The sequence below is a fragment of the Perna viridis genome, chromosome 11 (genome assembly GCF_037379345.1).
Source record: "Perna viridis isolate PV_CMFRI_1.1 ecotype Kerala chromosome 11, ASM3737934v1, whole genome shotgun sequence".
Lineage (NCBI taxonomy): Eukaryota > Metazoa > Mollusca > Bivalvia > Mytilida > Mytilidae > Perna > Perna viridis.
Genome location: NC_142455.1, coordinates 5,852,811 through 5,975,700, shown reverse-complemented (window position 1 = coordinate 5,975,700; position 122,890 = coordinate 5,852,811). Strand labels below are relative to the sequence as shown.

The 122,890-nt window shown below is 32.6% G+C and overlaps 3 protein-coding genes, 3 long non-coding RNA genes and 1 pseudogene across 6 annotated transcripts in view; 1 reads left to right on the top strand and 6 right to left on the bottom strand.

The window, feature by feature from the left end:
- Nucleotides 1–12,339, bottom strand: part of LOC148602730 (epithelial sodium channel subunit beta-like) — a 16,111-nt gene extending 3,772 nt beyond the window's left edge. Inside the window, exons 1-10 of the mRNA XM_088553286.1 lie at nucleotides 12,247–12,339; nucleotides 11,475–11,819; nucleotides 9,985–10,334; nucleotides 8,632–8,709; nucleotides 8,248–8,339; nucleotides 6,653–6,816; nucleotides 6,154–6,243; nucleotides 1,469–1,664; nucleotides 1,125–1,203; nucleotides 225–282 (exon numbers count right to left, since the gene is read on the bottom strand). Of these exons, the coding sequence (XP_088409412.1) occupies nucleotides 225–282; nucleotides 1,125–1,203; nucleotides 1,469–1,664; nucleotides 6,154–6,243; nucleotides 6,653–6,816; nucleotides 8,248–8,339; nucleotides 8,632–8,709; nucleotides 9,985–10,334; nucleotides 11,475–11,801 (1,434 nt within the window). The 5' untranslated portion in view covers nucleotides 11,802–11,819; nucleotides 12,247–12,339. The remainder of the gene's footprint in view (nucleotides 1–224; nucleotides 283–1,124; nucleotides 1,204–1,468; nucleotides 1,665–6,153; nucleotides 6,244–6,652; nucleotides 6,817–8,247; nucleotides 8,340–8,631; nucleotides 8,710–9,984; nucleotides 10,335–11,474; nucleotides 11,820–12,246) is intronic.
- A 12,376-nt stretch (nucleotides 12,340–24,715) lies between these two features.
- Nucleotides 24,716–47,105, bottom strand: LOC148602728 (epithelial sodium channel subunit beta-like). Its single transcript, XM_088553385.1, has 13 exons — nucleotides 46,975–47,105; nucleotides 44,971–45,309; nucleotides 37,056–37,339; nucleotides 36,031–36,108; nucleotides 34,603–34,694; nucleotides 33,718–33,881; nucleotides 31,653–31,742; nucleotides 30,321–30,495; nucleotides 29,433–29,511; nucleotides 28,441–28,498; nucleotides 27,184–27,254; nucleotides 25,586–25,661; nucleotides 24,716–25,225 (listed from the first exon to the last, which is right to left on the bottom strand). The coding sequence occupies exons 1-13, from the start codon at nucleotides 47,014–47,016 to the stop codon at nucleotides 25,061–25,063; spliced, it is 1,713 nt and encodes a 570-aa protein (XP_088409511.1). The 5' UTR covers nucleotides 47,017–47,105; the 3' UTR covers nucleotides 24,716–25,060.
- On the bottom strand, nucleotides 41,498–43,280 carry LOC148602729 (uncharacterized; annotated as a pseudogene).
- Nucleotides 47,106–52,462: 5,357 nt separating the features above from the next.
- On the bottom strand, nucleotides 52,463–63,047 carry LOC148602727 (uncharacterized). The gene is made up of 3 exons (XR_015916796.1): nucleotides 62,879–63,047; nucleotides 53,072–53,161; nucleotides 52,463–52,601 (listed from the first exon to the last, which is right to left on the bottom strand). It is a non-coding gene; the product is annotated as an uncharacterized LOC148602727 (long non-coding RNA).
- Nucleotides 63,048–68,818: 5,771 nt separating this feature from the next.
- LOC148602726 (uncharacterized) lies at nucleotides 68,819–76,668 on the bottom strand. Its single transcript, XR_015916777.1, has 2 exons — nucleotides 76,520–76,668; nucleotides 68,819–69,265 (listed from the first exon to the last, which is right to left on the bottom strand). It is a non-coding gene; the product is annotated as an uncharacterized LOC148602726 (long non-coding RNA).
- A 1,150-nt stretch (nucleotides 76,669–77,818) lies between these two features.
- LOC148602725 (degenerin unc-8-like) lies at nucleotides 77,819–89,047 on the bottom strand. The gene is made up of 7 exons (XM_088553307.1): nucleotides 88,931–89,047; nucleotides 87,303–87,392; nucleotides 85,644–85,828; nucleotides 82,169–82,226; nucleotides 80,937–81,046; nucleotides 79,854–79,929; nucleotides 77,819–78,973 (listed from the first exon to the last, which is right to left on the bottom strand). The coding sequence occupies exons 1-7, from the start codon at nucleotides 89,045–89,047 to the stop codon at nucleotides 78,809–78,811; spliced, it is 801 nt and encodes a 266-aa protein (XP_088409433.1). The 3' UTR covers nucleotides 77,819–78,808.
- A 2,581-nt stretch (nucleotides 89,048–91,628) lies between these two features.
- LOC148602724 (uncharacterized) lies at nucleotides 91,629–94,449 on the top strand. The gene is made up of 4 exons (XR_015916673.1): nucleotides 91,629–92,415; nucleotides 93,162–93,395; nucleotides 93,696–93,880; nucleotides 94,306–94,449. It is a non-coding gene; the product is annotated as an uncharacterized LOC148602724 (long non-coding RNA).
- The last annotated feature ends 28,441 nt before the right edge of the window (nucleotides 94,450–122,890 follow it).

Here is a 122,890-nt window from a genome sequence, read left to right as displayed (position 1 = left end):
TACTTCAATGATCTTGTGTAAATTGAAAAGAAAAGAAAATATTTTACAAAAGAAATAATCAAGCAGTAATTTTCACGAACTAAAATATCATCATTGTAAAAGGACAAAGTTAAATGAACGCATTGAAAAGCTGTTTTCTTCAGCATTTAACCATTCATTTTAGTCAACGCCTAGAATGTTTTATTCATTGACCTATTTGTAAGGCCTAGGTTACAAGTACTCACTAATTTAGTACGGTGTGGCCAGGTTGCTCCAGAGTACGATGTTGAGTAGATATTTTCACTGAAAAGTTTTTTCGGATACAAAGAAATTAAGAATAATAAATAAGTGGGTGAACAACAGCCACGTTAAATAGGCAAAAAGTAACAACATTCAAATAAAACACAATAAAACGTATAACATATAGACAATTGGGCCCAACCTTTCTCTGTAGTGTTGGTTGTCAGTTGTCTGTCTTCTTTTGAATGTTTTTTATCCCTGACGAAAACCGTAAGGCCGAACAATATTGTTCGGAAACCGATTTCCATCCATTCTAAGGATGTGTCAACAGATCGAGTAAACCGAATATAGAGTTACTGCTTAATTAAAATTTTAAAAATACACACCCTTTAAATTTTATTTTTACAAACGTGTAAAAAACTCGAGCATGTAAACGGTCTTTAGATAGAAAAGTACCCAATTCTGATAAGTAAATACGTTGTCTTTTTATGCAAAAGACATTCAGATAAAAAAAACTTCTAATGAGACCAAAATGTTTCACATACAGAGAGATCATGTAGGATATTCTATGAGTAGTTTTCAAGGATTGCATTGTCCTACTGCTTATGAAATGTTGTCACAAATATCTAATATTTTTACATATGATATATGGAATGTGATGCATTAGGAAACTTCCATCAATGTAAAATAAACGATAACCATACGGGTGCCCCCAGTTTTTAGTTGAGTCTGGGATGCTCTCTTACTTTTGTTTCTTTGTAGATGATATTTTGGTTATTTCTTATTATTTTTTATTGTCTAGCCTTTATCCTTAGATATATATATTGTTTATTTCCCCTGGAATCTAGGTTCCTTTGATTTCTATTTCATAAAAAAATAATTTGTTGAAATGGTTTTCTACTCACAAGCAGGGAGGAGGACAGTTGCATACATCTTCAGTTTTTTGCCAAAAGTATCTTCTCCGTTCCTTGTAACACGCTTTCTCTAACAAAAAAAAATAAAATTTAACATGGCTTGTTTTTCATTGCCCGTTATGATCTGATAATAGCTAATTCCACCAACCATTTATCAAGTAAGTCATTTAAATGGATCCACTGCTATACAACACATGACACACGTGTCTTTGTTTCAACTGGAATGAACTGCAAAGTAAATAGTACACATGATGTTCCTTGAAGTTGACATACAATGTGACTGGTAAAAATAAAGTGATAAAACTATTTGACGATTAAGATTAATTAAAGGCTACCTGCAGTTGTAAAACATCCACTGGATACTGTTGGCTCTTCTCCATTTATTTCACCAAAGTTGGTAGGGTTTTCAGTCGAAGCAGAATGGAATGCTGCTGATCGATTTGTAAATAAATTTTCTTCTTCTTCTAAGATACCGGGAAAACATCCACATCTTTCTGAAACCATGTCTTCTAAGCAAATTTTCAAACACATCTGAATATAAAAAAGCATGCAATAAAAAAAGCAATATAAATTCGTTTTAAGATTGAATAAGATTTCGATATAAGTTGCACCGTATGAAGACATAACTTTCTGTGGACTTCGCTTCTGTGTTTTAACATACTAAAACATTCGCGCTTAGCGAGTAGGACTATTTTTAAACAAATTATTTTTGTACATGGTCGAAAAGTCTTCTCTGAAACGCCTCTTCGTGAGCTTTGCAGTGAATAGATGACCCAAGTTGGAAAGATATGGTCCGGTCTTTAATCAAACAAGCAACCTCAAATTTCTTTGGCAGATGAACATGTCGAGTTTTCTACTGTATACAGACATTGATTACCTGTACACGTACAGTAGATGACTTGAATGACCTAATAAGCAAGTCAATGCAATACCTGAATACGTCATTATTTTATGTTTTGATATAATTATAAGTATATTTTCAATTGATATCTCCGCCTAACAACATTGTTGTCTTCTTTTTTTTACATAGATCATTTGAAGTACTTCATTTATAAGTATTCCCATGAACCCATTGACCACCAGTACATTATTTACTTAGTAACAAGCCTTCCTAAACAATGCTTTTTCATGTAATTACTTGGTAGTAAGATCCTTATGGTGAGAACAAAAATTCCATAGGTTTTTTTTGTAAAAAATGGAATCGATAAAGTATCAAATCAACTCAATATTTCTTTTTCGATATTAATTGGCATCAGAACTTAAACATAACCAGAAAACGTAAAAAAGTTTTATTTTAACTTCACATGAGAAACTGTTAATTTAGCTGTACCAGTGGGCTCTAGTAATTGAATCGATTGGTCATTTGATAACACGTGAACCGAGTCTTTTGTTTAACTTTCATGTAAGAAGCGTGACATTCTTGGGTACGTCAAAATTATAGTGTTTTCAATCTGGTGACGTCAGATCACAAAGGTAATAAAAATGAGGAAGATCTATCAGAGAAGTTTGTAATATCATTGGAACGTTTACATTCACCATTTTACATCAATATCATGTAAGCATCAAAATAATTTGGAATAATGTCCTTCTGTTTTAAATGCACGTTTGCTAGGCTTTGCTGAAATTGAATATAATACATTCATATCATTGATTTAAAGAGTTATGTCCTTTTTCCTAGGTCTACAGACTTGTTGCCATTATTTTGGATATTGGTTTCCACAGACTCTTTAAACCAGTCTGTGTGAAAAGTCAAGATGAAGAAAAACGATCATTTCTTACACTACCGTTTGTCAACAAAGGTATAGATGCAATTAATTTGGCTAACATCCTCCATCACAAAAACGTTTCCAACAAAATCCCCATATTTCCATACCAATTATTTCATATTTCTTTACTTCACCCATTGCATCCAAAATTTTCAATTATAAAAGGCTATTGCAGAACCTTAAGATTGATGACTTCAAGGCTGTTCTTGCAAAAACTCTCCATTCAAATATGGTCCTTCTGGTCACGTAGTTACAGGAGATTTAAGCTTCATCGAAAAATGAATCTCTGCGTAATATCTTTTCTAAAGATCCCAAGTAACGTGAACCACGCTCCATAAACTGGAATTATGACTTCAAAGTTCTTATGGATGCCGTCGAGGATTATATAAGAAAATGGATAAAACGAGAACAAGAAGACATTGATTCTCTGTCAGAGTGGTTAAAGGCCGTGAGGTCTTTAATTTTGAATGAGTGCTAATCTACATCAGTTTTCAGAGACCCTGATGTAGAAAAAAACATTGTCTACTATACATGAACAAAATGTAGTCGTACCAGCAGACAAAGCCCAAAACAACATTGTTTTTGTCTGCAAATCGTTTTACATCCAGTGTTTATTATCAGAGGTAGACGTAGAACATAATAGCAGTGATAAAACCTATACTGTTACCACAACTCTCCAAAGAAGAGATGGTGGAAAACCATAAGTCTTAGCTATCCTCTTTTGGTCTCTCTACCAAGGACGATGATTGTGATTTACCGTCTATGTACAGTATTCCTAAACTCCACAAGAATCCATACAAACAACGTTTCATAGCTGGATCTGCAAAATGTAACACCAAACCTCTTTCAAAACTTTTAACTTCTATACTCACAACTGTCAAAGAGGGTCTGCCGTCCTACCACAACACTTGTTACAGTCCTAAGATAATACTTGTTTCTCCCGTTATGGTATTAATTCAATGTGGATCCTGAAAAATTCGAAAGATCTTTTGGAGACAATGAGTTCAAGACTATTATATGAATATAATAGCATTAAAACCTATGATTTTTCAACACTGTGTACTTCAATTCCCCATACTCAGTTAAAATCCCGACTTAAAAACATTGTACATCCTTGTTTTTCCAGAAAGATGGTACACCAAGATACAAATATATAGTTCTTGGTAGAGATTCCTCATACTTTGTAAGAAATAATTCCAAATCATCTTCCAAATATACGGAAGAAGATGTTTACAAAATACTGGAATTTTTAATCGAAAGAACGTGCGATAAAGGATACTACAGACGCTGTAACATCAGCTTTATATCTTGACCTACACTTAGAAATCGATGGTAAAGGAAAAATTTTGACCAAACTTTACGACAAACGTGATGACTTTTCATTCAAAATTGTCAACTTTCCTTTCCTCTGTGGCAACATCCCTTCAGCACCTGCGCATGGAGTGTTCATATCACAACTCATACGTTATGCCAGAGCTTGCCGAAACTACGGAGACTTTTTGTAACGCGCTAGAACTCTAACAAATAGTTGTTTCTTATCCCTAGTTCTTCAACAGATCAAGGAAAAACCCGAAAATATGGCACCTTGTGGTACAATCTGGAAAAGATCAATTTACTTGAACATGGTACTTTCAAGTAACTTTTCAGAAATTATGGTAATGCTTGTTTCTAGCCCTTTTTTGGCCCACCATTCCTAAAGTAGGGATAAAATCTTAACCATCAACACTAGTACAGCCTTAACGGTTTAGAACGAACATTGTAGAGCGATATCCGAGACATTCGTTTGCTTTTACTTGAGTTCCATGTAATATAATTCAATTATATGAAAGTGTCTATGGACATGCATTGACAACAGGGACGACAATGTCAAATCATTATATGACTGCAAATTGTCCAATAAAAAGACAATCAATCAAATTTTATTAAAATTGTTGGAAGTGTTATTAAGTTATTATGTGTAGTGTGAACTTGCATATTTAGTTTTCATTATATTCTGAGTTTGGTGTTTCACTTATTTTATTTCAAAATTTAAATAAAAACAAAAATAAATCCTTACCTATCGACCCTACAAAATTTTAGAATGGTGATCGGAAACATTACTTTTTCGGCCTTCGACATGAAATCATGTGATAATGTATTAGGTGAATGAACGTGGTAACATGACAATTAATTTCACTCAAACACACCTTGACCAACATTTCACGGGTATGGTTATGCCCGGGTACTGTGTAAACGCTTCGATAATTTACACCGTCCGTGAGATAACCCAAATGATAGAAACACTTCAGTCCGTCATGTTTTACAAACACCTCATCTAAGTGCAAACCGGGTCCAACAGTATTGAGTATATATGTACGCATGAAAACGATAATTGAATATAGGAACAGGGAACAGACAGCTGATGGTCAGCCTCACTCATATCGTAAAAATGATTGGGTAAAAATTTGTTACGAAAGATTGATGAGGATTTTACTGGTTTATATCCACAAAGACAAATTATCTCCTAGAACCAACGATGTTCCAGCTTTATAATGCACGAAATGAAGGGTGTAACGGATATACGGAAAGTGCTATCTTTTTCAACTTTGTTCTTATTGTGTTATTTAATTACATTTTTCATATCAATTAATACTACAAAGACTAATTTCATATTCACTATCCCCATCTCCTCACACACCATCTCAATCCATTCTTATTTCCCAGGGACCATAGACTGGAAAAGTTTATGCTTTTATATTTATTTGCCGTCACAAAAATAAGGAAGTTAAATTACTTCAGAGTTTGCTCAAAGACAGAAACCAATCTGGAATCTTGTTACAATTCAAATAAAATGATTAAAGGTTGTAATGAAGATGTAACCACATAATGATTTCGACGTAAGAACGAACGCAGATGCTATAGATGCTATATTTAGACCTCCATCGTTTTATGGTATGGACAACAATCAATCGTTCGGTCTTAACATAATTTTCAACTTACTTAAAATATAGATAACAACTGGTAGGAATCCTGTGTTGGGGTATACTCACTTTTCCGTTGTTACACCTAAGGCATATTACTTTAGAAACCCTTAATATATGTAAAGACAGTATAAAGGAACTGGTATACATGACATGGCCAATATTAGAATACAGGATAGCAATTTTGATACCCTAGCAATAAAAACGTGTTACATGTAAAATCGGTAGACTTAACTATGAAAGGACAAGCAGTGTATTGCCACAATTTTAATTTCCTAGCTTAGTAAAACTCACCTGTATAGAATATCGAATAGAATGCTTCCGGAAATATTCCAACGGATCTTGACATTTTCCATACGGGGTTCCAAGTCTTTTAATCCGCGTCTATAATATAAGCATTATTCTTATCTGTCAATTATTTATTGTAATTTTTCAATCGAATATGAATCAATGAACTGTTTTAACAAATAGTTACACTTAAACTAAAATACAATTTTAAGAAAAGAAAATATGTACATGTAATTATTTCATTATCCTTTACTTAGTGTACAGTTCTTTAATTGCATTAACTTCCACGTTATCCCACCGCCCGTTACTAATTTATCCCTTACCCATTCCATTGTTTGCGTTACGTTGCCTTGTATTAGAAATTAAAAAAAGCACTTTCCCTTCGTATCTATTTTCTGTATATAAACACTATCAAAATCGATATTGGTCATTGTACATCGTATTCTATAAGTAAATTTTAATTCTCAACTAAAACAATCGGAAAATGAAAATATGATTTTGTTACCATCTTAAGCCCAAGTGATGTTTCCAATCCTCCAGAAATTGTCGTTCCTTTCTCATTAGGTAACGGGAAACTGCCTACTTCATGGATGACAAGCCGCAAGCCAAAGCTTTCTGTCACTGCTTCAAAGGCTTCATGATTTTCTAGATTTATAGTCAGAGTCAAACCTTAAAGATAGAAAACAAGTCAAACCTATACCCTCTGTAGTATAATAACTTAAATGTGTAGTATATATCCATGAGGTAAAATATACTCATATTGAATACAGTCTATGCAAACTTAAGTCACTGCCATTGGTATAGGCGTTTTCTGACACAGAAAAACCAACCGACTAAGCAATGCCAATGGTCTTCATATACTTCCTTTTTTTACCTGACTATAGTCCATTCTGTACACAAATCTGAACTTTTAAGGAGGCCTTAAAATCAACCAAATCAAGAACGATATTACTTGCAAAGTGCCAGTTTCATACACAATCATGTAAACAATTTCTATACCAAAAGTACAAAAACCGAAAGACAAACTAAGACATGTTATGTGTTCTGTAACTGTTTCTAAAGAAAGAAAATGTTTTTTTAAATGAACATCGTATAAAGGTGACGTGAAACGATTCCTACTGGAATGGATGAAGGCATAGGGGATTAAATCTGGGACAGTAATTCTAAACTGTAATCATTATTTTTAGTTGTATTAAGGATGTAGACCAACGATAAGGGACAAAATTCTTATCAATCATTTGGAACGTTTGTATTAAGCATTTTACATCAATCTCATGTAAGCATCAATGTAACTTGGATTGATTCGGTTTTCAATGAAAGCATGATAGGCTTCGGTGAAATTGAATATAATACAAACATATTACTGATTTCAAGAGTAATGTCTCTTACCATAGGTGTACCTCCTTATGACAGTATAGGTAAGTTTCAATATTAAAAAAAACTTAGATCCGACCGATGTAATCGTCAGTCACTTCATTGGTTTAAGATGCATGGGTATTACATCAATGAGATGAATCAATTTAGATTTGAATTATTTCACACAAATAAAAAAAATTGTTGTATTTTCCGGTCTTTGAGGAAATGACCTCAATCACGTAGTACACACTAAATAACCTGCTATGCAGATTATTTTCAATTGTACACCACGGGCATTGAGGTTATTTTTCATCCAATCAGAAACATTTTCTACCAGAAGTTAAATAAGTTCGAAATAGCACTAAATGGTGGGAATAATGTTATCAGAGATCTATCAATATATGTTTTTTTTGCTCTCAGAACAAACTGCTAAATATCTGATAAACTTATAGTGTGTAATTAATGACAGGTGAATATATTTGCAAAACAATATCAAGCAAATTAATGTTTAAGAATTAAAAAGGTAGTGTAAAACAGGTATTTTTCGCTATCTTTTTCGCGGTTTCGCCGATCAATTTTCTTTTTCGCAATTTAAATTCGTGATCATTCTTCCAATTGAATTATAATGCCCTACATAGAAAAATATTCAAGACAACTTAATTTTCGCGTTACAGAATGAACTGAAAAATTAGCGAAAACTTCACGGTTTACGGTAAGTAGAAATACGTGCAGAATAATAAGTACCTCCAAGTGGCCCACTGGTTGAAGCAATATATCTGGATGATTGAAACGTGTAGCAATTTCCAAAGTCCAATGTCACTGTTGACTTGAATACTCTGAAAAAAAAAATGATTGTGATTTGATTTATGCTCCGTTTAAGACATTGGGTTTCTTCTCATTAGATGTTATGGTCAAGATTAAAATTTAAACACAGAAGCTTGTATTAGTCTACCACGCTAATCGGATAACTTTTTGTGCTAGCTCACACAACAGTCAACAGCCTGAGGGTAGACATGCTAACCTGAGACCGCCGAGTCGGTTGGATTAAGTCAGTTAAAGTCTATCGATGCTTCTACAATTTATAGTTTTGCCTTATGATTCGATATATTCAAAACACATTTGACTTACCGATCACAGTTTGTGCCAGCAAAAGTGCAGTCAAGTAGCATATCTTCTAAATGATGGCCAACTTGAATTCTGTGTCCTCTTAAATAACATTTTAACATATTTGTTGTTAATATCTAGTACACATTCATGTAAGTATTTGATAAAAGATGTTTGGCAAGGTTGGCGATTTGAATGGGCATACTGAAAACTGATTTTTTTAGAAGACAAAAATCAAACACCGTTAGAAATGCAAGACTAAGACAACCTAAAATAAAATTTAAATGTTATCTCACTCGACGGAGCCTTGTTTGAGAACTTCCAAGTATACTTTTCGATATCTGCGATTTCCCTGTCTTGCGCTTCCAGCGGTGTAAAATTCGTCATTACGGTATAACATGTACCATCATTACTTGGTTCTTATTTGGAAATGAACTTTATTTTCTGATCTAAATCTGATCTAAAAACTAGGATTTTAATAACAATAATTACCATGGATAAAATCTAATGACGCCCATTTATTTGAATATCGTTTGGCATCTGATTACAAAGGACAAAATATTGTGCTATATGTCAGATAACGGATCATACTTTTCCTCGTTTGTCTGACCCGGACTCGACTTTTTAGGAACAACTCGGCGGATGTTTCTAGAAAAACAGAGGACATTAACCATATCGATGCACCTGGTCCATGCTCCCAGTTTTAGAGGAGTCCGCGTTGCTCATTTACTTATGTTACTTTGTATGTATTATTTTATTTATTATATGTTCTTTGTTTTGTTTGTCTGTTTTCTACATGTATGTCTGGTTGTTGTCCATGGATTACATTATTTTGATGTCCACAAGAATCTTGGTTCCCTAGATTACTATTTCTGTCGTCTTGTAAAATCATATATTCAAGGGACATCATTGACGGGAAAATTCTTTCGAATGGGAGATAATTAGCGGGACAATGCTCTATTGATATATGTAGAGAATTGTCAGTTCTTTTACTGTTGCATGAAAAGGCGTTCGGTAACCCGGCCCCAGTCAGTTTAGTGTTTTGTTTATAAAAAGAACTTTTATCTTCCAGTTTTTTTAGAAGTTTGCGAAATATTGGAGGTTCCCTACATAATGGATATAAAGTGCAGTAAAACATTGACTTTAATATTTCCCAATTTTTCTCAAAATCAAGTCCGGTAACCTATGTTTTTTTACACTAAATATCTTAAGTATGTTCATACAGGATCATCGTTGAGAAAAAATAGGAAAATATATCGTCTAAAATTATTAGGTATAATCTACCCTAAACAAAATATAATATTTGTCCGAGATTACAATAAATATTGTGACTTTTAGAGTCAAAATCTTATATTATCATTTGCTGTCTCAATGTACCTGCTAAGTTTTTGATATTCCTCTGTAAATTGTTCCATAATTGTATAATCTTTGCTAACAATAACCGGAACTTTATGTACATCACCATAAAACCCAGTATCAATTGTATCGAAATAATAATAGCTATCATCGAGGTCGTACTGGTACTCCGACTGGTTCATAGCAGTAGTTGAAGCATATGTACTTGCTTGGGTTAAAGTGTCTGTTGTATTTGTTGTATTTGAGGAGCTCGTACTACTTGCATTGGTTTCAGACTCTTGAAAACTTGCCACAGTGCTAGAGGCAACCGTCACCAGATTTGTAGACTGGCTTTGACCGTCATACTTATGGCTGTTAGGGTCGTAATTACCCTGAAATTAGGATACAAAAGAGGTACACATGTAACACGCGGAGAGGGATTTAGAAACATGAAAACAAGAGAGAAAAGTGGATTAAGTCAGTTAGAAGGAACAACACTGGACATGGCTGCAAAGATTAACGTTGTTGGCGGCCTATGCCATCGGAGAGGGAAGGCCCAAGTAAGAAGTAAGTAATATTTCTCATAGAACAATACTTGTTTTTCTTTACCACCCGTTGCTCTTTTTCCCTATTTACAATACTTATGGATGAGCATGCATAGATAGATTAATCTTAACTATTTAAGGATAATCTTTTCTCTATAAAATAACAGAAAAATTCAATATTAAAACGAATATTTTAATAGTTTGATTTGTTCAAAAAATTAACATTTTTTAATAATTCTTTTTCCATGTACTTATGGTTAGTTTTTGTTATCGATTCAGTCAGCTCACAATGTAGATGGTCTTGCAATTTTGTGAAAGAAAATTCTTCAAGTTTTAAAAGTTAGATTGAATGGAGCTTAACATAACCATATTTATATTTTTGTTAGATATGGACACTGTATTTCCTCAAGCGACTTTATTTTCATCTACTTTTAATTAAAATAATATAGGCGATGAGTATGATTACTATTTTCTTATTTTGTATCTAATATGACAGAATTTGTTTTTAATGTTCATATGTATTCGTGAAGACAACGCACATGCAAATCTATATGCGAGTTCATAAGTCTCTCTAAGGGACAAAACGAGTATTAAAAAAGCTAACGTAATCATACCTTTTTTAAAACCAACTTTAAGTTAAGATGAATTGTAAAGCATTATTTATAATTTTACGTCATTTTGCAGTTAAAGGATTTAAAATAAATACATGAGGAAAAACAGAGTGTATGAATCTCAACAACCATAAAATAAGTTTTTTCCCCGATAGAACTCGTACTACAATTAGCTAATGCGTTATATTATTAGAAAAGATACCGGAAATAAACTAACGTAAAGGTCAGATCATCTGTTCTAAGAGTGTCATTAAGCAAAATTAGCTCACATCCTTGTGAGATGTTTATAGCTTTATCGTATGATTGTGATTGGGATTATTATTTTTTGTACTTAGTAACAATGTACAGTTGTATGAGAGGTATGAACTATACTTACATTCAAAATATCTTCCAGTTTACTGCTGTTTATAGTATTCATCTTTGACTTCTTAATTTTATTCATATTGCAAATAGTTATGGCCGGAAACGGAAGAGGGTCGAATCCAATTTTGAAATTAGTCTTAGTCGGATATTGATGGAAATTCAATATTATACTTGTCACTTGATATACTCCAAAACTTAAAAGTCCGAGAAACGCACAGAGCCATAAAAATCTTAAATATTTCGGTCTGTCGGAGACTATACGCGAAATACCATGAACATTTGATTCTGAAGCTATGCTCGAAACCTTTTCTTTCAATGATGTATCTTCTTTCTTTTTCATTGCGGTCTGTAATATAATCTGCAATAGAAGAAAAGAGCTTATCAAAGTAGAATATATACACAATCCAAACGATCCAGCTATACCCAACAAGAACATTTTTGTATATCCTTAATTGTTTTTTTAAGCAATCTGCAATGTTTTGTCAGTACTTAAACCAAGACTTTACATTGTTATCAAATTTGACTTTGTAGATAATATCGCATTAGTACATTCTTTTATCAATGCCCATTCCTTGACGAATCGTTAAAATTTATTAAATAAATTCCCGTCAAGATTACAAGAGTATGTGTTTGAAATACGGGCTTAATTAAATCAAAGACAATAATTCCAAAAGCTGCGTTGAGAAAAAAAAGCAAAAAAAAAGGAAAAGAAAAGACAACAAAAAAAACCCAAACAAACAAACAACCAAAAAAAAAAAAACCAAACAAACAAACAATAAAAATACCACTCAAACTTTAGGGAAATAAAGAACATTTTAAGGAGACTACAATGCAACAGTCCTTCTCATCAGATTTTCATCTGAATTCGTGTTAGTTACTTGTTTTTTTAAAATCCTATTTTTATTTTAATGGCAATAACATTTGTATTAATAATAAAGGTATCATTTTAGAATCCCATGAATGTTTTGACTAATATATGAGCAGTTGTAAAAACATGAAATTGAATAAATCATAACATAGTCACGACTCTATTCTGTTTTAATAATGTTACTGATGACGATTTCATATTGTCGAAACGTCAACTGAATCATTATTCCCTTGGAGATTGTTAAAACATTCTTAAACAATATTTCTCGTTACGTGTGGCTGAGTTTATCTTCGTTTATTTGTAATAAGTGGGTTAATTCAAACATATTATTCTGTACGGTAGTTTATAATATAGAACAGACATTCAATCCAAGTTCTAGCGCATTGACAACATGTACGTTACATAAGATGCCCAAGGTTTAAAAAGACTTCCTTATTGTATCTTTTAGTGTAATTTGTCCATCGATAGATTTGGATTCACAAATCTATCGAGTATAATGACATCTGCCGATACCAAACCTCCCTACGCTTTTGAAATTGGTTCAGTTTATGAAGATGCTCTTTCACCAATGCTCCAAATTCATTTTTATTGTTATAGAACTGACATGGGAAAACTTTCCATTTTATGGTATGTGGGGTAGGTGGTGAGAAATTGGGAGTGCGGATGTTATATGGGCAGAATGGGAAAATTTGATTTTAAAGTATCTATTGCTATGAAAAATTAATAAAATCAAATTACAAATTACAGTTAATATGTTGGAAAATTTAGAAATATAAAATTTAATTTGATAATGGAAATTTTTTATAAGAAATATGCACTGGGGATTCAAAGGAGGGATGGGATTTTTTCTATGGGAAATTCTAAAATAGAGAAAGGCAATGAGGACAATGGGGAATGGGGGTGATATATGGTAAGTTGGAAGTTTATACCATTCAAGAGCTCTATTCAGAGATTTTAAAAGCGTTTTGTTACTACAGGCTTATGAGTTATTCTGGGTAAGGTTTAGACATATCTCACTGAAACTAAGGAAATAATTTAGGCTTATAAATCACTTGAATGAATCCAAATGCATAAGGAAGACGCATAATAGAACGACTTTAAGCACTCTAACAAACATTTTTATTACATGAAACGTTATCCATAATAACAAACATATCTAAGAACAAAAATCACCAAAAGACAATACTTGTAGATTCACATGTATAAAACAGTAAATAAAATACTAGATCGGTTTCAAGCATTTCGTTTTGTTAATGCATTTGTTGTTGTACAAATAATTTTCAAATGGGAAAAGAATGCCTTGGGTATACAAAAAAAATTGCGAGTCAACACAATTCTAGAAACAATTTGCAATCATTGAAATCTACATATGAGAAAACAAATAATAAAAACTGACAGACCCATAATAATATAATATGCCAGTGCTGGTTAGCTAAGGGTCCTCCTTAGTATTCTCAAACACGGTAGTAAGATTTGCCTGATCCCAGATTATCACATTTTATTAATCATATTCATCAAAATATAAGGTATTACAAATCAAAAATGTATGAAACACCTAGGCTGCAGTCCTTGAATTGCACACGGAAGAACCTCTCAGTGATTATTTTTGAATCAAGATCTTCCTATTTATTTGATTCTAATGCTGCTGGCGAGAGGTTACCAGTTTAAACACATGTACAGCATATCGAAATTTATAATATATATGACTGTTTTTTTTGCATTTAATAATATAACCACTCGTTCGATTCCACTGCTGGTAGACCTAGGCTCCCCGGTGGTATTCACCAACCCTGTATTTATACTTCTCGACCCGAATTGTTTTACCAAGGAAACCAAGGCCATAGCCGTAATCAAAAGAATGTAATCCAGGGACAAAGACCAGAAATGGGAAACAGACATACACAACAAAGAACATAAAGTATTAAAGGTATTTTATAAAGGTTACTTTTATCAATTAACGTCAAAAGGGCGAATTACAGAGGATGAGGGTCCATTAGGCCTTATTCTGGAAATAATCGGAACCAAATTTTAATTAATTCGGTAGAAAATTAAATAATTAATTGTATGAATGAAGTTTGTAATTTAAAAATTTAAACTGAGAATAGAGTGATCAAAAACCGGTTGGAAGTCTACCTAGTAAATAGAATAACATGTATTCACTCTTTTGCAGATTATTTCATAATGAGATCCTGCGTTAACCATAAAATCATTGACACTGCTTTTGTGCATTTGTTCGTTCTTTCTATAGGAAAAGGAATTTTTTGTTAAGCTGGATCTCTTTGCCCATTCATTAAAATACCTTTAATACTTTATGTTCTTTGTTGTGTATGTTTGTTTCCCATTTCTGGTCTTTGTCCCTGGATTACATTCTTTTGATTACGGCTATGGCCTTGGTTTCCTTGATTACTCTATAGTACATGTAAAGGGTGATAACAAAATTACCGAACTGATGAAATTGAAGTAGAAGTCAAAGGGAATAGTATAAAAGGAAGTCCATATACATTATAGTAACAAAGCAATTTCAGGACAAAAACCAAAAGCTGGAATACCATTACAATGATCCTGAGTTGGTAAAGGCATTTCAATATTAGGTGAGTTGAATTAGGTTTTACAGCGAGCTAAACCTCCCTTTTCTATTACGGCGCATTATTTCCGGTATATTTCAACACAAACGGGCAGCAAACTGCCACCAGTCAAAATCGGTAAACCAGCAGTCAAACCGGTACAGAATATAAAAAACAAGACAAGGAATAAGTGAAAATGAGAAGAATAGAATACAATAAACATTTAAATCCTAGCCACGAGTGTAAAAAAAGTTTGAACTTTGTGTGGAATGTGCGTCATGTTTAATTTGACCTAGCTACATGTGTTACTATCACATGACTCAACACCTGAACACACGTGTAAGCTACCCCTGTAATCCTTATTACACCGTAGCACGTGGAGTAGATATATAAATTATTTTTTATCTCTACGTTATCCTAATAAATGGTCATTTGTTATCAAATAAAGTCTACAATAATATATTCTTCGATCAAGAGTCGATTTTGATAAGGTCACTGCTGTGAACATGCATGCCTATACGTAAATGCACTAAGTTTCAACCGCGTCAATGTCCTTTACTTTGGATTTTAATGAACTTTACACTTGAAACCAATAGTTTTCAATATTTCTGTTAGCATCCGTATAAATATCCTCAGTGGGTCTACATTATGATATACGTCTGCGATGATTGTAATGCAAAAATAAGAGGCTTATTCTTGTATAAGCATTATTGTGTATAAACCACCAGTACTCTGTCCAAAAGATAATTTAAGTTTAATATCAAGCGCAAATTAAGCGTGTAACTGTCTCTTGATTTTGACTGTCGGAAAATTAAACTCCATTTGAATAGTTTGCTTATGAATTTATCTAATGAAATAATTAACAAAGACTTATGTATCAAACTTCTATCAAGACTGACTTCTTTTTCCAAAAAAAAGTATCTGTAATGTACGTGTATAATGTACACATATCAAACATGTCCCTACATGTATTCGATTTTGGAAAAAAAAGTTTATATATGCAAGATATTCAATATATATTATGATCATTTTTTTACAATTTGTGTTGGTATAAAATTATGTTGCTTAAATTGGGTGTACGTAAAATTTCTAACATCTGTTTCGTATATACAATAATTTTTTAACATACACCAAAAAATGTTGTAAACACTGACTCGTACTTTTTGCAAACGATGAGGGCCAAAAATTCTCGAAAAATTAAAATGGTCTGGAGCTGGTACTTATATGAACTAGTTGTATAGTCGGCGTCACATAAATAACATACTGTTAAAATTTGAATAAAAATATTTTCTACGACTTTATTGACACCTACCGTCGTTTAAATTGTCTTAAATGACTTGCTCATTCGTTTAGCCAAACGGCTTCTCCCTAAACATTGAATCGTTAAATTCCGGTCAGATTTTAATTCTAGGTGGCAATATTTACATTGTAAAAAGTCGGCCATGTTTACAGTGATCGGGTTGCTAGGAGATGTTGTTTACGTTTAAATGGTTTGTCCAAAAACCGAAGAACCCAGAATGCAATTCGGCGTTATTTCGGATATCTCGGATTTATTTTACGCGAACAACGTATAATACCGAGAAGTTGATCAAGCAGACGATTGTCACCGGAGTTCGACGGGAACTTACGCACTTCGTTTGTAAACAAATCGTCCCGTAAAAACCAACATGGCGGATATTAGTATGGGATTTTCCCGTAAGGATTTGTTACGCATGATTTAAGCTAATAAGCGACTTGTTTTTGAGAAGCTGTTTGGCTAAACGAATGAGCAAGTCATTTAAGACAATTTAAACGACGGTTGGTGTCAATAAAATCGTAGAAAATATTTTTATTCAAATCTTAACAGTATGTTATTTATGTGACGCCGAGTATAGTCTTTATTTGTTTATTTGTGTTACGAATAATCAGTTTCTTTATTTTTGTTCAAACAAGGGACTCGGACCTTTTTGAATTGATTTTTAAATTTAAATATTTTTTCTCAGTGGCCTGGAATGTCGAAAATCGGGTATTTTTGCCACTCTATGTATTTTTGTCGTTTTCACTTTATATTTTCTTTTATGCTGATAGAGTACAGAAGGGCATTTTTTTCGCTTTACCTGCGTATAATATCGTTTTGAGGCCAGCTGCAGCCTGTCCAGTGATATGAGGTTTTCTTCGTCGTTCATTGAAGACCTTAACTTGCCTTGAGCTGATTTGTTTCTTCCCAGTGGGGTTGTTGTAAAGGTTCGACATATTTACCGTATCCATTCTCGTTATATCATATTAAAACTGTTACTTGATGAATCACATGTCATATCGTTCACAAGGGGCATGAATGTACATTCCTAAAGATCATGTGGAAATGATATATATGTGTTCGATAACCTAATGTATTTTTTTCTTGTTACAGGTCTAATCTAATATTGGTGCCAGGCGGTTCTGTTGTCCTAATTTTTGTCCAGCAGTTCAGCTTTTTGTCGTTATTTCGAATATTTTCATGCATATTTTAGTTGTCATTTTATGCGACAGCTACATCCTGTGTTACGTTTGTAATCCAATCATGTCTTTCTAATATATTGTAATCCGCCTATGGATAATTTAGAAAAAAAATAAATAAAATAAAATAAATAAATAAATAAATAAATAAATAAATAATAAAAACAAAAACAAAAACAAAGGCATTCGAGTCCCTGTTGGTTGATTTGGCAGTGTGCAACAATGCCTTGTGGGTTGTAAAGTTGTATAAGCATGGCCTGGCCATGAACCATTTGAGGTTTAATAGTACGAATACCCGCGTGACCTTTAAATGAAAATATTTTTGAACCTGAATTTTAGAAATGGCATGTTTGTATGCATTTCAGAGGAGATACCATATGCATAGGTGTAAGTCTGTGGAAATTCAAGAGAAGAAGACCCCTCTTAAAACGAAGGAGCTTTGATGTAGTGCCATTTTCACGACATATCTTTAGCTGTCAACTATATTGGTTTTAAAACTATACTAGAATTCGATTTTATTTTCATATATATTACAACATTTGGTTTGAATAACAATGATAAAAAAATATTATTTTGATCCAGAATTAAAGTGTGTGACCTCTGAGCATATATATATGTATGAGTCTAAAGGATTGTAAAACGATACCGATAAAGATGTTAACACACTATAATAAAATATATAATGGGCAAAATTTTCAGTCAACAAATGACCTTCTTCAGTGCCTTAAATGAAGTGTGTATGAAAGTAAATGGTCTGTGAACACAACTCACTACCTAATCAGGTGAATACATGTGACGTATAAAATTTTACCGACAGTAACAAAGATCTTGAACATTGTGCTATAGACACACGTTGTGTGTTGATCTTGAATACTGAACTATAAACTAAAAATATTTACAAACACTGTTATAAGAAACTATACAAAATAGGAAGAACTTAATGTTTTTTGTTAATTCCATGTGGGTGTAAAACACGGAGTTCTTTTATCCAAAATCCCTCCCGCTTCGTGTTTTGTTCCACGATGAAGATTTTTATTTTGTTGATATCATCGAGGCAGTGGTTAGATAATCTGAAGTGTTGACTCACTGGGAGTAAAAGCTTTTTTGTTAGGTCGCTCCGTTCAAGCGCTTGTGAAAAGGCTGTTTAGATTCACCAACATATTGAAGGCCACAGATGGGACAGTGGAGCAAATATATTATATTAGCACTCTTGCAGTGCACGTTGCAAAATATTTTGTAGCGTTTCCCCGTGACTGTGCTGGTGAATGATGACGACTGGTGCATTTGGTTCCAACATTTACACCTTTTGTCACCACAGGAGCGACTCTTGCCTGGAGTCAAGTTGGGCTTAGATATTTCAGCCTTCACAAGTAGACTACGCAAACTATCTTGCTGTCTGAAAGCAATCATAGGTGGTTCGGGAAAGACCTTGGATAATGTTGAGTTTCTCTCGACAGAGGCCAAGTGCTCACGAATGGTGTTGTGGCTGTTTTTACGGCAGGGATGGTATGTTAGAACACAAGGGGTTCTTTTAAATTTTGTCTTTGCCTTGTATTGTAACAGACTAATTCTTGGGATATTAATAATTTTTTGGAACCCTTCATTGATGGTCTTGCATCGATATCCCCTTCTTCTTAAATTGTTCTTCAGTTGACCTAGACGTTTCTTTAATGATTCGTCATTTGAACAAATGCGTCTTAGCCTAAGAGCTTGACTGAATGGTATACTCTTAGTCAGGTGAGATGGATGACAGCTCTTAGGCATAAGATATTGATGTGTGTCAGTTGGTTTTGAGTATAGGTCCGTGGAGAGCTGTCACCACGATAAGGTGCTGGAGGTATCAAGGAACGAGATACTAGTATCAGAAGTTTCGTGAGTGAACTTAATTGAAAGATGTTGATTGTTGGCACGAGCGATAAAATTGTTTACTTCTTCTTCGTCATGTGTCCACTTCATATCCACGTCGTCAATAAACCTATACCAACACAGAGGCTTTTCTATAGAGGATTCAAGTAGTTCTTATTTTTTATATATATATGCTTTATTTTAAACTTTTATGCATCAACTTACTACTTCTCGTACATGAAGAACCGTCATTTGTTATTTTCCCATCATATATATATACAAAAGAAATTGCTTTGTGCTGAAATTTGATAAGTTTATGAATGATTTGTAGATGTATGCTTTACCTATTGTACTCAGAAAACATAACAGGGTCTGTCTATGTGCTTGAAGTTAGAAACAAAAAACATCAATTAAATCTATTCAATGCTTATCTTGAAGATATAGTCACCCATGCAGTGTATGATATAATGTAGTTGAGGAAATAACAGCAACATATGATTTGTATATTTGTTTCATCTCTGTTGATTCCGTTTTCAACGAAACATACTATCGATGATCACCGTCTTTTACATAGAATAATTTACCATATTTTGTATATGTATACGTTTCTGACCAGGTTTTACTAATGGACTTCCTCCACTAAATAGAATTATAAATGTCTAACAAATAGCGTAAAACATAACAATAATGTTATTCATTTCTTCTAGTAGGTGCTATATAGCCTTGTGTACACTCAAAAAAATATATAAAAATACCTATGCTTCATTCTTTTTATTGTACATGGTAGAACCTCTTGCTGATAGATTTGACCCCCTATTTCGATCGTTTTTGTTTATACAATTGTTTTTGGGTAATTAGATCTTCCTATAGATATATGATTTTGATACCGATGATGCTGGTGAGCGGTTTTCTTTTGATAAACGTGTATGACATGTCGAAATTTACAACACATATGTTTGGTATGTGTAGTATCCAATACATACCCGAATAGCCGTCTCTACTGATGTACCTAGGATCCCCGAGGGTATTTACCAACCAGTAGTCTGAATTGTCTGACCTTGATTTAAATTACATTTCATTTATCATACATATATTTTATCAAAATTGGAAGTATTACAAATTTCATAAAATGTAAAACACATTGTTTCATTCTTTTATTTCACTTGGTTGAACCTCTTGATGATACATTTGGCTTCTTATTCGATCATTTTGAATTTTACAAAAAAAGATTGGATTTAGTTTTTATTATACATTTGATTCTAATGCTGCTGATGAGAGTTTACTTCTTGAGACACGTGTACAGCAAATCGCCATTTATAATATATATGATTGGTATTTATTTTATGTTACATGATTGATTGATTGTTGGGGTTTGACGCCCGAGTAGCAATATTTCAGCTATATGCTAGCGATACCCCATTACACCACCTGGAATACACAACCCAGCTGCTCTGTGGGTAGAGCGCCCTGGACACCGGCAAGGGTTCTAACCACTATTTGGTCGCCTTTTACGACAGGCTTAGAGCTGCTGCGGGCCTATTCTTATGATACCTGGGCCCGCACGGTGCTTGTATGTTACAGCTTGATGGGATAGTAAAGATAATGGTTATGCAATTGACATGCATATGAAAAATATGCCCAAATAACATACATTGATATAAATAATAAAGGAACCCATTGTAATTGAATTTTTCATTATTTCTTATTTTGAAATTTCCAGGGTAAAACTTAACTTTAAAATGATTTATATTGTGTTACATGTGTTAAGTAAAGTGAATGCCATTAGAGTCATTACAGAACAAATCAAGACTTTTGGACTTTTAAACATCTTTTCCACACTTTTGTCAAACACATATAAAACGGTGGATTAGTAAGTTCTCTTTCATCTGCATAATTTGATTTTTTTGTGTGTGAAAAAGATAGAGAACTGAGCATTCCATCGTTTTATCGGTGATTGAAACACAGATGGTTTATTTTTATTTAGTATCTAATTCTCCAATGGAAAGAAGACATATTGTAGAAAATGTATGTATCATTCTCCATGACTGCAATTAGTTACTGATCACATAGAATTTAATACAGGAAGAGCAGGGACAACTTGATATCTGTTTTGTCTAATATTGTCAAAAGAATTAATTTTCACATGAATATTTGACAAAATCGTGAGTGCATGATAGTACATTTTTTGACTGAAAGGCACAGATGAATGGCTAAATTTCTCTCGTATTTATCGATTTCTTTTGAATCTACGATATGATACTTTTCTAATATTGGATGTGGATATAATTAATGGTTGTCATATCAACTTTGTCCTTTATAAACCATTAATATTCGGTTGAGTGTATGTAAAATCAAGAGGCTAAAAAGCATCATAGCATCGTTAAATGTGATTGGGAACCTGACCAGTCTTGAATAACATTCGTTAGCTTCGATGATTAGACATGCATCACATCTTAGCTTTTTTTTAGATAAGGATGGTCAAAACATATATAGTACCAAAATTATTACGAAAATGAAGTAATACCGGACAGTTCTACTGAAAGGTATTTTGGACTACGGTTAGTCACAACATATAGTTCCGTATCATTACATGTAGGAGAATTCACTAGGACAATTAAACCGTATATCTAAGCAACTTTTACGACTTCGGAAGTAAATAAGTATATAATATTATATCAGGACTGAAGAAAAATTATGAAAAGTGAAAAGTATTTTGAGTTTATGCTACTTCAAAAACATTTAAAAATTCACTTTCTTCATTGTATAATTATATTTATTTGATTTTAGTGTTTTGCACGATCAGTAATTTGTACTGTTGTTTTGTTATGCAGTCAGTAGGGAAAAATACTTTGTTTAAAAAAAATCCTCATAGAAACCACGCTATTTGAATTCGTTCAAAATCATGAAATAATTAAAGGGTAATGCATTTATCTTGCATTTATAATGATCCGTTGTTTAGGAAAATAAGGGCTTTTGTTAATTGTTCAGGCATGATATATGACTTATTTGTCGTAAATCTTTCTTCAGACAAAAATCAATATATTACAAGTTGTAGAAAGAATCCAAATATCCAAAATGTCCTGCCTTTTGTATGCAGGAACGTACCTCCTTTACATATACAACATGTATAATATTGAATTGATCATTGTTCATTCTGTAAATGTATTTGACTTCTTTTATAAAGCTTTATTCAGTGAACTTATTTCTCAACAGTCAAGAGTTTATTATGATATGTTTTTACAAAGCGTTCCATAGTGGCATATGCAGATATTTGCATTTTATAGTTGCCAAATGGTTTATATTATTTGACAAAATTTATACATTGAATAGGTATACCTCATAAAGTGGCAGTCTTTACAAAAATCAATGTACTAGTATTTGAAGTAGTAATCTTCATAATAATCAGACACGAGTGATTTATTCACGTTAAAAATCCACTGAACTCACAATTATTTCTTGCTTAGAAAGATTTAACGTAACCAGTCTCAGTTTTTCATTTGATTGTTGCATTTTTCAAATAAAAGACAATGCATAAAATACTCAATTTGATTTCCAACAGTTATCGTTTGTGATATGGTTTGATTTTATTGGAAGATGAATGTATAGTTTTCTCAAAACTACAGATCTGAATACAGAAAAGATTATCGTTATGTTAAAACAGCATATGTGGAGGAAAAAAGTATGATTTTGTCGGTGGGTGTTTCTACACAATGAATCAAATATACCTTTGGCAGTGTCTTAATTAAAATAGAGATGTACTTAAGTAGCTGTTTTAGAATCGTCAAATCTTCCTAAAGAGCTTTTAATGTTTGTTATCAAGTTACTTTATGGTCTTAATTTTTAATGTTTAATCATTTATTCCAATCTCTCTGTTCATAAGAGATGATGCACGTCGAAATACCAATAGTTTCTATTGCATTTCAAAATCATTTACAGAGTTATCTCCCTTAATTTTGATTTCTGCTGTACATTCTATATAATTTGTATCTCCTAAGAACAAGGGTTATATGAAAATCCAAATGTTACTTTCTGTTTACAATAACATTAGAAACAAAATATCCAAAATAAGAATATGTAAGCTTTCTAACCACGAATCACATTTTGCATGATTCTTAGCTGGAGTGCTACTCAAACATTTCTGATAGTAGAAGCATTTGATATTGCAGTTTATCACCGTGTAAATGGTTTATAATGTGGGACATTTACTTGTAAACTGTTGAAATGTTTCAATGGGCAATCAGTGGCACTGTTCGGCAGATCGGTAAGGGGTTGTTTTCATAAGTCATGTTTTAAATACCAAAGCCTTAATAGACAAAACGTAACACGACATGCGCACAGTCCAGTTCAGGTTTTGTTTGATAAAAGTTTGGAATACCAAAGTTTAAATATGTTGATAAGGTCTTAATTAACTCGGATTGGCATTTGCTTTTGTTATTCTTCATTTAATTGACTCAGAGTTTTGGATGATCCTATATTTACACCAGATTCATGTGAAAACTGCAAATATTTACTTTTATTGTTTTTTTAAATAACCACCTGTTATATGTATTTATGACAATCCACCAAATTTTATAATTTCAAATCAATTAGACAACTAGGGAAGATAGATATTAACGATTGTGTCCAAACAACTTCCTGTCTTCAATTTTTTTTACCAACGGATCACTATAGCCATGCTTCAAGTCAAACATTTTGTCAACTTTCTTCCTTAATTATTTTCAGTAATAAGAATTAATTTGTGTATTTACACAAGTAATTAATTTGGTGTATTGTATAAGGGGCAAATGAGAGTTCTGTACCATTCATAGGCTATATTCTATTTACCTGGTTCTTGTAATGGTATATATATTTATGTTATATTGTATACCAGATTTTTTTCTAATAGTTATAAATTTTCTAAGGAAAATCATAGACAGCCTGAAGAACAGAATATTTTGAATATATATTTTATCTACTTCCTTTACAAAATGTTGTTGTTTTACTGTAAATCTCATCAACATCAAATATTCTTATGTTGACCGTTTTAACTACATTTATATCAATAACAAATGGGCAGATTTCCTCCCATATCAGGATTTTTTTTACCAATTTACTGATTTTCTCTAATTGTTGGCTTCATTACATCATTGTAACGTAAAAGTAATTACAAATATGTACTTGAAACTATACTATATTAAAGCATCTGTTTAAAATCACTAGTTTGCAAACAAAGTAGATCCATCTCTTTCACATAATTATCGAACGATCTTTTGTTAATATATTATACAGTGAATGCAGAACTTCAAAACGTATGACCTCGATATAAAACAAATAGAAGAAGCAAAAAGAAATATTAAACGGCATACCGTTGCAAACGAAAAGGGCAGAAGAAACTAAAACTATTACAAACGTTTCAGGAGGTAGACCTAGGGTATGAGACATAACTCTTACAAATCATTGGAACATTTGATTGGAATAATTTCATTCTATTTCAAATTAAATATTTGATAGGCTGTCGTGAAATTGAATATGTTGCAAACATATCACTGATTTCAAGAGTTATGTCCCTTACCCCAGGTCTACCTCCTTAATTCCTATCTCAAACTTTCCCTGAATTGCTGGTGTAGGACCTTAAATGACATCAAAAATCAAATATCAAGGTGTTTTATTTTACTTTTCAAACGAAAATAAAATTTGACGTTCGTTCATACAATTTTCATTTGAAAAAAACATGAAATACATTTTCAAACCAAGCTCTGTAATAGTCATTTAAAATATAAATTTTACATTATGTAAATTTATTATGTAAACATAAAGATCATTCAAATTGTCTTTCATATTCCATTAGGCTCTTTCTCAGAAACCTCGTCAGAAGGAGTTTACCTTCGTCTGGACGTTTTTCATTTGCAAAACTTTCCGTTTTAGTAGAAAACAAACCTCCAAAAGTGCTTCCAGTAATTCGAATAAACACAGTAACGAAAACCCTAGACAAAGTCCAAGGGATCCTCCGACATCCGCTATTACTTGGTTTGTCTACAAAAAAAAGAATAAATAAATAAAAAAAAGAAATGAACTGAATTATCAAAAAATAAATGAATTGGAGTACGTGTATGGAAAAGGTACACACCTCTAGGGTTCATTGATTTCATTTCAGTTAACAGCTTATCTGTTTTAGTGTGCTCATTGTTTTGTTTTCCTTGCTCTGTGTCACTTTTCCATTTGTAAAGGAGATATGATTACCTTTGTGAAACATTCCTGGATTGCACTTACACACTTGGCAATTGACCTTATGCCACTTTGATTATTAGAACAAGTAATCGTAAACCATATTGAAAACTATTAATATATAACATAAATATGGCCAAGTACGAACACTACAACGTATTAACTTACGTCATACAGTGGTTCCTCAATAACTTCTTGATAGTTAAGAGCCTCAAAGTATATGTGTACTTTGAGGAAATTGGAGCTGTTATATAAAATAAAATTGTAAATCAATTACATAAGCATATAAAATGATTACTCTTTTCAATTCCAATGTAACAATACTTGGAATTAAGAAATAAACTTGCCTGGCTCTTAGGCAGCGCTGTACTTAAAAACATAGCATTATCTTTCTTTTGCCCCTCCCAAAACGACACAAAAGGTCATTTTAATTCTTCTAGTTTGAAGTGTTTCAATGTAATCCCAATATTTTCATTTGGTATTTCATTACTGTTCTCATGACCAATTTTCATTCAGAATTGTCAACGTTCCTTCCATCTGTAGCACAATCCCTTCAGCACCTATGTATGGATTTTTCATATTACAATTTCTACGTTTTGCCAGAGCTTGTTGTTACTACTCAGACTTTTACTTCCACGCTATAATTTTAACAATCAGGCTTCAGGAACAGGGTAATGTTGCTACAAGGTTGAAGACACCAATACTGATGTTTTATAGTGCTATAGATGGAAAGAAAGTTGACAATTCTGATTGAAAAATCATCACGTTTGCCGTAAAGTATGGTCAATAGTTTTACTTTATAATCAATCTCTAAATGTAGGTCGGGATATGAGGTTGACTTTGGAGTGTCTGTAGTATTTTTCATCTCAAGTTCTTTGAGGTAGGTGGGAAAAAAAGATAATAAAATGTATCTAGATATTGCCTCATGTGATCATTCAGCAAGACTAAAATGTAGAAAATATCTGCTTTTGACTAGAAAATGCCACTTTTTGGTTTCCATGGAAACAAAATATTTGCTGTTTATTCCTCGTAAAAGCACAGTAACATAATATTGTTTTTTTTGTATTTTTCTTTCTTTGATGAATTCTATAATTTAGTTTTTATATTCTTTTTTACCATAATTAGTAGTGAAGGAAAGCATTCTTTATTAAATATGGGTGAATTATGCTGACAATGACCTAAATTTCAGGGCGGATAGCCAGCTTAAATGGTCGGTGACCCCTTAGTGTATTTTCGTAACGCATATAGTAAAAGGTTTCAAGGCGCAAAGTTTGAGAAACATCTGCAATTTCAAATGTATACACTCGCCCTTTCTTAAGAAAATGAAGTCATTGCTCAGAGTAACTGTTGACAATGCTGCAGACATGTCTTCTGAAATTCTCGGACATGATTCAATTCATTCGTCATTTGACAATCGGATAGCGACGAGTAAAATCATTCACTTTTTCTCGACTTTTCAGGATCCTAGCATTTTCGAAGAGGGGTGGTTGCAGCTTCTATCGAGAGTGATTTTGAAACGTCAGACGCTGTTTGGAGTTTGAGTAGTTTTTCAGAGTTTATCAGCCTACCAAGAACACATTAATGTCGAATATAACATAACTGAGACGACAATGTATTTGGAATTTAAAAACAAATACTTGTATTGCCCATACATCCTGAATCTGTATAAACTGTTAGTACCGAAATTAAAAACCATGATTTTCAAGCTGCAAGAAGCATAACAGTTAAACGTTTTGTACTGACGTGATATTGCAGTGGTTTATTACCTAAGATCAGCATCATCTAAAGTGCAGGGCTCTTCACTATATTTCTTACACGATATATTCTTTAGCTCCTCCTATAACAGAGTACGTATATAACGTCTTAATCAAATGTTTTGATTGCACAGTACACTAGCCCTATCGGTTCATCTGGTCCATGCTCCCATATTTTAGAGTCGCTCGTTCACTTTTGTTTCTTTGTACGTAATATTTTAGTTAGTTTATGCTCTTCGTTGTGTGTGTCTGTTTTCCATGTTCGGTCTTTGTCCCAGGATTACATTCGTTTGATTTCCTCTACATTGTAGAACCTTGGTTCCTTTGATTACTCTTTCTATTGTATATGCTTTTTCTTTCACTTGTAAACAGAGTGCATAACTTTTTTATTACATGTACATAATTATTGTAATATCGAGAGATACAGATTGATTCAGTTTGGATTAAAGGAACAAATTGACAAAACGATACTGCATTTTGCTAATCTTCTGTGCAAAAATATATTAACTATGCCAATGCTTAACAGATCAGTATTTACCCCTTCTCCATTTATATGGTAATCAGTACAGTACAACAGAAAATAACTTCGTTGATTTGTATTGATAAGAACTCATGCATTGTGGATTGTTTAGCAGAGCCTGCTTGCTAGCGGAGTGGTATAATGTCGGCGGCCGTATTTGAAAAGCAGAGGATGCTTACCCTACCGGTGCGCCTGGTCCATGCTGCCAGTTTTAAGTGAGATTTACTTTGCAACCTGATTTTCCACTATTTTATCTTTACCATATGTACATATGTTTCCATGGGAAAGCATTTATTAATCCTTGTTAAAAATGTATAACCTATGAAACGTTTTAGTTTTCGGTTAGTCCTTACATTAATAAATACACCGATTGGAGTTACTATGAGAAAAAAACATGTTTTCAGGCTTCAGAAAATTGACTGGATAGTTTGTGGTATTTTACTATAAATGAGATAGAGAAGAAGAGACGAATGTTTTTAGTAATATTTGATGGTGGAAACCATTCTCTTTACTACAGGTTGTTGCTAGAATTTTTAAAATCTAACATAAGGTAGCGATCTAGTTAAAAGTATAATATACTTTCTCTGAAGTAGGTGAAAATTCTGTTGAAACCTTAAACTACAACAAATTGAAATATATTTTAGTATTTATTAGTTTTTTTTTCCTACCACTCGCTTCGATCATTAAATTGTCAAACTTATTTTGAGTTCCCATGACTACTCTCTAAGTAGTGTGTGTATTATACTCACTATCTTAGTGGTGTGAGGCCACTTTGCAGCAGAATACGAGGTTGAGTAAATATTTTCGCTAAAATATAATCATGTATATGTAATTAAAAATATATATAATATGCGTCAAGATGATTTACCCGAAAGCGAACACTGTCGATAATAAGATTTACAATGGTCTACAACGCTATGTTGTGTAAATGTCTTAATTTTATGACATATTTTTGATATTTTCGCCTTTCAATATCAGCAATACAAACAACGTAAGGTTACAAAACTTAGCAGAAGACATGAATTGCTCAAACGCCTGATCTGACAAATATGTTTGCTGCTCCGTTTATAAAAAGGATTGAGAAATCTGTTACGATCTTTTATGATATAACACTATGAATATAAAACATATGTGTCAGTGTGCTCGTTTTTTTTTTTTAGATATTAGCATGTGATATTTTAGCGGGAAGAGGATTTCTCTTGATTTCATAGGTTTTGACTTAGTAGATTTTACCTATAAAAACGAAACGAAATAGCCAGAACTATATAAAATATTCTCAAATAATATTTAAAGATGTATTTAATGTAATTTAAAAAGAAAAGTGGGGGTTACTGGGCAAATGGTATTGATGCTTTGAAATGAATAAAACTAGACGAGTTCAAAAATCTGACAGAAAGGACGGCAGATGAGCAGCAAGCAACCTTAAGTTCATCATAACATTTAAGTCCGGACTTTCATCTCCTATCTGGTGTAATTGCAGATTTGTTACATCTTTTCGTATACTGTCAGTGGGTTTTTCATTGTCTTACATTTTAAAATTTTCTTTTTGCAATGGTTTTACTATTCTTTTTATGTTTTTTTTTATATTCTGTTAATTGAATATTTTTTTTTATGTTCTGTTAATTGAATGGTTTTTTTTATATTCTGTTAATTGAACATCGGATTTTTATAGCTATTTTAGCTATTTTGCTAAGGGTATAACTAATAATAATAATAACTAAGTGAAAAAACATTAACTCACTTGCAAGGGGGCGGACAATCACATATATCTGAAGATTTTTTTAGAAAACGTCGTCTCAGATTCGAATAACAGGCTTTCTCTAAGAAGATATCAAAACATGTCATTTGAAATAACAATATGCAATAGATCAAAAAGAAAAACAAAGTAGACTTATTTGAGTATTATTACTTTCTCTTAATTTGATATATAAAAAAACAAACAAACACACAAACCGAATACCAAATAATGCATCGGTGTTACGTTTATTATTCAGTTAGTTTTGTATTTATTTGAATTTTCGTTTGTTCATTTATTTATTTCGTAGGTTATATATGTTTATTTTTGTGTTTGTTTTTTCTGGCAATTTCTGATTGTTCATTCTGTATAATGTAAGCAAACTCAGAGGAAAATACACAAAAGAAAAAATATTATTAAAAAAATTTTCTTTTACTATATACACCAAACACCCTTATGCTATCATTGTTTTGTTTACATTTATAATTGCTAAATATTTATCAATATTTTACTACATTTAAGTGTACGTTTTTGTAAGAATCAGGCAAAATGGGAAAAAAATCAAAAACATGTATATCAAAATCCTTCCCATCTGACAACATAATTTCATTCAAGGATGTTTTCTCTAATTTAAAAGACCACTTGTTTAATGTTATGAAAATGAGGTTTTCTCTAAAGTTATCTTTCTTTAGAAGTTATATTTTTACTTAATATTTGGTGTACTCCAATAAATTCAAAATTCAATTTAGCGAAATAATTTGGAAAATTTTCTCCATTTCCTTGACTCTGATGATAAAAATACTCAATTTGCACTTCCACAATGGTGGTTTTTTCGAATTCATATGTTTCATTCACTGCTTGATTCTTTCATAGACTGACACTTAAAAAGCGTACCTTCAGATGAAAAGCAACCTTTGTTGATAGTCGCACCTGATTCAGTAGAATTCTCTTTGGAATCAGTTGAAGAAAATACATTCCTTGTGAAGTATTTGATTTCTTCTTGTAGATTACCGACAGCACATCCACATTCTGTCGTAATCAGGGTCTCTAAACAGTTTTGTAAGCAGCTCTTGATAAAAGACAAATCAATTGAAATTAATGAACAAGCAAAGCCAATACAAAACTGAACCGGAAAAAGAACTACAGGTGAAAGAACGATAACAGATAACTAATACTACAATGATAATCAATACATTCTGAGATGCAGAAGGGTTATATGTATGTAGTGGTCTTTGTAAGAAATTTGCAAATTCTGTGACATGTGATACATCTGCCCCACCACACCCATCCCCCCTCCAAAAAAAAGTTACACATTATTTATTTTTTTATCAAGTTGATTTTTAGGTCTATATGATGAAATTCATTATTCATTCCAAACTCTCTGTTCTTAGTAGATAATTCTCATTGGAAATCCAACAGTTTCTATTGTATTCTATAGTCATTTACAGAGTTATATCCCTTAATTTTGAAATGTACGATACATACAATATAAGTTTATCTCCTACAAAATGGGTTATATGAAAAGCCAACTGTTTAAGAACTTCTAAAACTTAAAACTTTTATCAGTAAGTAAGCGGTGAATAAGTAGCCAAATACGTTCTGATCAATCCATAATAATGTAGCGTTTGTAGAATATTTAGTCAGTGGCACTTCGTCACTGTAAATATACGTCCGATACTTTGGAACAGGGCTGCTGGTTTATAACACTACTACTATTTATGGAGGTAGAACTAGGATAAGGGGCATAATCATAAAATCAGTGATATGTTGGTATTACATTCAATTTACCAAAGCCTCTCAAGCGTTCGTTTGAAGCAGAATAAAATGAATCCAAGTTAATTAGGTGCTTACATAAGATTGATGTAAAATGCTGAGTAAAAACGTTCCAATTATTTTTAAGAGTTGTGTCCCTTACCCTAGGTCTACCTCCTTAAATGATTGTACAATTCCAGCAGGGGGAAAATGTTTCGGCCAAATTTAATTTGTATTACCAAAAAGAAGTTTCTTATTTCATTAATGTGCTTTTGTTTTAAACGTTATAACATTGGAACTAAGATTCGAACCAATTGAATTTAATCCATTGATGACTTGACATGAAATATATAAATAATCAAGATAACACATACAAAAGACAAAAGTTTATACTCAACCCGGACGCCACATACATAAAGCTGGTGACACGGAGCAGGTGCACCTTTGGGTAAGAGTATATATGAAAGAACAAACCTGAGTAGAATACCGTAGAGAATGTTTCCTGGAATATTGCACGGGATCTCGACATTCACCATACGGTGTTCCTTGTCTTTCTATTTTTGTCTATATAAAAATACAAGCATGTACATGCACAACCTTATAATTTAAAACTATCCTCATATTACATTGACGACGAAGTAAAAACAAATGTTGACATTTTTTCGGATTCTTTAAAACTTTTTTGTAAAGTACAAACATGTATATTTTTTTCTTTTTGTGCCTTATTTCAATTTTCGTAACATATAACGAATGCCCCTTTTATGCCGTGCTTCACAGGATACACGTGTTACAACATATGTTTTCATATATTTCAAAACGAGTAATCAAGGGAACCAAGGTTATAGCGGTAATCAAAAGACTGTAATCCATGAACAAAGACCAGACATGGAAAACAGACATAGACAAAAAGAACACAAATTAACTAAACTCATACATACAAAGTAACAAAAGCAAATGAGCAACTCGGACTCCACTTAAAACTGGGAGCATGAACCAGGTGCACCGGTAGGGTAAGCGTCCTCTGCTTTTCTAGAAACATCCGAGTTGCTCATAAAATGTCAAGTCTGGGGTAGACAAACGAGGAAAGGAAAACTATGACCCGTTGAATGAATCATTTTTCTTGGTGCAGACGGATACACCATAACGATCCACGAGTTCATGATGACGACCATAAAACTTCTGTAGTGATGACTTCAATCTTGTAGCAAAATAACCCTGTTCCAGAAGCTTATTTGTTAGAGTTCTAGCGCGATACAAAAAGTCTGCGTAGTTCCGGCAAGCTCTGGCATAACGTATGACTTGTGATATGAACACTCCATACGCAGGTGCTGAAGGAGTGTTGCCATAAATGAAAGGAAAGTTGACTATTCTGAATGAAAAGTCATCACGGTTGTCGTAAAGTTTGTTCAGTAGTTATATCTATTTGTGCCCTTCAAAACTCATAAACTGCATATTTAACTCCAATTCAAATGAATTTGCAATTAATGATTGAAATCATCTGAAACATGTGCTTACCTAAGTTAACCTTAATAAGTTAATGAGTGAGTGTTATATATTTATCATATCTTATTCATATATTTTTCATGGTGGTCTTAAATATAGGGAAAACACATTAAAACATATGCCTTTCAGAAAGACATTTTTTCCTGTGTATAAGTGCGACCTTGGTAAATATTTTTTCAAAGTCACATTTAGCATAGTTACTAAGTTTTAAGTCCTCGAATTAACTATTTACATAAATTTTACTACTAGAGAACATCTAAATTGAGCGTAATAACCGACATTGTCCTTTGATGTTACAGGTTGATTGATTGATCAATTAATGGGGTTTAACGCCCGAGTAGCAATATTTCAGCTATATTCAGGCGATGAACATAAAAGGGATGATAAAATGAACATGAAAAGATGATGAAATGAAAAAAAGGGATGGGACACAAGGATAATAGGGTCGACAAATTGTAATTGTTACAAGATAAAAGAAAGAGATGGGTAAGGTCGGGCAATTTAGCCTCCTGTGGCGGAGCGCAAAGGTTCTTACTCCTACCGAATACCACAACAGGGTTCTTTAACGTGCAAGGAACGTGACATCTTTCCCAACATGGTGCACCACTATGGTTTTCCGTACTATAGCCTGACAACCCCAGCATGTAACACGCCAGGGGTACCCATTCCACCACCTGGGTCACATATCCCAGTTTTTCTGTGGGCAGAGCGCCTAGCCCCCGGCTAGCTTTCTGAACACTATTTAGTCGCCTTTTACAGCATGCTTAGGGCTGCTGCAGGCCTATGTTTTTGATACCGGACCTGCACGGGGCTTGATATTTTAGGTATAAAGTGAAGTGAACTTCTATATATAAATCACAACAGAGGAAGCTGGTTAATATTAAACTGAATGCACCTTGAAACCATTCAACGAGTAAGGATAACCTAAAAAAATAACCCCTTTTTTAAATTGGGTTGGTCTAAATTTTCTCTTTTAACCAGACTTCTAGATATTTCGTGGCTTGGTCAAGACTGGTTTCACTGTAAAGGAAATCACCAGTTTTAGTGCAAGGGATGTTTCAAATCCTCCAGATATAGTCATTCCCTTTTCAAGAGGTAACGGAAAGCTCCCGAAGTCATGGATCACTAGGCGCAAACCAAAACCTTCTGTCATTTTTTCAAACGCATCATGGTTCTCTAGATTTATCGTTAATGTCATACCTAAAACAGACAATTTAAGTTAATTGTTTTATCGATACGTAATGTGTACATTAACAAAACCGCTTTTGTTAAAATATAACGAACCCAAGAATACAAGTTCAACCATGCTATGAAGTAAGTAAGCTTGAAGGTATTTTTATTTTTATTGTAGCCCATCCTTAAACAATAATGCAACAAATTATAAGATACATGGTTGCAATCAGTATAAAAGGTAGTATGGATATGATCAGACGTGTCGAAAAGGGGGGGGCAAGTAAAATATCCCAGACTGCTTGTATTAACACACATTACTATATTCTTCCTGTATAAATAATTTGTAATTAACATGATCCCACACCATGCATTAAGTATAAACAATCTACTCCAAATTCATTTATGAAAATTCGATGCTCAGGGGTTTATTGATCAGAGGCTTATATAAAAGGTCACATGAAAAAATATACATCACATTCTGTTTATCATATTTTCAACGCCTAGAAATGTTTAAAATAACAATAGTGTAACAGCTATCTTTCGAAGTAGGTTATGGATTTTTGTCTGACAAGTAAACATGTGCATATTATCTATATTTGTTCATTGTCAAGGAAATAAATCATATGATTGTTATTTGATCAAGGTAACACCAAATCTAAAGATAATCTGAAGTTAATCCTATCAATCCCTGTTAATGTTAAATACTTGTTCAGAAACCTGTTTTCTTGACATAATAAAAAATATATACCACCAAATGGTCCACTATTAGAAGTGATGTATCTGGAAGATTGCAATGTATAACAATTCCCATAGTCGAATGTTGACGTTGACTTATACACACTGGAATGATAAAGTAATATATATCATGTAATCAACTGAATAAAACAAAATCATCGAGATGTATTCTGTAAATCACATTTTGAAAATACAGTTCGAAAACCACTTTTAGTCGTTCTCTCCGCGTGACTCGAACTCGTACCGCTGTGACATCTATGGCAACACCGCTTGCACAAAGTCCAGGCCATAGACCACTCGGCCAGCTAGTTATATATAGGCCATATAAAAATATGGCTTTCGCTGACCGGGTCATTCTTCCTCGTAGGATTAATCTAGGGTTCTTACTTAGTACACGATGTATGGTGGTACGGGACAGTTCATCTAGATGTTTTTATGTAGGATATACATATCTATATAGACATATAAACATACATATTTAATTTGAAATTAAGTAGATATAAAAGTGTGTCAGTTGTTGAAAATGATTATTAAAGCGTTAAGATACAGTTCATTTACAACACAATATTTTAAGAAGCAGTATTTGTAAGAGTAATGCAAATTCTGTAACATGTGATATACCTCAAATAAAGGTTACACATTTTTATTTTTGTTATTTAGTTCTTTTGTGGATCTTTATGATGAAATGCATTACTTATTCCAATGTGTCTACTCATAGGAGATAATCCACATTGAAAATCCAATAGTTTCGATTGTATTTAAGTGTCATTTACAGAATTATTTCCTAAAAAGTTTCATATAAGAAGACACATATTGATTTTTCTTTACTATAACATTAAAAAAATATATGAAAAATAAAAAATATGTAGGCTTTCCAACTATTTATCACATTTTGTATGATTCTTAGCTATAGTGCTTCTTAACTATTTTCGCATGTTCAAAATAACTACATATTATTCATTAGAAGCACTTAATACATGCGTAAATTATATCATAATTATGTTTATGATTCTACAATTCATAATCAACTAAAACAATGAGCAAAGTCAATATATATATAATATAATACTCTCGCAACGTGCACAAGAGCTAATTAAACAGTCAACGTTCTCAACAGGATATCCAAGAAACCCCCAGCAAGGTTCATTACAAAGTAGTATTTGTGCAAGTCCATAGAAAAAAGAAAACAAAAACAAACAAACAAACAAACAAACAAACAAACAAAATTAAAAAAAAATAAACAAACAAAGAAAATTCAGAGTAAAAAAAAACAACAGAATATCAACATTACCCTATGGACACAACATTATTCATAGTGTCAATAAAATCTTAAGCTGACAAGAAACCATTCAAAATACTTACAGGTCACATTAATTAGACGTATTGCATATTCACTTAAATTCTATTATAATTTTATTGTTCATGATATTAAAATACTTACGGGTCACAAGTTGTTTCAGCAAATGTACAGTCCAACAGCATATCTTTTATTTGATGACCAATATCGGTACGGGACTTTCTAGATTACAAATCATAAATACGTAAATTGCTAATGCACACCATTCTGAACTACGTCAAGTTTCTCAATTAAATCATTGTTTTTTTTCTTTCAAGAACTTAAATAGCAGTCTTTTCAAATATCAGAGAGGGATTTCTTTGCTCATTTCCAAACATCGCAAAATTCACTTTTCTAAAGTTTATTGTTTATTGTGTATTGTTTAGAAATAGTGGCTGAGTACATAACCCGTCTTTTCATTCCGCTGCTACACTTTAGATAGAAATTCAAAGATTGTTTATGCTAAGTTCTGGATTAGGAGATGAATATTCGATTTTTTTTCAAAATACAACGTTTGTAATCAGAAATGACACAGTTACGTACAAATACAGCATTTGTTAACATTTCTTTTAGTTTGTTTGTTTGTTTTGTATCATATTTTCTGCACCATGAAAACTGATTTGTTCAACATGTCGTGGTTTTCATTTCCTCTTGACTTGACTTTTTATGAACAACTCAGCGGGTGTTTCCGAAAAGCAGAGGACTCTTACTCTACCAGTGTACCTATTCCATGCTTCCAGTTTTTCTTGTGTAGTCTGAGTTGCTCATTGACTGTTGTTATTTTGTATGTAATATTTTGGTTATTTGATGTCCTCAGTTGTGAGTATCTTTTTTTTCATGTTTGGTTTTGTCCCTGGATTATATTCTTTTTGATTTCCACAGGAATCGTGGTTACTTTTACTACTCCTGCACCATAAAAACACCTCTACATGTAGCAATTTGTCTGAATTTGATATGGAATTGACAACGAAAATCAAAACACTTCAGCAACATGTTATAATTATGCTTCAATCAATCATGTGTTAAACATGACTAACATTAATGGGTCATTATGAGAATTATATCTAAGATTTGCAGATTGAATATAAAAATATAATGCATTTTGTACCTATTTCATGTCGCGAAATTACCTGCTTAGCTTTTGGTATTCGGCGATAAATGATTGTTTTACAAGATATGCATTGTTTAAAAGGAATTCATGATTCTGCTTCAGATCGCCGGTGATATCGGAATCATCTGTATTTCCATAGTTTTCACCATACATTCCGACCTGCTTATCATCAAAATAATCGTAGCCAGATAATACATTCGATAAACTGGTTTCAAAAATATTTGCTGTCGTATGATAGGTTTCTTTAGTGTTTTCAGGCTCCTCCATCAAAGATGAAAGAATATTATGGAATTCAAAGTCACCCTAAAATAATTATGGTAATAAAAGTTGAAAGAACAAAGTTAGAATTTCAATTTTGATCTTATCGTTTATGGGAAAATCAACCTAAAGAAAACATATTTGCGGATAATTAATAAGCGATATCAATGTACTTTTTATGAAATACACTTTATATGCAGTGACTTTCTCTTCATACATATACATATAATGTAGCTTTATAGTCAGACTATAGTAGTAAATAAAAGAGACGATACAGAATTAAATTTGTAAATTTTTATATACTTTTCAGAGTGAGTAAAGGCCGCGAAGGTTTTATGTAGATCAATGGTGTCAATGCTACATCAGTTTTCAAAGACCCCGATGTAGCAAAAACATTGTCTACTAAACATGACAAATATCTTGTCGTATCAGCAGGCAAAGCCCAAACAATATTGTTTTTGTCTGCAAAATGTATTATATCCAATATTAATTATCAGAGGTAGACGTTGAAAATAAAAGCAGTGATAAAACCTATACTGTAACTACACTCTCCAAAGAAGAAATAGTGGATAACCATAAATCTGTGCTATCCTCTTTTGGTCTCTCTACAAAAGACGATGATTGTGATTTACCGTCTATCTACTGGATTCCTAAACTCCATACAAACAACGTTTTATAACTGAATCCGCAAAATGTATCACCAAATCTCTTTCTAAACTATTAACTTCTAAACCCACAGCTGTCAAAGAGGGTCTCCAGTCATACCACAACACTTATTACTCCCGTAGTGGTATTAATTCAATATGAACCCTGAACAGTACGAAAGATCTTTGGAGACCATCAAATCAAGATTATTATCAAAATATAATAGCATTAAAATCTATGATTTTTCAACACTGTATACTTCTATTCCCCATCTAAGTTACAATCCCGACTCAAATCTATAATACATCATTGATTCTCCAAAAAAGATGGTACACCTAGATACAAATATATAGTTTTTGGTAGAGTTTCCTCATACTTTGTAAAAAATAACCCCAAATCATCTTTCACATATACAGAAGATGTTTTCAAAATGCTTGAATTTTTTATCGACAACATATTTGCCAGTGTCGTGGACGCGATTTTCAACAAACAGTCGGCATTCAAATGGTAAAAAATTGTGCTCCTCTACTTGCTGTCCTATTCCTTCATTCTTATGAGACTGACTTTATAGCTGATCTGATTCAAAAGAAACAACATCGTTTAGCTAGATCCTTTTATCTCAGTTTCCGCTATAACGATGACGTGTCATCGTAAGACAATCCTAGTTTGGGAATTTGATACATCGTATCTACCCCAAGGACTTGGGATAAAGGATACTACACTTATAAATTAATGGTAAAGGAAAACTATTGACCAACTTTAAGACAGAAATGACTTTTTATTCAGAATTGTAACTTTCCTTTCATCTGTGGCAAAATACCTTCAGCCACCTGCGTAAAGTTGCCGAAACTACGCACACTTTGTATCGCGCTAGGCTTCTAATAGTTAAGCTCCTGGAAAAGAGTTATTTTGCTACAAGATTGAAGTCATCAATACAGAAGTTTTATTGTCGTCATCATGAACTCGTGGATCGTTACGATGTATCAATCTGCACCATGAAAACTGATTTATTCAACTTGCAATTGTTTTACTTTGCTCTTTTGTTTATCCCGGACTTGACTTTTTATGAGCGGGTGTTTCTAGAAATGCAGAGGACGCTTATCGTACCGATGCATCTTGTTCCCAGTTTTTAGTGGAGTCCGAGTTAATTAACTTTTGAGACTTTGTTAGTATTACTTTAGTTACTTTATGTTCTTTGTTGTGTTTGTCGGTTTTCCATGTCTGGTATTTGTCCCTGAATTACATTCTTTTGATTTACGCTAGAATCTTGGTTCCCTTAAGTAAAACTTGAAAGCATGCGAATCTTTATCTTTTTTCTCTTAAAAAAAATAATTCATATAAAATACAATTAAAATAGTGATATCGCAACTGTGACTTTTGATCTTCGTTTTTTTTTCGGTAATCAATAAACGATTAAAATCATTTGGTGTCTTTAGTTGGGCTACGGCATCAGGTAAATCATTTGTAACCTTAAAATGGGAAACCCAAATTATGTCGCCATGGTTGCTTCAAAATTAGTATGAAAAGGCAGTATAAAAAGTTTGAGGTGAAATGACGGATACTTATGTAGCAAATGCTATTCACGTGGTAAAAATAACAATATGAAAATTGTGACACGTCTGACATTAAATGGCTCATCAACTTAATTTTTGACCAAGACCACATGTAGAAATGCGCAATACTAATTTCACGAATGCCAAGTGCACATTGAAGGAAGAAACTATAACCCACGGATTGCATCATCGTGATAACAATAAAATTTTGGGTCAATTTCAAGATGCGATAACCTTATTTCGCAAAGTGAAAGTCTGTATATTAAGAGGTTAGGCAAAGAAACTAGTACGGGAACGTGTGAGTCTAGACTTAAGCATACGTACACGTTGATTTGGCGTCAACCTCGCACGCAGTTCAGCAAAATGCTCGTGTACGTGTACGTGTAGAACGTTAATGTTACAAATTTAGCGATTGGTCCGATTTGCCTTCCTAACTAGTAGTTGTTTTCCGTTTTTTATGATATTTTATATTTTATATAATTCTGGCAAAAATATTATTTTAGCCGCCATAGAAAAAGATGATGATTTGCCCTTGCTATCGTCCCTTAAAGAGGAGAAACTGTTATGTACCAGAAGTTCGATATACAGATTTTGACAAATGAACAATGTCGTACCATGTTCCGATTCGAAAGAGAAGATTTGGTAACTCATACCCATGCCCTTCAAATACCAGATAACATAATTTGTATGAACAGAACGATAGCCTCTGGATAAGAAAGTTTTTGTATAGTTTTCCGTCGCCTTGCATATCCATGCACAGTGGAAGATCTTGGCCCTGTTTTTGGAAGGAGCAAGGTTAACATTTCGTATATTTTCAACTACGTCATTGAATGTTTGTTCACAAGACACAATCATCTACGTTTGGAATTCAACAGATATTGGTTATTGCAAGAACATTTAATTCTTTATACAGAAGTCGTCTTGGCTTGAAATGCTCCGCTTGACAACTGTTGGGTTTAATTGATGGAACGATCCGTCCTATTTGCCGTCCGCAGCAAAACCAGAAAATATTATTTAATGGTCACAAGAGGGTCCATAGACTTAAGTTTCAGGGCATCGTTATCGCTAGTCGACTTATTGCACATCTCTACAGACCAATTGAAGGTCGTAGTCAAGATGCCGGTATGCTAACGGAAAGCAATGTACTAGGCAAAATATATGACTTCTCCTGACGGTCAAATCTTTTCTGTGTACGGTGACCCTGCATACCCGCTTGGTGATGGTTATGTTATACCACCGTACCGAGGTGGTGCAATCTCAAGGCATCAGATGATATTCAACATAAGAATGTCGGCTGTCCGTATTTGCGTTGAATGGGCCTTTCAAATTTTGCATATTCAGACTTTAAGATAAAACAGAAAGTCTACTTACAATCTGTTAGGAAGTATTATGCAGTTACTGTATTGCTTACGAAATGTCACACATGCATGTATGGAAGTGAAACAAGTAGCCTCTGCAATCTACATCCACCATCACTGATTGATTACATTATCTGATGAGATTTACTTTTAAAGCTTTAGACGTTTATGTGTTTAGCTATACACAGTAGTCATCTAAAAAAACATGGATAAATTTGAAAACATATATCTATGTATCTAGTTCCTTTGTTTAGAATTTAGCTCAAAATCAATTTCACCAAAAATGTAAAATAAACAACCTGTAAATTGTCTGCGCTTTGCCTTAAAAACTGTAGAAATTGATTTATCTATAGTGCTTAAAGGGTTGACATGTCCTGAAAACCCTAAGTCCAAAAATGACCTTGACATTTGAGTCGTGACCCGGAAATTAATAGGGTTCAATGGATTATTATGCATATTCATTGTAGCATTAGTTGAATTCCAAAAATAAGCAATGCATTCTCTAATTATGTGCAGATGGATACAGGCCTATCAATTGTAAGCAGTTAAAGTGACCTAAAGAACTTGAGCAAAGACAAATGAGGACAAACTATTAACCTGCTACAGGTATTTTCAAATAGAGTATGAAATCAAAATATAAAATAAGACATTGTAAATTGTTTTACTGTGCACACAAAACAGTTTCAAACGCTGTAATTTTACTATTATAATTTTTGTCGATTAAAGTTTTTGTCCAATTTTAGCCATGAGTTCATCATATTTTTCTCCATTTTCTCAGTTGCCTCTCCTTTTTCTCCAATTCAACTCTTTCTCTTTTAAGTTTTAGTTCCTCTTTTCTGAGAGCCATTTCTTCTTGTCTTGTATTTGACTTATTGTCAATTCTCTCCTTTAAATATCCAATGATAATATTAGTACTTGTACTTCTTTTGATTGGTGTACCTTCAACTTTTTCATCTTCCACTACAAAATTTTTTAAAAAATATATAAAGTAGTTAGCCTTTGAAATTATAAGATATAACATATTCATATTCGTAGTTATTTTTCTAACATTAATATATTCATCTTTTGAAAAATAGGGCCAACAAAGATGAAAACTGCAAGATTTCGTTAAGCAGGAAGTATATGTCGGATAGGTCTGAAATTAGATCCTTATGGGACCCCTACCTGATGATGCATACCAATTATCAAAGGCTAGGATAAGTAGTCGCAGAGAAATTTTGTTTTCCCGTCCGCGTGTGTAACTAGTGAAATTCAGCCAGAAATATGTGATAGCATCATACAGATTATAATCAAACTTTGTCTGACTGACAAAAATCAAAATCAACATTATTTGACACTTTTTGCAAATTTGGTCATTTTTCAGTGAGTAAATGAATGTAAATATAAGTATGGAGTGACACTATGAAGACTTTTCCATTAAGTCGAAAAATTGAGAGAGAAAAGCCTACGTTTGAGTAACAGCTTCTTGTTCGATTTCAATGTCCCCTTGTTGTTTTATCTTTTTTTTTGTTATCAAAATTGTTTTTGTTATAAACAAATTAATATACATTTGTAACTTCTTTTTTTCTGTGCTTTTGTTTTTGTTTTTTTCTTCACTTGTACCTCAGTTCAGTTAGACATGCTTTAATGTTTCTTTTTTATTACTTATAATATTAACAATTACAATAAATAAAATAAAAATCTTTTTAGGGGTACAGTTTTCCAAAGCCCTTGTTCTGATTACTTTTGCTATGTTTTCTTCTTTTTCTTTTTTGATTTTGTCTTTTTCCTTTTGCCCTTCTTCTTCCTCAACCTCACCCAAAAGAGTTTCCGTCTCACCATATTTCTCATCCACTCCAGATCTAGATATATGATTGATTTTTATAGATTATATATAAATTTTATATATATATATATATATATATATATATATATATATATATATATATATATATATATATATATATATTTGTCTTTACACTTTTAATCATATGAACTATATTATCTAAAGGACTATAAATCAGCTAAGTGTTAAGATTAATGCATTATGATTTTTTTGAAGTAATTTTATACTAGAAAATTTAAACATGAAAGCTTTATACATTTACTATTATAGAGATATTGACCAATGTACACTGTCAATGCTGATTACTCTTACTTTTTTTAAAAGAAGCAACATTATGTTTCTTCTGTTGCTCCTATATTAACTTCCGTAACTCGCCTCCCATCCAGCTGAAAATCATCTCTAAGCATTGTGGTGGCTATCTCACTTTAACTCTTGTTTTTAAAGGGGTTCTTGGTCAGGACTTTCCTTAACATAAATTCATCATCTTTGTTGGACAACCGCACCTGTTTCTTACAATTTCCAGCCATTCAGAAATCAGATTAAAAAGAAATCTCAATTAAGATATGGATATTGTTGGACAAAGCAAAAATTTTATGTTTATTGCCCCGGTGTAAAAAATAGGAGAGGCAAAGATGGGATGTTTTTATTGATACTTTTAGTTTATTGAAACCAGCTTTGGGGATATAACAGTAATTATTAAGTGAAATTCACCAGTAAACACATATATTTTTTTGTATTATTTTGGCATTGTCAGTATCTTAGTGTTACTATTTTACAAGCAAAAGTGGTAAAATACCTATTTATTAATGTTTTCAATTAATCAATTTATAATTTAATGATAAATATTTCTAATTTGTAATTCAACAATAAATATATTTAAAAAGCTTTTAATTTGACTTTATTTTTTTATACAATATTTTAAAGATAAATAGGCATTTATGTCCACTTTTGATTGCAACATATCAGCCCTGACACATTACACAATGTAAAGGTTAGTACATTTATTTTTGTTAGTCCAAAATATGGAAACTGACTACTAATACTTAAATAATTGTAAACAAATGGGCTGAGATAGGTCTGGCATCCCTTTTCCTAAAATGTGGATCATATGGGGCGGGTGGTTGTCAGGGGAATAGGAACATGTCATGACATGGGAACAAGAGATGGAACCAGAATTTAAGGGGATAGGGACCATGATATTATTATATAGATGGTACAAGAAGTTGAAGTAAGGTGGTTGGGATTTAATTGACTGAGGGGGGGGGACCTATGGACTAGGGGTATTTTTCTACAACCTACCAGTGGCTGATTCAGTGGATGGAGGCAGGGATCCCCCTAATAACAGCGTTTTTCTTTGGTTATAGTATAGAAAATTACTCATGCGTGACCAATGTTGCTCCCCTTTTTATATATATTTTTTGGGTCCGTCACTGCTTGCCCGCGCCTCGTGATTGAATGATAACTGACCACTAATGGGATGGTAGACGTCTATATATGTCTGTTTTGTGTGACGAATGTTGGGGGTTGAGATATCTTACTACGGGCACCTGTTATAGTAGCCCTCCATTTTCCGTGCGTATTACATTTGTTAAAATTGGTCTAATGGTGATAAACTGACAGAAACTTGATTTGCACAGAAAAGAAAAGTCGTGATTTGATCAAACAGTTACGTAACAGTAAATATAAATTTCTAACAAATATTCCTTGTTTTCAAAACTAATCTATTCTCCGAATATGATTGCTTTTCTATGGCTCATTTTGAAGCATGGAATTGTAACCATACCATCAAAATTTCACCAACAGATGCAGAAAAAATTCAAATTGAAGATACAACTGCTTTCCATTCACAGCTGTTGGATTTGTTTGAAATATATTAACATGTACAAGTTCTTACTTACGGGTGGTCGCCTCCTCACACGTTGACATAAACTTGTAGAATGTGACAAGCAACGCAAATTGATGACGTAATACGCACTATCTGATGGGGAAATCACCTGCTACATGAACACGTACGCGTACTCGTCGCTTTGCTTAACCTGTCTATCAAGTAATCAGTCCGTATTTTGTCCAGAAATTTATTTCGACAGTATACAAATATTTTAAAACTGAAACATGTAAATTGTTCATGTAAATACTCGGTCTATATTGTATTGTTCTCTACAAGGCCTTTATTTATTTTATGAAATTGTGTCGTTAATTTACTAGTGATGCATAATGAAAACAAAGTGCATGTAATGAATATGACAGATGTTGCATATAATTATATAAAATGTAAATCAATGTATCTTAACTTACTTTCACAATGTTCCGAAGTAATTTACTTTCAACTAGATCTAATTTTGACTTCTTTATTATGTTCATATTGCATATTGTAATTGCTGGAAGCGGAAGAGGGTTGAATTTTATCATGACGGTTGTCTTTGTCGGGTATTGGAAAAAGTTCACAAATATGCTTGTTACTTGGTATATCCCCACACCAAAGAGTCCAAAGAATGCAAAGAGCCATAGAAATCGTAAATACATCGGTCTGTCTGAAACTATTCTAGAAATGCCATGTACATTAGATTCCGAAGCGATGCATGAAAGCTTCCCCTTTATGGATGTTTCTTTGGAATGCATATCAATTACGCCACCCTGTTAAAAAAGAGAAATACACAATACATCGAAAAACAAATCCGGGTGTTTCTATATAGGAACACAAGACGATGATTTATTTTTAAATGATGAAAGGTAGGCAAATGAGGCTCAATTTTTGAAAAAGAATTGACTCATTTTAATGGACCAGATAAATATCCTCGCTCGATAATAATGGCCCTTCGGAATCAATACCTTTTGAAATTAGTTGCTGGTCTTCCCAATTTGTCTAAGTTAGGCAAATAGAGTACTATCAACAATGCGTGTTTTAGTTTAAAATCAAAATAGCAATGCTATTTTAAAAGTAAAATGTCATCTGAAATTGACTTTCGTTCACTTGCACCATTTTATGTACTTAAAGATGGTGTTATATGTACAAATGTTAATTTTTAGAGAGCATGTGAATCATACAGGTCATAAAGAACCGGTTAACCCTATAATGGACCGATCAGATCAATAGTTTGTGTTAATATAAATCAAGAAAATGTTTCCATAATATTGTTATCAACTGGTTAATACTTATTTTAAATTTGTAAATTCATTTATAGGATTGTTAATGCGATTTTCTTACCATCCATCATAAGTCCCCAAAAGCTAGTAAGTTTTTATGACATAGGCTGTTCAATGTTTGGGTCTAAGCCATACTTATCTACCTACCTATCTATCCTACGAGTGCCCAGTGGCACATAAAGCTGATATCAGATTCCTCCATTTGTGCCTACGTTTTAATTTCATAAGCTGTTCAATGTTTGGATCTTGGTCATACTGAGCTTCAAAAGGTTTCGATCTCGATCATTTGTGATATGAACATTTCATGGCAAATATACGAACCTTACTGTGAAGCATGTGTCTATTGTTTACAATATATACCGTTTCTGCTACCTTATTCAATTTTATACTTCCGAGGATGAATGTAATGCAAAGTATTACAAAATCTAGCTTGTGTTATTACCATAGTAATTCGAGGGTAAAATAGTTCAGTGTCATTTTTTTTTATCATCGTATTAACACATAATGTTATCCGTAGTTTAGAGTATTAACTCCCATTTACAACCACTTCCAATGCTATTGAATTGGTGTAATGAATATATGACCTACAAGATCTACTGACTCCTCCATGAATGATGAAAATGTCTATATTTAACGCAAAAAATAAATTAACTACATAACATAATAATTGTCCAGCTCTGTCATTGTCACAGAGCATTTTAAATCACTTTGTACAACTCCATTACTTTTTTTGTGAATTTGACCAGCGGCCATTTTGGAACTATGGTCATATAAAAATAAATCAATATAAGTGATAATAGGTATGAACTTTCTCCGATTTTTTCCCATTTTAAGACGACTTTTTGACAATTTGAAAAGCAGATTTTCTTTAAATTTCAGCCATGTTTGATTTTGTTTAGTTCAACATTGTACAAATTAGGTTTATGCCATTCAGCCCGGTCAGAGGATTTTCGGGAACAAGATGGTGATTAGACAAAAGACGAATTCGACGGGGGACGATAATAACTTTTTTTTTGTGTGCAATTTAAAAAAAAATTACTAATATTTACTCACCTCATTTAATTAAAGCAAATAGACATGATGTGACAAGAAGGAAAAACAAACATCCGAAGAAACAGAAAATAAATACAGTTTAGAAAAAAATGGATTTCCTACCGTTTGCCAAATGATTCTGCTTCCCTCCAGTGAACCACGCATCAGGCACTTTTTTGTTTCAGTTATAAATCATTAATATGCCAAGTCAAATTTGCCTTTGAATTTCCACAGTTTCTGACATGAATCATACTGTCTTTACATCTAATCATTTTCGGTTGAAAGAATTCAACTGCTGATTTATATATTGGCTTAAAGATACTTAAAGATACGCATCTAATGTTACTTTATTACGCAAGCAGAGTTATATATGTATTCGTTGAACCAAAGTAATTTTGTAATATGATTTTAAAATGAGGATTGACATATAATGATATTGTATTAAAATGTTTAAAAAAATATTGAAATCTATTTTGCTAATGTAATTGAAATGTATCGCTTAAATCGTTCTCTTCCATAATATCATTAAAACACATTTTTTTTGTTTTAGTAATGATGTATAAGAACGACATACAACGCAAAACAGCGAGAAGCATTTACTTTCTGTATATAATAGAGAGTTGATACATCTATGCATATTTAAATATATATAGTATTGGACGGGATAAAGCCGTATTTAACGGCTTAATCCCGTATTGGCGGACTTTATTATTTTGTATTGTGTTGTCAGTTTTGATCATATTTTGGCTAATATTTGAAGGTTAGTTAATACTTCCATGAATCAATTGTCTGTCAGTACATTATATTTAGATAAGGAATGACTATTTATTAATTTTTGGTCCATGAAAGAATAACCTTATTCATGTGTTGCACAATAAATAACCTGTGTAGAATTTTTTTCAAGTGAACACCACGGACATTGTTATTTCAAAACAACGGAAGGAAAATATAACCGTCATTCCTTATAATTTCATTTTAGTATCAAAATTCAACTAGTAATAATTCGAAAAGGATGATTGCGTCACAGTCACATTATACAAAATGGTCTATGAGATGATGGACACTAGTTTGATCCAATTAGAAAGCCTGTCATTACTGAAATTACACTGTTTAGTAGTAAATATAAGTATGTTAAGTAAGCGTGCACCTCAATAGAAAATGCTCCACCAGATAGTTTCTTAAAAGTAAGGCGAGTTCAAATTTTTATATTTTTCTTATGTTATATTTTTCTTATATGAGCACGGAACCGATAGAATGTTACATAACACAATTTGTTTTTGAAAATGATTATTATTATCATATACAAATTTCATATAGCGCCAATACTAAAATAAGACTCTAGGCGCTTTACATCAAATTATATCAATTTCATTATACGGTACATTTTTTTTATTATAATTTACACGCGGTCGACTGTTGATTCAGTTGAGGTAGTCGATTGTAATAATTGAAGCGATTGGTCATTTAAGAACACATGAACTGAGTCTATTGGTTTACTCCTTAACTGGTCTTAGATGTATGGTATTCTGTAGTACGTCAGAATTCTAGTGGATTCGATCTGTTCAACAGCGTGTGAGTGAAAGTCAAGTGTCAGATGCCTCCGCACTTTTTAACAATGCCTCTTTTTTTTTCGGGGAAATTATTAGTAAAATGAGCTTTAACACCATTTAACTGCATTGGATAAAAGGTTGATATTTTCTTTCATATATGTTTAAATATGCACAGTTGTTTTTCTGCTTAAATTGTGAGTTCACAGTGAAAATATACATTGTCATAATGACTTATATTTCAGTAATCATTATTGTTTTTTAATCATTTGGAATATCTTTAAGATATGACGTACACTGACGTAAGTATCACAATATGCTCACCGTACTTCAACGATTTCTCTCCTAAAATAAATTGTACATTGTGTTTGTTTACGTTTTGTTGTTTTATTTTTTTTTCGTGTATGTTTTTATACTTGATTAAATTGGTATTTCGGGGATATATCTTGTAAATCTTTGGAAAATTCTACTTATATCCACTTGTTTTTTTTACAAATGGTTCATAGATTCACTGCATTACTAAGGTTAATAAACACATTTCATCCACATTTTCAACGATCGCAGGTCTTATTGGGTGGATTTCAGCACCTAGAAAAACTACAATCATGCATTGAATATTTCCTTACTAAAGACTTATTCGTAAATTACAGTTGTACAAAAACACATAATTTAATCAAAAACAATATTGAAGCTTAATTCAAAGATCACTAACATATGAAGATTGCATATATTGGTTTGCTGTACACATAGTTCATAGAGTAACGGAGTTTAAAAAAATGCATCCACGAAATATAAAGAAATATTGAAATAGGAAGCCAAATCTAGCACCACTAAGTTTTACCAGAGCAGTTAAAAAACACAACATTCTTTTGACACATGGTGATACATAGAAGGAAAGCTCTGTGTTTCAGGAATTTCAAATTTCGTGCTATGTGGTGGACAGTCAGTCTGACTACTGTGTAAGTGAATACATAATGAATAAAATGTAATATTCTTACCATCAGGATGAATAGTTCAACAGTATTTAAACTTTAAACTTAAAAATATTCAATCAATCAAATAGGAATAGTCCATTTCAAATTGTGTAATTTAAAAAAATGCATTCATCCAAAACGTGCTTCTGCAAAACGCTTATCGTAAATTGATTTGAAACTTTAGAGGAGGTAAAACACCTCTGGGACAAACCGATTTCAAAATTTGTATTTTTATAATAGCTACTGTATTCATCATATTATTGCATTGTAACTGCGGTAAAACCCCTTGATAGATACCAGTTTTTAAACATGATCCATTTAATTAGTTTTAATTACAGTACAGGACAGGTGTGGCGGATCTTTGTTTAGATAACATAATTAAAAGAGTAATCAAGGGAACCAAGGTTATAGCGGTAATCAAAAGAATGTAATCCAGGGACAAAGACCAGACATGATATGGAAAACAGACACACACAACAAAGAACATAGATTGACTAAAATCATACATACAAAGTAACAAAAGCAAATGAGCAACTCGGATTCCACTAAAAACTGGAAGCATGAAGCTGGTGCATGATTGCAAGATTAAATTAATTTTATTTAAAGTGTAATTTTGTAAATACTCAGTGCATTTTACATAGATCTTTTCTGTTTAGTGTATAGAACCAATAGTTTGTTTTACATGAATTGTACAATTCAAAATTATTCAATGTTGACAAATACTTTTAATCGAAAAATATATAACAACGTTTCAATTTGTCAAAGTATTATCAGTGGAAGGTGGGGTTTATTCAATAAATTAACAGTCAAATGATCTAACTATTCATTATTTGAACAACTGAAAAAGGAATTTATTTAATGTATGTCGAAAAAAATTATTTGTCTTACCTATTTCCCTTTCCCCATTAAAAATACATGTAACCTATTGATTCATTCGCAATTTATATTTACCTTTGACCTATACGTAAATCACGAAACACATTTTTTAAAGATTAGAAATAGAAATTTCCTCTGGCTTAAAACGTGCGTTATTATAAATCATGAAGCATAGTTTCGTTTGAACGAAATGAGAGGCAATTTTATGTTGATTCCCAATTTTACACACCCTATGTTCCGTAGTTCATTGTTCTGTGGACTATTAAGTTATAAAACAACGTTAATATATATATATAGAAAGGTCTGAAAAATTCCCAACGGTGTTAGAACTGTCAAATTTGCGATGCAAAATTTTTGTCGTTCCCTCCGCCGGACTCGAACTCGTACTGTTGTGACATCTATGGCAACACCGCCTGCACAAAGTCAAGCGCCCTAGACCACTCGGCCAGCTAGGCTATATAAAAATATAGCTTTCGCTGGCCGGGTCATTTCTCCTCGTAGGATTAATCTAGGGCTGTAACTTAGTACACGATGTATGGTGGTACGGGACAGTTCATTTAGATGTTAATATGTAGGATAGAGGATCAAATTAATGATGCATGTCACAACAAATCAATATTATTCAACTTCTCAGAATGTGACGACTCTAATGGCTACACTGCTCCATCTATACGTTTATATATCTTCCCTGCATCAATTTGATCCGCTGGAGCAGTGTAGCAAATAGAGCCGTCACATTCTGAGACGTTGAATAATATTGTTTTGTTGTGACAAGCATCATTAATTTGATCCTCTATCATACATATTAACATCTAAATGAACTGTCCCGTACCACCATGCATCGTGTACTAAGTTACAGCCCTAGATTAATCCTACGAGTAGGAATGACTCAGCCAGCGAAAGCTATATTTTTATATAGCCTAGCTGGCCGAGTGGTCTAGGGCGCTGGACTTTGTGCAGGCGGTGTTGCCATAGATGTCACAGCAGTACGAGTTCGAGTCCCGCCGAGGGAACGACAAAAAATTTGCATCGCAAATTTGACAGTTCTAACATCGTTGGGAATTTTTCAGACATTTCTATACGTTTATATATCTTCCCTGCATCAATTTGATCCGATGGAGCAGTGTAGCAAATAGAGTCGTCAAATTCTGAGACGTTATATATATATATATATATAACAATATATAATTTCACTGTCTGAACTCACAATTTATGCAGAAAAACAACTGTGCATAATTAAACATATATGAAAGAAAATATCAACCTTTTATCCAATGCATTTAAATGGTGTTAAAGCTCATTAGATTCGTTACTTTGTATGTATTTTGTTACTTTATGTTCTTTGTTGTGTATGTCTGTTTTCCATGTCTTGCCTTTGTCCCTGGATTACATTCTTTTGATTACCGCTATAACCTTGGTTCCATTGATTACTTTGTATAAAACGCAACATTATCTGGTAAGTCTACTTAATTATTCATATGTTTTGTTACATAAAGACAAATCATTTAATGATCAGTTCATCAAACATTCATATACACCTTGGGAAAGGTATTTTTATTTGATTTCAACGCATCTTTCCAATACTCAGCTTTTACTTATGGTTTCCATCGGTAACAACGGGTTTACCCTAAAGGAATAGATTCGGTAAGGCCCTATTTTGGCCCCTGTATTCAATGTTTTTGAAAGATTTGTTTTGGTCTATACTAGTTAGTATGTTTTGAGAGGATAATGGTTGTAGTAAATATATCGCGGCCGATTTTGGCGATACCATGAATGTTTTTTACCTAATAGCGGTCAACATTAACACATATTAGTGAAATCTTCAATTTTATTGCATTTTGCACATATTTTTCGATGGTTTTTGCCTGACACGGGAGTGGCCGCATCCGTGTTTATCCAAAATATTGACAAATATGTTATATCTTACAATACTACACAATACATGTAAAGATCAAGAATGAACATGTATGAGGCCACATTTGTTTTTCACAAAAACCTTAAAACGTATGCTGAAATATTTAGACTATATGGATTTTTCATCATTTAGGCAATTTTGTTGATGCTACAATGACGAGATATTTTTTTCTGTTTTGGTCTAAATCTTATCGAACTAGCTAGTTTAAACACTTACGATAAAAATCTTTATTTTGAACAATTTCTTATTTTGAGGCCAAAATTTGCCACTACCTAACCTTCTCCTTTGAAGACGTTGCCATTTCTTTATTGAAGAAAAACTGTAACGCATTGCATAAAAATAAGTGAAAAATCTTGTCACATACGTCGTACAATGGTTCTCCAATTACTTCTTCGTAAGCTTCAAAGTAAATGTATGTGGACGTTAAGAAAATTAGAGCTGTAACAAAAGAGAAAATAATTCCATCAGCAAAGAAACACATTTGAAAAAGATATATATACAGATGTCCGTTGTCATACTATATATATTATTTCAGTTCAGTTTTTTGTCTTACTTACGGGGTCTCAGTACTTTTATTCGTGGGTACCAATTTTTGTGGTTAGAGGAAAGGTTGTAGGTTTTTGATTTCATTGATTTGACAACATTACCATACGCACGAATGCAAAATTTCCTACTTGGTTCCCTTGATTACTCTTTTATTGTATTCATTATTAGCTATTCCTAAATATTCACCTTCCAATTATCCATTATCTTTTTCCATCTGAGATTGATCATTCTTCATGAAGAAGTCTCTATAGAAACAAATCGACGGCTTTCAAAAACTTTTTTACAACAATTATGCATTTTGGCATTTTACCCTCCATACACTTGCAATGTTTCCGAAAAGAGTTTCTACTTTTTATTCATACCTTAATTCTTTGTCTTCTAAGATACAGGTCTTGTTTTTAACAAACTTTGCCTTATCATATTTCATACATGATACATTTTTTCAGTTCTTTCTGAAAGAAAATGTATAAATTTTAAAAGGTCATTTTTGTTTCGATTACCTGTTTGAACCTGCCACAAAATAAGTCTATTAAACTTATCACATTAAACAATTATCATATCTTCCCTATATATTATTGATTATGAGTATTTAATAAGCTAATAAGCTTTGGTTCAATCTAATTACTTTTCGTTAGCTTTTTTATAGGCAGTTTGAGTTTTAGACAGACTTGCCAGAAATGTGTCGGTAAAATGTCTTATCTCCAACAACAAGGGTCCATGTTATAGTAAGCCAAACTCAGCCTCACATTGTCTCAGTTTCCGCATTACCTAATTCCTCCCTCAGGCATACTTTCGTCATTCTCATTCCCATTCCCACATTAGCACCATGTCCTAACCGTCTTACCCAATTCCCCCGTTGCCAACTTGCCATTTTCATCATACCCCATTCCCATTCTCCCATTGTTTTCCTGTCCTTACCACCTTACCCCATTCCCCTCCCCAATTCTCTCTTGTCCTATTCATCATACCCCATTCCCCTTCCCCAATTGCCAAAATCCACCTACCCGAAAAAGGGTAAAATAAAACCATCCTTACAGAAGATTTATGGTCGTCATCATGAACTCATGGATCGTTACGGTGTATCCATCTGCACCATGAGAACTGATTTGTTATAGTTTTCCTTTCCTCTTTATCTCTGATCTGAATTTTTATGAATAACTCTGAGTACGTTCCTAGAAAATCAGAGGAAGGACGCTTTCCCTACCATACTTCCAGTTTGTATTGGAGTCCGAGTAGCTCATATACTATTGCTTCTTTGTATGTATTATTTTGCTTATTTTGTTTTTGAATTGTTTTGGTTTTTTTTTGTTTTTTGGGTTTTTTTTTGTGTGTGTCTGTTTTCGCTGACTAGTCTTTGTCCCTGCATTGCATTTTGTTTTATTTCCTCGAGAATCTTGGCTTCATTGTTTACGTTTACTCTTATTCCTCGTTGTACTATTTCCCATACCCCATTATCCATTTCATATGACATCATTCTTCATACTTAATTCTCAATTTCTTATTAACCATTCATAATCAATACCGTCTCATAAGTATAAGATAGTATCAATAAATGCCATCAATAATGGCATATGCCCAAGGTTCGTAATAATGGGTAAGTAAGAATGTAATTGTCTGAGGCAAGGCCGAGTACTATACAATCATTCAAGGGCTATTAGTACTAATCGAAGAAGTATAACTGGTCATTCATGAAAATAAAACTCATTTCTGAATGAATTAATTCACCAGTTAATTAAATGTGTTTGTATTTTAAGTAAACATGTACAAGATGGTTCATTGAGGAACGCTCTGCCTTAAAATAGGGTAGTATCTTATAATCCGTGATTCGTGTATTTCTTAATCCCAAATATGTCTTCATTGGAATTTCATCAGTAGGAACTGTTTTCAAAACTAAAACAAATTGTTATTTTCTACTACAGAAAAGTACGGGAAAATTTCCCGTTAGAATTTAACACTATAACAAAACATCTAATATTTCTCGATTAAGGATTTGAACAGGAATTGTTGTTTCTAGAACGTAACAACTATATTTGAACAATTTCATTGATAATCTTGAGATATGATGAGACTCCCCTGCTTGATTTTTAGACAAAACTATACTTTGGTATTTTCAAAACTTCAGTACCTGTATCATCAGAAATGAGCACCCCTAAACATTCGACATGATATGTTTTAGAATCTCACGAAAGACCGGACCAAAAAGAAAAAATCAGTTATTATGCACTGGTTAAATCTACAATGGACTTCTAAGAAATACCTACCTACCTATCCTCTTTATGCCTAGTGGCACAAAAGGCTGATATGAAAAATGCACAAAATATTGTTGGTTTTTTTTATCGTTCGTATATATTCATAGTGTTAACAAATGGTTAATTAAGAGGGAATGTGCATTATAAATAGAAAGAGCTGTTTATTTCAGTACACACTATACCGATAAGACAATGAACATTTCGGTTCAAGCTATGATCTTTAAATCGGTTACTTACTAATTTAGTGTTGTGAGGCCATGTTACAGCATAGTACGATGTAGAGTAAATATGTTCACAGAAAATACATTCTAATGAGAAAACTTTGAAACGGAGATATAAATAATAACACTAAATATGTGTTTTAGTTTTTTATTTCAACATGTATAACATTACTATGACCATGAGACTTATCTATGTTACCGATATTTGCAGCCATTGGGAAGATTTGTTTGTTTGTTTGTGAAGGAGTAATCAAGGGAACCATGGTTATAGCGGTAATCAAAGTGTAATCAAGGGAGCTAAGGTTATAGCGGTAATCAAAGAGCAATCAAGGGAACCATGGTTATAGCGGTAATCAAAGAGCAATCAAGGGAACCATGGTTATAGCGGTAATCAAAGAGAAATCAAGGGAACCATGTTTATAGCGGTAATCAAAGAGCAATCAAAGGAACCAAGGTTATACCGGTAATCAAAGAGTAATCCAAGGAACCAAGGTTATAGTGGTAATCTAAAGAATGCAATCCAGGGACAAAGACCAGACATGGAAAACAGACAGACACAACAAAGAATATAAAGTAACTAAAATCATACATACAATGTAACAAAAGCGAATGAGCAACTCTAACTCCACTTAAAACTGGGAGCATGGAACAGGTGCACCGGTAGGTTAAGCGTCCTCTGCTTTTCTAGAAGCACCCGCCGAATTGCTCATAAAAAGTCAAGTCCGGTGTAGACAAACGAGGAAAGGAAAACTATGACCCGTTTAATAAATCAGTTTTCATGGTGCAGATGTATACACTATAACGATCCACGAGTTTATGATGACGACCATAAAACTTCTGTAGTGATGACTTTAACCTTGAAGCAATATAACCCTGTTCCAGAAGTCTATCTGTTATAGTTCTAGCGCAATACAAAAAGTCACGTGCAAATTACTTCTATCTTAAATCTCAATAAGTGGTTGGCACATTCGAGTAATTTTCAGAAAGTGATTCATTGTCAACTATAACACATACCATTAAAAATACTATTTTTTCGTTCACATTGCGTGCATTCATTTGTACATTTCTTCATTTCTTGTTGCTGCTATTCAGCAAAAAAAACATACATATAGTTTAACAAAATTTTCAATATTATCATATCTTCTAATGGTTACAATATATGAATACACTGACAAACACATTCAAATATTTTATATTGTTATCAGGATATTATTTTAAATACAGGAAAAACATTATTGAACAAACGTTTTTTTTACAATCAGTATCAAGAATCAATTCCAAACTATTTGCCTTTCTTAAGACGCCAGGAATTCTTAATTGTTAGATGTAAAAAGCCCTTGTCGGAAATCTTCAGTGGTAAACAAAATCTTTCTCGGAAATCGAAAGGGGGAACACTCCTCATGTTTTAGCAAAACCATTGTAGTGTTTACTCGTTAGAAGATTGAATCTCAGGTTTCGTTATAAATGATTCCGAAAAAAAGTACTTTACCATTGAAGCTTGAAAGACTTAAGTAGTGTCTTTGTAAGAATCATGCAAAATCTGAAAAATGTGATACACCCTAAAAAAAGCTACATATTTTTATATTTGTAATTAAGTTGTTATATGGGTCTATAGTATGAAATATGTAAGTATACATTTAAATCTACCTGCTCTTAGGAGATAATCAACATTGAAAATCCAGTAGATTCTATTGTATTTGAGCGTCATTTACAGAGTTATCTCCCTTAATTTGGAAATCTACAGTGCATGCTATACAATTTTCATCTCCTAAGAGCACGGGTTATATGAAAAACGACATGTTAATTTCTGTTTACTATTACATTTCAAAAAAAAATATCAAAAATAAAAATATGTAGGTTTTTTACCCATGAATCACATTTTGCATCATTCTTATCTGGAGTCTTTCTTATGTTCTTGTAATAAAAGATGAGTTGCCATACGCTTTATGGGGAAAACTGAACTTCTGTTTTAATATCAGCTGATTTGTTGTTTTTTTTATATCTGAAAGAACATTGTCCTTGAGGTTATTTGTGTCAAATTGTTTTACACTGTTTTGGACATCATATCTGAACAAAATTCCTACAAATTAATTTCTGAAACAAATAAGGAATCATTACTATAGCAAAAAGGTAATAAAATAAGTCTAGCAATTGAGTTGCATTTTATCATTTCATCTATTTTTAAATTTCAAAGGAAAACAAAAATGTCACAGTCTCATAAGAAAATTTTATGATATTCTAAAGTTGTAATAACTTACTTTATTTTTTCATATCTATAGTATGCTCACAAGCTGCTGTTTTCTATAGTATGCTCACAAGCTGCTGTTTTCTGATGCAACAGTGAATATTTACATTTTGTAACTTCTTGTTGCAATGGCAATGATTAATAACTTAATGAAAGTTCAAATACATTACTCCCTTTCAGGTTTTGAGAAAAATAAACAAATCAAAATTGTCATATTACCCATTGATCACTATATTTATTCAGATTTCAAACAATTTGACTATGATAAATTTACAAATATGTTACAATTTTAATTTATCATTACAGCTATTCGTGTGAACAGTATGCATTTAACCTTATACGTAAAATATTTAACAGTAGATATTTCTTTTTTTTCTTTCTATTTTTTTATTTAGGATTGCAAACAATTTCATAGTTCTTGCACCAGAACAAGTAATAAAATATGTCAAAATGCATTCAAATAGCTTAATCCAAGACGATTAGAAACATCATAGTTCACTGTAAAATACACTATTAAAAGATTTCTGGTTTAGTACATTCTCACATCACTCTACCATTAGCTTATGGCATACATTGTGTCAAAACTATGCTAACAATCTGAAACACAATCACTGTAATGGTATTTTTTATTATTATTCTTGATATTTAAAAATACTTAAGAGTAAATAGCATTTATCAATTAGAAAATTGTTTTGCAGCTAATTGTTTGCTAAGAAGGAAATCCATTAAAGAGTTAAAAAAAATACACAATCTCCTGTAACTTTATACCTTACAATTGTCAGGATTAACCAAAATACTCACATCATCCTAACATTTGAGACAAAATACTTGTGAAGGTTTTAAGTTAACCAACACTATGCATGAACAGTTCCAAGTTTAATGTGTTCAAGCAGTTTTACAGTTATCGCATTAAAAAAAGTAGCATAGTAGGAAAGCATTGCATTGTCCTTTTATCCAATTTAGTAAAATTACGTATTCTCCGTCATCAAAGATACACATTTTTTTCCTTTTAAAGGATTTTGAAGATTATTTTATATTTTGAAATACATGCAATTCAAAACCCCACCGATCTGATAATGTAATATCATTCAGAGATACTTTCTCCATATGAAAAGACACATTATTTGATCTCTTTTTTGCGCAGAATGTTTTCAGTAAATTGTTAGACAAATGAGGTTTTTGACAGAGTTATCTGTACTTGACATGTTCGTTTTCAGTGCATTTCAATGAAATCGCAACTCAATGGTCCAGCATGATGTAGAAAATCTTGTCTGTAAGCCTTAATTTTGATGGTGAAATAATCAAATTACACTTTTAAAATGGTGGGTTTTTGTCATACCATGTTTCACCCACTGCCTGATTCTTACTGAGACTGACACGTTAGGGTTATTTCATATAATTGCAACATTCTATTTTATAAGATGTCAATGTAATTTATGATATGATAACTTTACGAACAAAAGACTTTTTAATTAGTTTTTATTTCATCTGCATGTATGCATGGATTAAATTGAAGAATTCTTATTATTTGCTGAATTACAATAATGAAGCTATTGAAAATAAAAGCCGAAACATATGATTATCATATGGTGCTTGATTTATATGATAATCATATGATGCAAACCACATGATTCTCATGTGTGGCACATTTGCCTGCGATACATAATCACTGATACAGTTTTGTCCTATAATTGTAAGAAGAAAGCCGCAAAAGTGGGAAAGATGAACAAATTGAAATGGACATTTTAGATATAACGCATCAAATTGATATTCGAATTAAGTAATACTTTGATAGTCGCTACAAGAGAGGTATATTTTTAGTCTTTTTAAAGCAAAAACTCTGTCCTGACTAAGCTGAAATTCATTATCTACAGTTTTAGCAAAGTCGACTTTTCTAACAGTTTAGTGGGAGTGGCTCTTGTAAACAGTTTAAGTAACAGTCTTTGAAAGAAACATTCAAAATCTGAAAAAATATAATACACCCAAAAAAGGCTGCATATTTTTATTTTTGTAATTATGCCGTTTTATGGGTGTATATTATGAAAAGTGCAATTATTCATTCCGATCTGTCTGCTCTTAGGAGATAATCAACATTGAAAATCCAGTAGGTTCTATTGTATTTGAGTGTCATTTACAGAGTTATCTCCCTGAAGTCTGAAATCTAGAGTGCATTCTTTATAATATTTATCTCCTATGAGCACGGGTTATATGAAAAACCAAATGTTTATTTTTGTTTACTAAAGCATTTTAAACAAAATAACAAAAATAATAATATGTAGGCTTTTTACCCATGAATCACATTTTGCATGATTCTTAGCTGGAGTATTACTTAAATCCTAAAGCCGTTTCTTTTGAAAGTTGTGCCTAGTTATTGTTGTAGAAGGTAGAACCACTAGGAATAGTAATAGCTCTGAACTACTCAGTTATTGTTCCAGGCTCCTAGACAATGTGTAATTAATGGCAAAAAAAACCCCAAAATGGCAGTTCTAGAATCGTTATCTTGTCGATTGATTATAATTCAAATGAAAGATTAGAAATATTGTTAAATGTATTTGTCCAGAATAACAATTGAGTAATTCTATATTGAGTCAAATAACCTACAAAACGTAACTTTGGATCTATGATCATTGGTCTGAAAAGTGATCAATTTCTTCTAAAAAAATGAGTAATAATTGCTTTTTGAATCGGATAAGTTTTCGTTAGTTTTGATGTTACCATTATTTACATAATTATTGATGATGACTGCAGAAGAATTGCAATAATAATGTAGAATGTGGAATTACATTATTTGTAATTCTACTACTTTGCAGTGGTTTAAATCTGCGTTAGGTGATGAATAATGTGCTGAAGACATTTAATTAATAGCATCCTTGTGCCAATATATTTTCGTATTTGTAAGATGTGGCAATTTGAGGTTGTCTTATAGCATTGTTTGTGTATGGTCGTGTAATGGATTTATGGTTCGTGTTTGTAGTAGTACTCCAACTAAGAATCCTGCAGATTCTGAAATATGTGATACATCTCAAAACAGTCTACATATTTTTGTTTTTGTTATCAAGTTGCTTTATAGATCTATGTGATGGAATGTATAATCATTAATTCCACTATGTCTGCATTTGGAAGATAATTCACATAGAAAATCCGATGGTTTGTACAGTATTCTCTCTTTATTTGGAATTCTACTGTACATTCTGTATTATGTATATATCTTATGAACAAATGTTCTATGAAAATTCACATGTTTAGTTAATGCTTTTAAACAAAATATCAAAAATAAAAATTATAAAGGCTTTCCAACTATGTATAACATAATCAGATGGAGATTTACTTAAAATGAATGAAACAGTGGTAATTGACCTTCACCCTTAACCGGATCGATGTTGTGCAAGCTCACGAAAGAAATAGCGCAAACGTAAGCATGCCAGCCTATCAAACTTTAATTTGGACTGTGAGCTAAGGAATCGTCAATCTATTCCTTAGATATCGTGAGCTTGCCTGATCAGCAGTGACTTCAGTACCCGAATCAATACGTGCAAATGTAATTGCAATTGTTAATTGACAACTGATCAGTTTTCGATCAATCATCGATTCTTCAAACTGATAATGTTATATGTTGACCGTTTCCATTTTACATTACGTGACCAGAAATTATGTATTTTCGAATTAGTTAATTTTGGTTTTTTTAACACATATCAACTAAATGATACAAGTTTCGGCAGCACTTTAATTACTTTTCTTTTTCATTTGCTTTATCACTGAAATACTCAATGATTTTTTTGAATTCAAGAAAATTTGATATTACACATTGTTTTTAATTTAAAATTTTACAGCCGATCACCAGTCAATTAACATAACAAAGCCGCGATCATATCAGTCACTGATGATGAGTCAGCGATAATTTAATCACAGACCATGGAGTTCAATTAGTTGCTTGAATTGGTTTATGGACTGTATGAAGTCTCTGGTGTTACCACTAATGTCGAGAACACTACTACAAGATTACCGAAACAATTCATAGACGCAGAATAATATTCAGAGCTTCAAAAACCCACATACACGGGGGAGGACAACTGCATTCTTCCGACGTTTGTCGCGAAAACTTTTTTCTCACATCCGAAACACATTTTGTGTCTACCACAAAATAAAAAAAGACATATTAATAGTCAAAATAAAAAAAACTACTAGTGCTTTTTTAAAATCTAATGGTTTGACCATTAAATGCTCGAAAGTTTGAAACAATTTGTCAGGATTTCAAATTGGTATGATGTAGAATGAAATCAATAAACTGGTGATTACGACAAATATTAAATACTTTAAGGAGGTGGACCTGGAAAGGAAATAACTATTGAAATCAGTGATATGTTTATATCATATTAAGTTTCACCAAAGCTTAACAGAATGTAGTCAAAGTTACTTACATGTTTACATGAGATTGTTGTAATATGCAGAATACAAATGTTCCAATGATTTGTAAGAGTTTTGTCTCTTACCCTGGGTCTACCTCCTTTATTTAATAATATTTTATTGGTATATTATATTCTGTGTTATGTTTCCGTTAACTTCTAAGCCACTTAAGGAGGTAGACCTAGGGTAAGGGACATAACTCATGAAATGAGTGTTATGTTTGTATTATATTCAATTTAACCAAAGCCTCTCAAGCTTTCGTTTGAAGCAGCATACAATGAATCCAAGTTAATAAGACGTTTGAATAAGATTGATGTAAAATGCTGAATACATACATTCCAATGATTGTTAAGAGTTTTGTCCCTTACCCTAGGTCTACCTCCTTAAACATAATGTAATATACAGGGATAACTCCTAAAGTATGTGATTTATGTAAATGTTGTCACATGCATAAATCCCGCTTCTCTTTTTTGTAGTTTCCTATTTCCTATGTTATTTTCATTAAGAAGGTAGACCTAGGGCAGGGGACACAATTCTAACAAATCATTGAAACGTTTGTAGTCAGTATTTAATATCAATCTCATATAAGCATCAAAGTAACATGGATTGATTTCATTCTATTACAAATGAAAGCTTGATAGGCTTTGTTGAAATTGTATATAATACAAATATGCACTGATTTCAAGAGATATGTCCCGTACCCTAGGTCTACTTCCTTTATGTATATTCTATATACAGTATATAGTTATGTTTATTGAGCTACGTATCCCATTTCCGTTCCCATTCTCGTAAGGTTTCCCTTTGTTTCTTTATTTATTAATTAGGCAATAAATTTTAATGAAATATTTTCTAATAAAGCAACATTTTTACTATTTTTTATTCAATTGAAATTAAATTTTGCATAAAATTATTCGAAAACTGACTTTTATATTCTCTCGAAAATCCTGTCCCACCATACGAAATCCTAATTCCCTATCCTTCAATACGTATCATTGAATGAAAATTTTATATAATGGAAGTAATGTAATAGTTGCCAAACTAAGGGTTTACCTCGAGTGGAAGAACAACTTTTGTAGATCACTGTATCGTCATCAGATCACTCATCGGTTGTTGATTTGGCCAATAAAATAATCCCGTAAAGTATTCGATTTCTTCTTGGAGATTACCAACAGTACAGCAACATACTGAGGTAAGTAGGTTTTGCAAACAATGTTGTAGGCAGTTCTAGATAAAACAAATGCACAGAATAATTTAAAATGAACGATAAGGTAAAACAAGCAAAAACACTTCCATAGGCATCCCTATATATATGAAACTTTATCATGCAGCCGTTAACGATGATATTTTAAAGTGAAAACCATTTAGAATTTACCTCTCTTATTTAAGGGTCTAGAAAATATATTTTTCCATCATGCACATCAACATGTGTCAAAACTTTAACATTTTTATCCATTCTGCGACTTAGAAGAGACGGCCTTGTGAGTCGACAGCCAATAACGTTTGTTTGAAAAGTAAGCCAAACATATGTTGAGTTCATGATGTTAAGTCAAACGCAGAAAGATTTTAAAATCATGCAAATGTTAATACATTTACAACAAACTATAACAGTGTGTCAAACAAGTATTGGTATCTGAGGTTATGTAAAATAAGATAAATTGCAGACTTCGTGCTCTTTTTTTCAAACGATGGTATCTCGGTGGGAAGTATATGTACAAACCTGTGTAGAATATCTTACAGAATATTTCTGGAAATATTCAACAGGATCCTGACATTCCCCATACGGTGCTCCCTGTCTCTTGATATTTTTTCTTCAAAATAGTTATACAGTATAAGAAGCAGTCTGTTTGAAATCAGACGGGTTGAGAAGGGGGTGATTCCTTCATGACAAAAATTAAACAAAACACTTGTATTTCTAGTTCAGAAACAGAAAAGTGCTACATAACCAATCTCGGTTAGTCAATCGATTGTTGAACTTATAAAATAAAAAACAAATTTAAGATTGTTTAGTAAATAGATGTGATACAAAAGTTATCGTTCTTTTTTTTTTATTTTTTCTTTTTTTTTATTTTATTTTATATTTTTTTTTTTTGATTGATTTTATTTGGGTCAGAATGAATAATTCTCTAAACAAAAACACAGATCTACATACAGAAAGGACTATCGTAATATGTAGACCGAAAAAAATAAAACATCGTTTATTTGAAGTGTTTTTTCAACACCATAAATGACCTCTTCAATATGCTGTGTCTAAATCTGAACGACGATTTTATTAAATACTAAAGGAGCCAAGATTCTAGCGGAAATCAATAGAATATAATCCAAGGTCAAAGGACAGACGGAGTAAATAGATACACATAACAAAGAACATGAAATAACCAAAATAATTCACACAGAGCAATAAAAAACAAATGTCTAACTCGGACTACACTAAAAATTAAGAACATGGTCCTGGTGCACCGGAAGGGTAGGAGTCCTCTGCTCTTCTACAAACACTACAAGAATACTCTAAGTATTTGAACAAATCCGAAATCACACATGCATCAATTTAATGGGAAAAAAATCTTTAGTTTTGTAGCTTTTGATTAGCGATACATTGCAAACACAGTGTGAACTGATCCGCATTTCATATCAACGATTACTTGCAGGAAATTTGCACTATTACATGTACGAAATAAAAAAAAACCATGTATTCAGCAAGTTTTCTTCACAAGAAATTCCCATTATGATTTTCACGTTAAGTTCACGTTATTTAACACCAACATCATATAAAGAAAATTTACCAATGTACACGTAGCCTTCATTCCTTGAATTGCACATGGTAGATCATCTCGGTGCTGGATTTTGTTTCATGAGTAGTTCCTGTATTCAATTATTTTTTCGATAATGATCATCTTTTGTATTCGGTTCTAATGTCGATAATGAGGTGTTACTCTTGAACTTTGTGCACATGATAGTCGAATATAACTCAACAATTATCTAACTATAGTCAATATTTGAAACAAAAGTTCATGGGGTATTGTGTTGTACTCATTACATGTGTTTATTTTCGGTAATCAACATGAATTATTCTATTTTAAAATGACAAAAAGAATATCTGTGGTCACGATGGGTAGTATATCGAGTAACATATCGTTTGGAGTGTATTGGACGTCATGTTAAAGTTTAATGATAATGCTATTGACAATACAATATTGTACCATTTTAAGTGCGAGTGATGTCTCGAATCCACCAGATATAGTCATTCCTTTCTCAAAAGGTAATGGACAACTGCCGAGTTCATGGATCACGTGACGCAAACCAAAACTTTCGGTCATCTTTTCAAACGCTTCATGGTTCTCTAGATTTATTGTAAGAGTCATACTTGAGGAATAGAAATTATTCGTAGAATGGGGCGTTTCGTTGATCAGTTTTTATGTGTTGTGATACAGTAATGAAGTTTATTCATTGTGAGAAATGATTCGTTTTTAACGATATAAACTAACAAATGTATCTTAACAAAAAAAAATGATTATGCTTATGGTGAAATAAATTATCAACGTATCGGTGTAATGAGTACGAATTTAATATCGGAAATGTTGATTTTACTATATTTTTTTTTTTTCAAAAGATACATTCAGTGATTGAATGTGATTTGGAAATCAACAATATTTATTTTAGTGATGAAATTATCGTTAAGGTGCATGCATGTCTGAATTAATATTTTGTAGAATTGATTTTAACAATAGTTTTATGAATCATTTCTACAGACGAATACACACGTATAAATCTATGGTAACTGAATCATGCTTAGAAAAGAACACACAGATTTAATAATGTGGGCACAAAATTAATTGTTCATTGAAGACTAATTGACAGTTCGTTCCTCTAGAGTGTCAGAGGATGCAGAAAAGAGAGCTCAAAGTTACAATAAAATGACTGGGGAAACATGAAAAATCATAACTCGAATCACTGGCACTTAAAAAATGAAATCTGTATTTGAAGTAACACTTTGAATAATACTCTGTGTGTACTTTTTCATCAAGATTCACAAACATACGCCTGATTTTTACAGAAAATAGTACTTAATGTATTACATGATTTCATGCAGTGTAATCAGGATGCTCAAATTATTTTTATGATAATCGTTCTCCATATGAATTATGCCACTGATATTGTAGACTATGGAAGATTACGTTTTCCGTATATATAAATATCGACTTAAGAAGATTTAAACTTATATATACCACCAAGCGGTCCACTATTAGAGGTGATATATCTCGGAGATTGGATTATGTAGCAGTTTCCGTAGTCAAAATTTAGTATAGACTTTCTTATTCTGAAAAAATAAATAAAAACTGACACATTTTAAAACTAGTTTTAATTCGAACGTTTGATTAATTGACAAAACGAGATTCTTTAAGCTTTACTTGATTTTTCAAATTATATTTTTGTTCAGTCTTCGTCTTCCATACGCCATATAACCGCGAGAAAACATAAATGCAACGCAGATATTCATGATTGAAATATTTCATAACTTATGCAATAATTTGGCATAGTCTATGGGGTATTTGAATGAAACAATTCGTTTTGGTATGGTAGGGAATAACTTTCACAAATGATTTACTGTCACTTACCCGATATCAGTATCGGTGTGACCCATAAAACATAGAGTAGATTTATGGTCATCAATTAGTCCCTGTCTCAAATTTTATGTCTAGATAAAAATGTTCATTCGCACATTATGCACGGTGCTTAATTATATGTTTTTTTAGCCCCAAGAGATCTGAATTACACTTATGGTCATTTTTACTTTTGAAATTTAATCTTTTCGTGTTTTGTCTTATCAAGAGCACTGTAGTGTAGGTTAATACTTATGGATCACACTTTGTGCCAGCAAAGCTACACTCAAGCAGCATATCTTCTATACGATGGCCTAGTCTAGTCCTGTTTTCTCTAAAAATACACATTCCGACAGGGTTTATCGTTTACAAAAACCAATTGCTTCAACAAAAGTACGAATTTGTTTTTTCTTAGATGAAGAGAGTCGATGTATATGAAATGACTGGTCCCTTACGTAATTTGATTTATCACAGAAATTGAAATGTTTACACACGACTGTAGAGGTGGTTCAATCTAAAATATGGGTCATTTCATTGTTTTCGTGGCTCTTAGAAGCATGTTGTTTCAGGGACTTTTCAATATTTATTGGGGGTCCGGGAATATAATATTCTCATTTTAAAAAAGTAAAACCTTTTATCCTTTCTTCTTAAATTACAAAAATGTAAACCCTTGAAATAAGATGATGTTTACCCTAAAGCAATATTGTTTTGGTAGTTTTAAAGCCTAGCGGCGTTTGTACAAATAATCCACACAAAAGCTTACACAGTCTTTGACTAAATATCAGCATCCAATAGTTTGATAAATCCATTTAAGGAAAATATGAAATGTTATTAGATCGAGCCGTCCTAAAACAAATCTGAATGCGTCATGGAGATATGAAATTGGGTAAACACAATACACAATGATCTATCGAAATAGTCCTCTGAAGTGTGGTCTGGCCTATCTCAATAGTTTGAAGATGTGTTTCATCGACTCATGAAACATCACGTGTAAAGCCGATTATGAAATGAGATGAGCGTATTTTAATTATACGTAGAGTAAATGTAATTATTCTTTATTTTTTACCTGCTTAGTTTTTAATATTCATCAGTAAATATTTCCTTGATTAAGTAATCATCATCCATTACACCATTGCCATAGAAACCATTATTATTCCGACCATGAACCTCATTGCTATCCTGTTGGTTCTCCATGTCTGAAGTGCCCAATGAATAAGTTGTACTATCTTCTGTTGAGACGGATGGTGGATTTGACGAAGTTCCAAAGCTTTCATTAAGCTTGATACATCTGACTCTGTGTTATTTGCCAATCCATTGGCTGAGATGGTTGATAGGTTAGGTGATGTAGCAGAATTTGTATCAAAGCCAGTAACACCTGACACCGTGTTACTTGCTAATTCGCTAATTGAGATTATTGATGAGTAAGGTGAAGTAGCAGAATTTGTACCAAAACCAGTAACACCTGACATCGTGTTACTTGCTAATTCGCTAATTGAAATTATTGATGGGTAAGGTGAAGTAGCAGAATTTGTACCAAAACTAGTAACACCTGACATCGTGTTACTTGCTAATTCGCTAGTTGAGATTATTGATGGGTTAGGTGAAGTAGCAGAATTTGTATCAAAACTAGTAACACCTGACTCCGTGTACTTTGTTGATAGTTCATTAGAAGAGATCGTGTTAGATGAAATAGTTGTGTCATTTTTTGTCATATTTTTATAATATTCACTAACACAGAAGTTACCCTAAAATGAAATGGTAAATCATCTATTTATGAGAGTTGAAGTTACCGGTACCCTCAAATAAAACGGATTCATGAGTTACATGAATATATGTCCCGAACCGAAACTGATAAGTGTTCGTATTATTTAAGAGGGGCACATTTACCTTAGAATGAAGTGAATTTTATCTATATGCAAATGATAGGAGCTTATGAAACTCATAATGAATCTTTTGTGAATTAAATTAAGTCGTTCGGCACATTGTAACACATTTTAAACATAAGTGGCGGTTCGGAGTGATTAAGTAGGTAGACCTAGGGTAAGGGACATAACTCTTGAAATCAGTGATATGTTTGTATCATATTTAATCATATTTAATTTCAACAAAGCTTCTCAAGCTTTTGTTTGAAGCAGGATAAAACCAATCTAAGTTAATTAGATGCTTACATAAGATGGATGTAAAATGCTGCATACAAATGTTCCGATGATTTATAAGAGTTGTGTCCCTCACCCTAGGTCTCTCTCCTTAATGCATGTTTAATACAAACAATATTCACACTTTGATACATTATCAGGAACGGTTACAAACCAAATGACCAGTCTAGTCTTTGTCATCAGTGTTTGCCCTTTTGAAATAAAGTGTGTACTTCTAAGTGACACATCGCAAGAAGTGTTGTTCTTGATTTGCTTTATTTGGGATGAATGTACCAATTCTCCGAAAATAAAAATTAAAAAAAAACGGATTCGTATGGAGAAATGACAAGGGTTACGTAATAATGTAGAATATATAATGAATGAATTAATTAACTATTGACTGCATCTAAATTTTTTCATAATATTCATATTGGAAATAATAATTGCTGGAAACGGAAGCGGGTTATAGCTGATCTTCAAAATTAGTCTTCGTCGGATACTGTAGAAAAGTTAAAAATATGCTGGTCACTTGGTAAATTCCAAAAACAAAAAAGTCCGAGAAATGCACAAACCCACAAAAGTCGCAAGTATTTCAGTCTGTCTGAGACTACGCGGGAAACACCATGAACGTTAGATTCTGAGGCTATGCTATAAATCTTTTCCTGTAAGGATGTCTCGTATGAAACATTTTCTTTCATTTCATTCTGAAAACAAAAAATGAAGAAAAGAAAAACATAAAAGACGGTTTGGATCAGGTGCGCCGGTAGGGTAAGCGTCCTCTGATATTCTTGAAACACCCACTGTGTTGCTCATAAAAAAACAAGTCCTGGGAAGATGAATGAGGAAAGGAAGACTATGACAAATTGAACAAATCAGTTTTCATGGTTGTATATAAATACTGTCATGATCAATGAAAATTGGGAGCATAGACAAGATGTACAAGTAGGGTTATCGTCCTTTGCTTTTCAAGAAACGTCCGTAGAGCTGTTCATAAAAAGTCTATTCCGGAGTAGACGAAAGAGAAAAGGAAAACTAAAGAGAAAGAAAACTATGACACTTTGAACAAATCGCTTCTCATGGTGCAGATGGATCCACGAGTTTATGATGACGACCATGAAACTTCTGTAGTGATGACTTCAATCTTGTAGCAACATAAACCTGTCCCAGAAACCTATTTGTAAGAAGTCTGCGTATTTACAACAAGCTCTGGCATAAATTATAAATTGTGATACGAACTTCCATACGCCAGTGCTGAAGGGATGTTACCACAGATGGAAAGAAAGTTGACAATACGAATTGAAAAACGCGATTTTTCGATTCGCAACGTGAACTTTCCTGCCGTCAGGGACAACGTCCCCTCAGCACATACGTTTGAAAATTTCATATAACAATTCCCACGTCATGACATACCATGTCGTAACTAGGTGGATCGCCCTGTACCCCTTACAATAATGATTCTGGAATAGGATTATGTAGCCAAAAGATCAAATTAATCACTTCAAACATATTTCTGGTCACATGATTTCCGAATCACAAATGACCTTCTGCGTCTTTCTTTCCGTTTGTTTGTTTGTTCAATATTAAATGTACATGTATCAGTTATATTGTTTTCAATTATTGTATTTTCATTTGTATATCGAGAGTATCCCATCTAAGTGGGTATTTTTATGACAAAAGCGACATGAAAGGTGAAATCACAATCAATTAATATAGATGCCAAACTTTATGCTTGAATGATTGGTTACATAATATTTTGATCACAAGGTAGAAATAAAAGAAACCCTTAATTCACAGGGCCGCCTGTAGCTGGCCCCCAAAACATTAAAGAGTTACCCCTATATAGTCAAGTAACATAAAAATAAACTAAAGGTGAAAACAAAACAAGACTTAGAGAGGTAAGAAATTCTTGATTTGGGACAGGCGCAAAAATGCGGCGGGGTTAAATTACTTTGGCGTGATTACGACCCTCCCCCTTTAAAATCTAGCTACAGTGGTAAAATATATTACACAATCAAAGAGCCTAAAATTAAGTTCAAAAAGGTCTGAATCCCTTGTCACAACGGAAATAAAGAATAGCATATTAATTACATAAATTACACAAATGTACAAACTAAGGACTACTAGCAGTTAACTGACATACCAGTTCCAGACCAGTTTAAACCTACAAAAAGTTATGTGCCCTATGTATGAAAAATCAAACCCAGTTCGTTCCATGTGGTGGTTGAGAATCACAGTATATCATAAGTCATATTATACAATAAGGATACAACCAATGTCATGCAAAAAACCTGCCTGTCAATACTGACTTATTTCTATGTAAAGACGCTATCAGCGAATCAATGTTAATACAATCAAAACAAATGTTATTCTTAACGATTTGACATAATATCATAACTATATCCCTTTCCAATGAACCTTTTCAACGGTGTAGTTAACTTATTGGTTAGATATCAAGATTTCCGTATTTTGTGTTGAATATTACCGTAAAATATTTGTTAAAGTTTGCCATTCTGTGTTGTTTTGATGCTCTAACTTTGGGTTTTGCGAACCGTCTTCTATATATTTACTCATCATCATTATACATTAATCATCGAAGTCCATTGTTTGTGAAAGAGAATTCAAGGTAACTTGGATTCGAACAATAGTTAAACATGAGGCTCCAAGGAACCTGAATCGCTTACTTGGTTAATTTGTTCTCTTTCAAGGAGTTGTCAGACAATTTTGACTCAAAGAATGCTTTGGTTGGACTTATTATAAGGATCATTTAATCAATTGAAAGTTCCATTCTATCTATAATAGTCTTCAGGATATTGGCTGGAAACTGCTAAAAACATAATATTTTTGGAATCGTCTGAAAACTTTGGTCTCCACAATCTGTTGTAGGCCTTATCATAAGGATCATTTCAGCAATTGAAAATTTCATTATATCTATCATAGTTTTCTGAAAACTGTAAAAAAAAGTCTAGGGCAATAACTCTTACATTGAGTCATCTGAAAACTTTGATCCATTTGAGACGTTTGTAAGCCTTATTAAGGTTCATTACGCAATTGCAAAACATTTGGCTAAACCTATTCGTTTTGGAGAAACATCCTGACTAACCTCTTTGCTCTATTTTTAGTAACAGCAGCCATGTTTTTTTTTCACGGATAAAAATCCCTGCATCAGTTCTATGAAAAATACCCTAAAGAATATTCATACCAAATAGGGTTCCCATCGGTCTGGTAGTGTCTGTCAGAGGAGAAGATTTTTGAAAAAAAAATAAAATTAAAAATAGTAAAATAACTCCAACATGGCTTAACAGATTAAAATGAAAATTTTAACGCAGATAGTCTCATTTTACTGAACACATTTATCCCATATAAAAAATTGACAGAACCTAACGATTTTGGAGATAAGAAGATTGATGTGAAAAACCAATCTCTGAAAACCATCTTATACTGTATGTTTGGTAAGGGCAGCCATGTTTTTGACGGCTAAAAAACACATCATTTCTATGACGGATACCCCAAGGAACATTCAAGGAAATTTAGTTCCAATTGGTGAAGTAGTGTCTGAGCAGCAGGTTTTGGAAAGAAATAACATTAAAAATGGCAAAAAAAAAAAAAAAAATGCAACAAATTACACTCTGACTCCTATGTTCTCTTTTTGGTAACAACGGCCATGTTGCTCGACGGGACAAAACTGCCCTCGTCAGTTCTATGCTGGATACCACAAGGATCATTCATTCCAAGTTTGGTTCCAATTAGCTTTAGTCAAGTTTGATAAGATAAGCCATAAAGTCTGGTTATTTTCTATGGTGCATAATTAAGTGTTCATGAAATATGTGTATATACATGTAGTACAGAGCTATTAAAAGCATCAGAATGACGACTTGTCAATTATATCTTATCCTGCATCAGTTCGTTGTTGCACGGACAACGCCACCAAAGGATAAGCGTCGATAAATTACCCTAACCATTAGCGTATATATCTACAGATGGATGACTGAATATTCCGTAAATATCATAGTGGGGCGGGAATCTGACATAATATTTCAAATTTTGATACATGAACCAAATTTTGCACACATGTTTTTCAAATGAAATCATGAGCCTCTTCGATTTCACCGCCATTTTTCAAGATGGCCGCCACTTTTGAACATGTCAGTCAAAACCAAACTTCCATTCAAGCAAGAATGGTCTTTATGTAAAGCTTATTTCAGATAATATCTTCATTTAAATAACTTTTTGAATTGAAATGGTCCTAAGATATTAAGAACATCTGAGTTTATCTGCGAAAGGTTTTTCCTTTCGCGCATGCTCCATATTTGTCAAATAAAATGAAGGTTAGTTAACCTATTACAGGGTGAGTAAATAAAAATCGCTGTGTGTTCGCTATATTTTACACACCTCAGTTCAAACAGATTTTGAACCATCTTTATATATGCGTGTGTGTAGAATGCAAATTTAGGTAACATAGGACGTTTTGTCATTCTGAAATGCAGAACAATATATGAAAAACGGAAAATTTCGGATTTTCTATTTTTCCCAATATTTTAAAAAGGTGGTAATTTCACCTCATATGGTTATGACAATGCAGCAAAATGTTATACATCACAGTAAAACGTTTATTCTTTATATTAGAATGCTTTTAATTGTTTTGTAATGCGCATGCGCATATTCGGGAGAAAAGTTTTATTTTTTACTACAACAACTTTTCACGTGTCATCGTAATTACAACTGCATAATGCTGTGCTTTGCAAACTGGATTTGTAGCTCTTACAATTTTCGGAGCATAGTTTCCTGCAACTGCACTTCGAAAGTTCTTTGCATGATGCCGCTATTAGAGGCAACGAAATCCAATATAGTCCACACATCGTTTTGTCTTTGTCAAATCCATCTATCTAGAGGCGGTAATTCTATCATCCGATTCAAGGACCGACCCAAAGTATGAGGTACTTGCAATACAGCTCTTTTTACATGCTCTGTCAATGCAGATTTGAATGATGGGCTTGCATTATATGGCTTTTGCTTTCGTGCAAAAAGATCAAGCGTCGTTTGTGGAGGTCATACATAATTACGACGAATGGTGCAATACTTCTGACACAATCTGAACCAATTTTGTCTATTAGAGACTCAATCGTCTGAACACATCAAAGACATTCCAGGTTTTTTTCCCTTTCCCAACAAAGGCAGAAACTGTATCACAGCCTTTAAGAACGTGGAAAAAAGATAAGGCTCTTGCCTTCCGTCAAAGAGTTCTACCGATGTAGTGATAAGGAATCCATTGAAAATCTCACTATTCGAATGCAATCCAAAGTTGCTCAAGATCTAACTGAACATACACTGATAACATCAGAAAAGACTATCATAATGCTATCGCTACCATTAACAGTTGCATCCTTCGCATGCAAGAACATTCGACAGTCTGTTTCTTCATTGTTGCACAGAATTTGTGATTCATCGCTTTCACTATTTGAAAGAACATAATACATATCTACCATTACAATACCGGAAATCATTTAAATAATGAACTTGACTTAAAGATCTTAACTGAGGAAATTGAAGACTGGCTTTGACCGCCATTTTTTAAAGGTGGCTCACGGTTTTATTTCAACAATCATGTAATAAGGTATAACTGTGCAAAATGTGGTGCTTGTATCATTATTTGAAATATTTTGGTGAAATCCGGAGGTTATCCACTCCACTATAAACCTTGTCTTATATCTAATTGCACCATAATTATTGGTTCGAATTAGAAACAAAAAAAAATTCGTACATGTATACTTTTTGCCTCATAATGACAAAAATTTACACCTACCAATAAAATCTACAATACGATATATAGGTTTCTTTAAAATAACATGTGTTTATGTGTACATATATCATTTTTGTTTAAATTACTAAGTGTCAATTTAAAGTTTAAATTTAAATCAATATATATGAAATAGCGAAAGAAGTTGCTATTTCTCTTACATCAATTTATAAAAAAAACCAATGCTGACGCTTCGATATTTTTCGCCGATATTTATAAAACAAAATCTAAATACAAACACACAACATGGTTAGGTAGCTGTCTTTGTAAGAATCATGCAAAATCTGAAAAATGTGATACACCCCCAAAAAAGGCTACATATTTTTATTTTTGTAATTAGGTTGTTTTATGGGTCTTTACTATATAGTGTGTAATTATTCATTCAAATCTGCCTGCTCTTAGGAGATAATCCACATTGAAAATCCAGTAGATTCTATTGTATTTGAGTGCATTTACAGAGTTATCTCCCTTAAGTTTGAAATCGACAGTGCATTCTATATATTTTTTATCTCCTAAGAGCACGGGTTATATGAAAAACCACATGTTAATTTCTGTTTACAATGATATTTCAAACAAAATATCAAAAATAAAAATATGTAGGCTTTTTACCCATGAATCACATGTTCCATGATCCTTAGCTGGAGCCCTACTTAAAAACAATCAGAATTTAAGTGATTTTTGCATGTCAAAAACTCACCAATTCATTTCGATTACTAATTCAAATTCATAAAAGTTACTGATAACATGGTTCATCTTAGTCTTTCAAATGTACTCTTGAGATTAAATCTATCAATTGAATTGGCACTTTGAAAGAGTAATCGCTCCTGATTTAGTTGTTTTTTGTTTTTGTTTTTTTTTTTTTTTTTTGTGAGAGATGATTGTATGTTTTCTTTCAAAATACAAATACAGACATAACTATTTTAACTCAGAAATATGTAAGTTGTAGACCGAAACATATTGATTCTATTATGCTTTTTGTCTTGCCGCCATAGGCAACGTTTGGTATGTTTTATGACTTACATATTCTGTTCTGTAATTTTAATTCCATAGCAGACTGAATAAATAATATATTCATTTGTAAAAAAATGTCATGTTATTTAGTTAAAATTTGAGCGTGTCCATTAAAAGGACCAAGTTGATTGTTTGTTTGTTGGGGTTTAACGTCCGAGCAGCAATATTTCAGCTATATTCAGACAATGAACATGAAATTGATGATAAAATGAACATGAAATGATGATGAAATGAAAAAGGGATGGGACACAAGGATAATGGTATCGACAAATTTTGATTGCCACTGGAAATAGGGAGAGATGGGTAGGGTCGGGCAATTTAGCCTCCTGTGGCGGAGCCCTATGGTTCCTACTCCGGGAGAATACCACAGTAGGGTTTTTTAACGTTGGAGGAACGTGGCATCTTTTCCAACACGGTGCACCACTATGGTTTGCGGTCAGGTTTTCCGTATTATAGCCTGACAACCCCAGCATGTAACACGCCAGGGGTACCCCATTCTACCACCTGGGGCACACATCCCAGTTGCTCTGTGGGCAGAGCGCCCTAGCCCCCCGGCTAGGGTTCTGAGCACTATTTAGTCGCCTTTTACGACAAGCTTAGCGCTGCTGCAGGCCTATTCTTTTAACACCCGGACCTGCACGGGGCGGGCCAAGTTGAAAGAGATTGTTTGTTTATTAAAATATTTGTTTGATTCTCCTATAATATTAAATTTTCACTTTTTAGCACTTTTTTAAGACATGCATGAACCAACAAGAGCTAGCACACTGGGAGCATGGACCAGGTGCACCGGTAGGGTAAGCGTCCTCTGCTTTTCTAGAAACACCCGCCGAGTTGCTCATAAAAAGTCAAGTCCGGGACAGACAAACGAGGAAAGGAAAACTAAAAAATAATAATATTTTAGATTGATTTGAATAAAACAAAAATACTCTTTTCTCAAGAATGACTTTTGAGTTTATTTTTCCTTACACGGACTGCCCTCTTTCACAACAAAACACAATTTAATTGCGTACTTATAGACAGTATTTGAAATAAGGGTAACAATAAAATAACCGAACTCAAGAAATGTTGAATTCGTTTCAACTCTTAACATTTCCGATTCGTAATCAAGACAAGTTCAAAATGAATCTTAAAGGTATAGCAAATGTGTTCTTACCGTAGATGAAAATCTGCTAACCCTTGTAAAGTAGACACCAAATTTAGATTCATCGTTTGTTTCCATCTTATATATATTATCAATACTAGTTGTATTGAACGCAAACGCCGCATCCAGTGATAAGTTTTTTTCTGCTTAGTATTACTGAATTGTAATTTCATTTTAGAACGATGCATTATACATGTACAGAACTAGAAAGGAATTCCCAAGAGATGTTTTTAATGTAAATGAAATATTAATATCATTGTAATGAAACTACGTAATTTTCTGATGTGAAATATTACGATAAATTCATTTTTTCATCAAAGTGCATATTCTTGGAAAAATAACCCCAATGTTAAGAGTTGAAACGAATTCAACATTTCTTGAAACTTTTTTTTAAAAACATGCTTGTGGCTAAATTACCCTTGATTAGGAATATCAGAAAGAAGTTACATGAATGTAATAAAAAAAAACACCAAATTCACATTTATCTGTAGTAAAGAAACAGTTATCGACCACACAACCAGTCATTGGTTGTCATACAGCGGTTACACCAAGAGTAAAGAAACAGTTATCGACCACATAACCAGTCTTTGGTTGTCATACAGCGGTTACACCAAGAGTAAAGAAACCGTCATCGACCACATAACCAGTCTTTGAAATTTGCACGTTATAAAAGGGTAATCAAGGGAACCAAGGTTATAGCGGTAATCAAAAGAATGTAATCCAGGGACAAAGACCAGACATGGAAAACAGACATACACAACGAAGAACATAAAGTAACTAAAATCATACATACAAAGTAACAAAAGTAAATGAGCAACTCGGGCTTCACTAAAAACTGGGAGCATGGACCAGGTGCACCGGTAGGGTAAAAGTTATCGTTCTTGATTTGGATGATTTATAAAATTTGCACGTTCTGAAAGTTATCGTTCTTGATTTGGATGATTTATGAAATTTGCACGTTATAAAAGTTATCGTTCTTGATTTGGTTGATTTATGAAGGAGATGAATGTATTTTTTAAATACAGCTCAGTATACAGAAAAAAAGCCATAACCATTTGAAGACCAAAAACGTCATTTTTATCGGTGGGTTGTTCTGCAACCAGAACCACCTCTACCATTGGAAGTGTCTGATTTTAATATGGAATATTATACATGTGTTTGTTTGTTATTCTTAATGCGGAAATGATATATGATTGAAAAAAACAAAAACAAATCGTATATTTATTGGAAATTTATACATAAAATGTACATTCACATTTTACATAATAATAAAGTGAAGATTTTCAAATACAATGACGATACGATGTCCAGGTATGCACTTGACGAACTATTTAGTCCGACCAAAAGATTTAATACTTCGATTACACATTTTACCTCCATTCAATAGACAATGAACTGACCCCATCGCTTTTCACTAATCATCTGGTTTAAATAATAATAAAATAAACTGCCATAAACACTGGACAGCTGGGGTAACACAACATTTACACTTTCAATACTGCAGACAGCAGCCGATGCTGTCAGCAAATGCATCAACACTGAATCGACACACAAAACAAACTGAAGATATAAAAAATCTAACACCTGTAATAAGAATCACACACTTGTACAAATGCAAAACTGGGAAATCCCATAAACCCGAGGGTATGCTAAAAGAAGTAGACCTAGGATAAGGGACACAACTCTTAAAAATCATTGGAACGTTTGTATGCAGCATTTTATGTTCACCTTATGTAAGCATCTAATTAACTTGGATTGATTTTATTCTGCTTCAAACAAAAGCTTAAGAGGCTTTGGTAAAATTGAATTTGATACAAACATATCACTGATTTCAAGAGATATTTCCCTTACCCTAGATCTAACACTTTCATTCAATCTCTTACAAGCGTTGCACGATATTACGACATATCTAATGCAAAAAACTTTTCATTCCACCTTTTTTGAACCGATCTGATGAAATCTTTGAAACTTAAGGGAGACTTCGGAAGTTATTAAAAAAAGTCTACATGGCAATAGTGGAAACTTACTTTAAAACAAACATGTGGATATGGTAGGTAATATGCCAATCTTTGAATTGAACATTTCAATGACTTAGACTGTTTAAATTAAATAAACTAACAAATCCGTATTTAATTTATAAAGATATCATAACGAAGTTCAAGTCTGATCATATTGGTCTAATATTGCTTCAGGCAAATATGTCCAGCCTTGGACCGATAATTCAGCACTGGTTTAAGGACACGTATCATCTATTTTAAATAAATAAAGATATTGTCTTTTATACACACGATTATAAACATTCTAACTTAGATCAGGTTTCGACTTGACTTGGTTCTTTTGCGTTATTTTAAGTCTTAGAACACGACAGCTTTCCAAAATTGCCTCAAAAACTTCAAAAAGGCACAGTAATGAAAATCCTAGACATAGTCCAAGGGATCCTCCAACATCGGCTATTATTTGGTTTGCCTAAAAATAAATTGTTACTAGTTTAAATTATTTTCAGGTTAAATAATGTCATCGGAAATATTATTTCTTGTTGACGCTTTTAAATGCTTTGCTGTTCTTTATTTATTTTCACACCAAAGTATGCTATGTTTCAAGATGAATTAATGTCATTTTCAAACAAATGTATGGACTAAATATCTAAATATCTTTGAAAGCATCAATAATTTCCTGAAGTAGATTATTGTGCACGTAGAGTAAATATTTGTTAAATAGGATCAAATAATTGTATAGTATCGATGACAATTCAATTCGTTTTAGCATTTTATTAATATGAAAAACTATTGTGTTTTTTTTTTCTATTTGAACATGTGTAAGTTTGATTAATGTGGTTCTATTTTTGAAAATGATATCAATTTCGCGTATTAAGAACCATTCTGTATAAGAATCAAGCAATGAGTGGCACATCATTTTTCTTAATTTTTTTTTTTTTTTTGCCTCAAATATATTCAAATACATCTAGAAAACAACTGAAAAGCTATTTAAATTTATCCTGAAGCATTGGTCACGTAGATATTTTTGACTGTGTATGTAAGGAAAAACTTTTCCATAGTGCACTTCAACTAAATTTGAACTGTCTATATTTTAAAAAGGCAAACTTTACAAACACTTTGGCAGTAATTTCTTGACTTTATGGGGTATAAATACTGGGATAATACAGTAAAATCTCTGTGTATTTGTACTTAATGTGCCACACCTTATACACATTTTGCCTGATTCTTAGACGGGAGAAGTACTTAAAGTTTAATACAGGGAATTTCAGTTATTAAATTTGGTTAATAAGCATCTTATTATCATTTATTGTTTTTATAGGCAAAAGAAAAATGTCCTCTGTTTTACTTACGTCATACAAAGGCTCCTCTTTAACCTCTTCATAATTTAAGGCTTCAAAATAGATGTGGACCTTAAGAAAGTTTGAGCTGTAAACAAAGTAAAACTTAAAGAATCGTTGAAATGTTTTCTGTTGATTTGCATAGACTTGTTTACAAACAAAAGATGGTGTTTTTTTTTTTCAAATTTCGCGATCATGGCAGAATATTTATTATTATCGGTAACTTTACTATTTTTACCTTGTTCCTATCACCTGGGGCTAGTCAGGCTACTGTCGTGATACACAGTAGGACAACCAGAAGTGCATTTTAGAGCAAAATGTGATCCGCCTTAATCAGTGACCTTCCGCGACGTTTGGACGTGTGTATTGGCTGTTCGAAAAATGACGTTGAAAAACGCCGCCATATTTGCTTCCTCAGCAACCACCTGTGATTTGATATTTCCCTACGCAGGGCTTCCGGTTATCCTACTGACAGTAAAATAACGGCAATTTCCAATGACAATGTTACGTCAAATCGACTGTTACGTCGCCGATAAACATAATAACGTCAGTTTTTAACGTCTCGACAGAACATTACATCTCGACCTCCAAACTGATGTTATTATGTATTAAACACGAAATGGGTAAAAAACTGATAACTTGTCCATAAACAATATCTTGTTCAGACATAAATAAACTACTTTGCACTCGTTAAGTAACAAGCCGTCTCACAGATGTATATGCTATCGTGTATTTGGGAAGAATTTTTTGAGAATATAAATCGGGTGTGTGCGAGTTTGGTTTAAATGGGTGCATCATATATAACATAACTACTAAGGAGATAGACCTATGAAAAGGAACATAACACTTGAAGTCAGTGATATGTTTGTACCATATTTAATTTCGCTTAAGCTTTTCAAGCTTTCCTTTGAAACAGAATAAAATCAGTCAAAGTTACTTTAGATGCTTACATGATATTGTTGTAAAATGTTGCCTACAAACGTTCCTGTAATTTGTAAGAGCCGTGCCCCTTACCTTAGGACTAATTCCCTAATAGCGCAGTATTTTAACAATCCTGACACCTATATCAACTGACAGAAAATATTGTAGTAATACCTTAGTGCGTTTTCATCCAATGAATCCAGTGGACAACTTGTGTCAACTGCAACAGCAGGAGTAGAACCTGTAAGGTTGTATCTGTCGCACGTCGCGTTCTTCAATTCATCCTAAAGAAAAAGAAAAAAAAATATTTCTCTAAAACGCAAGAAAACAATACGAAAAACACTAAACACAAACTGAAAAACAAAACAAGACAACATTGTAGTCGTTCATCTCAAAACTGGCATTGCTTTTTTAAACAACAGAATAACATCAATAAATTCAGACACAATTCAAATATTACACATAAATAAAAAAAAAACCATAACAAATAAAAAACCAGCTATGTCATTTTAATTAAAATGGTTTTTCATTTTTTTCATTTTTGTTATGGTTTACGTGAAAGTATGTTTTAAAATGTGTTTAAATGATGTGGTCTGTTTATTGTCTCGGAATGTACATGTAGATTTATTTTAGTACTTGATGTTTTATCCAGGTTTTGTTTTTTAAAAGGAACTTCAGAAAATTTTCAATGCATTTTTCCATAGAATTATGTTAAAGGAAATGACAATAAGTCGAACAGTTTGTCAATTTTCTCAGGACCAAAACTAGTTTTAAGATTAAGGAGGTAGATCTAGGGTAATGGACATAACTCATGAAATCAGTGATATGCTTGCATCATACTCAATTTCACCAAAGCCTCGTTTCGTTTGAAGCAGAATAAAACGCATCCAAGTTAATTAGACGCTTATATAAGATTAATGTAAAATGCTGAATACAAACGTTCCAATGATGTTTAAGAATTGTGTCCCTTACCCTAGGTATACCTCCTTAATTTTGAAGTTTTCGAGTGTAGGGAAATGAAATAAAACATTTTCCTTAAATCCAATTTAAAAAGTACAATTTTTCAATGAGGTGAATATGACCAGTAGGGAATACTGGATCTATTTCTTTCATAACGAAAGCTTATATCGTCTTCTGTATGATTATTTGCTTAACATGTACTTTAGGATATCAGAAATCCAAAGCAGATGTGTCAAGCTCCGAAACAGCGTCTGACCTTCGAAATTCCTTCTAGACAGTCCTCTCAGAAAATGCAAGAATTTTGCTAAGTCGAGAAAATGTGAATGATTTTACGCGACGTTATCCGATTGTCAAATGACGTTCGAAAGGCCTGACTGCAGCGGTTAGAAAGAGAGGAAACGAACGTCTGTCACTGCGTGGAGCTTTCAGATGTTCATGTTACTTACCAACTTGATACTGTGTGGCCATGTTGCTCCAGAATACGAGGCTGAGTACGAATCCTCACTGTAAATAAAGATTGTGATAATTTCGAAACATATGTTGTCTCATCACTATGAACAGCGAGGAAAGTGTTTGTGAACTGAATATGTGTTAACTTATAATAATCTTTGTCATGTAATGTTCAAAAGAATTAATGCAAATATATCATATTCAAATTATATCAAGAAAGAAAGAAACCATTAATTTTTCGATATTTTCATGCTAGACAGAAAAGCGCGAAAAATAGTACGTGCAAATTTGATTTTAACACTATATAACGCTTATCATTTTTATGATTCCGCAAAAATTGATACCCGCGAATATGTTCACTATACAGAATCCGTGGAAATTAGCAACCACAAAAATTAATACGTTCACAGTATTTACGAGATCAAACGGCAGGACAGAAACCAGTAACGTCAGATTAATTTTTCCAAAAGAAAGATTGTGCCAGAGGTAGACCTAGGGTAAGGGACGTAACTCAAGAAATAAGTGATATGTTTATATCATATTCAATTTCACCAAGCCTATCAAGCTTTTATTTGACACAGAATGAAATAAATCCAAGTTACATTGATGCTTGCATGACATTGATGTAAAATGCTGAATACAAACGTTCCAATGATTTGTAAGGGTTATGTCCCTTACCCTAAGTCTACCTCCATGTATGTTTTTTTTTGAATTACCATTTATGTTATTAGTACCCTTCTTATGTTTACCGTATAAGTTTATATTTAAGTGTCCGTGCCTGTAAGAATCAGGCAGCAGGTGAAACATGGTATAAGAAAACACAGTTTTGATAATGTAATTTGACTATTTGCACCATTAGTATCAAGGAAAATCCGACAAGATTTTCCATATTATGCATGACCAATGAGTTACGTGTACAATTTCACTGAAATGCATTGAAAATGAATACTTTATGGGCAGATAACTCTGTCAAAAATTCATTTTTCTAAGATTCTATGGAGAAAATGTCTGAGCAAATCCAGCGATGTAGAGATCAAATAATAGTCTTTTCAAAAAGAGAAAGAATCATTGAGTGAAGTTATATTGTTAGATCGGTGGGGTTTTCACATGCATGGTTCTGATTATTCCCATTTTGCCTGTTTCTTACAAATACTTACACTTAATTGAGAACCATTTTTAACCATTAGGGAAATTTCTGTAACTTTCAGTGCTTTTCCCAAACAACATCTGTACTGGTACACGTTTATTTAAAGCGTATTACATATAAATAATTTATATAAGATTAATTTCTTCATATCAATAGCAAGTAATTACGAATCTTACTTGCCATCAATTCATAAATGTTTCTTGGTCCGTTGTTTTCGCCGTCATAATAGTCACAATCAGTAGTAGTTTTGATTAATGGCATATATCACATTTTTACAGAGTTATATTTTTCTTATATTATTTCATTTATCTAAATGCAAAGTAAAGTACAGTGGAACATATCCTTCGGAAATTAAAGATTTGGTTAGTTTAGATAAGTGTTTGGTTTGCCAAGGTTCAAAATACATTTAAATTGATATAAAGAGACTATGAAAAATGTCTATCTTTGACAGGTTTTATGATTATAGGGTATGTAAGTCTCGTCATGTGACCTGGTGGTGTCACAAGAATTGGTACTAGTCTACCATTCAAATACATAAACCCCCGTGCAGGTCCGGGTGTTAAAAGAATAGGCCTGAGTAGGAACCATAGGGCTCCGCCACAGGAGGCTAAATTGCCCGACCCTACCCATGTCTCCCTATTTCCTGTGGCAATCAAAATATGTCGACCCCATTATCCTTGTGTCCCATCCCTTTTTCATTACATCATCATTTCATGTTCATTTTATCATCCATTTCATGTTCATCGTCTGAATATAGCTGAAATATTACTGCTCGGACGTTAAACCCCAACAAACAAACAAACAAACAAACAAACAGAATCAAATACGTAAAAACTTGTTACTTACAGAGCGTTGAGTTCATTATTATAAACACAACATTTTTCGTGCAAAAGTACCGATAAAAAATGACAAATTATCTATTTCGTCATGACAGAAGTGTTAGGAAAACATAAAATACAAAAAAAATTGCATTGTAATTCAGCGTTGCTAGATTCCGGAAGTTAACTATCAAATGCAGATCGATCTTTGGTTTTCAATACGTTCAGAAATTCCGGTAAGGAAAATGATACTAGAACGAGACTTACAAACCCTTTTCAGAGATTGGTTAAGACAGATTTACTGTATATTATTACATGTAAATCGTTAAATTTGCAGTCAATTTAAAAGTGTAATGATATAGTTTGATCAGCTTATTCAATTGTCTAATGTAGTTAAGTAGCAGTCGTTGTAAGAATCGTGTAAAATCTTAAAAATATGATACACCCCAAAAAAGGCTATATAATTTTATTTTTGTAATTAAGTTGTTTTATAGGTCGAGATCATGAAAAATGTAATTATTCATTCGAATCTGCCTGCTCTTAGGAGATAATCAACATTGAAAATCTAATAGATTCTATTGTATTTGAGCGTTAATTACAGAGTTATCTTCCTTAATTTGGAAATCTACAGTTCATCCTATATATTTTTTTATCTCCTAAGAACATGGGTTATATAAAAAAACCAAATGTTAATTTCTGTTTGCAATGGCACCTCTAACAAAGTATCAAAAAATAAAAATATGTAGACTTTTCAGCCATGAATCACATTTTGCATGATTCTTTGCTGGAGTGCTACTTAAATAAAGAAACACCAGGTGATTATCAATTATCAAAGATCAATCTAACCTCATGCACATCGCGGTCGAATTCGATGCGATATTTAATTTATAACATCTATGTATGTCTACTTACAAACATGGTGGATGACAAGTGCAGATTTCAGATGTTCGTCGCAAATAATCGCGTCTCAGTTTGTTATAACATGATTTCTCTGTAAAAAGAAATGTAAATTTGGTGTGAGAAGAGTGAATAATTATGATTATTTTAACATGTTTTACAAGTTGAAAGTTATATGCAAGTTTCTGTCCCTTCGATAATGGAAAAAATCAGTAATACGTTCTAATGTACACATTTCGTATTTGGAAAACAAGATAATTATAATAGCCAAATAAATGAAATATGGTTCGTGTTTTAAGGGTGTACACAACAACTAAGGGAAATAACTCTGTAAAAATCCGCAGTTTCTGATTTCTTTTACTGTTACCTTATAAACTTTAACTTTTGTATATATGTGAAATGATTATTGATTTTCATTTCGTTCGATAATGAGAAACAGCCACATTTCGTCAAATAATAACCCACTTTCAGTCAGATTTTTCTGAACATCTCTAGCTCAATGTATTTGAAGAAGAAATTAGTTCATTAGTACCCTAACACAACCTGGCTGAGTTAATTTTGAAATAAAACTTTTAACACCTACCGTCGGATGAAAAACATCCCTTATACTCTGTCGTCGATTCTTCATCATTTGCTGTACTATATCCGACGGTAACATTCCCTGTGGAATTTGTTGGTAATGGATTTATTGACGAGTATGTACTTGAAAAATATACGAATTCGTCTCGCAAGTAACCAACATTACACCCACAACCTTTGAACACTAGAGTCTCCAAGCATTCTTGTAAACAGCTCTGGAAAAAGCAAATGCATAACAACTAGAAGAAAGGTAACAAATGCCTTCTTCTTACAGAAAAAAAAGAGATCTGAACGACACGGATATAGAATATAGTTGACTTGCGACTAAGACAATAGTTGCATAATATTCTAATGCATGTTTGATTACAGAAAAAGGATAACATAACTACGTAAATACTTAAGTAGGAGTCTTTCTACCTAATGAAATTTAGTCAAAGTGGAGAATCTTGAAATCAGTTTTTAACTTTGTTTTGAATGAATTATCGATTTGTTTTCATAACTTCAAAATCACAAGAAGGTTAAATTATACTATTTTGATAGTGGATAATATGCATGTACAATTACAATTACAAAATTCAATTTTGTACAGACAAAAGTGAATTTCATTCAACAAATATGAGTTCGGATTAACAAAATTCATAACATAATACAAATTTTTAATTTTGTGTCACAAAAAGCAATTCTGTGTCACTAAATTCAGTTTTGTGAGACAAAAGTCTATTTTGTGTCACAAAAGTCAATTTTGTGTGCAAATTAGTTTACAGAATCCTTTGAATATGCAAATGAATTCTCTTATCACGATTTTGTACGAAGGTTTCTCATTGGATATAGTAACCGCGGGTCTCGCAGACGCAGATTTCCGATTACTTCTGATATTAAATTATATTTAAAATGTTCTTTTCATTCTAAGTTACTCCGAGCATCATTGCTATATACATGTGTTCGATTCTTCATGCATCAGAGAATGCAAAAAACCTTTATTATTATTATGTTGCTACAAGATTGAAGTCATCACTACAGAAGTTTAATTATAGTCGTCATCATGAACTCGTGGATTGTTACGATGTATCCATTTGCACCATGAAAACTGAGTTGTTCATCGTGTCATAGTTTTCCTTTTCTCTTTCGTCTACCCCGGACTTGAATTTTCATGAGCAACTCGGCGGGTGTTTCCAGCAGAGGACGCTTTCTGTTCGGTGTATTTGGTCAATGCTCCCAGTTTTTAGTGGAGTCCGAGTTCCTGATTTACTTTTGTTACTTTGTATGCATTACTTTAGTTACCTTATGTTCTTTATTGTGTTTGTTTGTTTTCTGGTCTTTGTCCCTGGATTACATTCTTTTGATTTCCGCTATAACCTTGGTTCCCCTGACTACTCTTTCCAACACAACTCAAATTTGTACAAAACTGATTTATGTACACATGCAAACTTCACAGGCAGATATAATTCAATTTGATTTCAATCTTTTTGATTGGGTGGTTCTCGGTGAGCAAACAAAATTATTTTGTATAACATGTTTAAGTATTGCCATTAAAGTGATACTTCATATAATCGGTTAAAAAATACAAACACACCATCAGTAACTACGTAGTGATGTTTAAATCCAAGTCTGTTCAGAACAAGTTATTGATAAATTGATAAATGCAGTTGGTCGTTAAGGCGGGATTTACAGGACTAAATAAATACAAACCTGTGTGGAATAGCGAACAGAATGTTTTTTGAAATATGCCACAGGGTCTTCGCATTCTCCGTAAGGACTTCCTTGCCTTTCAATTCTTGTCTGTAAAAGAAGCATGATGTGGGAAAAGTCAAAAATATCAAAGTAATGAATGCGAAGAAAGCAACGGGAAAACTAAACAAGCAACCCGATTGGTAAAAGACGATTAACAAGTCAACTCGTACATAAATTACAAGATAAACAAAGTATACGTACATGCTCGATGGGATATTTAAGCGATAAAAACTAAACGTGGCCACTTATTGTTCTTGCGAGGCAAACAACGTGTTTTTTTTTTAAATTTATGACGGGGTTTAAATTAACTAATTTGTGACAGACGTTTGAAGTTGATATAATAAATATTTACACCCATCTGTTGACAAACACGTCGAATTGAAGAATTTACATCTATCTTCAAGCTGTTAAGGTCAAGTTTTATTTTAATAGGGTTGGTAAGTCTCGTCATGTGTCTCCGTTGTTTTACCAGAATGGGTCATAGTCTTCCACTCAATGCATGGAGATTTAATTTCCAGAGCGTTGAGTTCCGTATATTAAAACAAAACATATTTTCGCGTAAAAATACTATTAAAAATTACAAATATCAATTTCTACATGATAAAAGTGTTGAGAAAAAGCGTAAATAGAAGATTTTACATTGCAAAACAGCGTTTTGAGATCACGGAAGTAAACAAGAAAATGCAGACCGGTCTTCGGACTTCAATACGTTCCACATCAGAAATTCCTGTAGGGAAATGAAACTAGAACGAGACTTTAAGACCCCATTGTACCAAAACCAAGCAATTCTCTATTTTCTTATGTTCCCTTCCATATTAGCAAAATACAAAAAAAAAAAAAAAAAAAAAAAAAAAAAAAAAAAAAAAAAAAAAAACAAGAGCCTCCTAGGGCAATGAATATAACAGGAAGTTGTCCAAAAATTTTGACTTAGGTAGCACTCCAGCTAAGGACCATGCAAAATGTGATTCATGGGTAAAAACCTACATATTTTTATTTCGGATATTTTGTTTGAAATGTCATAGTAAACAGAAATTAACATTTGGTTGTTCATATATCCCGTGCTCTTAGAAGATAAAAATTATATAGAATGCACTGTATATTTCAAAATTAAGGGAGATAACTCTGTACATGACGCTCAAATACAATAGAATCTACTGGATTTTCAATGTGGATTATCCCCTAAGAGCAGATTTGAATGAATAATTACACATTTCATAGTGTTGACCCATAAAACAACTTAATTACAAAAATAAAAATATGTAGCCTTTTTTGGTGTGTATCACATTTTTCAGATTTTGCATGATTCTTACAAAGACAGCTACTTAAGAAGACTTTGGTAGGAATTATCATAAGGATCATTTCAGCAGTTCAAAGGTTCTTTCTATTATAGTTTTCAAGATATTGGCTACAAACTGTAAAAAAAGAAACGTCATTTTCATCTTAAAGGACAATAACTCTTACAAAGAGTCGTCTGACCACTTTGATCCCCGACGACTTTTGTTGGCCTCATAATAAGGATTATTTCAGCAATTGAAAAAAAATGGCTAAGCCTAACGGTTTTGGAGATAAATCATTTAGTAACTTACCATCTTCAGTGCGAGTGACGTTTCAAATCCCCCTGATATAGTCATTCCTTTCTCAAGAGGTAAAGGAAAACTGCCAACTTCATGGATCACAAGACGCAAACCAAAGCTTTCAGTCATCTTCTCAAACGCTTCGTGATTTTCTAGATTTATCGTTAAGGACATACCTAAAATGTAACAGATATATATTGGTTATTACAAAATTGTACAAAAATATTTGTTTGCACAAATATGCTGCAGTTACATATTTTAAGTACTTCTCTGACTAAGAATTAGGCAAAATATGTATAAGGTATGGCACATGAAGTAAAAATACACAGAGATTTTACTGCATTATCCAAGTATATATACCTCAAATCTTCAAGAAATAACAGTCAAAGTGTTTATAAAGTTTGCCTTTTTAAGATATTGATTGTTCAAATTTAGTTGAAATGCACTATGGAAATATGGCGGGAAAATTATCCCTTAGTTTTTCCTCATACAAGCAGTCAAAAATATCTACGTCACGAACGCTTCAGGATAAATTTAAATAGCTTTTCTAGATGTATATGAATATAATTATTATATTTGAGGCAAAAAAGACCAAATTGAGAAAAATGCCACTCATTGTCTCATTCTTGCACAGAATGGTACTTAAGCATTAAGATTGATTCACGGAAAAGACTAAAATACGGTTCGCCACAGGTTAAACTAGTAAAAAAAATGCTCACAAAATTGGTACACCTACCCGTCCCAATTCAATGTAATGCACTTTTTGACCTCATTGATTTGGATCGAAATATGACATTTATAAAATTATAATTAGAAGGTGCATAGTGGGAATATGTAATAAAGTCCATTCAGTAGTGAAGACAGGGTAAAAGAAACAAAATTCGGACCCCTCTGCAAAATGGAATATAGAAAGTATGGACAGACAGACTATAAACACAATACGTTTGCAAATGAAGCTAGCTCGAGGGTATAAACAAAAGTATTTTATTAGCTTTAAGTTCATGTCATTTCATCACACGTGCTTCAAACCGGGTGTTGATATGTTATTGATTTTCTAGCAATTAAATTGCAATACTTATCAATTATTCAAACTGATTTCTGTTAATACCTCGTAAAATGCTTTTGTATTCTAACGATTTAGAAAAACGCCGAGAGTAAGGTAGTGTTACATGTAAGTGTAAGTATTTGTAAGAATCAGGCAAAATGGGAAAAATCAGAAACATTCATGTCAAAATATAATTTCACTCAATGATACTTTCTCTATTTGTAAAGACTAATATTGATCTCTGCATCTTTGGATTTGCTCAGAAATATTTTAATAGAATGTTTAAAAGATGAGAGTTATCTGTCCTTGAAATGTTCATTTTTTTCAGTACATTTCAATGGCATTATTACTCAATTTATTTAAAAAAAAAATGAATTGGAAAATCTTGATTCTGACTGTGCAAGTTTCAAAATGTTGGTTGTTTTTTATACCATGTTTTACGCACTGCTTGATTCTTACAATTAATGATGAAGAAAGCTAGTTTTAATTTATGTTAATGTACTCTGTTTTCATGTAGAGAATTTATTTAATTGGTTTAATGTGTAACGTTACATGTTAGCAGATTTTTTTAAAGGGCTGGTTGTTACTGAGACAGTAGTGAGACAGCAGATGGAGTTGGTGTTGGGGTGACGACAAAAGCATCATAGCTTTTTTTAAAGGGCTGGTTGTTGCCTCTTTGACATATTCACCATATCTATTCTCTTTATATTTAACTGAAATATTTTTATTTCTTTAAACTGTAACTGTAAAAATAAATGTTATATATGTACTTCGACCAAGCTATCTATTTTGCGTTGAAAGGGAGACCATTCAAATATCAAAATTAAATTCCAATTTGTTCAACTAACTTATTAATACAATTTACCTCCAAGTGACCCACTGGTCCCCGTTATGTATCTTGCAGACTGTAAAGTATAACAGTTTCCATAATCGAGTGTCACAACAGTCTTCGATACCCTATAGCAATATGAAATTATATTTGTCTGTTATTTACGTAAGAAGTACTCCAGCTAAGAATCATGCAAAATCTGTGATATGTGATAACGCTTCACATTTTAATTTTTGTTATGTACATTGTATATGATGAAATGCATAATCATTCATTCCAATCTTTCTACTCTCAAGAGATAATTCACATTGAAAGTCAAATAGTTTAAATTATATTTGAGTATCATTTACAGAGTTATCTCCCTTAATTTTGAATTTTATAAAAGTTATGTCTCTTATGAAAAGGGGTTATATGAAAAACCACATGTTAATGGTCGTGTTTAACGTTTTAAACGAAATATCAAAAATAAAAATATGTTGGCTCTCCAACCATTAATCACATTTTCCATGATTTTTAGATGGAGTACTACTCAGTATTTTGTTTTACCACCACAATTGCAAGAATGAATTTTTAAGATTTTTTAAGCTTGTAAATAAAAAAAGTTGTTTGATAAAATCAAATATGTAAAATCGAAAATCTTGAAGTGAGTAGGAAAATTCTAGGTCTTCACATTAATAGTTATTTAGTATGTATTTGGAGTGCATTTGATAAAAAAGTTGTTGAGGAATAAAATCAAGATGTTTTTCCGAAAAAAATGACGACGTCAATATATCTATGACGTCACTATAACAACGTCACAGATCCTCAGGGAGCGTCTTCCTCCCGGGATATAGAAATGGGGGACGACTTAGATCCCGCGTCAGACAAAAGTGCAATCGAGGAGAGTAGTGATGATAATGAAGATGAAAGTGATGATGAAATTGACATTGACTTTCTATGGACCGTTAAAGGTTCTAACAGCTTCGAATTTCCGTATGAAATTAGACTTTTTTCGGAACAAAGTGGACCGAGGAATGCTCCGGATAGAAACGCAACTCCATTAGCGTATTTCAATTGGTTGTCGTCGGATGAAATTGAAAATGTGATTAGTATTTTAGTGGAGGAAACAAACGCTCATCAGAAAATTGCAAGTAGTTTTGAAAAGATGGAACCAAACTCGTGTTCGAAGGATTGGCTCAATGTTACGGAAGAAGAAATGTCAGCTTTCCTTGGCTTATAGCTTGCCATGGGTGTTATTCGCAACCCACAATTGAATCGTATTGGACCGAAAACCAGGAAACTTGGCTGTTTAATACACCAGAGTTCAGTAAAATTATGATCGGTTTCAATTGATTTTGCAGTGCCTTCATGCAAATAGCAGTAATTTGGCGATTCCGCTTGGAAATTATCACCATGATCCTGCCCATAAAGTAAGAAGAGTTCTAGATTTGCTGAATAAAACTTTCAAGGACAATTATGCTGCAGCACAGGATTTAACCGTAGATGAAAGCATGGTAGGACACAAAGGAAAAGACTACACGGTTCAGTACATGCCGGCAAAGAAGGCCCATCGCTGGCATGCAAAACTCTGGGTCCTGGCAGAGCCTGACACTGGTTATACTCTTAGTATGGATCTTTATGCTGGTATGTTTTCTTCAATTCAAAATCTGAAAGTGTTTTTTTTTAAGTTTGAAAAAATATCTCTAATATACATGTACATTCTTTAAGTTTTTAATCATGAGGTATCATGAATTTAAGAAAGAGTTTAATTTAATTTAAACCAAACTTTTGATATATCAATTATATAATATGTAGAAATCAAACTTAGTAATGAAACAGTCCGTTACATTTTCTTGCGATAGTGTTCTATCAAACGAAAAAGTTGTTACACATTAAAAGACGGGAAAATGCATTTGTGCGTTATAATATGCCTTTTTAATTCAATTGGTTATGTACCCCTATTTTTTAGGGAAAAGAATATATGGCTAGACAAAATAGCACACATGGAATGGGGTATGATGTTGTGACAAGTTTAGTGGGGCCTTACTATGGGAAAATTCACCACGTAGTTATCGACAAGTAGCAAATAGTGGTTAAATCAATTGCCAATAAATTATAGCGTATTTCATGGAATTATCTTTTTTCAAATCATGTTGAGGTTAGTTTATGATATTTCAGATATCATCTGAAATAACATCAAACTTCATTCTTCAAGCTAAGAGATTTAAAAGATAAAACTTCTACATATAGTCGTCTTTATCCACACAAATATATTTATGTCTGCCATATCCTAAAATGTTCCATAAATGACTGGCTATGATTTTGTCGGCTCAAATGTTCCGATCAAAATGTTATTTATTAAATAAAATGACGCAAACTATTATTTACAGACAAAGGGACCTAACTCACAATTGACACACAAATATATGCCGAAAGTTATTATAGCTCCTACAGACTAGAAAATCGTACAAACGCAAGAGGAACAGAACATGATATGCCACAAGTCGTCTACATGATGGATGGAGTAGATTTAGCTGATCATCAAATTACTACATACGATCTAAGTATCAAGTCTGTGAAGCCTTGGAAGAAACTTCTCAATAACCTCTTGTTAAGAATAGTTGGTAAGATTTTTGAATGTGAAGTTCCGCTATTATCCGGGTAATACTTTGGTCATATTTACATGTATCTTTGTTGATCTTCTTAATTTTTTTTTTTTGAAAATTAGTTAACATATTTTTTTCCCATTAGCTTGTCTTTTTAATAAATATGTGTTTAATTAAATTGGTCACATGTACTATTTTTGTTTCGTTAATTTGTTTGGAAAAGTCACTTACATCTATAGAAAAAAAATATTAAAAATCTACACTATTTGAACGTCTGATTCTTCTTCTCGGCTTCAAAGTGTTTCACTTTCTTTTTAGTGAATAGCTACATAGTTTATCTTCAAAACAGAGGTTTAGTCAGCAAAATGAGTCGTTTAGAGTTTACATGCAGTCTTAACCAGGAACTGATAGGGAATTACGCTTATGAGAAGAAAAGAACAGGAAGACCGATCACCCCATCCCATTAAGATTGACTGAACGTCATTTTATACATTATATCCTAGGTACATGATTATTATAACACTATAATTTATTATATGAATTTCTCGTGTTCAGGCAAAATAACTATAATATATAAATAAAATTGCGTTTTTCATTTCAAGAAACACGTTCCCCTATTATTATATATAAAACTACATGTAGATGACTTGTTAAAACTTAAAAACTAATTTGTTCTCCATCTGTTTATCACAACATTACTTGCCTTTCGCACATCAAGTTTATTTTTGAGTTACATGAAATATCCCAGTTTTTAAGCACGGTAATATGTAAAAAAAAAATATATACTGATGATGAACTTGGTAAAAGATCGGTCAGAAGATGCAACCAAATACCTTCAGCGCTAAAATATATACATTCCCGGTTCGCAGAAATGCGGCGATTTTTAAGCAGTCTGTAAAAGTTTACCGTATGTCATATTTTATTTCAGATAAAAAGAGAAAAGTCTGTAAAGTTTGCAATGCAAAAGCGAGAACTTGGTGCCCGGATGACCATTGTAATGTAGGACTGTGCGTAGAGGAATGTTTTGAACGATTTCATACCAGAAGGGCGGTTAGGAGTAAATCAATAGAAAATCATGAATAAAAAAAAAATTGGCTAAATTCAGTTTCTGTTTCTTTATTCCGTCTTTGTATTCTAGTGAAGAACACTTCAGTTAAAGTACGATAAAAGCAGAAATATACAATGATCATGGTAAGTGTTCTGGGAATAGATTGTTTATCCCTGTAGATTACATGGTTGTCTAGGGCGTTCAATTAACAACGTAACAGGTGCCTGCGACGTTTAATTAACGACGTTGTAACAAAGGAAAAGTGACGCTTGTGACGTTACCGTAAAATAACGTCGCGTACGGTAAACAAACACGTGAATATCTCGCAGGCAAAGGGTTAAAGGATAAGGGCTCTCAGGTTTTCCGAATCTTAATGATTGTACACAAAGTCTAAGATAGGAACGTTCGATTTAATGAAGATTTCAGTATGATTTTGATGTAGATGTGTGTCTTTTTAACATTTATCGTGTTTCAACCCACGAGCTTCCAAAATCTAAAATTTAACTATCGAGAGTAGAGAAATTTTGTAATCAACTAGAGCATTGGAGGATAATCTGTTTCTCTCATGAAATCTGTAGAACTCGGAAGTGTAAATGGCGGGAAAACTCTCCCAGAATTTTAAATAACTGCCCGTTGGTTAAAAAGTCACGTGCATTTTTAATCACCGACTTAGAATGTGAGAAATATTTCTTTTCGTATTCAATAACATTGTTTTACGAACATTAATCTGTCGGGCACCTTATACTTACCTTTTTATACTGTGAAATATATTTTTTTCGTAGACTCTTAGACGACGGGTTTTGGTGGGTGGTCAAATTCCCACTAACTTGAGCATTTTCTATATCAGAAGACCGTTATTTTTTACAATTCGCTTCAAATTTGAATTTTGATTATGGTGACGTCATTTGGCAGCCCACAACAAATATCTAGTCAACAAGTTAGCGTGTTCAGGTGGAAGCTATGCGCATTATCACCGGAGGAACAAAATTAACGCCATTAAAATTTAATAAGATACCGAATTCTTTTGTTATATATATGTGACCTTGTTCCTATGTAGTTCAGTTGGTGATCGACACAGGCATTTTACTCGTCAAGTTCACAACATCGTTTACTTTCGTACAAGATATTTATCATTAGAATATGTTTGATCTAAATTTGAATTCTTATGTTGACACCCAAAACAAAATGTGGCCGGTTTTTTGTTATTACATGTTAAACAAAAACATTAAAATTAATGTACAATATAAAAAAAATGTATGGTTTAGACAGATTTTCGGATTATCAAGGGTTCATTTAAGACAGGCTTCAATGTAACAGACTTACGGGTCACAATTCGTTCCAGCAAAAGTGCATTCTAGCATCATGTCGTCATAACTGTGGCCTAGTTCTGTCCTGTTCTCTCTACAATACATAACAACTTCATTAAATTTTGAGCATTATCATCTCAGTCTGTCATGTGTTTTTTTAATAATAGTTATTGAAAAAACATAAAATAAAGTGTTACGGAACAAAACAGTCGATTTTAATAACATAAGTTACATTTCTTAAAGCATTAATGACCAACAGAAAACAACTGGTTGACAAGAGATCAAAACTTGCAAGAAATTAATTTGTCAATTTACCCAGTAAAGCACTCCACGTATCATCACGTTCAGACTTGTGACATCAGTTACTTGATTGCAGAATAATTGACTTGTTGAATGTGTAGACAACAGTTGCTAAACCTATATATAGGCTTATGAAAAAATACGGGAGAACAACAGCCTATGCATAGTAAGGGTTAATAGACAAATAAAGACAAAAAATCCACAAAATGATAAATGTACCTGCTAAGTTGCTGATATTCTTCTGTGAAAGTTTGCTTGATTATATAGTCAGAGTTAACTGTCACCGGCACAGACGAGTCCATACCATAAAAATCCCCATCATACATGTAGTCGTAGTCTAAAGAAAACGGGTTTTCAGTGGTCTGTAAAATACCGGACCCACCATTCCAGAACGTTGGCAGTGGATTGCTCGAATTAGGTGAGACAGCAGATGGAGTTGGTGCTGGGGTGTCGAGATCATACTCATTGTAAGGATCATAGTTACCCTAAAATTGCATTTAAATACTATTGAGATCATAATCACACACAAATCAGTATAAAGTTACTCATATAGACATGGGTGTATTTTTTCTGTTGCCAGTTTAGGTAAAATGCCTTCTCTTACGATAATGAAATATTTTAATAGAATTTTAAAAGATAATAATTATCTGTCATTGAATTTGTCATTTTTCAGTACAGTTCAATGACATCGTTACGCAATTTATTTAAAAAAAAATGAATTGGAAAATCTTGATTCTGACGGCAATTTTCAAAATGTTGGTTGTTTTTATACCATGCTTCATGCACTGCTAGATTCTTACAGAAACTGGCACTAAATGAAGAAGAAAAGTAGTTTTAATTTCTGTAAATGTACTCTGTTTCCATGTAGAGAATTTATTTAAGTAGCTTAAATAAATTCTCTACATGGAAACAGAGTACATTTACAGAAATTAAAACTACTTTTCTTCTTCATTTAGTGTTAAACAGACTAAGCTAAGCTAAGAATTATGCAAAATGTGATACATGGTTGGAAAGCCTACATATTTTTTTTTTTTATATTTTGTTTAAAATGCTTTAGTAAACAAAAATTAACATTTGGTTTTTCATATCACCCGTGCTCATAGGAGATAAAAATTGTATATAATACACTGTAGAATTCAAAATTAAGGGAGATAACTCTGTAAATGACACTCAAATACAATAGAATCTATTGGATTTTCAATATTGATTATCTCCGAAGAGCAGGCAGATTTGAATAAATAATTACACATTTCATAGTATAGACCCGTAAAACAATTTAATTACAAAAATAAAACTATGTAGCCTTTTTTGGGGTGTATCACATTTTCATATTTTGCATGATTCTTACAAAGACAGTTACTTAATTGGTTTAATATGTGACGTTACATGTTAGCAGATTTTTTTAAGGGCTGATTGTTGCTGAGACAGTAGGTGAGACAGCAGATGGAGTTGGTGCTAGGGTGACGAGATCAATCTCATTGAAAGGGTCATAGTAACCCTAAAATTGCATATTTGAGATCATAATCACACACGGATCAGTATAAAGTTACTCTTATAGACATGGATGTGTTTTTTTTTTCTGTCGTCAGTTTAGGCAAAATGCCTTCTCTTACGACACAGAATGTAATCGTACATCATAGAGTACACTGTGCATTAATTTGAAACAACTTCAAGATTTTTTAATGAAATTACTCGGCCGAAGAGGCTTTGTTTGTTTGTTTGTATTTTTTATGAAAACTTTCCGAATTAATTCTAGTTGATATTTATACAGAAATGAGTAATAATTATCACATTACCTATATCATACTTACATCTATTATTTGTTGTAGTTTCTCACTTTGAATTAGTCCTGACTTTGACTTCTTCATGATATTCATATTGCAAATAGTTATTGCAGGAAACGGAAGTGCGTCAAATTTGACCTTGACATCGGTTTTGGTTGGGTATTGGAGAAAAGTGGAAAATATACTTGATACTTGATAAAACCCAAAACCAAAGAGTCCAAGGAATGCAAGTAGCCATAATAATCTCAAATAAATCGGTCTATCGGAGATAATGCGGGATACACCATGGACATTAGACTCCGAAGCTATGCTTGATAATTTCGCTTTTAGAGATGCATTTCCTGTCATTTCGCTCTGCAATAATAAAATAATAGCGTAAAAATATACAGTAAACATGTACAATTCTAAAAAAAGATACACTTTTACATCGTGAACATGTTAGACACACCACGTAATGCCAAAAGCGCCTATTTAGTGTTTTAAAATGTTTAAACGTTTAAATATCTAGGCAATACAAGTAACGACGAGAAAACATAATGCAAAAAAGCAAAATGGCTATCTTGGAAGTAAAAGTAGAAGAAATACAAATGAATTAACATTAGCCAAAAGGATTATACTTAAAATGACAGTTGCATGTACAGTACACTGTCATTTATCAACCGGAAGTGTGATGGTGTTGCATGTGATTGGTTGCTCATTTTAAAAAGTGATTTGAAGAAAGCGTTGAAAATACGGAATAAAAATGCTGCTGGAGAGTGCATGTTTTTGAAGTAATAAAAATTAAAGCACGCATTCATTACGGTCATTTCGTTCTCTGAAAAAAAATTACTTCACTTTTTTTTTATTTAATTTAGTTTTATCTTGTTAATATAGTCGAATAAATCAGTTAATTGCACAATTTTCGAAAAGTTGAAATTTTAAACTTCATTTTAAGAAAACGTACAATACACAGCTACTTATTCTGACTTGGAAATTTTCAGAATGATTAATTGATCATTGCCTTCAAGTCTATCTGGTGTACTAAGGTAAAATCAGGGACATCAATATTGTCCATAAGCCAGATCCTTCGTCAACAGTAAAACTTAATTGTTTAAAAATTGATAAGATGACCTTTTGAAATAGTTTTAAATGATCGATTGCGTGTAAGTCAATTAACAATAACTAACACAAATTCCCGCTAATTCGTAATATTATATTATGTATTGTTAATTGACCTTTAGCATTATTAATTAAACATGTATTATAAAGTGGATGTACGTCAACACCGGCTTTAATTGAATAAAAATAATGTTGATAACTCTAGTTAGAAATGACTGTGATGGCAATTATAACACTTTGGAGTATAATGAAAATAAGAACTATTTGTCTGTGAACGGTGCATCGAGTTCAATTAGGTGTCAGCTTATTGTTTGAAATAAAACGAAAATTAAATATTGTCTGTTTCATATGACTTAGAGGGGAAATACAGTTTAGTCATTTTAAACTTTAATGCTGTTTAATATTCCTGAGGCATTATACATGTAGAAACAGTGGATATTCGTAATTGAACGTCCTCATGTACTAAAATAAAAAGAACATTGAATGTTGACCGAAATTGGAAAGATCTTAAATGAGGTAAAGCTTTCAATTTATGGTACATGTATACTTGGGGTGGGAATTGGGTTTCCCATGGGTGATTTGGATTTTTAGTTGGGATAACGGGGGAAAGGATGGGGGTACATAAGACTTTGTAGCGCCTACTAGAAGATTTGAAATGATCTCTCTATAATTAAGTTTTTTCCCATTTTTTACAATATTTTCATTTGTGTTTTTTACGAAATCAAAAAATAAAATTATTTCCGTTTACAAAAGAGATGAATCAAGTTATATACGAATCCAATCAGTATATGTTGAATAATAATTAAAAAAAACAATTACACCTTAGTGTTATGTTTTACACTATCTGTTAGACACTAGAACACATCCGCGAAATCGCGGGCATTTTGATCGTGGTTGAAGATGTGTAAACCGTTGTAAGATGAACTTTTGAAAAAAAGATTGGAAAAAAATCAGTACATCATGATATTTTGAAAAAAATGAAACTTCTGTGCGATTTTGTTCTGTCTTTCCATCTTTGACTCATAATTACATGTAGTTACATGTAGGATTACATTTTTTCTGACCGGTAAAAATTTGTTCAGTCAGACAGAAGTTGCCAGCGTGTCTGATAAATGTCATACAAATGTTCGAAATATTTCGCACTGACTGCAGTATGCATAGTAAGGGACAAGGTATTATTTCTGTAAATGTGCTACTTCCAGGATTGTAAAAAAATCGTACGAAATTCTATGCTACCGATTCTTATATCAATTTTGGCAAATCAGGTGATAATACGGACATGGTCATTTATCCATAATTGTCTGGTTGAAAGTCATTTTCCAAAGACAGGTGTGCAGACCTGCAGACATGTTAACGGATCCAATAGTTCGTGCGAACATAATGTACCGCTTCCAGGGATAAAAAATGAACATTTCAGTATTTTTACTTTATTTACCTCGCAGAAGTCCTTATGTGTATGCTCCAAAAAATAAGATGAAAATGCTTATCATAATTTTTGTACTTATTCTGACTTGGTTTCTTATTGTTCTTTTTTAACTTGTGCGGACTTGATTTTCACTTTTAAATTTGTTATCATGCGAAGCAAGTATTATTTTTTTTATAAATGTATGACTTCTTCATGGAGTGAAACAAAATCTTATCTACCAGTTCTTGGTAACCGTAGAAATTCCTGTATAAATTTTGACAAATCAGGCGGTATGGTTGCAATTTTGGAGGTAATTTCTGTAACTTTTTAGAGTATTTTGTTTATTTCTTCTAAGGACAATACAGCAGACGGACACCGTCATATATCCATGAATGTCTTGTTAAAAGTCATTTTTCAGACAGGTGTGCAGAACTATTAACGGAGCCAAAACTTCATACGTTACAAAATGTACCACTTCAAGGGGTCTCAAGAAATTTTCATCGCTTCCAGGGACCAAAGGAATGTTTGATACTGCTTCTTGTTGCTCATGTATCCAAAAAGCTGTATGCTAGCAAGTTGTTTGTAAATGTACAAAAAAATGTGTGTACACTGATAAAACAGCTCAACGGAATGAAAGTCCGTGCGATGACGGAAACTATATCCGAACGCATTTATTTTCGGTTTTCTCCCAAAATAACTCAAACGGAATAATCACAAGCGAGAATGGCAAATGTGACTATGTATGGTACATATTGCACCCATAGGCATGCTGATTAATTTAGAAGCGGTACACAAAATTGGGCTCCTCATCTAAATGTAGCTATCTTGTAAATTAAATGATAAATGAATCTCTCTCTTCAGTTAAGTGCTGTTTTGTTTGTTTTGTTCTTTTTTAAGAAAAAAAATATAACGAATATGTTAGATGAACTACAACAAAAAAAAACAATATATTGCATGTAAAAAGATTTTTTCTGACCATATCAGACATGAAATGTTAATATCTTATGGTTTTGAGTTCTAGAATCAGCCAGTGAAATGTTTTACGTAGCGTCCATGTCTGCGCATGGATTAAGTATTGAAACTTCAAATAGGGGAGGCATTAAGAAATAAAGTTTATCCTCAGTGCCCGATGTAAATGTGGGTAAAAATAATTCGTTGAGTAGTCTCGAATTGATACAGTCTCGCACTTGTCCATGCAAAGAATATCTTCATTTATATCTTTGCTTTTACACTTTATAAAGCTTAAAGCAGCCAATCATGTTTTTCTGCCGTTTCTTAGAATAGCGTTTTACATGAATCAAACTCGTATAAAATTAGGTGATCAAAAAGTCTCAGAGTATGTTCCACTAAAAACGGAATTACAAATGTAACAGGGTTTAGACAAATATACAAATCATGTGCAGTTACCGATCTCTCCTCAACTACATGGTAAAACTGTATGAATGACTATATCTTCATGATAACCAATTTAAAGTCACTAATGTTTTCATACTGAACTTCAGACAGATAGACTAACAGTCAGTTCACTGAGCACTGTGTTGAATGTTTGCTGAGTACAAAAATTAAAACATAATAATTACGTACATGTACAAATTGTACTTCTCTAGAATGGCCGAAGATTAGATTAACACCAATGCAAATGGTAATTCCGCTAAAACACATGTACATGAAAGCTTGGCATATTTTAAATTCCTGTTCAAAAGCTAATATCATTGAATGTTACGTGGATATTCTTACCATTATACTCAGATGGTTTGCGGACCGGCCATGCTAATATAACCTGGCATCCCATAAGGCATTATCGCACACCCTTCCAATCCACCATCCGGGACGTGCCTGCTTTTGTTTTTATTAAAGATTTTCAAGAAGCGGAAAATTAAATTTTGGAAAGACGTGGATTGAGTACAAATGTAACACAGGATGCAGCTGACTGATATGAAAGACAACTTCGTTCCACACAAAATATAGACGCTAAAATTCGAAAAGACGAAAAAAGCTGAACTACTGACAACAATTAGCATGACAGGACGTACTGTAATAACAAATACTTAAACTGCATGTAGGCTATGGGGCACATGTATTTACACATGGACGTTGATAATTTACGCGCACATCCATGCTTCTCTTGTGTGGTGCATCAAAGTAGTTTATTTGGTTTCGATATAGATACTGGTATTTCAAGTGTTTACATACGGGTATTCTAAGTGTCTACATGTTATATTATATGGCGTATATGTAGGTGTACACTAAATAGGAAAGAAATGTTGGAAAATTACATTATTTACAAGAAACTTAAGCAACACAATTTTCTACACACAAAAATGCGTAAAAAATTGTACAAACTGTATTTTACTTTAAACTGTGCAATATCGAATACACGTAGCGTTGTATGGGCACATTTGATATCTGTACTATGTGTACATTGTACATTGATATCTGTACAATGTGTACATTGTACATGTACATGTATTGGAGATTTGTTACTCCGGATGGAGAAAGCAGTCTTGAAAGAACTTTGTTCTAGATTGAGCTGTGCTTAATTATTACATTAGATAAATACCCAGAGCCTGTATTTTATTTCACACAAACAAAGCAGATGGCCTTTGATTTTCCTACATTCAAAATAAAAACAGGCTTTATCCGCGCTTGATATTATAACAATGTTTTAACTTTGCCGCATCGCATTAGGGAATAGAACGCATTGCGACATTCATTACGAAATAAATATTATCTTAAGCCAGCGTGCTACTGGTTTCTATAGAGTAAAATTTATACGAGCTTATTTTGCATTACAGTCAGCGCAAAAATAATAAAATCATAATATAGAACATCGAGGAGATTTATACGGATATCAAAACAAACAAATATTGAACGAATAATCGAGGGAACCAACTGAAGATTTTAGCGGTAATCAAAAGAATGTAATCCGGGGACAAAGACCAGACATGGTGAGCGGACATACACAACAAAGAACATTAGTTAACTAAAATTATACATACAAAGTAAAAAAAGAAAATGAGCAACTCGGACTCCACTTAAAACTGGGAGCATGGACCAAATGCATCGGTAGGAAAAGCGTCCTCAGCTTTTCTAGAAACACCCGCCGAGTTGCTCATAAAAAGTCAAAACTATGACACGTTGAACAAATCAGTTTTCTTGGCGCAGATGGATACACCGTAACGATCGACGAGTTCATGATGACGTCCATAAAACTTCTGTAGTGATGGCTTCAATCTTGTAGCAACACAATCCTGTCAAAGGAGCCTATTTGTTAGAATTATAACGCGATACAAAAAGTCTGCGTACATGTAGTTTCGACAAGCTCTGGCACAACGTATGAGTTGTGATATGAACACTCCATACGCAGGTGATGAAGGAATGTTGCCACATATGAAAGGAAAGTTGACTATTCTAAATGAAAAGTCATCACGTTTGTCGTAAAGTGTGGTCAGTAGTTTTCTTTTCCCATCGAAAACTACTAAATTCAAATGTTACATCAATACAAAAAAAATTCTCAAGTAAAGGACAGTGATGTGGTTCAAAGTTAGTGCATTTGCTAAATGCATATAGAGATCCAGTGTCAATCACGTAGTGTGGTTCATAATTGTAATTAAGAACTTTTGAGAATCATGTGACCTAGTTCGCCTGACTTGCAGCTAGTAAGTGTCAGGTTCGGTAGGTAGTCGGTCCGGTAAGACGTTGAAACTATTTGAAGATATCTTGTCTCATCTCTGAGATACCGTAATATCTTGTCTCATCTGTGAGATACCGTAATATCTTGTCTCATCTCTGAGATACCGTAATATCTTGTCTCATCTGAGAGATACCGTCATATCAATTAATCAAATTGTGATGTCGACCGGAAAACGTTTGTAGTGAAGACAGTAACTGATCAAATGTATACACTATAGGCTAGAGATGCTGGTATATTGCTACTAAGTAAAGGGAAAGTTACCAATCGAAAGACAAAATCATCACGTTCGTCATTAAGTTTCGATTTAAAACGTCTTTTATTATCTTTGTTCATAATAGGGTCAAAGCATGATTTCAAACTAATTTATATCCTTAATACAAGGATTATTTAGAAATAAAATAAACTGAAAATGAAAGACTGAGCTATTATACTTGCTTTTAATATTTATATAATAGCACTTGTAAAAATCTGGCTTCACACGAATGTAGGAACAATCGGACAAGAGTGAAGAAAAAGTCGTTCCCATATGTATTCCGATAGTCTGCTGGAACACATCTCCAACAAATTCGACAAAAATGTTTTTCATAAAAAAAATCAAACAATTTTTACAACATTAAACTTTGAGTACATTTTGTTAAAATCATTGTGTTTTTCCCCAAACAAAATAAGCCTTTTCTCCACTTAATTCCAAGTAAGCATATCTTTTAGTTAATTGCTTGGTTTAAAAGTATTGGTAAATAAGATCACGATGAACTAAACTTATCCTGTCATGTAGAAGCGTGGTGTGCAAGAGTAATCAAGAGAACCAAGGTTAAAGCGGTAATCAAAAGAATGTAATCCAGGGACAAAGACCAGACATGGAAAACAGACATACACAACAAAGAACATAAAGTAGCTAAAATCATACATACAAAGTATAACAAAAGCAAATGAACAACTCGGAGTCCACTAAAAACTGGGAGCATGGACCAGGTGCACCGGTAGGGAAAGCATCCTCTGCTTTTCTAGAAACACCCGCCGAGTTGCTCATAATAAGTCAAGTCCGGGGTAGACAAACGAGGAAAGGTAAACTATGACCCACTGAATAAATCAGTTTTCATGGTGCTGATGGATACATCATAACGATCCACGAGTTCATGATGACGACCATAAAACTTAGGAAGGTAGGAAAATCAAAAGTCTGTACATGTACATTGCTAAATAGGTAAGGTTTCTGGAAGAATTACACTCTGATATGTTTTTATTGAATTCTTTAGAATCCACATCTGATTCACACCACTTGTACGTAGAGTAGGCTTTGTCAAAGTAACTCTTAAGTCTATCTTTGACCGCCTTGAGTAAAGTTGTAAAGAGTTTTGACAGAATTTAGCCGAGCACTTGGCAGACCCAGAAAATAATCTGTATTTTAGGACACTTAACGAAAATACCGCAGGACGATAACACAGACACGTGATTGTTAATTGTGTCTTCCTGCTAAGCTAGTATATACATATAGAGATGCTAAGTGAACTGTCAAGACGCATTCCGTAATCAGACAGTCAATATAGTGTCTTTTTAAAACCACTACATTGTCAGGAGCTTTGTCTGCTAGAACGGCAACAAGTTTGTCATGAAGATCTAACAAAGTACTTTGACTTTGGGATCGTTAAAAAAAGAATTGGTTTTGGAACTCATTGACTTCCTGAGCGACGAATTCGGGAAAATATCAACGGATCGAGACCACTAGAATTCTTGCGTACCCAATAATGTCACGCCTCTCAGCCAAAAAAGAAGACTCCGTTTAAGTGTTACATGTATCAATTGTATCTATCGCTTCAATTTTTACAGTCCACTACTACTGTATGTTGACAGCTGCGCATGTGTAAATTATTAAATAAAACTCTTTTAAGATTTCCCGTTATGGTTTTTTGTCGTTCGCTGTTCCTTGTACTTTAAAAAAAATCGGTTTTAGGTTATATACTAAATATTATTCAATGGTACAATAGAATATTATAGTATTATTGCATAAGATTTTACATATTGGCTGAGTTATCGGTCCGAGGCTAGCAATATTGGACTGAGGCGTAACCTTACGCAATTATACCTTTACTGACTAACTAGTCTAAGACGCTAGGCCAATATGGACGTATTGGACGGGTAAAAGCGGTATTGGACGGCTTAATCCATATTGGACGACGATGTGAAATTGCGATAAATCGTTGGTTCTATATTAGTGCGGTTTGATTGACCTCAACTAAAAAAATTGTAAGTTGGTTTAATTTTTTGTTTTTCACGTTTTGTTTTTGTTTTGTCGCTGATATTGTTTTTTTTTTGTAAACATGTGATGAACCGGAAGTACAAATGTACCTTTATTTTCAGTCGTTAACGTTACATTTCAAAGCCATTTCTTAAATTGATTTTTTTCCCTTAAAAATATACTTTATTCACTTTATTCCAGTTTTTAGTGAAGTCCGAGTTGCTCATTTACTTTTGTTACTTTGTATGTATTGTTTCAGTTACTGTTATGTTCTATGTTGTGTTTGTCTGTTTTCAATGTCTGGTCTTTGTTCCTGGATTACACTCTTTTGCTTTCCGCTAGAATCTTGGTTCCCTTGGTAACTCTTTAACAAAGCTGTTATAAGACGTTATTACAGTTACAGCTCTCACATGTAAGTAATCTTAATCTTAAATTTTAAGTAGCACTCCAGCTAAGAATCGTGCAAAATGTGATTCATGTGAAAAAAGCCAACATACATTGGATTTTTTTTATTTTTGATATATTGTTTAAATTGACATAGTAAACCGAAATTAACATTCAGTTTTTCATGTAACCCGTGTTCTTAAGAGATAGCAATTACACAGAATGCACTGTAGATTTCAAAATTAAGGGAGATAACTCTATAAATGCCATTCAAATACAATAGAATCTATTGGATTTTTAATGTTAACTATCTCCTAAGAGAAGGCAGAATTGAATGAAAAATTACACATATCACAATATAGACCCATAAAACAACTTTATTACAAAAATAAAAATATGTAGCCTTTTTTGGGGAGTATCACATTTTGCATGATTCATACAAAGACAGCTACATAATACCTGTAAATGCAGGGTACATTACATATATAATAGTTGTTAATAAACTGGTCAATATCGTGATATATAGACTGCCCATAGGACAGTGGTAATGACTTAGATTGTTGCAGTGAATACCGCTCAGCTACGGGCAGGCTTTATCATGACATTGACCAGGTTATGAATGACTTTTACGTTTATTTTATTGCGGAACCATATCCTTACTTGTTTTGCCCTACTTTCAACCTAAGAATTAAGTACTTATTATAAAATATTTATACTGAGCAAAGATAATGGAAAATTAAAGTTCTTCTTTTAACTACAAATGTATGCTCCCCTCCAATAATCCACTAGACAAATCTGGGAATCTGTAACTGAAAGCAGCAGCCATGTTTACAACGCATCGGAATCACAACCGAGTTTTATTAAAGTAACATATAACTCTAAATTTCCCAGCTTGTCATTGTTGTGAAATATTCTGATAATGTCCGGTTTTCTGGTTTACCAGAACATTTTAGTGACTGAAATTTTACTGCAGAATTAGGAATGAAACACGACCACTTTTAATATCAAAATGAAATAAAGGCAAAATCATATTACTTTTTTGCATCAGAAAAGTACATGGTATGTACATATTCTTAAACAACAAATCAACTCTCATGAGAAGTATGAACGTACCAGAATAGCCGCCATGCAATTGATGAGTCTTTGGATTGCGTGATTGACTCTATCCGACCATTGCGGCTATTCTGGTACGTTTATACTTCTCATGAGATTTGAATGTTGCTTAAGAATATTCTCGGATAATTTTCGTCAGTTTGAGCATATATCTGTTCCCTTATTTAAGTATGTAAAAAAATACAATTTTGGTAACGACATTGTTCAAAAGAGGTCAATCTAAGCAAAATACATATGATAAAAGTATTCTTATTCAGGACAATGTCTTAATTCTTGGTTGATTGAAATACATCTGCATTCTTTCTTACAGTTTGTTAAGTTTTTAACATCGTGTGTTAGATACTTTTATTTTTTTTAGAGCAGGAAATTTAGGCAAAAGCTAGTTTTCTTATAGATTTTTTCTTTAAAATTGAAATTTATTCACAGTTTGATTTGAATAATATGGGCTCGTATTCCTTCTTTTGATTAAACTTGACAATAATTTTGTTCACATGGTTTAAAAGATTACATGTTTAAACCAATGATCAATATTTACAAGTTCTTAATGTAAATAACTCCATGATTATTTCATAACTGTGGTAACACTGGAACAGCAATCAAACTTGTCACCATCAATTTAAATACCATTCTGTGTAAGAATCAGGCAATAAGTGGTACATCATTTTTCTCGTTTTTTTTTGTTTTTTTTTTTTGCCTCAAACATAAAATATGCATCTAGAAAACAACTGAAAAGCTAATTGAATTAATCCTGAAGCATAGGTGACGTAACCATTTTTTTGACTGCTTACCTAATAAAAAAATTCGGGAAAAAAATTTCCCGCCATTATTCCATAGTGCATTTCAACTAAATTTGACTTATCAATATCTTAAAGAGAAACACTTTACAAACGCTTTGACAGTAATGTCTTGCAGTTATGGGATATAAATACTCGGATAATGCAATGAAATCTCTGTATTTTTTTCTTCATGTGCCACACCTTATACAAATTTTGCCTGATTCTAAGACGGAGAATTACTTAATAATCAAGTCTACCACTATTTAGAGCATCAATTATCATTTGTACCAAGCCTATATGATTTTTGGCATATTTTTAAGTAGTTCTTACCTTCAAATGCAAAGCTGAGTCCTCTTTAAATTTGATATCATGAACAGCATCAAATTTCGTACCCATTTAATACCTTACTCTATAATATTTCCGAGTACATGTATCAGTTATCACTAGATACCATACCCAGCATCTAATTTAAAGTTGACAACCATCATTTATATATTTATCAGCTCAAGCAAATTCAATTCAAACTGAAATCTATTCAATAAATCAAAAGATGAACCCCTTAAGGGAGTACTTCATTTATTGGTATCGTAATCAAACTTGCACACGAGGCCTTGAACGCTTCCGGTGTGTTCTAATAGATAGCAAAAGACCTAATAAAACTTTAAATAGATGAAACTCTTTAATTTGAGCCTAATGACCGTTGCTGTAATTGTAAATTATCATTTACAATAGAAACAAAATCGAACACAAGACTTTATTATAAATTCAAAATAATAAACTATATATTTATCCATATTGGAGTAAGTACAATAATCTTGAAAATACACAAACGGAAAACAGTCACCGAATAATTTTCACATTTGACATTTTTGTACATGTTACTTTTAAAAGAAAACCATTGAACTGTACATATCTGTTACATAGTAATGGTATGAAAGCAAAATATTTTTAGATCATCTGCTGTGACTCTGTTTGACGCTTTAAAAATGGGTGAAATAAAATTGACAGGTAAAATACAGTTTAAAGATAATTCAAACATGTCATTGGATATTTTGCTAAATAATGCCAGTGATATGTTTGTATCATTTTTAATTTCATCATATCCTTTCAAGCCTTTCTTTGAAACAGAATGAAATAAGTCCAAGTAACTTTGATGCTTACATGAAATTGACGTAGAATGGTAAATACAAACGTGTCTATGATTTGTAAGAGTTGTGTCCCTTACCCAAGGTCTACTTTCTTTAATTGATGATTTTCTTTTTAATAATAATTTAAATGTTCCATTCACTTGTGGTCTTCCATGGACTATCTTTTCCATTCCAAATTTTAATATGTAATGAACACAAAATTATTGTATAATTAGAAATATTGTGTCAAATAAACGGAAAGGATTTTCTTCTTTGAGCACTCGCTCTTTCAGAAAATCTTATTCTAATTATTTTTATTTTGTAAACGGGTGTATTTATCAATGATGCATAAATGGTTTGGCAATGAGAAGGTAAACTCTTTATACTCCTAGTAATCTGAAAACCTTTAATTTGCTATTTGGAAGTTCATATCTTGTTTCACCCAATATGGAATACAAAGATATCTACATGTCAACCATTATGCAAAAATGCCATTTATCGTCACTTACTTCTAGTGTGTTATAAAAAAAAGAAAATAAGGGAACCAAGATTCAAGCGGAAATCAAAAGACTATAGTCCATGGACAAAGACCAGACTAAATAAATGAAATAAAAGTATGTAGCCTTTTTTTCCAGGGCCGACATTGATATAAACAGACCTGTCACCATATCTCTTCTTCAGTTGTACAGTTTAGGAATGACTGTTATATTTCTCATTCCTTAAAATCTAACTACAATATAAAAATTTGTCGAGTAAATCACCAAAATATGGTTAGTGCCACCGAAGTCGAATAGCAAAATTTGGTCTATGAGATGATTGACAAATTTTTCATCCAATCAGAAAGCGCGTTACATATGAAATTAAATTAGTTTATAGCATCGAAACTTTTCTTACTATAAACTGTACGAGGACGTAGTTATAAACTACATAAGCCTAATTGGTAGATATTTTATTATTATAAAGTTGTGTTTGGCCTAAGTATACCTGAAACATCCATACATATTAACTTCTCTGCCTGTTGTATATAGAGAAAGGCTTAGTAGTTAATATTTATCCGGCAGGTCAACTCCTATCTGACTGACATCAGGCCCATAGTGGTTATATGTATAAGACCATGTTTTAAATTCACATAGATTACCGTTGACTTTGACCTAGATAATGTTGATATTTTGACCCGTTTCCTACGCCCAAAAGACAGGATTACAATATCATCAATGATTAACTAAACAACTGCTTTCGGACAAATATTTTCCATAACAGGTACAATGCCAACTTGAAAGTTGATTATCCGATACTTCCACGAAGCACAGAACATCTGTCGTGAATACAATTCATGGCATTTTCAATAAATCATTTACATTACACTTGTACCATGAATGGTAAAAACAAAATTACCTTACGGATAAAACAATCCAGATTTATTTTTGTATTTTGTATATGTTTTCTTTATGTGTGCAATTAGCGGAGACGACCATACATTTTTTTGTAGTGTTCATTTTCCGAACTTTGTTTAATAATGGTAATGAAATATGGAAAATATAGATAATTTCTAATATGAGCTTTATTTTGTACATGAATCTGGGTGTTCAATGATTAGTTAGATGTATGAATTAAAAATATTTTGCATGTCAGGAGGCGACTTGTGTACATGTACATACATGTACATATCAGTTCTGACGTTACTGCAGTGCAATACTGATTTTTCTTCAAATTATACATTAACCTATTTGTTACATACGTATAGTTTGATCAGGTTTATAGAGTGAGTTTTTGTGTCCCCCTCTTTAAGACAACTTTGTGCGCTTGCAAGGTTGGAGACGAAACCAATTAACTGTGGTTTTATTATTATTCGTGGGGTGCCATTTTTTTGCGGTTTTTAAGGGAATTTTAATCGAGAATCGCATGAAAGATACTCTACGTAAGTGCTATTAAGAGAACCAAAATTATAGCGGAAATCAAAAGAATATAATCCAGGGACAAAGGCCTGACTTGAAAAAAAAAAAAAAAACACACACACACACACACATACAATTAACCAAAATAATACATTCAAAGTAACATTAATAAGCAAATCGAACTCCACTAAATACTAGGAGCATGGACCAGATGTATCGATGGGGTATGCGTCCTCGGCTTTTCTAGAAACACCCGCCGAGTTTGTCATAAAAAGTCATGCCCGGGGTAGACGAAAGAGAAAAGAGAGACAATGACACGTTGAACAGGCTATATTTTCACCTTCCGTCATCTTAATGTTTTATTTTTTTTGTTGTTATTTTACAGCAAATCATTTTTTATAATACAAAAAAGTTTAACGCATGAACCAATAAGTCATAAAATTACTTTATCACGTAAAATATGAAACAGTTAAATACATTTGATTATGCATACAATTTTTGTAAGGACATAACTTTCTAAAAAGTCATATATCAATGGTTTAGAATATAGTATTTACTTACAATAATCACTATTCACAATGTATAAGTTTTTTATTTATATTATATGTTTTCTCAAACTCAGACTTTTATGAATAATTATCCTTATTTGTTTGCAAAAGACGACTTTGACATTCGTCATTTATATCGAATATGGTGAAAACTGGTTTACGGTTTTATACTGGACAAAGAAAAGACATTGGATTCTCGAAGGCTACAAGAATAGTAACAGTTATTTGGAAATATGTCTCCGAAAATTAAAATATCTGAGATGCTTAATATATAATATATGTATCAGTTAAAAATTTCAGGCAGTAATCGAATCAAATTTCATTTCCCATGGCTCCCATTGCAATGTCCCCAATCTTACGCTCGTTGACTCAAATTGACCTTAATATAATTGTGGAACTTTTCAGGAACGGAAGTGAATTTGAAAGTCGTCTATAGATTTGAATTGAGTTGGTCCTGATTAACAATATGGGGATATACTTGTATGTAAACATGACCATTAAAACAATTCCTTATTATATACGCTAATGACATTAGTTAATGAAAAAGTCTACAGAAGTGAATGTGTTGTGTAAGTCATAAAGTAAAAGTAAGGTTGTAGTTATACTCAGTTGATGCTTTTCAGCTTATCTGATTTACCACAACGTTTTGATAGTGCAATTAAAAATAACAAAACAAAATCATCAAAAAAAAAAAAAAAAAAAAATCAAATAAAAAAGTTAAATAAATAAATAAACTGAAAACAATAAAACCAGTAGGTATGAAAATAAACACGAATACACAATATAAACATTATCATTTAAAACTAGCATACTGTCTTCGGAGGTTATTAGTTCATTCATCTGGATTGTCCTTATATAGTTGTGCTTATTTCCTCACATTGCACAAAGTACTAAAAAGTCTGTGAGTTAATAGCTTGACATCTATATATAACAAGGATTACGGTATCCCAACATCGACCTACATCTATGCTTTTGCAGAGGGACTAGGAAAGCGTGGTTCAACATTTATGCAACAGTCTGATCTGCAGCGTGTACTAGTAGAATAATCTGTAAAAGAATTGATATTGTTAAAGCTATGTTTATATTTTGTTTCTGTTTTTTTTATGTGTTTTATTTTGCCCTATTGTTTTTTTGACAGCTCACCTGGCCATATGCCAAGTAAGCTATTGTCATCATTGTCTGTCGTCGTCGATGATATTTTTTTCAATGATAGTTGAAATAATTATTTCTAAGGGTACTCTGCACAAAATGTTTGGATTGTTGGTCCTTGAAAAACACGGAGTCACTAAACAAGAAACTAAGGGTCAATCTGCATTTTTTGCATATATCTTCATGACCGTTCGGTAATCCAGATTTTGGCAAAGAGTAAAAGTATTTTAGATGGTTAAATCCATTAAGGAGGTAGACCTAGAGTAAGAGACACAACTCTTTAAAAATCATTCAAACGTTTGTATTCAGCATTTTAGATCAATTTCGTGTAAGCATCTAATTAACTTGGATTAATTGTATTCTGCTTCATCCAAAAGCTTGATAGGCTTTGGTGAAATTATATAATACAAACATGTCACTGATTTTATGAGTTATGTCTCTTACCCTAGGTCTACCTCATTAAACAATTGTTGAATTACATGCCTTTTATAACTTATTTGCTATTGTTGATATTATTACTTTAAAAAATCTTCTCAGAAATAACTTGACCAAAATTCAATGTAAAAAGCAGTATTTTCCGGGGGGGGGGGCATATTGCACAAAATGAGAATTTGGTACTTTGATTAACGATTTCTGAAAAGTGTTTGGCATAATTTATAGTAATTTCTTTTTTTAATCCGTTATGTCATGTTGGATTTGTTGCCCGTTTTTTGGATCCCTTTTTTTTTTCTTTTTGTTGTTATTACTTTAAAAATTCTTCTCAATTCTACTGGACAGAATTCAATGAAATCAAATATATTTGTTCCTTTTTGGTATCTTTATCGAAATGGGTGCTTCGGTAGTTGATCCACGGAAAAAATACGGCTGCTGTAAGCCAAATTTTGATATCGTGAAAAAGTGCGCAGCATGATTAAATCAATCCGTGAAAATACAGTATTCTATGTAGACTTTTTAAAATATTTTTTTTTTATTATTTTTATCTAATTACTTAAAAAAAATCTCAGAAACTATACTGAACAGAGTTCAGTTACGTTCATATGATCGGTCTTTACCTCATCCTGCATAAAAACAAACAAAAACAAACAAAACAAACAACACAAAGCAAAACAAAAATATAGTACTTAGCTCATTAAGCCTGTTGAGCGATTCTGGCTGTTAAGTACTTCTCAGCCTAAGATTCACATGAAGAAAAAATACACAGAGATTTTATTGCATTATTCCAGTATTTGTACCTCATTACATCAAGAAATTACTGTCAAAGTGTTTGAAAAGTTTGCCTTTTAAAGATATTGATAGGTCAAATTTAGTTAAAGTGCACTATGGAAAAATGGCGGGAAAAATTTCCCGAACTTTTCCTTATATAAGCAGTCAACAAATATCTATGTCACAAATGCTTTAGGATAACTTTAAATAGCTTTTCAGTTGTTTTCTATATGTACATGAATGTGTTTTAGGAAAAAAATACCAAATTGAGAATTTGTCCGATTCTTACACAGAATGGTACTTAATAACCTTAGTCATTGTTTGATTTTGTTTTGGTTTCTGCTATTTTTTTCTTATCCAGGCTATCACTAAAGTAAGAAAAACATTTGTTTAAATATAACAACACCAATCAAACGACGGTTTGATTGATTATACACGTAAGTTAGATTTATGTAAGAGATGGTAGATGATGCTCAAGTAGTGTACATGTTTATGATTTGAAATAACGTTGGTATTGTATACTTAGAATGCGCTTTTATTTAAAGTTAAATGTATCAAAACTGTTTCTGCCCGTTTTATTCTGTTTTTGCCAATTTTTGTCTTATGACTGTTTTTATATGACTGTGGCATATGTTTTGAATGTAAACCCTTCACCTTGCATTAGTTATGTTCTATAAAGAGTATTCATAAAAGCAACACACTGACTTCAAACTTACACAAGAAAAACTGTGAGTAATGCTCACTAACTTCATACCCCCATTCCCCCATTTAACAACACGTCCTTTCTGACCACCATATTATTTGGATCAAAATTTAAAATACGAGGCACACTATGGGAGCATTTAATAAAGACTCTGTGAAATTTTCATTAGGGGAAATAACGGATAAGAGATGGATCCACTATATCCCCATATTCACAAATGACAATGTCCATGTTTTGCTATAAGGTTTATTGTCTAGGTCCAATATGTTAACAAAGTTAAGATACCACATGTTGCTTTGTTGGAGGTATTCAGCCTGGATATATTATTTCAATTTATGTTGTTACACTCCTTGAGACGTTCACGTTTCCAATTTTAGCATTTGTGCATCGTTTATCGAGCGTTTAAACCTCCTTTTGCGTTCGTTTAAACGCTCGATAGACACGATAGTTTATTTTTGTACTTTGATTATTTCCTTGATTTAGCTGTTATTTTTATATTTTTTGCTATTATTAATTTATATAATTTCATTAATTTTATTTTCTATTTTCTGTCTTCATTATTATTTGTTTATATTATTATTATTTTTCATCGTTCGTCTATGGTGCGTTTAAACGCATGCTAGGAACGTTTGTTTATCGTGCGTTTAAACGCACGATCGAAGCGTTCGTTTATCGTGTTTTTATTGAGTGTTTAGCGTGCGTTTGGGTATCGTGCGTGCGGGAAACCTACATGTCTCAAAGAGTGTAATTGATAATCTGTAATACAAAGCACCTGTCTAGGTCGAAGTCTTTTTTGAACTGAGAGATTTGTTCGGTCCAAGAGTAATCAAGGGAACCAAGGTTTTAGCGGTAATCAAAAGAATGCAATCCAGACATGGAAAACAGACATACACAACAAAGAGCATAAAGTAACTAAAATCATACAAAGTAACAGAAGCAAATGATTGATTGATTGATTGATTGATTGTTGGGGTTTAACGCCCGAGCAGCAATAGTTCAGCTATATTCAGGCGATGAACATAAAATGGATTATAAAATAAACATGAATGATAATGAAATGAAAAAAAAGGGATGGGAAACAAGGATAATAGGGTCGAGAAATTTTTATTGCCACTAGAAAAAGGGAAGATAGGTAAGGTTGGGCAATTTAGCCTCCTGTAGCGGAGCGCAAAGGTTCCTACTCCTATCGAATACTACAACAGGGTTCTTTAACTTGCGAGGAACATGGCATCTTTCCCAACACAGTGCACCACTTTGGTTTGCCGTCAGGTTTTCCGTATTATAGCCTGACAACCCCAGCATGTAACACGCCAGGGGTACCCCATTCCATCATCTGGGGCACACATCCCATTTGCTCTGTGGGCAGAGCGCCTAGCCCCCGGCTAGGTTTCTGGGCACTATTTAGTCACCTTCTACGACAAGCATAGCGCTGCTGCGGATTTATTCCTTTGACACCCGGAGCCGCACGGGGCCAAAAGCAAATCAGCAACTCGGACTCCATTCAAAACTGGGAATATAGACCAGGTGCACCGGTAGGGTAAGTGTCCTCTGCTTTTCTAGAAACACCCGCGCAATTGCTCATTAAAAGTCAAGTCCGGGGTAGACAAACGAGGAAAGGAAAACTATGACCCGTTGAATAAATTAGTTTTCATGGTGCAGATGGATACACCATAAGGATCGTCGAGTTCATGATGACGACCATAAAACTTGTAGTGATGGCTTCAACCTTGTAGTAACATAACCCTGTTCCAGAAGCCTATTTATTAGATTTCTAGCGCGATACAAAACGTCTGCGTAGTTTCGACAAGCTCTGGCGTAACGTTTGAGTTGTGATATGAACTCTCTATACGCAGGTGCTGAAGAGATGTTGCAAAAGATGAAAGGAAAGTTGACAATTCTGGATGAAAAGTCATCACGTTTGTCGTAACGTTTGGTCAATAGTTTTCCTTTACCATCGATGTCTAAGTCAATGCAGTAATCCGGTTTACAAAATGTTTAAGCGTAATTGTTTGGAAGAATCACGCCAAAATAAGATACATGCATGTCAAAATCCCACCGAACTGACAATAAAAGATCAATTAAGGACACTTCCTCTATTTGAAAATACCAGTGGATTTACTCAGAATTTTTTTCAATAGAATGAAAATTATATTAATGATGCATTTCACAACATATCAATATTATACAAAACGTCTCAGAATGTGACGACTCTATTTGCTACTCTGAGACATTTTGTATAATATTGATTTGTTGTGACATGCATCATTAATTTGATACTCTATCCTACATAAATACACCTAGATGAACTGTCTAATTTTTATATAGCCTAGCTGACCGAGTGGTCTAGGGCGCTATACAAAAACTATACAAAAAACTATACAAATGTTTTCATGAGTGTATTATCGAAAGTAACCAATATTTCACACCTATGATGTCAACTTTACATGGAAGCAGAAAATGTCAATGCAATATTTGTTTTCTTATGCGATGACTTTGACAACTGTATATATATATATATGGACTATCTAAGGAAGAAAAATATACAGTGAAATTTGTCTAAGCTAAACCCCTTTGTGTGTGTAAAATAGGTATTGTGTAGATATATGTTAGGTTTACAAAAGTTCGATTTCCATTATTATTGATTTAATTACCAGTCAACATACAATTCGGACACTGCCGATGGTAAAGTGATTAATAGTGAAGAAAAAGATACTAAACAAACGATGCTTTTTCAGTGTACGTATGATATACATTCACATACCAATAAACATTTCTGCATTTAGATCTGCACGTTTTAGAAAGCAATACATTAATTTCCCACTACAATCAACTAATCAACTGCAAAATGCCATTTCATATACAATCTATATAATATTTATCCCAAAAGCGCAACAACCAAATTTATAACTAATACTATTTCTGTGATCAGTAACTGTTTCTGAACAGGAAAAAAAACTAAGTTTGGTAGGTTTGTGGCATGCATGAATCACCTACTGTCTGATTTTAGACTGCTACTAAAAACGACAATAAGTACTGTCTGGTATAGACAGAATTTTAGTTTATTCAGGGTTTTGTTCTGGCAGATTTGACTGTTTACGGTTTTATTGCAGGTAACGATTTTACTTATAAATAGTTTGTAATTTTCGAATAATCTGAACATCTATGATCATAAACTGAATTATTTAAAAAAAGTAATTTCATTTGCTTTATTTGAACTTGAATATAAAGAAATTCAGATAAAAATATTGCATGTTGAACTTTTCAAGTCTTTCCTCTTACATAAAATAAAAAAATAGAATATAAGCATGTAAATAAATAGTCTAGTGATGCAGAGTTTCAAAGTAAACATTTATCTATATAAATATGTACATAAAAACCCCAATGAAAATCAGTTTTTTTTCCATTAATTTCGTCAGAAGAGGCAGATTTGATTATATTCATATATGGAACTAACGACTTTACTCTCAACTAGTCTATCTAATCGAAATAGTATTGTTATGATCCTGTTTCATTTACAGATAAATACAACCAGACCTCACAAAAGGAACACGTATAGACTCAGGTGTACTATCGTAGAATGAGCAACACTTACCTATTCAAAAGTTAATTAATCTCAAACATTAATGGGTTGTTCATAAAAACCTACCAAATTGATGATGATTGCAACGGTGGCTTCAAAACTTAGACTATTCTTTATTTTAAGTGTATCAGACTTTTCCAAAATAGTTGAAGGAATATGTTGCATAAATATTTTTTTTTTTAAAACTTTAAATTAGGTAACCTATGGAACCCGAGTCGAGATGCAATAATTTCTGAGACCACTGTAAGGCACACGGAGTAATCAAGGGAACCATTATTCTAGTACAAATCAAAAGCATGTAATCCAGGGCAAAGACTACACACACACACACACACCCACATACACATACACAAACACACAAACAATAATAATACGTAAAAGCAACAAAAGTAAATGAGCAATCCGGACTCCACAAAAACTGATGTAATAGTGCTTTAGTTTCCATATAGAACACAATCTCAGGTTCTGATTGTTCATTAAGCATCGTATAACGTCAGATACATAGGAAACAATAAAAAATAACTTGAAATAATAAATAACCATTGTAAACACACGGTATGATCAATACGCGAGTTATAAAATATTTAAGATTATCAAAATAGGAAAAAAATAACACTGTTTTCCTTATAATCTAAAACTAATTTCCGGTAAGTCTCTAGTGCATAAATATCCCATTTTAAACTCTAATTCAGAATGTGTAGATCATGTAAATAATGTATAGTATATGTATTTGTTAACTACACATATTAATCAATTCTCACAAACATTAATCTGTGAACCCTACCGATGCACATGGTCCATGCTTCCAGTTTTTAGTGGAGTCCGAGTTGCTCATTTGCTGTTGTTACTTTGCATGTATGATTTTAGTTACTTTGTTCTTTGTTGTGTATGTCTGTTTTCCATGATGAATAGATATCATCATTTGCCATCGACTTATCAACTTATGAAGTTAAATACTTCTTGGATTTAGGAGACGGTTGACTATCTCCATCGAAAATTCGTTATAATTTTTATCAAATACTTAAAAAAAGCATTTCCTTGAGTGAGTTATATATGGGAATATCTTGCACTTTATCTTTACATGATTTACATATAATACAATATTTGCGCAATGAAAACTGATTTGTTCAAGGTGTCATAGTTTTCCTTTCCTCTTTCGTCTACCCCGGACTTGACTTTTTATGAGCAACACGGCGGGTGTTTATAGAAAAGCAGATGACGCTTACACTATCGGTGCACCTGGTCCATGCTTTTATTGGAGTCTTACACAATCTTACACTGGCTGGTTTTAATATTAACCTTAATTCTGTTACATTTTAGCATTAATATTTAGTCACGTTAAATTTTATGTATTTTTGTAGCTCCAAATACGATACAATTTTGATATAAAATCTCAGTGTGCATGATTCGTTATTTCTGATATGAGTCAATTTATATATTGATTTACAAGAATAATGCTCATTTATTTCTTTATTAAATCGTACAAGAGGAAGAACGAAGTTAAATAAAGTTTTTAGTTGTTGTACTGATTTATGAAGGGCAGTTTTTAGATTTTAATTTATCTTCCTGAAATGCAAATATATAAAAATACATATGCTGTAGACGATTCAATTATCATTAGTCGATAAACAGGGACATAGCCCAGACATGGAAAACAGACAGACGCAACACAGAACAACATAAAGTAACTTAAGTAATACATATAAAGTAACAAAAGTAATGAACAACTCGAACTCCACTAAAAACTGGGAGCATAAGTTTAAAAGCCTTGAAACATAATGGTGCTAGTCCTAATTCTGTGGGAATAGCTAGTTTGGATCGCTGTGCACAACTTTAATATGTCTCATTATCAAATTTTGTGGGTTTTTTTTCAAAAATAAAATTACGTATATTTTCCAAGTTTATCTTGTGATCTGCTACCCAAATCTCAGAAAATTCTAGTTCTTTATCTTTATGGAAGAGGTCTGATGTTAGAATTTCCTATTCTTACTGAAAAAGATGATAAAAAATATGGTTACCTAAACTCACGGGTCTAGTACTATTAATATCCGTGTTAGGAAATGTTGATTCCATGTCGTCAACAAATAAATTGAATAAAGTGGGTCTAAGATTGTCTCCTTGTTTTACTCCTATGGTGGTACAAATGGCTCACTATATGAGTCACCAAATTTACATGAATATAGTGTGTTAGAATATATGTCTTTTACAACTTTCAGGAAGTTGCCCTTCTTTACTATTTGTTGAAAGAGGGCATTTTGATCTACGTTGTCGGTATTTTTTTTCAAATTTTTCAGTTTCTACAAATATATATTTATTAATGTTTTAAGAATGAAAATAAGATCAGTGGTTCTAATATCTCCTTGATTGAAGCTTATTTGTTACAAGGAAGTAATTTTTGTAATAATAAGGTAAACAATTAACCCAAGGAATTAGTTATTCTAATATCTCTGTAGTTACTACAATCACGTGGATCCCCTGATTTTTTTAAAAGAAATCTATGAGTGATTCCAAAAATTTGAAAATTTTCCACTGTTAAAAAAATTATTAAACAATTTGACCAAAGTTAATATTTAAGTTGAGTTTCCTGTATTCATAAACTTTGAATAAAGAAAGTACCCTATTTTACTACTTGTTAGCCTTTTAATACCTATTTTAACTTCATTCCAGTTACAAGAGAGATCTAAAGGGGAGGAGGATTGGGGTGTCCCTGGAGTTGGGTCATCCCTGTTTATATCATAATAATATCATTTGACAAAGATTTATAGTATTCAACCCATTCTAAGTTTATCTCATGTATGAAAGATGAAAAGAATTTATGTTATATAACATATTACATATGTTACAATTTCATAATAAAATGAGCTTAGAAAAGGAGATTATTACAACCTCATTTCTAATACCTGAACTATTTCTCCGCTTATTATGTTAAAGCTCAAATGTTGAAAATCACATTTTACCATTTCCAATCATGCCAATAGAGAAATAATACCGAGAGAGAATCTTGAATGATACAAATTCATGCACATATATACAGAAACCTGAAAAATAATCAACAATTTTGTCAAGTTAAGATTTTGTACGTGTTTATACATGTATTTAAGTCAAAAGCCAGTCTTACTTGTACAGTTCATAAACTTTACACACCATGACATGTCATAATGTGATTGTTTTCTATAAATCGGAAAATAAACAAAATATGGTAATTAAACTATCAGTATTATAATATATTTTATATGGTAAATATCTGAAAAAGAGTAATATATACATATATAGTGTTGAATAAAATTATATTTTTTGTACATTTACAAACTTTGCAATATTGGCATGAAGTCATAAACAAAAAAGTGGTTAAATTAAAAATCATATTAAAAGTTGTCAGTACTTGCAGTCTGAGATATACATATATAGCAAAACTAAAAATCGTTGGATCTACTCGGGAATGTTCTTACATGTACATTGTACTTATACCTGTTCATAATGGACAGCCAATTTGACTACTCCCCAGTGCTATGTGTTTTGCAACAAAACGTCGAAAAGTTCATATACATGATATACGCTTACGTGAATGGGACATACGCTCCTAAAAGATGTGTAAAAGAAAGTTCATATTTAACCTTGGACCCCATCCATTTAGGCCTAAAAGATGTTTCCGGTCACCCTACCGACCCTCCTTCCGACCCCCTACCCAAAAGTTTTTATTTGTTCTTTAAAAACATAATTAACAAATCTGCCGATTGTCTTTCAGGAAAAAAAAGAAGAAAATAAAGCCAAAAAAAGATGTTTTTTTTCTATCCTGGATGGAAAACAAAGAGAAATACTGGTTGTGTATATTTGGAATCGATTGAAAACACACATGCCGTGAGTTTGCTCCTGCTTGTAGATAATCCCTTTTGGAATTGGCATTTGAGATATTTTTTTTTCTTTTGAACACCACCTAAGTCTGTAGGGTATGTAAGTCTCGTCATGTGACCCCGTGATTTCACGAGAATGAGTTATAATCTACCGTTCAAAAGCATGGAGACTTGTCATTTAGAAAGCGTTTAGTTCAGTGTTGAGAGCAAAACATCTTTGTTTAAAAAAATACCGATAAAAAATGACAAATATTCATTTCTATATGATAAAGTTATTAAGAAAAAATATAAAAAAGAAGATTTTGCATTGTT

Coding starts and splice junctions, on each gene's coding strand:
- LOC148602725 (XM_088553307.1), bottom strand. CDS start 89,047: ATGACTGAAAGCTTTGGTTTGCGTCTTGTGATCCATGAAGTTGGCAGT. Junction 82,227..85,643: donor GATGAAGAATCGACGACAGA/GTATAAGGGATG, acceptor CTTTATTTACAG/TGAGGATTCGTACTCAGCCT. Junction 78,974..79,853: donor AAGAGGAGCCTTTGTATGAC/GTAAGTAAAACA, acceptor ATTTATTTTTAG/GCAAACCAAATAATAGCCGA.
- LOC148602728 (XM_088553385.1), bottom strand. CDS start 47,016: ATGCGTGGTTCACTGGAGGGAAGCAGAATCATTTGGCAAACG. Junction 45,310..46,974: donor GCAGAATCATTTGGCAAACG/GTAGGAAATCCA, acceptor CTTTTTTAACAG/GGTGGCGTAATTGATATGCA. Junction 33,882..34,602: donor TAATAGTGGACCATTTGGTG/GTATATATTTTT, acceptor TGTCTGTTTTAG/GTATGACATTAACGATAAAT.